The following is a 115016-nucleotide window of genomic DNA, read 5'->3' on the forward strand; positions in this document are numbered from 1 at the left end:
ATCAAACAGAGAACAGATTAAAGGGGTGGTTAAAGTGATACTGTCATGGGAAAAAATGTTTTTTTCAAAATGATTCAGTTAATGGTGCTACTCCAGCAGAATTCTGCACTGAAATCCATTTCTCAAAAGAGCAAACAGATTTTTTTATATTCAATTTTGAAATCTGACATGGGGCTAGACATTTTGTTAATTTCCCAGCTGCCCCATGTCATGTGCCTGCACTTTAGGAGAGAAATGCTTTCTGGCAGGCTGCTGTTTTTCCTTCTCAATGTAACTGAATGTGTCTCAGTGGGACATGGGTTTTTACTATTGAGTGTTGTTCTTAGATCTACCAGGCAGCTGTTATCTTGTGTTAGGTAGCTGCTATCTGGTTACCTTCCCATTGTTATTTTGTTTGGCTGCTGGGGGGAAAAGGGGAGGGGGTGATATCACTCCAACTTGCAGTACAGCAGTAAAGAGTGATTGAAGTTTATCAGAGCACAAGTCACATGACTTGGGACAGCTGGGAAACTGACAATATGTCTAGCCCCATGTCAGATTTCAAAATTGAATATAAAAAAATCTGTTTGAGAAATGGATTTCAGTGCAGAATTCTGCTGGAGCAGCACTATTAACTGATTCATTTTGAGAAAACAGTATCCCTTTAACCTACTAAAAGATAACTTTCCTTTCTAAGCCAATTCTAAGCAACTTTTCAACTGGTCTTCATGATTCACTGATCCCATGCTAAAACAAATGCTCTGTAAGGCTACACATTTATTGTTTTATCACTCATCTTTCTATTCAGGCCCCTTACTATTCATATTCTAGTCAATTATTCAAAAGTAGTGCATGGTTTTCTAAGGTAATTTGAACCCTAGCAACTAAAATCGCAAACTGGAGAGCAGCTGTTTAAAAAAAGCTAAATAACTCAAAAAACACAAATAATTAAAAATGGAAACCAGTTGTACATTGTCTCAGAATATCAGTCTCTACATCATACTAAGGGGCATATTTATTCTGTGGTGTAATAAATGGAGGAATAATTTACCAAACATCGCCATGTAAAAAACGACGTAAAAAAATAATTTTTTACTTCCGCAGGAACTTACTTCCAAAGGTCTTAAGCAATGTAAAATAACAGCGGAAAATCTGGCATGTACACGTGTCGTAAAATTTCACACACCTTGATAAGTTCACCATTTATTTTACATCGTTTTTTTGGTGAATTTCATTTTACACAGCATAAAAAATAGGCTCCTTAAAGTTCATTTACAGACGAACAACCCTTTTAAAGATCAGATATAGGAAAGTGAGCCCAAATAAATTATTTACACAATGTTTACAGATTCTTTTCATGCCATATGTGGCATGAGTAGCACTAACTATGCCACAGATCTGACAAGTTGCCCTGTATAAGAAAATAGGACCATATTACAATCACAAGTGCCCTGTGCATAATGCAATTTCATTATTTGCCCTTTTATGTGGCAAGATAGGCTCATCTTTAAAACTGTATATCCTTAAATCTTTGTTTTGCCTTAACAGAATTGAACAACATCCTATCTTTCATGCAGCTCTTTCAAATGAAAAGCTCCCCTGAGAATTATTTTATTGACATTGAGTATATTTGCATAAAGTAATCTCATTCTGGTTGCATCTTATCCAAAAGGAAGCAAAAACACTTTGACTAATGTGGAAAATTGATTACATATAGGTAAGCCTCCAACTTGCACTGTGCTGTTACTTATATTAACAAAAATGTTAGTTTATTGTTTTACCCTTTTTATGTTGAATGTTGAAAAAGGTTTATAGTACACCTTACTTGTGTCCTTAATGTAAATATACAAACAACCGTCATCATTAAAGATCATATTTATAAAATTGTAATAAAAAAGAAAAATGTTGCACTTTGCAATTTGTCACACTGACTTACATAAATGGACTATGAAAAGTCTAGTGGTGCAAAATAATGGTGTAATTTACAGCATTAAACGGGATGTGCCCTGCCTCAGGTCCCCTCACATACATTTTTTTCTGCTATTACGAGTACCATCCACCCAAGGCTCATCACACATTGCCTGTGGCTATGGCTAGACATCAATTTCTTCAACCATTTCAACTTGCCTCATGGCAGGAGCATCCCTGAAAATACAAAAATTCACTAGTGTCTTATTTACGTTTTCCCGCAGGATCATTCATTTAGGCAATAGCCGACTGGACATTTTATTGCATTGGCTAAATCTTCTCTATGCATGACAACATGGGCTATCCTTTTCTCTGCAATTATAAAATAGTATCTTGTTTTCAATGGTAACTAAGCTGCATACATGTATATTTGTGGAAAAACAATTCCATCAGATTTAGTTAATGTTTCAATTTTTAAGGTATGCTTAATCAAATTACATAAAAAAATTTGTCTGAAAATCCCTAGATTACAAGTATTCTGGATAATAGATCCCATACCCATATAGTGTATATATATATATAAATTGTATATAAATATATAAATTATATGGGTATGGGATCTATTATCCAGAATACTTGTAATCTAGGGAATTTCAGACAAAGTTTTTATGTAATTTGATTAACCACACCTTAAAAATTGAAACATTAACTAAATCTGATGGAATTGTTTATATATATATATATATATATATATATATATATATATATATATATATATATATATATATATATATATATATATATATATATATATATATATACACATAATTAGGAGGTTCATTACTATACATGAGTAGGGGGTGGTGACATCATGTTGATGTAATTGGTGCCAAAAGTTGCACTGGGTATTTAAATGGTTGTTTGTACACTATGAGGCATCTTGATAATGGTCTGAATATGTGACCGAAACGTTGATTTTGCTAAATAAAAAGTATATATATATATTTGCAGAGACAAGTCCGCACTCGCAGGTCTTATGAAGAGGAATCAGATTTTATTATTTTATTTTATTAGTTGTGCCTAATAAAATCTGATTCCTCTTCATAAGACCTGCGAGTGCAGCCTCATCTCTGCAAATTTATTTATCTTTAGCATGGACAGCACCCACGCAACCGTGATCACCATATCGTGAGTGCCGATACCTACCTTCATTATATATATATATATATATATATATATATATATATATATATATATATATATATATATATATATATATATATATATATACAGTATATATATATATATATATATATATATATAGTTATGGTATATGTTGTCCAGTAACCCATTATCCAGAAAGCTCTGAATCATGGAATCTCCCATAGATTCCATTTTATCCAAATAATACAAATTTTAATAAATGATTTCCTTTTTCTATCTAATAATAAAACAGTTGCTTATACTTCATCCAAACTAAGATATAATTAATGCATATGTTAAGCAAAACCAGACTTTTGTGTTTATTTAGGGGCCGATTCACTAAGGGTCGAATATCGAGGGTTAATTAACCCTCGATATTCGACTAGGAATTAAAATCCTTTGACTTCGAATATCAAAGTCGAAGGATTTAGCGTAGATAGTTCGATCGAACGATCGAAAGATAATTCCTTCGATCGAACGATAAAATCCTTCGAATCGAACGATTCGAAGGATTTTAATCCAACGATCGAAAGAATATCCTTCGATCAAAAAAACTTAGGAAACCCTATGGGGACCTTCCCCATAGGCTAACATTGACTTCGGTAGCTTTTAGATGGCGAACTAGGGGGTCGAAGTTTTTTTTAAAGAGACAGTACTTCGACTATCGAATGGTCGAATAGTTGAACGATTTTTACTACGAATCCTTCGATTCGAAGCCGTAGTCGAAGGTCGAAGTAGCCCAAAAAAAACTTCGAAATTCAAAGTTTTTTACCTTCGAATCCTTCACTCGAAGTTAGTGAATCGGCCCCTTAATGTTTACATGACTTTCTAGTAGACTTAAGGTATGAAGATCCCTATTACGGAAGGATTGGTTATCCAGAAAACCCTAGGTTTTGAGCATTCTGTATAACAATATCAGTATATTTTTGAACTATTAAGATCAATCTGTATGGTGCCCTTTAGTAAAAGAAATTATCTGCTAGTACTAATAATTTTGTGGATAGTTATTTAGCAAGTGTCCTACACCCACATTTAAGGAGCCCCATTGTAATTCATTCCAATCTGCAAATGCTTTTAATGATTTAGTAACTAAAGGCAACCCCCAGGCAGTAAAACAGGCACATTTTATAGGAAATCCCACAGGAACATTATATACAGAAGAATGATAAATGAGTTGCTTCAGGTACCTACCATGGCCTCAGATTCTGTATATTTCCTGACTTTGGTTTGCTAAACAGATGCTGTCTATAATCAGTGTGATGGTGACCTGTCACTGAGGGATGATGCCGTCCAAGCAGGAATAATATTGATGGGCTAAGTGAGAATGAAAGGCAGAATAGGAGAAGGAGCGTGCCACGGAGAGGGAGGCAGGCAGTGTCAATGAGGGAGAAGGAGCCCGGTCTCTTTCCCATTGCATTTTCCTAAGGGATTTAAGTCTTATGCTGGTAACCTCACATCCCCCTCCTGCATTCCCTGCACTTCTGATCAGGTGAAATGGGGGTGCCCTGTATTCTGTAAACACACAAGTGCCTTGGGGATTTCTCTGGATGTCATCTAAGGGCAGGAAATATAAGGAGCTGCCCGCTGCAAGGGTCAGTTTCCCGGACAATGGGGAGCGCGGGTGCTGGCTGGCAAGGAATGGAGGGCAATGGGCTCCTCTCTGTCCCAACCCTGGGGAGTGCTGGTCCTGCCTGCAGAAAGCAGCTATTAATGGCCAATGGGTTCTACAGTGACTCTACAGTGACTCTTATCAGACATTAGTATTAGCAGAGCATGAGTTAAGCATCTCTCACAGATGCATTTTTGGTTTGTTCTGCCTGATGGAGTTGGTCTTATGTATAGATGCAGCTCTAAATAACAACACGTTAACCCTCCCATTATCAGACATGAGTTCTTTTTTCCCTTTTTTCAGAGTGATAGCCTGCAAAACTCCGTAAAAATTTTTTTTTTTAAACTTCGTATTTATTAAAGCTTTACAGAAAAAAAGACATATGATAGAATGTATTTCTCACAGTTGATCACATGGACAAGAATAAAGAACATTTAGACATACATTCACATCCTGATTATTTTCGTTTTGTTTTTTTTTAAGCAGTTAAATACCGTATGATCATATTCATATATGATAAGAACTATAGTGTGGGAAGGGGGAGAGAAAACTGGGAGGGGAAGGGGGGAGGGAGTTTGGTGGTTGAAGCGTTATATCCGTCTATGTAGTAAGCCTTCTCGAAATAGCCAAATATTCCCCCCAAACATATTTTAACATATGGAACATTAACTATACAATGGGCTTATGTGTAGGGCATTGTAACAACTCTATTTTCTTTAAGGTTCCCTGGACTTGTGTAATGTAATGTATTTGCTGCAACATATACGTTCAATCAACTTTAAATTTTCTGCCAAAATGCAAATTAGCCTGAGCGAAGACCTCTAACGAAGTTGTGCTAGGCAGAATTGAACGCTAGCACATCTTCGCTTTGATTTGCTCGCATTGCCGAAGTAACACTAGTGAAAATTCGCCAGCGTTCGGCGCCCTGGATGCAACTTGGTTGTCTGAGGGATTTTTCGCCTGGCGATGGCTGCGAAGCTGTCGCTGGCAAATTTTTGCCACTTTAAATTTAGTAAATTTAGTAAATTTACCCCTAAGTTCAATAACTTGGAACACACATATATATATATATATATATATATATATATATATATATATATATATATATATATATATATATATATATATATATATGTGGATTCTGGCAAGTGTAAGCAGTCCCATGTATCACTGCCCTCATCAGCACATGCAAACAGTGAATACAGTGCAAGCTCTGCTGGATCAATACACATCACACTGCTCTTTATTTAATCTCTCTATCTCTGTTAGTCAGTCCCCTGTCACAGTTTGATTTAATTCTCTCTTATCCAGTCGTAGGTCTCCATTGCTTGCTGAGCTTTTTTTCCGGGAGCAGTAGGACAGTTGGTGCTTGAGAACAGGCAGGATTGCACTGTGAATATACATCATGCAAAGAGAAGGAGTGTGCCACGAAGGGGGGAGGAGGGCAGTGTGAATGAGGGGCGGGGGGGGAGAAAAGGAGCTGCTGCCAAGAGTGCTTGGTCTCTTTCCCATAGCATTTACTCTCCAGTTTCACTTCACATCCTCTGTCCCTCTGGTAGCCGTGCAAGTGTGCCCTGTGCAACCATCCTTAGCATACTTCTTCTCCATCAGTTGAGGACCAGGTGAAAAAGGTGCCCTCTCTGCTGTAGCTTCCCAAGTGCCCTGGGGATTTTTTCTGGATGTCATATAAGGGCAGGAAATGCAAGGAGCTGCCTGCAGCGAGGGTCAGCTTCCCAGACATTGGGGAGCGTGGAAGTTGGTTGGCAAGGAATGGGGGGCAATGGGCTCCGCTACCCCAGCCCAGGGGAGTGCTAGTGCTGCCTGCGGAGAGCAGCTCTTTTATGGCTGATGGGTCCCACAGTGACTGTTATCGAATTCACTCCACGTGAGTATACTCTTTATATTACTATGTGTGTGTGGGGGGGTGGAGTTGGTATTAGAATGAGTTCTGTATCTCTCATAGATGCACGTTGGGTTACCCCTGCCTTATAGAGTTTAATGCAAAGAAGCAGCCCTGTATTACAGACGGGAGTCCGCGGAATTAACAGCAAAACAGTGTGGGTTACACGCCACAGCAGAAGTGAGATGCCCATCTGGTTACATTTCTGCTGTGGTCTGAAACACAGTAAAGAATAACACTCCTGCCTGAAATGTGATGCCCCAACTAATAACAAATAGACCCAGTAATATTTAGTTTGCTCATATCATACTAGCCAGTCTGAAACATTATTTATAATAAAAATAGAATACTCTTTCTATCATATTATCTATCTGTCTGTCTGTCTGTATCTATCTATCTAGCCATTTCTCTCGCTATCAGCCCGGCATCTTTCTATTCCCCAGCTTGTTTTGACTTTCAAAGTGCCTTTCTCCCTAGGACTGTCCTTGGCTGCACATTGAAACAGTGAATTCAGTAGTTATTTAATCTCTGGTGCTCTCTTGCTTAGTCTCATGTGACAGTTATTCTTTAATCCTTTATTGTCTAATCACAGCTCCCTATTGCAGGACCCTTTTCCAGTTGGTTATCTTGTTTGTGCAAGACACAGTGTAATTGGTTATTGAGGACACGCAGGGTTACACAGATGAATATACAGCATGCAGATACGATTACATTTAAACCAAAGGCATACTGTATAGTCACCCCCTCAACTATATTTCTGAACAACTGTGTTTAAAGTTCAGCAACAGTGCCCCCTGCAAAATTATCTCTAAGAATTTTTAAATGGTAAATTACTTTATACACTTCTCCCATGATAATCTCAAACATTCCTGATAATATAATTCTAAACTGAATAGATCTCTTGCATTAGCCTATACATACTTGGATAATAACTTATAAGGATGTCATGCATGCGTGTTAACTTTAATAGCTAGAAAACTGTAAACAACTAGACTGTAATTACAAACACCAAAGCATGGATACTGGACAGATTAAATAATGGTGTCCGGGAAATGTATATACAGTACTTTTTCCTGAAAAATTTAGTGTGTCATTATTAGAGTGAAATGGTTTCACACTAACATTACAGGGCTCATTTATAACTGCAGTCAAAGCTGTGGATGTGTAAAAATGGATGTGCACATTGACACCATTCATGAAAGGTACTTGTGTCCAAAGATGCTCCTTGCACTTCCTTATAGTTGTGCTCAGCACTGGTGTGTCCATCATGCCTCCTTTTCTGAATCATGTGCAAGAGCATCTTTTCATACAGGGTAACCTTGCAGCTACCACCACCTTTAAGCTGGCAGTAAATCCAGGGTTCCCTCTGCAGGCTGTGTTAATAGGAGCAGCAGAATTGCAGCCTGTAAATCACACAGAAATGTTATAACACCATAAAATTGCAAAATTGTAGAAATTATAAAGAAAGCAACCCTAACTCGACTGCAATGTCATTGGAATTTTGGATAAAACATTGCATTTGGGTAAAATCTTAGAGCCTGAAATTGCACTTTTCTTGCACATTTTGCACATTGCACTTGCTGCTGTAAATAAACTCTCACATCTTTTGAAAACACTAGTTCCACTTAAAATAATTCAAATGCTGTTTTAGAGGGAAAGTAGCACTGTATTACAGTTGTAGGTGTTTGTAATAAAAACATTACCTGGCCCCACAGCACTATATAGTAATATAGTATAATTTGTGTATTATTCAGGACTCCTATTCAGGTGACTGGCCTGTTTCACTATAGTTATGCACTTGATATATAGACCCGCACTGACCCGACCCGTTGATGACATCACAAAAGGGGTGGGGCCAAAAGGCACGTGTCTACAAAAAAAAGGAAGTCGGAAGCCAGAAGACCGGCAGTGCAAGGTGGCGGGCGGGGAGAGCAACCGGAGGTGCTAGGTAGCTCAAACCCACCTGCGGGTCCTGCGGGTATCAGGCCGGCCCACACATCACTAGTGTACAAGTATAATAGTTACAAACAGATAAATTATAATATGCTACTAATGCAACTTATGCTTTGTAGGAAGTTCTGAAAGAGTTTTTATGTAGCTAATCAACATCCAATTAAAGAGATGCTTTGACACTGAGAATGTTTGCATTGCTTGTTGCTCATAAACACTTTTACATTTAAATGTAGCCTATAGTTAAAAATGTTATGGACCTCTTGAACACTGTTCTCTGCACGGAGAGACAGACTTTTTATTAGGGACTCTGTGCAAAACACAACAACCCCGGAGGCACAAGTGCACTACAATTGGTAAATGAGCACTAAGAGCCATGCTCTTGTGCCCCTTAATGCTCTTGCAATTGCACCCCCTGGGCTTGTAAATGACCCCTGTTCTGTTTATAATGTCAGGTTGTAACACTTTACACTTATGTAGCTATTAGGGATGCACCAAACCCACTATTTTGGCATTAGGCAAAATCAGGATTTTTTCATAAAGAATTGGGCTGAATCCAACCCCTAATTTGCATATTCCGGGTAATTGTGTATTCAGGGTACAGAGGATTACATTTGCCTTGTTTGTGTGACGAAAAGTCACATGATTCTGATTCAGTACGGCAAGTTACTTGGATTTTGCTAAATCCAAATCCTGCTGAAAAAGACAGAAACCTGGCCGAATCCCCAATCAGATACTGGATTCTGTGCATCCCTAGTAGCTATGGTCGGTTGTGAGTACAAATGACCATATTTAATAAAAGGCACAATGTTTGCTCAGATGCAGTAACAACCAATAAGATGTTTGCTTTTAAACAGCTGACCAGTAAATGCTACCTGCTGATTGGCTGCTTTTGGTAATTGGACACGCAACAAACTTTGCACCTTTTATTACATTAACCCTCCATTAGAGCAATGACTGATGTGAGTTATAAAGAAAATATTGTATAACATGTGGTGCTATATAATTACAAGATAATAATAAAATAAGCTGCAGGCAGTTTGCATATTGACTTAGGCTAATGACACATGGGGATTTTGTCTCCCCGGTGATTTATTGTGCTGAAGGAGCAATCTCCTCTCCTCAGTTAGTGGAAGTGTAAATCATAATCACACCTTGTCCTGACTAGTAACAAGCACATTGTGTTCTAAAATGCAGAACTGCGTGTATTCCAGAAATACAGGTACCTGCCTGTCAAGAAGCAGGGGATGGGTGCCATTGCTGCAATTCAATTTCATGGTGAATGGGGGGAGACTTGTAGTATTTTGCCCCCTCTCTTGGAATGACTTCCTTTCGTTTCTATTCTATAGACACTGTCTTCTAAAATTGAAAGTATGATAACATCAGACTGCAAAATAACAAAGTATTGGAAGTCCAGTTTTGGCTCCTACATGCAAAAAATAGTTTTATACCTTATGACAGCTGTACCTTCCTCTCCTACACAGTATGAGCCAGAAAGAAAGCTCAGGCTTGGATGTTGGAGTTAATTAATTCAGCTAGCTAGCTAGGATTGATGGCACATTTCATGACTAAACAATATAATGAAAAAATACAGAAAAGCAAATTAAAATAATCTGCCTTCAGACTAAGGGTTTACACAGTCAAGTTGATAGAACATCTCTTTTGATTGAATTGAATGCATCAATTCACCAATCACCATGCAAATAGTAGACTTAATCACATGGATCTCATGTGTAGACAGTAAATATTAAGGGGAATTAAGATTGACAAGAATAAGTAATGTGTTTGCAATGCTGATAAATGACCTACTAAAAAACTCCAATATCAGCGGTTTCTATTTTTTTCTAATATTCTGAGCATGTATAGTAATGTACCATTAGCTGTATAATGTTCAGGGAGGACAAATCTACAGCATATATTGCCCTATGGTTTAGCGTCAGGGCACACAGGCAGATTCGTCGCTTGCGACAAATCTCCTCTACTTAGGGGTGACTAATCTCCCCAAACTGCCTCCTTTGCCTTCCTGCCTGCTAAAATGCAAATCGCCGGCGGGATGGCGCTATTCGTTTTCCGAAGTCGCCCGAAGTTTCCTCGTGGAAGGCAGGGGAAGGTAGTTCGGGGAGATTATTCGCCCGAAGAAGAGGAGATTTGTCTCCGGGTGACTAATCTCCCTGAATCTGCCTGTGTGCCCTGACCCTTAAAGAAGAAGTAAACCCTTGAAGCAAATATGGGCAGAAATGCCACATTTTATAAACTGAACATATTACACCAGCCTAGAATCTCTATAACAGTAATGATCCAGGCCTTCAATATTGTGCATAGGGGGTAACCATCTTGGATTTTGTTAGGAGTGTCAGTGACATTGCACATGCACAGTGTGTTATGTTGAGAAGATAAGCTTAGGGGTCATCACAAATCATCAAACTGTAGCTTATATTAATTTGCACTGGTTTCTGAGCTGCCATGTAATGAGACTTTGAACTAATTACTAATCAGCCTTGCTAAAGGGATGTAATTGCCTTGGGCTGGTATAGAACCTGAAACTGTAATATGCAGCATTTCTACCCTAATTTTATGTAAAAGTAGACCTGTCACCCAGACACAAAAATCTGTACAATTAAAGTCCTTAAACATGAAATCCAATTTCTATTGGATAGCTGTTGTAAGCTCATTTCAAAATATCAGCTGTCAATCAAATATTGTGTGCCCCTCCTCTATGCCTTAGGCATAGAGGCTGGGGAGACATTTACTTTCACTTTCCATTCGCCACTTCCTAGATGTCACTGCTCTCCACATTCCCCCAGTTCTCTTTACCATTAATTGTGTAGCCAGGGCATGGGGATGGACATCAGGTCCCCCATTCTGGTGCAGAAACAAGATTTTGAGATGATGAAAGGCTTGCCTTAATAACAGTGTACACAAAATGGATCCTGCCTGCTTGTGAATTATGAGTTCCCAGACTGATGGAAACATGATTTAAATAATTTATATAGTGTAATTAAAGTTCATTTTGCTTGAATAATGTGATAAAATAGGATTTCTGAATAATTTTGTTACGGTGACTGGTCCCTTTAAGCTTTAGTTTTCCCTTAAAGAGGTTGTTCACTTTTGAGTTAACTTTTAGTATGATGTAGAGAATGATATTCTGAAACAATTTGCAATTGGCTTTAATTTTTTATTATTTGAGGTTTTTGAATTATTTCTTTATATCAAATGGCAGGGTCGAGGTCGGATTTGGTAACTGTGCCCTAATGCATTCAGGGTCAATGCAAGTATATCTGTAAGGATCTTTTAAATCATGTAAAGAGAACAGGGGGTTATTTCTTAAGCTACAACACCAGTAGATTTCACTTTTGTTGAAATGGAATGAGTTCATTCCAGCGAGAGAACTACAAAAATCAATTTAAACATAGGAAGAATATTGATCTGGAGAGAAATTAAAATGCTTTGAAATTACACAGAATCTCTTTCCCTTTTAAGCGTAATATTGTTATAAGTTTCATCTGTATTCTTTCCATGTTCTGGTTCATTATTCAAAATGGAAAATCTTAAACATTTTTTTTTTTGCCATGATACTAGTGAAAGGGCCGAATCTCGCGAAGGATTCAGGTGTTCGGCCGAATCCAAAATAGTGGGTTCTGCCGAATCCAAAATAGTGGATTCGGTGCATCCCTATTTTTAATACACATGCTCAAGTCAAATTTTCTGTTGCTTCCTAAATGGCATGGGACATGCATTAGTGTGGGAATGGTCTGCATTCAGGCCGACACCTGCCTTTCAGTGCATTGCTGTCCCTGAGGAGCTCAGATTGTGCCTACCTTTGTTACTGCAAATGTTTCTGCTGTTTGAAAATTGTATGGACAACTAAGATTCTCCTTCAGAGGTCACTTTTGGTCAAAAATGTTACATGTGCCATTGGTAGTGGCGTAACTACCTCACAGCACGGGGTGGGAGCATGAGACTGGGGGGCCCTGGATGCCCAAGCCAGACTATCACCCATTGATAAATACTCTTTTATCCCATAAAATCCCATAGAAATTAATGGAGAGTGGCGAAATTTCACTCTAGAGGACTGTGGCGGCCTCTAACTTCTCTAACTTGATAGATGACCCTATGCCAATTGAAAGTTATCATGGTTTGCACTAGGTTTAGACCGATAATCCGACATTTTCAGGGTTTTCTTGTGAAAACCTGAATTGGGTTTTTGCTCAATTTTATCAGTGTTTTTACCAAATCCGATTTATTTGTTATTTTATTAATAAATAAGCTAAAATTAAGGTTGGGCGTTTGGTCGAGCTATTTTTATTTAAATTATGAGATAAGTTCGGATTTTAGTAAATAACTCCTGTAGGGACTGCTTTTAGAGCTATTTGTAAAGGTAATTGTTACTGAAAGCATTGTTTGTCTCTTTCTTTTCAGGTTCTGGGGGCTGTGAAATAACATGCAAAGCATTACATGAAATGTAGCCTTACCTGGAAGAAAGCTGGATTCTGCTATTCAGAACCAGCAGCACAGAAGGAGACAGAAACCTCTCTCAGTTGCAACTAGATTTACAAATAATTTTAAAACCCTGGAAAATGTTACATGTTAAAGGGGTGACTGACCTTTAAGCTAACTTTTAGTGGCACATTTATCAATATTGGAATTTCGAATTGATGAGTGTTTTATAACTCCCATGAATCCGATTTTACTGGAAATTCGAATATTCGATTATTTATTATAGAAATCTAATATCTTAAACTCGAACAAATTTTACAGAGTCAAAAACTTGATTCGAATTTGAATCAAATTTGATCAAATGTAATTTGAGTTGCTGAAAAAAACTCGATTGTCAGGAAGGCTGCAAACATCTCCAAATTGCTCACTGCACCTCTCCTATTGACTTATACAACAAATCGGCAGGTTTTAGGTGGTGAATAGTTACATTTGAATTCTCAAAGGGCCAGAGTATGATAAATCTCAAAAATCTAATTCAAATTTTTTAAAAAAAACTCTAATCGAGTTTGGATAATTCCCTAGACAAATTTGACAGTTTTGACCATAAAAAAAATAGAAAGTTCTAATTAGAATTTTCAATTCAACCCTTAATAAATCTGCCTCTTAGTGTATTATAAGCAACTTTTCAATTGGTTTTCATTATTTAAATTCAATTATTTGCCGTTTTATTCTGACTCTTTCTAGCTTTCAAATGGGGGTCACTGACCCCATCTAAACACAAATGCTCTGTAAGGCTACACATTTATTGTTATTGATACTTTTTATTGCTCATCTTTCAGGTTCTCTCCTATTCATATTCCAGTCTCTTATTTAAATAAGATAATTTAGACCTTAGCAACCAGATTGCTGAAATTGCAAACTGGAGAGCCACTGAATAAAATAATTCAAAAACCACAAATAATCGATAATTAAAATTGCAAATTGTTTCAGAACATCACTTTCTACATCATATGACTTTCTCTTAAAAATTGTGCCTTGAAGATACCCAACAGCTAAGCATTGCAGCATCTACAAACTAACCACTCTGCCCCAATCAAGCCTAATCAGTCCTTCCTGACTCCACACCATATACCCAAAGTGTTTTTATTTTTTGTACAGCTTTTGAATGCTAAATAGCCATAATTACTGTTTTTTATTTTTCTTAAGCATACAACATGCATAATAAAAGCCTCCCTACCTTGATTTTATTGTTGATGGTCACATGCAACTTTGGGTTGGGCCTGGCTGTGGGATCAATAGAATCCTTTCTTCTCTTCTGGGAGAGGTCATAAATATCACCTATCCATGTGATCCCTCGGTAATGGTTGAAGGTCAAGCGATCCCAGCAGGCGTCATGGGTTACAGCCCAGAGAAAATTAATTGGCATGCATCACAGGGAAACCCATTTTATAGTCTACTTTCTTAAAAATATTATAGAAATGTAGCAAAACTTACATACTTGTTTTTGAATTATCTTATCCCTGTACTGTAGACCGTCAGCAGTGGAGCAAGCAGAATACCCATGATGTTTAAGGATAGGGTAATGGAGAGCAACATAAATTGCAACAAAAAAATTTAATTAGTTGAAACAATACATTGGCTAACAACTGATACATGCACACTTGCACAGATATAAAAGAAACAATTTATTATGATATTTATTATGGAAATCACGTGTTAATACAGAAAACCATTTTAAGGCTCTCCTTAATTTTGTAGACTCTACTAGTTTTCCTAAGATGTATTAGTGCTAGTATATAAATATGCAACAGGCACAGAAAAAATCATAGTATTCATGCCTATGAATTTCAGCATGACTGATATCAAAAATGGAATTCTTCTCCAACCTACTGCTTGAGGGAAAGAAATCGAATTTAAAGCATTCCTTCAAAAAAGCCATGACATTTGTATCTCTGCAACCTGCAGGGTTGGCCTCCATTACGATCAATTAAATATGTTTTTATTCTGCATGACAAATTGGATACTGAAGAATGATATTTATAAATAGCAAAGCAAAATAAGGCATGGGTCAGCCAGATTTTACTGGGCTCAAATCTGTCCATTCTAAATCTTCCAATTTGCTAAAAACACCCATCCCTTTTTTGTCATTCTGCTATATTTACAGTTTTACAGGTATAGGATCCAGTAAACTTGTTATGCAGAAAGCTCCAAATTACAGGAAGGCCATCTACAAAAGTAGATGTAATACGCTGTCTGATTGCATTTCTTAGGGGAAATGTCTAATTTAATTTTTGCTACAGGCTGTTTGTGCCTTTTTTATGTATGGAAAGATATTTCCAGGATAAAGTATATTATTAAAGCCGTAAGGGTGGTTACAGGGTGCTACACCAAAAGAAGCTTGGTTTGATGTCCTGCAGAATAACTGCTGGAATATAATGGTACATTGCTCTGAGGGAAAGACAATTTCAATGAAAATTAAACATTTAAGACAAATTCACTACTCATTTTTGGATGTATTTAACAAAATAAGAAAATTAAATAAAAATCAAAGTCAAATTCACAGAGAAACAATCTGAATTATCCAAGTTCACCAGGAGACAGGCACCCTGTCCATTTAATAAATACTAATATTTGTCAGATGAACAGGGAAACCATGTAGGATAAACTCTCCTAATTAGGCAAAGATGGATATCAATAGTGATTTTTTTTAAAATTGCATTGATGGGTTAGTTGGATGAATTCAACTGTTGGAATATCTGGGAAACCTATTCACCCTAAAAGTTAGTAAAATCTAGACCGAACTTTGTTAAATGTTTCCCTTAATCATGTTGGAATTTTGGGTTCTGCAGAACAGGAGCCTATACCCATTTTGCTATTATTAATGTAAGTGAGTATAGAACACGAAGCATTAGGTTTTAGTCACGTTTCAGATTTTTGTGTGAATACAGTTACATGTCACATACTGTCAGGCACCTTAGGTTTGAAATGGGATTTAGCTGCTAGTATCTGGCAGCAAGTTGAGGAATTTTTTAGTGATTTTTCTAATTACCATGTAGGCACCCATAGCTGCACCCCTAAAGTTGTCTCCCAAGGCAGGGGACCCCTCAACTTCTTATTTTGAGCGATTGGATCAGGTTGAGGGGGGGGAGCATTGTTAAGGCAGAGCACACATTATTATCCTCTACACTAGTGGTGCATTAATAGAAAACATTTTGTGCCAATTCTATCGAGGAGCTTGTAGATTCTAAGGGGCCGATTCACTAACTTCGAGTGAAGGATTCGAAGTAAAAAAAACTTAGAATTTCGAAGTGTTTTTTGGGCTACTTCGACCATCGAATGGGCTACTTCGACCTTCGACTACGACTTTGAATCGAACTAAAAATCGTTCGACTATTCGATAGTCGAAGTACTGTCTCTTTAAGAAAAAACTTCGACCCCCTAGTTTGCCATCTAAAACCTACCGAACTCAATGTTAGCCTATGGGGAAGGTCCCCATAGGCTTGCCTAAGTTTTTTTGGTCGAAGGATAATCCTTCGATCGTTGGATTACAATCCTTCGAATCGTTGGATTCGAAGGATTTAATCTTTCGATGGAAGGATTATTCCTTCGATCGAACGATCAAACTATTTGCGCTAAAATCCTTCGACTTCGATATTCAAAGTCGAAGGATTTTAATTCCCAGTCGAATATCGAGGGTTAATTAACCCTCGATATTCGACCCTTGGTGAATCGGCCCCTTAATGTTCTTTTTTGTTATGATTAAATGAATTAGCTCCAGCTTGTGCAATACTTTTTTTTTTTTAGCCCAGTTAACTTTTATTTGTTCCTTGATGGTATATAAATACAAACGGATGCCTTTAACATTAATTTAAAAGATGACCATTGTATTGTTGCCTGGTTGACATACTGTAATATGACCTTAAGAAGTTTAGTTTCTTGTAATGTTCTGCTTTGAAATCAATGTCAACTGAGACATATACCGCTGATGGTTCTCTCCCTAGAGGAAATGTAGAGTCATTTTTAGGGAAATCTCCTCAAGAATGTACTGTCAAATCCCACTGAAAACTCCTTATTAACTTTCTGTCTGTATTTATCAGAAAAAAATGTCAGTCGCAATGAGTGTACTTTTACTTGACATCTTCACAAGCTAGTAGACAGTCAGGCTACAAAATTATTTGTTCATTTGATTTATGTTTTCAAAGTTGATTATGGCTCACGTTTTCTAATAAAATCACATGTTATATACAATGCAACTGAAAGGAGTTCACTGGCATATAGATTGTCCCATTCTTCAGGCAATAGGCATATTTTAGTAACCGTAGTATTTTAATATCTCTACAATCTTGCAAAATACTTATATTTCAACTCCATCATTGATGTACAACTTCTTCAAATGGACATATAAGAAAATGGAGAATTAACAGAGGTTTAGCAAGTAACCTATCCCAGGTGGAAGCGGCCCAGAGGTTTAATGCTCCAAAGTTATATCAGAAAAAATAGCATTATATCAAAATAATTATTTTTGCCTGAAATATGTTCATGAACTGGAAGGAAGTAATGAACTGTATTAGGAATAGCCTCCTTTCATACGGTGCTCTTAAAGCAACTCATAAAAACATATTTGACGATTCAGTTTAATCTCCTCAACAAAACGATTTGAAGTGAAACGTAGATTACCATAAATGTGACTACTGGAGCAGGTTCATTTTTTTACTGAATTCAATCAGCAGGTTGCCTGTTATGTAACATGGTGCTGTGCAATTTGCTGAGTAACCATTTTTCCATTTGACCAATTTGCTTCAGGGCTGCATCCAGTGTAATTAATGTTAATTAGCATATGTTACATTTTTTATGTTACTGTATTATTATTTTTATATTAAGCGCAGCAAACATTTTTTGTAGTACTGGTTAAGAGGCAAAAAAAAGCTAAAATATGAAAGGAGAGTTGTACAAGAGGGGAAGGCTGACACAACAGTCCATAGGTTTGAATATAATCTTACTCCCAGAATGAAAGTTGTGAGGGAGGTTTTTATTACTTTTTGCGATTTTATTTTACTATTTAGGTTTCATTCTTCAATATGAGGTAAGTCCATATCACTGGAGAGATTCATTGAATTCTTTTTATCCACTTCTATAACATAGCCTTCCGCATTTAATCTCTGGACACAGGATAAAAAAGCAAACAAAATAAGATTAGAAAAACAGCAAAATAAATGTACAGTTGGCACTACAGACAGCCTCTTTATACATCTGTACAGATACCGAGCTTCATTTCATGAATGATAGAAAGTCTTTTGTCAATCTCATGGCAGAGTGTGCATCATTCATTTATAAAATTAGAAATTGACATAACATAACATATTTAGATTTAGATGATTTAGTTTGTATTGTATCCATGTAACATTTCCCATGAAAACTTTTGGGGACAAACCTAAAATTGTCAAATATTAGGTATGTACCAGCACAGCTGAACAGTTACCTTGTTTTCATAGCCTATGCTAGTGTTTATACTCACATTCAAAAACAAAAACATTGTGACATCTCCCCAAAAAAGCATATGGTTTCATACTTTTTTCTGTACATATTTGAGCATTTTTGGCTTTATACTTACTGTGATAAAGGGTGCCTTTTATGATTGTAAATACTCCTCATATCTGTACAGCGGGAGGGACATTTGGATAGATAAGTTTACTTTTTTAGTGTGATAAATTGATCTCAACTAGGTTTCTATCCTTCTCAGTGATAAATACAAGTCTTCCACCAAGTTCCACTAAGTGCTCTTATATGAAACTTCAGCCTTCAGCATCTCTTTATTGTGAACCTTTTTATTTCCATGAGTCAGTATAGATGAGTCATCTAAGATGACAAAGATATCCAGTGATGAAAGTAGGCCCCTATCATCATTTTATTATTAACATGTATTTATATAGCGCCAACATATTGCGTAGCACTGTAAAGTAAATGTGATTATACAACTACATCACATGAATTACATATATAGAATATATGGAGTAACAAACATCACAATCAATACAGGTACAAAGAGGTGAGGAAGGCCCTATGCATAGGCATACAGTCTAAAGGGAAGGGAGTAATACACAATAGTTAGTGTTTTTGAATTCCCAATAAAGAGAGGAGGTAATAAGTGACACACACAGTTGAAAAACGAGTTGGGTACCAACTGGTAAGAAGGGCACACATAATATATTTTTAGAATATTTGTTTCATTCTGTATGTTAAAGGCTCGAATTTCGAAGTAAAAAATACTTTGAATTCCAACTTTTTTCATCAAGTTTGGGTATTCTGCGGTCGAAGTAAAATCGTTCGATAAACGATTTTACTTCAACCGCAGAATACCCAAATTTGATGAAAAAAGTTCGAATTCGAAGTAAATTCGAAGTCTTAGTATCCTATTCGATGGTCAAAGTATCCAAAAAATGACTTTGAATTTTGAATTTTTTTATTTAGAAAATTCCCTCGAATTCACTTTGACCCTTGATAAATCTGCCCCAAAGTGTATTCCTCTGTGGAGTATTGTAGTGATTCTTCCACTTCAGTGCCTCATTCACATGTGATAATCACATACCAGGTCAGAGATGATTAATTTCTTGATCCATATCTTGATTTAAACCCAAAATGGAAGTATACAGATATTTCTACCTATATGCTGGCTATGATTGATTTTCTTCTTGAGTTATAAAGGAAGCAATTTAGAAGTTGGCCAAATGAGTCTTAGGTAATTAATTGTCTGATGATGAGATACTTGGTATATTTTGTTTTAAAAGTGGGACTTGCTTGGGTGGTTTGCCACAAGGGGAATCAGCTTGGCTTCTATTCTGGTTCTACACAGGCTACTGGAGCAGGCTACAGAAAGCTAAGGGGCAGATTTATCAAGGGTCGAATTACGAAGTAGAAAAAGCTTCGAAATTCGGCCATCGAATATCGAAGTCGAAGTTTTTTTACATTGAATTTGGCCATTTGCGGTCGAAGTTAAATCGTTCGATCGAACAATGAAATACTTTGAATCAAACGATTCGAAGTGTTTCATCCATCGATCGAACGATTTTTCTTCTACTTCAAAAAACTTGCTCTAGAAGGTCCCCATAGGCTAACATAGCACTTTGGCAGGTTTAATTTGGCAAAGTATTGAAGTCAAAGTTTTTTTAAAGCGACAGCACTTCGATTATCAAATGGTCAAATATTCAAACTATTTTACTTCGAAGTTGTAGTATCCTATTCGATGGTCGAAGTATCCAAAAAATTACTTCAAATTTCGAATTTTTTTACTTCGAAAATTCCCTCGAATTCACTTTGATCCTTGATAAATCTGCCCCCAAGTGTATGCAGCATTGGGATTGTTCTGTTTCCATTATGGGAAAAGAATATTGTGTTGATTTAATCACCAGACGGACTTGATAATGATTTTATTATTGCTGTTTGTATTACATCATCTTTTGTATTATCTTTTGTATTAGAGTAAAGTCCATTAGCTTCTTTAGCAGTATTCTGTTTCATACTAAAGAGATATCCCAGAGATGATATTTGCATAAGAGGCTGTCATCTATTTACTTTCTTGCTTTATTTCCAGTCGTGTTTTCTGTTTTTCATTTGTTGAGGAACATTTCTTCAGCATTCTGAAAACTGAAATCTGCAACCACAAACACATCTGCCTTTGAGGGTTTCATGATTTTCACCCCAATCCATATTACCATATTACCTTCCTATCCTATTACCCATTCAGATTCCAATAGAGATTCCAAAACATGGTGCCTGCACATAATATTTACACTGCATTTGGTTTCAAATAGTTACATGCTTTCCATGTGTGGATACATTGTATGAGCACTGTTTTTTTTGCGGCCACAGGATGTTTGATCAGATTCTGACCAGGTTTGGAAAAAAAAAAATCAGGTTGGGTGTGACCAAGAGTTAGTGGGATGTAGGCTGATGACACTGGGTAAATAGCTATTAGTTATGTGTGGGCCGGCCCGATACCCGCGGGTATGGCGCGCCTTCAACTGCCAGCTTCTGGCTTCATAGGCACGCGCCTGCTCGCCTCGCCAATTTTGTGACGTCATTGGCCGGGCAGCCCGGGTCAATAAAGGGAAGCCGGAAGTCGGACTCAGGTAGTCGCGGGTGGAGGGAGGGCGGATGTGGATCAGGAAAAACCTGACCCGCAAATCACTAATAGCTATCGAAAAGGTGTCTGGGCACGGTAAAGAACAAGCAAAGTAGTAGCAGGAACAATCCTAGCCTATACAGAGAAATGCAAAGCAACTATTATATATAAAAATGTAATTTTTACTATTAACAATTTAGAAAGACCACATTCTCCTTTAGAAAAATAAATATGGTTAAAATAAAAGATTTTGTTATAAAGTCCCTGTCATTTTGTTCATTTTCTATTGATAGAACAACAAACCCTTTCAAGTCTAGCTAACTATGTCATCTTCAGAGTGGATATGATAACATTCATAGCTGTGTATCCAATTTATTTGTGCTGACATTCGCCGAAGGTTTCATTTCACTCGACTGGCGTCTTTTCTCTAGCATCCACAATTTCAGAGCAATTGGAAAAAGCAAGCTAAGCATTTTATACAGTATCTCAACACAACAAACCTTTCTTTCAGTTTCTGTCTCTTTCAAAATAAAAAGAACAACACATTTTAACAGGCCCATCAGTGTGTTGAGAACACTTAGCCCGTTTGCTTTCACTCTAAATATGGAATAGAACCAAACAAATGGTAAAAAGGATTTTAACGTGCAGTTTTTCTCTCCTAATGATCTCTTACACAAAGAACAGGAAAAGTTAAATAAATGTGACACAAATGTGAGAATGGTTAGACAGGTTTCCAAAGATGCAACTTAAAGGGGATCTGTCGCAAAAATTAAAATTTAAAAGCTTCATCTCACTGAAATAAGACACTTTCTAAAAACAACCAATGAAAAAATCTGTTTTGTTTAAGAAATAATCAAGATATTCTTCAGTATCTCACTCTCCACAACCTGTCACTCTAATGCTCTCTTCATGCTGAGATCTGGGTCAGATTTCGATTTACAGGTAGGTCTAATACGTCTTTTAGGGGGCTTCCTTTCTTAGCAGAATAACTTAAATAAACAAAAAAATGGTAGCAAAATAACAGACTAGTAGAGTGCACGTAGAGAAACAGGATTTCCATCAGAGTAATCACCTAGGTTAATGTTGCAACCCCCCAAAGGATGTTCTAGACCTATCTGTCAATCAAAACATAGGAATTTCAATGTTATATTATTTACTCTGATTCTATTACGCAATGATTCCATAACAACATATAAAGAGTATGGGACATTGATTCCAATAGTGGTGCACCAATATGGCCAGTGAGATTAGACTTTTCATCAAACTGCTGACAGCCTGTGTGGACAGATAATCTGAACTGAAAGCCTTGTCATGATATGTCTAGCACACATTACAAATTCTGAAAATGAGAAATGTCACAGGTTTCTCACTTCCATGTGGATCATATTTGTTTGGTATGTTGACTGAGAGAGTGGGTCATTTCTATTATGACATCAATATGGATATCTGTACAGCTGGAGGAAGTTTTGGACAGATAAGTTCACAAGAAACAACGTGTCAGTGTGCTGCGGTCTGTTGGACAATTGGACAGATAAGTTGACTTTTGTAATGTGACTAATTGATCTTAAGGTTTCTACCCTTCCCTGTGATAACTACAAGTCTTGGTCCCAGTAAGTGCTCCTATGTGAAACCTCAGCTTTCAGTATCTCTTTACTATAAACTTTTTTTATTTCCATAGGTCAGTAAAGATGACTAAGATATACAGTGACGGATGTTGGTGCCTATTGGCATAGAAAGTGTTTCTGAATTCCCAATAAAGAGAGGTGGTAATAAGTAACACACACAGTTGAAAAACTAGTTGGGTACCTACTGGCAAGAAGGGCATATAAAAAGGATAACCAAAAGTTATATTCAGGGAAAAAAGAGAATACATTTTAGTTAATAAAATCAAATGGAAAGTAGGAATTTCCATACAGGTATGGGATCTGTTATCCGGAAACCCATTATTCAGAAAGTTCAGAATTAATGGAAATTTGTCTCCCATAGATTCCGTTTTATCCAAATAATGCAAATTTTTAAATATTATTTCCTTTTTCTCTATAATAATAAAACAGTACATTGTACTTGATCCAAACTAAGATATACTTATTCCTTATTGGAAACAAAAACAGTCTACTGGGTTAATTTAATATTTATAGAATTTTCTAGTAGACTTAAGGTATGAAGATCCAAATTACGGAAAGATCCATTATCCAGAAAACCCCAGGTGCGAAGCATTCTGGATAACAGGTCCCATACATGTATATTGATTGAGAACAATCCTTTGTTTATTCTGTCATCTTTTATTATCTTTAGTAATGAGTGGATCAAATGTCAAGAGTATAAGCCTTAGTGCTCACTGTGGGACATGTTAGTAGATAGTTAATAAATGTGTTTTATTACTGTAGATCTTCTCATAGGAATTTTGATTTGCCCATGCAACTGCTACAGTATAAACGAGTATTTGATCTGTTATCTGGAAAGCTGTTATCAAGAAAGCTCTGAATTACCGGGAGGTCATCTCCCACAGTCTTCATTATTAATAAATAATTCAAAAATTATAAACATATTTTGTTTTTTCTGTAATGCTAAAACTTTAGCTTGTACTTGATCCAGACTAAGATATAATTTTATAATATTATAATTATTGGAGGCGAAACAGTCCTATTTGGGTTTAATGAATGTTTAAATAATTTTGTAGCAGAATTCAAATATAGAGATTCAGATTTTGGAAAGAACCTTTATCTGGAAAACCCCAGGTCCTGAGTATTCTGGATAATAGGTCCATACCTGTATAACTAAAAGCTTGAGGTCAAAAATACTGTCCTCAAACACTTTGCATTTGACTCATTAAAAATAAATCCATGATCATTATGTTTAGGCGTGTGGCAAATACTATTTAGCTCAAGGATAGTGGCTGGGATACATTTAGTGAAACTTACTGGATTTTCAGTCTTGAGACTTTATACTCCTATGGTCTGAATGCTAATTTGGTGCTTGTAGACTTTAGACAATATTGGCTATAGATTTAGGAATTTGTGAGAATAAGTTATTTATATACATCTTGTGCAAAAGCATATGTACCAATGTATTTAAATTGACCAGTTTAACAGGAGAGATATGTAATTACATAAAGTAAGGGGTAGATCTATCATATATTAAATTGGATAATCCCGGAGAACTCCAGACTGACACATTTATTAAAAAAGATACATGTCACCTCTCTGAAGAGTTAATCCCAATTTTTTCTGCTCTGGAATGAATTAAAAGTAAATTGTTAAATGTCAAATGCCTGATATTCTTTTACCAAGCGGAAACCATTATTTGCACAGGATAAAAATATCAGAGCATCATGAATCTGTCCTTGTTGGGTTTATAATGTACTTTGTGTTTTAACAAAATGTTCTTAACAAGATTTATATTTCAGCCAGACATTATGATGTATTTGATATGTTAATTTTTGTTTTATTTGAAAAGTGTTGAAAGAAAAGTTTTAAAAATAATGAGGTCCTGCCCTGCAGAAGTCATGAGGTGATAGAGGCTTTATCCAAGCTAAAATATGTTTTTGTTTTACTGTTTAAGTTTCAGATTGTGTACTTTCTATTTTGTACCTGCTTAATTGGAGGAAGAAAATTGCAGCTCTTATAGGTGCAAACTGACTTTAACAATGTAGCTCAGCTCAAGGCAAACAAGCTGGCATTTGGCTGCACTGAGCTGGCATGTGACGGAACACCCACACATCCACATGAAATCAAGAAAAGATGGCAAAAAAAAAATGTTGTGGCTTCTATTAGTGAAAAGTGTATTTGAAGAATTGTGTATTATAACACAAATAACTACCCATTTTTATATAGGAGAAAAGAAAGAAAGTATCCCCGTCTTTTTGATCAGAAAAAACGCACAAGAAAATATATGTTATAACTATATAATTTGATTTCAGTTAAAGGGGACCCGTCACCCAAAAAAATGATTCAAAATCCTATTTTATCACATTAGTCAAGCAAAATGAATTTTAATTACACTATATAAATTATTTGAATCTTGCTTACTTCAGTCTGGGATTTCAAAATTATAGCAAGCAGGCAGGAGCCATTTTGTGGACACTGTTATTAAGACAAGCCTTGTATCATCTCAGAATCTTGTTTGTGCACCAGAACGGGGGACCTGATGTCCATCCCCATGTCCTGGCTACACAATTAAATGGTTAAGATAATTGGGGTAATGTGGGGAGAGCAGTGACATGTAAGAAGTGCTGAATGGAAAGTGAAAGTAATTGTCTGCCCCGCCTCTATGCCACGGGCATAGAGGAGTGGCAGACAATATTTGATTGACAGCTGAGATTTTAAAATGAGTTTACAACAGCTATGAATGCTTTGATAAAAAATAGAAATTGGATTTCATGTTTAATTTGAAAAGGACTTTTATTATACAGATTTTTGTGTCTGGGTGACAGGTCCACTTTAAACCATTTAATCTTGTGATTCTATATATATTGGTTCCCCCCTTGTTTAGTAGTCCCACAAAGTGCTAGTGCTTGACCTTAATTAAATAACATTATTAAATAGAATAAAACTAGGACTCAATTATTTTTTCTTTTAAATATTGTGTATGCTTTGTAATTTCTAACTCATAAACAATTCATTTAACATTAATTGATTGTTAAATTACTAAAAATCAACTAAAACACCAATAAGGGTGATAAAGTGCCAATTGTGATCAATTCACTTGTAAATCAACTAAAGTGCAATTATTAATATCTCTGATTCCAAGAAAAGGTAGGAAAAGGAAATTGGTAGGTGGGTGGAGAAGTCCCGTGTTTTCTAGTTGATTGTTTAACTAACTGTGGGAACTGTGGGACCCCACAAAGAGAGAGAAGTCAGTGCTTCTGGAACTGTGGTCTCAATTCTATTTTAACTAACTGAATGAAGAGCTATCTTTTCTAAAAAAAAAACACACAAATTCCAGAGCACTTATAGTGAAAACAGTTGAACAAGAATAAAGATAAGGAATCTCCTTAATCTGGGCTAAGAGAAGCGCCCAGATCACTATAAAACGTTTTTTTCTTAAGAGAACCCCCAAGGTTTTAAAATGGTATAAACCGTTGAGAAATAGCAAGCCGACGCGCGTTTCGCAAATTGCTTTTTCAAGGCCTTTTTTTATTCTATTTAATGTTATTTAATTAAGGTCAAGCACTAGCACTTTGTGGGACTACTTAACAAGGGGGGAACCAATATATATAGAATCATGGGATTAAATGGTTTAACTGAAATCAAATTATATAGTGATAACATATATTTTCTTGTGTGTTTTTTCTGATCAAAAAGACAGGGATACTTTCTTTTCTCCTACATAAAAATTCAAATACTGACAGAAGTCGGATCCCCTCCTTTTAATCAATTTTATATATCTGAAGATAGATGATTCCTTTTTTATTGACTACCCTAGCATAAAGCATTCTTCTGGGGAAATTGTGTATTTAAAAGCTGCTAAAACTAAAATAGTAGCAAGTCAATATGGAAATGCAATGGTGTATATGTATATATACTGTAGATACTGCTATCTAGGTGCATGGCTTTACACTGATCCATGATGAATCCTAAGTGCAATTTCTCTGCCTACTGCAACGGAATATTTATGTCCTTTGCAAAGTTGATAAAGTGATGGAAAACGGCAAAACTCAACAATGACTGGAAATATCATGACATTTAAAAAAATGAATATCAGAAAAGCACCTTCAGCAATTTACAAGTCTTTTGTATGCTTATGTATATTTCCTTTTTTAACTAGAAACATACATTCTGGGGCCCATTTACTTAGTTCGAGTGAAGGAATAGAGGGAAAATAGTTCGAATTTCGAATGGTCGAATATGGCTACTTCGAGCATCGAATGGGCTACTTCGACCTTCGACTACGACCTTCGACTTCAAATCGAACGTTTCGAACTAAAAATCGTTCGACTATTCGACCATTCGATAGTCGAAGTACTGTCTCTTTATAAAATTCTTCGACCCCCTAGTTCGCCACGTAAAACCTACCGAGGCCAATGTTAGCCTATGGGGAAGGTCCCCATAGGCTTCCTAACAATTTTCTGATCGAAGGAATAATCGTTCGATTCAATCGTTCGATCGTAGGAATAGCGCAAAATACTTCGACTTCGATATTCGAAGTCGAAGGATTTTACTTAGACGGTCGAATATCGAGGGTTAATTAACCCTCGATATTCGACCCTAGGTAAATGTGCCCCTCTATGTTGAAGGCAGACTATTAACTCCCTTGCTGACAATTCTGAATATATGTTTGAAAGAAAAGGGTTAAGGGCTGGCAGATTGTAAATAATGTGATTAGGTAATTATCTTAAATTAAATATAGAAAATGCAAAATGAATCTCAAAGCTACCGTTAAGAGAGAAAATTGCAGTGTACAAGGGAGACATGTTCCCTAGTATGAATATGATCCTACTACTGGAACATTGCATTGTGAAATAAAGCACAGGAAAGCTATTTCGGGTAACTCTAATTTAAGACTTAATCCAATAGTTTTCCTTCAAAAGAACCCACAGGAGGGTTAACCATGTGAAGTTCCAATGCTTTTGAAGGTGCTTTTACGGTAAGGTCACACTGAACGTTTCGGGGAGATTTAATCGCCTGAGTGAAGGTGTTCCGGGAGATTGGTCACAGCAAAAACGAGGCGACTAAATCCCCCTGAAACGATCAGTGTGACCTAATCAGATAGGTTTGTATTTAATAATCCTTCATAAATCTGTGTTGACTCTCTGTAATCAATAGATTATTTATTAAGTAACCCCAAAGGAAATCTATTAGAATGCCTTATAATAATCTCCCCACAACAGATGTTGTAACCATGTCTCCTTTTAAAATATTTGTCACCATCAGTTTATGTGTATAAAAATACATACTAACTTGTATTTTAGAATGAATCCTTCAGAGCTGTTGCTTGGCTGTTATGGGGTCTTGCCTCACTGTCATGGGCACGGAGCTTTCTGGCCTGGAATACCCTGGTACTACTTTGCATATAGCAGTAGTCGTAGTTCTGATATTTATACATTTTGATTGATGTTGACATGTTGCATGGCCAGAAGTTATACTGAAGGGTATTATATTCATCATCAGAGATTCAGTGTCCCTGAGGGTGGAATTATCTCAGACATGTTTGGTGGAAAAGGAGCATTACAGTAGTATAAGCAGTAATAAATACTGAATTATCTCATAGGGCTGTGTTTTTTTTTCATGTGATGGTTTTCCCAAAAGTCACATTGGGTTTCACACGAGATAATACAACAACTAAATAAATCAAATGGGAACTGAGATTGATTTCCCTTCTGGGGAATAGACAATCCCTGGGAATGAACAATTGTAGTGTTTATGATGCTACTCTTTCTGACTGTGTGGCTTCTGCTACTCACAATAACACAGGAGGCTAGAAGTATTTACTCAGTGTAGCATACTCCATGGTGGCTACTGAATCAATGATAGGTGTCCCCTTAATCATTTGAAGATGTTTTTACCCTCCTGAAATGTTCGGAGTTTTGGCAGTTTTTTTTTGTGGTTTTCGAGTGTCAAACTCCAAAAAATGTGGGTTTTGCGTGCGGCAATAAGTCGCAGTTTTTCACTATCCGTTTTTTTTTATTGATAAATAAGGGCAACCCATGCTTCTAGTTTGGTCAGACTTTTTTTAATTGAAAAATCAGAAAAATTCGGATTTTAGTAAATAACCCTCCCCGTGTGCACCACATTATATTACACAATGACTTGTGTTAATTATCTACTCTCTATGTGAAGCACTCACATGTGGCTGTTTGTGTTGATTTTACACACATAAACACAGGGCATGGAACATGTAGTGCTTTAAATTTTTTGTGATATTGTATCGAATAAACGTTTTTTTCAATCCACACTTTACTAAAGGGTTCCAGTTTGTGCCTGCCAGATTTGTTTTGCAGGTAATAAATACTAGCCTTTTGCTTCTTGAGTGTGTTTTAACTATTCCTTTGTTGGAGCTCCTTTATTGTCACTGAACATATCTACAAAAAAGGCTTGATTCATTATGAAATTACATGATTACAAATACTGTATATATCAAAGTAATAAGAACTGGCATGTAGAGGAACTATAATTTTGGGGAAGTATACTAATTTTACAAAAAAGTTGGTAGAGACTGACAAGGTTATGAAAAGGAAATATGATCTATCTAATTGATGGGAATGCAGTTTTGCTGTCTATGAAAGATGAGATTAGTGGGTGAGTAGATTAGTGGATATACGCTATAATATATATGTGCACAAAAAAATGTGTTCTTTCATTTGAAGAACTTGATAATTTCTTTACAAGAGACCACAATTCTCTTTTTACAATGGCAAAGAATCATCGCCAATTTACTCAGGCTGGTAAACTGAATTTCAAATTCGACCCTTGATAAATCTGCCCCTTAGTGTTTTCATGGAACCATCTTCTAAGTCATGCCAATGGCACTTAATATAGATAAAAACATATACTAATATATTGTGTTGTATTCTCACCAAAAAACATTATCAACTGGTCGGACAGCTCATCTAACTATGGAGACACAATGGGGCTCATTTATTAAAGCAGCGCAGCGCATAAGTGGACGCAAAAGGTTGTCTGCGCCATCACAAGCGTGATCGCTAATATATTTGCGTGATATTGCGCATAACACAGAGCTTTTGCGATGGTTTTGTTTATGCGCATTGCGCAAAAGATTGGGCATTTATGTCGCAAACGATGCCGTGGTTGTTAGGGGCGTGGCTGTGGGCGTGGCTACAATGCGCTTGCACTGCGGCCGTCGCAGATTTGCGTCTGTATATGTGCAAAACTGCACCCGGGCAACAGCACCACAATTTTTACGCCTGCCTCTTCGTGGCGTAATAGTAACGCTCTTCAAAATGCGCATTCCTGCCCAGCTGCGCTAGTATATTCAAGATGAACAACCCTTGTAAAGTGCATATTAACCACGCCTTCCACCCAACATGTTTATATTGACCAAGGTTCCTTTAAGGGTATCAGGTAGGCTAAACACCTTTGCAACCAAACAAATATTAGCACAGAAACAAATGCAGATGCGTCTAAGTGAACGCAATATGCGCAATATGTGACGCAACTAATTAAAGCAGCGCATTCATACATGAGCACAACTAATCCTTACCTTTGCGGTATCTTCCTGTGCGCACAATTTATTATAAGCACTGCGACAGCTGATACGCAGTTTCACACGTCGCACCTGTCTTGTGTCTACATTAGCGCACAAATCGCACTGTTAAGGTATCGTGCGCTACATTATTAAATACTCGCATGCGCTGGGCAAATGTCTGGCCACTGCGCTCTTTTTAGCGCTGCGCTGCGTTAATAAATGAGCCCCAATATGAGAACAAATACAAGGCCACCTGTGAAAGGAGATTGTATTGGCTAATATCCATCTTCCCAAATCCTGGAGCATGAGACTGTCCTCTGAATTGCAGAAAATAGACCCACAGACAGAAGCTCAAGATAATCATAACACATACCATGAAACTTCTATGGATATCTAGGCTGAGTTTGGAACAGACCAGGTTCAAGTTTATGTATGCAGGTGAAAGATGTGGTACATGTGCTAGGCACATGAAGATAACAAGCTTTAACAAGGTCCTAAAACAGAGACTAGCTAAGGAAAAGATCAAGGGTATAAACAGGGCAAATGGCATTAAGACAGCATTGACAAGTTAGCATTGTTACAACATGTGATGATGTCCATTCACTATGCGGGGTCACCATAGTATGGGACACATGCCAAACAGGCTTTCTCACAAAAATGTCTGACGTTTCAGTTGTGCTGTGAAAAGGTTAAGTCTGGACACAAATAGTATTGTAAATTCCTATTATATTCTTCTATAAAATCCTCTGTTATTATCAGCACCTAATTCTAAATCTGAAAGGTTCATCCTAACATAGAGTGATTCATAATTTTGGAAGCAGTCCACGTTACTAAAGTCATTCATCAATGTAATATAAGTGAAGACTATCCAAACGTAATGGCCTACTGCCAAGCTGCCTGGTGGAACCTGTCAATATGTCAGGCTGTCTCCTTTGAAGGCAGGCTACTGTATGTATCAGAGCTGCTGCAGGATATTATGGACTATTACTTTAATGAAAAGATTGGTCTTCTAACATAATATCCCGGCCAACAGTGACCTATTAAAAAGTCCTACCATTTAGTTTATATACAGAAGCATCAGAGACAGCAGTCTGACCCTATATGGAAGAGATAGTATATCATGCATACGTTAGCAATCATACCGATGTGTACCGATGAAATTTAAAAAAAAAAACATATGTTTACAGAAAAACAGAAATAGGAAAAACTCTGACAATAGTAAATGGCACATTTATGGACATTCCCGGCAAACAATTGTGACTCGTCGTGGTGACTGTGGTCACTAAGAGTAAGCACTGTATTGCATATATATATATAGTTGATGGTCTTGACCACTGATTGAAAGCCCTCTCCCAACCCATTCTCAACCCAACCCAGCAAGTCACTTGTATTTATAGACCTGAGCCCAACTATCCATCACTTACGAAGGGGATTGGCAGAACAGGTGCTCACCTATAAATACAGGCTCTAGAGGCAGAAGCCGGGCATCGTAAGTGGTGGGTGGAAGGATACGTTTAGCCCGAACTGCCCTCAACCTGCAAAACATGTGTGGATGTCAGCCCGAACCTGCCCAACTCCTGGGTGTCCACTTTTCAGTCTGCACCTTGGGGAAATCAATCCATTCCTTTTTGCAAACATAACTGAGCACAAAGGAGTGCACTTCACTTTGTGTGCAGTGTTGCATGCATTTGGCAACTCTACATACAAGAGAAGGAGGACATGGGCTTTTTTTTGCATAACCTTTACTTGTGCATAATTTGTTAAGGTAGTGCTACAACTACAAACCTCTTTTAAACCTGTGATCAATTTGCTCTGCCCCAGAGGTAGTTTTAAAAGCCCAGGCATCAGAAGTGATAGGCATAATTTCAGCATATTAACTGGCACTGGTAAGGTGGTAAAGCAACTTGTTAAAAAATCATTTTGGCGCCACAGTAATACTGTTATTTGGTGGCTCTGCATTGATTTTAATGGCAATTTGACCCTGCCAAGAGTTTTTTGGTTACATTTCTTGCATCCTTTTTAAAGTTTGCTTATCTAAAATACTTCCCACTCTTTATCATGAAACCACAACCATTGCTATTTTTACTTACTGTAATACTTGGCATACTTCATGCTATTTTCAAGGTAGTGAGTCTGGGCTGATAACATTGCAAGAACTAGACTGTAGCCACGATTTGATAGCATAAATAAATAAATAAATATGCTTTTGAAGTTTCCATTCGTCATGTTCGTCAAAAAGTCTGTCAGTTTTCTATGCATACTTGTAAGTGCTTGGCAATGTGTCTCTTGTGAGGGTGTTAAGAAAGTTGGTGCTATATACTTCTTCACAATAACCATCTATGTTTTTCCATCATCAATTTACCATTATTGCTCTCTTTAGTATAGCAATCAATGTTCTCCTATTTTAACACTATGGGTTAAAATTCCATTTGTCTGGTCTTAAAATAACTTATTGTAAAGAAAAGATATCATTTTGGTCATGTTGCTCATGATCAATGCATATACAACCATGACCTGCTCAAACTAGAGGTAAATCATAGATTAAATCATAAATTACTAGCATTTTTTCTTAATGCAAACATATTAGATATTAAAATTATTATTAGAGATTAAATTAAAGCTCTAAAGAAAAAAAGAAAAATGTTAACTGAATTTAGGACCTTGGAACAAGAAACAAAATAAAAAAAGAATAATAATACAATGGTTAACTTTACCTGTGTCTTTAATAGCATAATATAATTCTATGTTGTAGTATGTTTCAAAAGCCTAATGGACCTTTGCACTTTTTTTGTTTAGGTCAGGTGATAGTAGCCCTTCTATGAGGCGTGTGACCATGATAAGGGAGAAAGGAAGAAGGCAGGCAGTCAGAGGCCCGGCATTTATGTTTAATAACAGAGGTCCAAATCTTACACCAGAAGAGGAACGATTTTTGGATGCTGCAGAATATGGAAACATCCCTGTAGTAAGAAAAATGCTAGAGGAATCAAAGACGTTGAATGTCAATTGTGTTGATTACATGGGTCAAAATGCCCTGCAGCTGGCAGTTGGGAATGAACATTTAGAAGTCACCGAACTGTTACTTAAGAAAGACAACTTGGCACGAATTGGTGATGCTCTAATGCTTGCAATCAGCAAAGGCTATGTGAGGATAGTAGAAGCCATCTTAAACCATCCAGCATTTGCAGCAAGCAAAAGACTTACCCTTAGCCCATGTGAACAGGAATTGCAGGATGATGACTTTTATTCCTACGATGAAGATGGCACACGATTCTCCCCAGACATAACACCCATCATTCTTGCAGCGCATTGCCAAAAATATGAAGTTGTGCACATGCTGTTGGTAAAAGGCGCAAAGATAGAAAGGCCTCACGATTACTTCTGCAAATGCAGTGACTGCACTGAAAAGCAAAAGCATGACTCTTTTAGTCACTCGCGATCAAGGATAAATGCTTACAAAGGATTAGCGAGTCCAGCCTATCTATCACTTTCTAGTGAAGATCCAGTGCATACAGCACTGGAACTCAGCAACGAGCTGGCAAAGTTGGCCAACATTGAGAAAGAGTTCAAGGTAAGTGGTAAAAGCAAAATATATATTTTTAAATGTAAATGTATTTATTTTTTAGGTCAATTTTTTTTTCATAAACCAAGTATGAATCGTGGCATTTACCATCTTCAGCCAGGCCTTGATGGAAGGGGGATTTGCTCCCATCCAGTGGGTGGCTATTGTTTTTTTTGCATAGTATTTAAATAAGTATAGCAATATTAGAAATCCATATTTTAGATCAGTGATTTCCAACCAGTAGCTCACGAGCAACATGTTGCTCACTAATCCCTTGGATGTTGCTCCCAGTGGCCTATGCAGGCCACTAATTCCTGGCTTGGAGGCAAGTTTTGGTTGCATAAAAACCAAGGGGCACCTTTACTAAGGGTCAAATTTCGAAGTGGTAAAACTTCAAAATTCGACCGTCAAATTGTATAAATTCGATAGTCAAAGTTGGGGTTTTTTTTAAATTAAATTTAGCAGTTTTCGATCGAATTCAAATCGTTCGAACAATTTAATCGTTCGATCGGTTTTCAAAAAAAAAATTAGCCAAATACTGGCTATAGGTTCTAGGAGGTCCCCATAGGCTAACATAGCAATTCGGCAGGTTTAAGGTGGCAAAGTGTTGAAGTCGAAGTTTTTTAAAGACACAGTATTTTGATTTTCAAATGGTTGAATATTCGAGGTTTTTTTTCAATTCGAATTGAATTTTGGCCTATTCGTTGGTCGAAATACCCAAAAATTACTTCAAATTCGAAGTTTTTGAATTCGAAAATTCACTTCGAATTCACTTCGACCCTTAGTAAATGGGCCCCCAAGTGTACTGCTAAATAGAACCTCCTGTAGGCTGCCAGTCTCCAAAGGGGCTACCAAATAGCCAATCACAGCCTTTACTTGGAGCCCCAAGACATGGCTTGGAGGCAAGTTTTGGTTGCATAAAAACCAGGTGTAATGCTAAGTAGAACCTCCTGTAGGCTCGCAGTCCATATAGGGGCTACCAAAGGGCCAATCACAGCCCTTACTTGGTACAGTGTACACCAAGACATTTTTGCATGTTGCTCTTCAATTTTTTTTTGCATTTGAATGAGGCTCCCGGGTAAAAAGGTTGGGGTCCCCTGTTTTAAATGAACAGTATTTGTGACTTCTGGAACAACATTATATTTTATATGCTGCATATGTGTTAAAAATCCTGAAGATGTAGGTTTTGTTCTGAGTTACGAAACAATGAGGGTAAGAACCTGTTTACCTTAGAAAAGCAGAAGTGAGAGGCCTCTGTGCTTGTCAGTTAAGTGTAAACCACTGAGGGGAAAAATTTACTAACCTCCGAAAATTCGCCATCGACGGCTTCGCTCACAGCACAACACTTCGTCAGGCGTAGGTTCACCAGGACAACGCTAATTCACTAAAATCTGAAGTTGCATCCAGGGCGCTGAATGCTGGCGAAATTGCACTAGCGTTACTGCGCCAAGCAAAGCAAAGTTGCGCTAGCATTGCCTAATTTGCATACAGCGGGAAGTTAATGTTCAATGGACGTATATGTTGCAGCAAATAAATTACACTACACAAGCCCAGGGAACCTTAATAAAAGAAAATAGAGTTGTTATATTGCCCTACACATATAGTTTATGTTAGGAAATGTAGGGGGGAAGCCAGTTACCCCAAAAAAAATGTACACTCTTTTGCAGCCGATCACCCTGAAAAAAGGAAAAGACGCCAGCGTTTTTTGGAACTTAGAAAATTTTTCAACTAAGGAACTCCTATCTACTCTATTGCACCTCGCCTGGTCTGAGGTGGCGAAGGCAAGTCTGCCGCAAGGGGTAACATTCAGTAAAATCTTAGTGAATTTGCGTAGTTACGTCCATTCGCCAGAGCGCAAATTTGACAGGCATTAGGGAGCAAAGTACAGCTAGAGTCTATCTCCTTCGCTAGCAAAGTTACGCCACCAACCGTTAAATTGGCGAAGTACCGTAATGACGTCATGCTGGTGAATTTTCATCTGCGTTAGTCACTTCGCCTTTTAGTAAATTTGCCCCTGAGAGTGAAAGTAAAACCTTTTGATCTGTCCTTCAGAACGCATGCTTGAAGGGAAAGAAGACACACGGGGCTTATTTATAAACAGTGGGCAAATTTGCCCATGGGCAGTAACCCATAGCAACCAATCAGTGACTGTTTTTTTCAGCCAGCTGCAAGTGGAACAATTAAAGCAAACATTTGATTGATTGCCATGGATCACTGCCCAGGTGCAAATTTGCCCTGTGTTTATAAATGAGCTCCTGTTTTTAGGTCCTTGCTAAACAGTAGCATAATTGCCATAGCAAGGACCTGGAAACTGCAAGTCTTTCTGCAGACCAGACAATTTATAAAGAATCTGTTCTCTAGCTCCCATTGCTGCAGTATTCGAGAAAACAATAGCATGGCATAAACTATATAATATTATACCCCATGTTAATGAATAGCCTAATGATAATAAACCTACTGTGTCAGGACAGTTAGCCTTCATCTACACGGGTCATTGTCTTGTGCCACACTTTTTGATGTAATGTCAGTGGCCGATTTAACAATGAGAGTGGAATAGATAAGGATGCGGCCAAGACAAAGTAAACACATGCATTAAATATAAAAATTATATAAATATATGAAATATCAACCTCTTATGTGACAAATACAGAACACTATTAAAGGACAAGCAACACCATTAAATAAAAAAGCCCTATAAGCACTGGATATAAGGTCTACCATGTATTATACAGTGTTCATTGATTGGGATTAAAGAGTAGTTCATGAATAAGTATGTATTTGGGATTTCAGGGTAGTTCATGAATGAGTATGTATTTTCTAAGGCATGAATGCCAGCCTGCATAATATTAATAACCATGTTCAATACAATCTTATTCTGCCTATCAAAAAGACTGATTTTATAGATGTGATTCAAGTACAGCATTGCAGAGTCTGAAAAGGAGAGAAATAGTTAATAGGGAGATAGAGAGAGTAACGAGATGGAGAAAGTGTGTAATAATAGTATTACATTTCACAAACATGTCTGTTAGTATAGGAAAAGACAATGGTTTAGATCGCCGTCCTCTTCATGATCCAAATCAGATGGTATGCTGGAGTTCTTTCATCCTCTCATCCAAACATGTGCTTTTCTTATCCAATGCCAGGTAAAAGCAGATTCTTTTCAGTCTAATTTGTATGACTCTTTGCTTTAATGTCATTGCAGCATTTTAATATTATGCAGCACACCCCAAATATCTTGACATTAGACATACTGAGAATTTTCTTTGAGCTCTGAAGGCTTGAAAAGTGCTTATTATTTTGGCAAAATAAGTCACTTGCATTTCTCCTGTTTATAATCTCCTGTTGTTCTCTTTGGGAATGGTTTTCTTATTAAAATGACAGAGGCCACAGAACAAATCACACCGATATTGTTTTCTGAAAAGGGATGCTGGTTTCTACATAGATTTCCCCAAGCTATGTGGGATGTTTAGGAAATATGTCTAGTAAATGAATACTTTTATAGTGAGCCAATCACTGGAAAGAAGCTTAACCATGCCGTCTCAGGCTCATGCTGTCTGTCAAAGGATACAAACAACAGGAGTCAAAAGGGCAGAGCAATAAAGAGCATTTGCCATTAAGGAAATATGTTATATAAAATATATTAAAACAAAAATGTATTCAAGACAAATGACATATCATTAATATAAAATGTAAAAAAACATTATTAGTTACCGTGTTCAGCACCAGAAATGAATTATTTTCTGGTTGTTAGTTGAATATGTATTGTGTGTCATTTAGGGATATTGCATTAGTTTACTGTGGTGCTGGGTCGGCAGACTGAGTGTTGGCAGACATGATGCTGGATAGAGATGTCGCGAACTGTTCGCCGGCGAACTTGTTCGCGCGAACATCGGGTGTTCGCGCTCGCCGGAAGTTCGCGAACGTCGCGCGACGTTCGCCATTTTGGGTTCGCCATTGTTGGCGCTTTTTTTTGCCCTCTCACCCCAGACCAGCAGGTACATGGCAGCCAATCAGGAAGCTCTCCCCTGGACCACTCCCCTTCCCTATAAAAACCGAAGCCCTGCAGCGTTTTTTCACTCTGCCTGTGTGTGCTGAAGAGATAGTGTAGGGAGAGAGCTGCTGCCTGTTAGTGATTTCAGGGACAGTTGAAAGTTTGCTGGCTAGTAATCGTTTTGATACTGCTCTGTTATTGGAGGGACAGAAGTCTGCAGGGGTTTGAGGGACATTTAAGCTTAGGTAGCTTTGCTGGCTAGTAATCTACCTTCTACTGCAGTGCTCTGTATGTAGCTGCAGTGGGCAGCTGTCCTGCTTCTGATCTCATCTGCTGACTGCTGCAATAACAGTAGTCCTTGTAAGGACTGCTTTTATTTATTTTTTTGTTGTTTTACTACTACTACTACTACTACTACTATAAGAGCCCAGTGCTATTAGTCTAGCAGTGTTGGGGAGTGGGACTGGTGTGCTAATCTGCTGCTCCTAGTAGTTCAGCAGCACCAACTTTAATTTTTTTTTTTTAATATTCATTTTTTTTTTATTTTACTTTTTTTTATTTTACTACCGCTGTAGTAGTGTATAAGTTGACCTTTTAGGCATTATTTGCCCTGTAGGCATTATTTGCACACTGTTTTCTTCAACCCGCCATCGAGCTGTGTGACCTTGTTCACATTCTGTCTAAATATCCATAATATTACCGTCTCCAGAAAAAACACCGGAGTCACTTTTTTCAAGCAGCCATAATATATTTTACGTAATCCGTATCCACCGCTGTAGTAGTGTATACGTTGGCCTTGTAGGCATTATTTGCACACTGTTTTCTTCAACCCGCCATCGAGCTGTGTGACCTTGTTCCCATTCTGTCTAAATATCCATAATATTACCGTCTCCAGAAAAAACACCGGAGTCACTTTTTTCAAGCAGCATTCATATATTTTACGTAATCCGTATCCACCGCTGTAGTAGTGTATACGTTGGCCTTGTAGGCATTATTTGCACACTGTTTTCTTCAACCCGCCATCGAGCTGTGTGACCTTGTTCCCATTCTGTCTAAATATCCATAATATTACCGTCTCCAGAAAAAACACCGGAGTCACTTTTTTCAAGCAGCATTCATATATTTTACGTAATCCGTATCCACCGCTGTAGTAGTGTATACGTTGGCCTTGTAGGCATTATTTGCACACTGTTTTCTTCAACCCGCCATCGAGCTGTGTGACCTTGTTCCCATTCTGTCTAAATATCCATAATATTACCGTCTCCAGAAAAAACACCGGAGTCACTTTTTTCAAGCAGCATTCATATATTTTACGTAATCCGTATCCACCGCTGTAGTAGTGTATACGTTGGCCTTGTAGGCATTATTTGCACACTGTTTTCTTCAACCCGCCATCGAGCTGTGTGACCTTGTTCCCATTCTGTCTAAATATCCATAATATTACCGTCTCCAGAAAAAACACCGGAGTCACTTTTTTCAAGCAGCATTCATATATTTTACGTAATCCGTATCCACCGCTGTAGTAGTGTATACGTTGGCCTTGTAGGCATTATTTGCACACTGTTTTCTTCAACCCGCCATCGAGCTGTGTGACCTTGTTCCCATTCTGTCTAAATATCCATAATATTACCGTCTCCAGAAAAAACACCGGAGTCACTTTTTTCAAGCAGCATTCATATATTTTACGTAATCCGTATCCACCGCTGTAGTAGTGTATACGTTGACCTTGTAGGCATTATTTGCACACTGTTTTCTTCAACCCGCCATCGAGCTGTGTGACCTTGTTCCATTCTGTCTAAATATCCATAATATTACCGTCTCCAGAAAAAACACCGGAGTCACTTTTTTCAAGCAGCATTCATATATTTTACGTAATCCGTATCCACCGCTGTAGTAGTGTATACGTTGGCCTTGTAGGCATTATTTGCACACTGTTTTCTTCAACCCGCCATCGAGCTGTGTGACCTTGTTCCCATTCTGTCTAAATATCCATAATATTACCGTCTCCAGAAAAAACACCGGAGTCACTTTTTTCAAGCAGCATTCATATATTTTACGTAATCCGTATCCACCGCTGTAGTAGTGTATACGTTGGCCTTGTAGGCATTATTTGCACAGTGTTTTCTTCAACCCGCCATCGAGCTGTGTGAGCTTGTTCACATTTTGTCTAAATATTGATAATATTATCGTCTCTAGAAAAACCACTTGAGTTACTTTTTTTCAAGCAGCATTCATATATTTTACGTAATCCGTATCCACCGCTGTAGTAGTGTATACGTTGACCTTGTAGGCATTATTTGCACACTGTTTTCTTCAACCCGCCATCGAGCTGTGTGAGCTTGTTCACATTTTGTCTAAATATTGATAATATTATCGTCTCTAGAAAAACCACTTGAGTTACTTTTTTTCAAGCAGCATTCATATATTTTACGTAATCCGTATCCACCGCTGTAGTAGTGTATACGTTGACCTTGTAGGCATTATTTGCACACTGTTTTCTTCAACCCGCCATCGAGCTGTGTGACCTTGTTCACATTTTGTCTAAATATTGATAATATTATCGTCTCTAGAAAAACCACTTGAGTTACTTTTTTTCAAGCAGCATTCATATATTTTACGTAATCCGTATCCACCGCTGTAGTAGTGTATACGTTGACTTTGTAGGCATTATTTGCACAGTGTTTTCTTCAACCCGCCATCTAGCTGTGTGTATTATCGTTTCCAGAAAAACCAACTGAGTTTTTGTTGTTGTTGTTGTTTTTTTAAAAATAATGCCAGGCAAAGGCAGGCCGCCACGCAGAGGCCGTGCTAGGGGCCGTGCTGCTATGCAATCCTGTGGCCCTAGCAAATTGCCCAGTTTTAAAAAGCCAATGACCCTGAACTCCCAAAATGCTGAAGAGGTAGTTGACTGGCTTACACAGCACACCCCATCCTCTACCGTTTCTAACTTTACCACAACATCCTCCTCATCCTCCACTGCTATGGCCACCCCACGTAACACTTCCTCCACCACCGGTGCCCCTTCTTCACTGGGGTCAGAGGAGTTATTTTCCAATGAGTTTCTTGAACTGAGTAATGCGCAACCATTATTGCCAGAAGAAGATGAAGGAGATGAGGACCTTACACCAGATTTAATTCTGGCAGAGAACACGATAGAGATGGACATAATGAGTGATGAGGAGGAGGTCCCCGCTGCTGCTTCCTTCTGTGATGTGTCAGAAGAAATTGATGCATCTGAGGAGAATGATGATGAGGAGATTGATGTTTTGTGGGTGCCTAGTAGAAGAGAGCAAGAGGAGGGTAGTTCAGATGGAGAGACGGAGAGTCAGAGAGGCAGTAGGAGAATAAGACTTAGAAGAAGCAGGGAGGACAGCCCGCAGGGATCAGCAGGGCAACAACATGTATCGGCACCTGTGTTCAGCCGGCCAACGCACCCGCCATTGCCGCCAATACCGCCAACTCCGCCAACTTCTACTGTTACCGCCAGATCGCACACTTCCAAAAAGTCAGCAGTGTGGGATTTTTTTAATGTGTGTGCCTCTGACAAAAGCATTGTAATTTGCAATGAGTGCAGTCAGAAACTGAGCCTTGGTAAGCCCAACAGCCACATAGGTACAACTTCTATGCGAAGGCACATGAGCGGCAAGCACAAAGCACTTTGGGAGCAACACCTCAAAGGCAACAGGCAAACTAAAAGCCACACTCCTTCTGGTCCAGCATCTTACTGCTCTACCTCTGCTCTCCTTGACCCGTCTGAACCACCCTCCACTCCGCCTTCCACCTTGACCACCTGTTCCCATTCCCAGTCATCTGCCACCAGCCAAGTTTCTGTGAAGGCCATGTTTGAGCGTAAGAAGCCAATGTCTGACTGTCACCCCCTTGCCCGGCGTCTGACAGCTGGCTTGTCTGCACTCTTAGCCCGCCAGCTTTTACCATACCAGCTGGTGGACTCTGAGGCCTTCCGCAAATTTGTAGCAATTGGGACACCGCAGTGGAAGGTACCCAGCCGCAATTTTTTTTCTAAAAGGGAATACCACACCTGTACCAACATGTGCAGAGCCAAGTTACCGCATCTCTGTCACTTAGTGTTGGGCCAAAGGTCCATATGACTACTGACGCATGGTCCTCCAAGCATGGTCAGGGCAGGTATGTCACCTACACTGCCCACTGGGTGAACTTGGTAATGGCTGGGAAGCAGGGAATGGGTAGCTCAACAACAACAGTGGAGTTGGTGTCACCGCCACGGATTGCACGCGGTTCTGCCACCACCTCTACTCCTCCATCGCTCTCTACCTCGTCTTCTTCTTCTTCTTACTCTGCTGCTGGGTCCTCCTTCTCCTCCTCCACACCTGTGCACCCCCAGCTCCCCCTAGGCTATTCGACGTGCCAGGTACGCCGTTGTCACGCTGTCTTGGGGATGACGTGCCTGGAAAGCAAAAACCATACCGGATCTGTACTCCTGTCATCTCTGCAGTCACAGGCCGATCGGTGGCTGACCCCACACCAACTGCAGATCGGAAAAGTGGTGTGTGACAATGGAAGCAATCTGTTGGCAGCGTTGAGACTAGGCAATTTAACACATGTGCCCTGCATGGCACATGTGTTAAATTTAATAGTCCAACGTTTTGTCTCCAAGTACCCAGGATTCCAGGACGTTCTCACCCAGTCCAGAAAGGTGTCGGCCCATTTCAGACGTTCCTACACAGCCATGGCACGCCTTGCTGACATTCAGCAGCGCTACAACATGCCAGTCAGGCGTTTGATTTCTGACAGCCAGACTCGCTGGAATTCAACGCTCCTTATGTTGGAACGTCTGCTGCAACAACAAAGGGCCGTCAACGAGTACCTTTTTGAACTGGGTGGTAGGACTGGATCTGCACAGCTGGGGATTTTTTTCCCCCGTTACTGGGTGCTTATGCGCGATGCCTGCAGGCTCATGCGACCTTTTGAAGAGGTGACAAATATGGTCAGTCGCACCGAAGGCACCATCAGCGACCTAATACCCTTCGCTTTCTTCCTGGAGCGTGCCGTGCGACGAGTGACAGATGAGGCTGTAGACCAGCGTGACGAGGAGCTGGAAGCGCACGATTTCTGGTCGGAATCACCAGAACGAACCCAGGCACCTGCTGCAACGCAGGGAGAGGTGCCAGAAGTGGAGTCAGAGGAGGAAGGTGGCTTTGTGGAGGAGGAGGAGGAGGACCAACAGGAGCAGGCTTCCCAGGGGGCTAGTGGTGACCTTTTGGGGACCCCTGGTCTTGTACGTGGCTGGGGGGAGGAGACCGTGGATGATGCAGTCCTTGATAATGAGGAAGCGGAGATGGATAGCTCTGCATCCAACCTTGTGAGAATGGGGTCTTTCATGCTGTCATGCCTGTTGAAGGACCCCCGTATCAAGAGGCTTAAGGAGAAGGACCTGTACTGGGTCGCAACGCTACTAGACCCTCGGTACAAGCATAAAGTGTCAGAAATGTTACCAACATACCACAAGTCCGAAAAGATGCGGCATTTACAAACCAGCCTGCAAAACATGTTGTACAATGCTTTTAAGGGTGATGTCACTTCAGGAACTCATCAACATTCCAGGGGCAGAGGTGCCAGTAATCCTGCCACGAGCACACCTGCAAGGACAAAGCCCTTTGGCCAGTCTGTAACGTCAGACATGCAAATGTTTTTCTGTCCAAGGCAGCGCCACAACCCTTCTGGATCCACCCTCAAAGAACGCCTCGACCGGCAGGTAGCGGACTACCTGGCATTAACTGCAGATATCGACACTCTGAGGAGCGATGAACCCCTGGACTACTGGGTGCGCAGGCTTGATCTGTGGCCAGAGCTGTCACAATTTGCCATGAACCTCTTGTCTTGCCCAGCCTCAAGTGTGCTCTCAGAAAGGACCTTCAGTGCAGCAGGAGGGATTGTAACTGAGAAGAGAACTCGCCTAGGTCACAAAAGTGTCGATTACCTGACCTTTATTAAAATGAATGAGGGGTGGATCTCGGAGGGTTACTGCACGCCGGAAGACTTGTTCTGACTTCTATGCAGCTGTCCTTCTCTTCAAGCCTCATGACTCCACACACAGCTGTCCTTTAGCGTCCTCCTCCTCCCTCCGCCACCGTTACAAACTAGGGTGCAAACCCTACTGGTTTAATTTTTTGTGGCCTCTGTGCTTCAGTGGCTGCAACCAAAAAAACTGGGCAAACAATGTCTACAAGGTCAACGTATGGCAAAAAATGACTATTTTCAGCATTTATATGGCATATTTTTTCTGGCAACTGTGCTTCAGTGGCTGCATCCAAAAAAATGCATATTTTCTGCATTTATATGGCATAATTTTTCTGGCCTCTGTGCTTCAGTGGCTGCAACCAAAAAAATGCATATTTTCTGCATTTATATGGCATAATTTTTCTGGCCTCTGTGCTTCAGTGGCTGCAACCAAAAAAATTTATATTTTCAGCATTTATATGGCATAATTTTTCTGGCAACTGTGCTTCAGTGCCTGCGACCAAAAAAATGACTATTTTCAGCATTTATATGGCATATTTTTTCTGGCCTCTGTGCTTCAGTGGCTGCGGCCAAAAAAACTGGGCAAACAATGCCTACAAGGTCAACGACGTTGACCTTGTAGGCATTGTTTGCCCAGTTTTTTTGGCCGCAGCCACTGAAGCACAGAGGCCAGAAAAAATATGCCATATAAATGCTGAAAATAGTCATTTTTTGCCATACGTTGACTCAACGTATATGGCAAAAAATGACTATTTTCAGCATTTATATGGCATATTTTTTCTGGCAACTGTGCTTCAGTGGCTGCGACCAAAAAAATGCATATTTTCTGCATTTATATGGCATAATTTTTCTGGCCTCTGTGCTTCAGTGGCTGCAACCAAAAAAATTTATATTTTCAGCATTTATATGGCATAATTTTTCTGTCAACTGTGCTTCAGTGGCTGCGACCAAAAAAATGCATGTTTTCTGCATTTATATGGCATAATTTTTCTGGCCTCTGTGCTTCAGTGGCTGCAACCAAAAAAGTTTATATTTTCAGCATTTATATGGCATAATTTTTCTGTCAACTGTGCTTCAGTGGCTGCGACCAAAAAAATGCATATTTTCTGCATTTATATGGCATAATTTTTCTGGCCTCTGTGCTTCAGTGGCTGCAACCAAAAAAATTTATATTTTCAGCATTTATATGGCATAATTTTTCTGGCAACTGTGCTTCAGTGGCTGCGTCCAAAAAAACTGGGCAAACAATGTCTACAAGGTCAACGTATGGCGAAAAATGACTATTTTCAGCATTTATATGGCATATTTTTTCTGGCAACTGTGCTTCAGTGGCTGCGTCCAAAAAAACTGGGCAAACAATGCCTACAAGGTCAACGTATGGCAGTTGTTTAAAGAGAACAGTAGATTACTAGCCAGCAAAGCTACCTAAGCTAAAATGTCCCTCAAATCCCTGCAGACTTCTGTCCCTCCAATACAGAGCAGTATCAAGCAGATTACTAGCCAGCAAACTTACTATCATCTGTCCCTGAAATCACTAACAGCTCTCCCCCTACACTATCTCTTCCAAGCACACACAGGCAGATTTTTCAGATACATTTTTGCCCTTGATCCCCCTCTGGCATGCCACTGTCCAGGTCGTTGCACCCTTTAAACAACTTTAAAATCATTTTTCTGGCCAGAAATGTCTTTTCTAGATGTTAAAGTTCGCCTTCCCATTGAAGTCTATGGGGTTCGCGAACCGTTCGCGAACCGCTCGCGTTTTTGCGCAAGTTCGCGAATATGTTCGCGAACTTTTTTTCCGACGTTCGCTACATCCCTAATGCTGGAGTAGGTTTGCCACCTTTCACCAGCTAGCAGGGGGATTGGCGACAAAGGGGGTGGTTTGTGACTTCAAATACACAGGCTCGTGATGAAAATTGACTATTGATGGCCGAATTTATTCGCCAGGCACGAATTTGCAGCGAATTCTCGTTTTTTTGGATGCCGGCGCATTTTCTTTAGTGAATTTGCTCCGGCGTCAAAAAACGAACGCTGGCATAAACAAAAACGGATGCTGGCATCAAAAACAAGATGCTGGCGCGGTTTCGTGAATTTTTTGCCATTTTACGAATTTTGCGGGAAATGTGTGAATTTTTGCGGCGAATCGAAACGCCCCAAATTCGCCCATCACTAGCCAAGACATCAAGAAAACCTCAAGTAGGATCGGGGAAGAGAAAATGAAACAAAAGGGTACATTTCTAGTAGATTCTGGGTGGATTGAGGCAGCCAGGGGCTTAAGTGGAATACAGATTTATCAGCTACTACATTGTCTGTAAATTTGTAATACTGGCACTGGCCTTGGCAGGTACAGGTATGAATGAAGGGTCGGACTGGGCTGGGGCCCTGCTGGGCCAGATTCGCTTCCATCTGCCTGCCCCGACAGAAAGAAGAAGCAGGTACGTGCCGATCAGAATGGGGGGCGATTTGCAGGCATCCCTACAGTTGGCAGGGGGCCCCAAAGCGGGTGCATGCGGGCCCCTAAGGTGGCAGCCCCCCCCCAGTCTGACACTGTATGAATGAGATAGACGCTAGCGTTGCTTCGCACTCTAACGAAAGGCGAATTTTTGCTTGAACAGACGTAACGGACGTAACTTCGCAAATTCACTAAGATGCCGATTTTACTGAACGTTACCTCTTGCGCCAGACTTGCCTTCGCCAGCTCAGACCAGGCGAAGTGCAATGGAGTGGATAGAACTTCCTCAATTTTTTGTTGAAAAATTTTCTAAGTCCCAAAATGCTGGCATCTTTTTCTTTTTTCTGAGAGCTTGCCAAAGACCGTAAATTTTTTTTTGGATAACCAGGTTCTCCCCTACATTTCATAACATATGGCACATAAACTATACACTAGGCTTTATTAAGGTTCCTTGGGCTTGTGTAATGTAATGTATTTGCTGCAACATATACGTTTTGTCCATTCAACTTTCACTTCCCGCCGTATGCAAATTAGCCAACGCTAGAGCAACTTTGCTTTGCTTGCCGAAGTAACGGTAGTGCAACTTTGCCAGCGTTTCGGCGCCCTGGACGCAACGTTGCATTTTAGGGAATTAGCGTTGTCCTGGCAAATTTACATCTGGCAAAGTGTTGCAAAGTGGGCGAATCGGTCGCTAACAAATTTGCGCCGATTAGGGAATTTGCCTCATTGACTTTTGCTATAAGTAATTTTAAGTAAAGTAAAATTTGCACTTCACGCACTCTAATTACATCTTAAAAAATGAGCTCCAAAAGTGGGCAAGCCCTTAAAGGAGAACTAAAGCTTAACTATAGAAGAAGGGTAGAAATGTTGTACATTATAGGGGTTATTTACTAACCTCGGTTGGGCTTTTTGGGGCAAAAACTACAACTTTTAATGGAAAAAAAACTCACATTTTTAGATTTATTATACCCTGATGCTACAAAATGGGCGAATCCAAAAATCCGCCATCTCAAACCTGTCGAGGTCGTGTATAAGTCAATGGCAGATGTCCCTATTCCAATTTGAAGATATTGTAATCTGTTCTGGGTTTAGCCCGATAATCCAAAAAAGTGAGTGATTCGGGAGTCAGTAAAATCGTAGGATTCAAGTTTTCCCTCGATTTTATTGCGTTTTTTAATAAACCCGATTTTTTCTAGTTATTTTATTGATAAATAAGATAAAATCATGGATGGAAGTTTGGTCGAACTTGGTGTAATAAAAATATGAGAAAAATTTGAGTTTTAGTAAATAACCCCCTGTGTTTTAGGATTCGTCTTTGCTGATTCACAGCAAATTCTCCAGGCTGATGTCACTTTAAGGGTTTAAGGGTCACACAAAAGATACTTGAATGAATATATATATAATATAAATCATTTTTATGGATCATTACTGTTTTAGAGATGCTGATCCATTAGGTGATGGTTCAATAAGGTCAATCTATAAAATATGGAATTTCTAGCCACCTTTGTGTTAGGGTTTCACTCTCTTTAAAGGAACAGATCAGGGTGAAAATAAAAACTGGGTAAATAGATAGGCTGTGCAAAATAAATTATGTTTCTAATATAGTTAGTTAGCCAAATATGTAATATATAAAGGCTGGAGTGAACAGATGTCTAATAAAACAGCCAGATTCCAACTTCCTGCTTTTCAGCTCTATAACTCTGAGTTAGTCAGCGACTTGAAGTTGGGCCACATGGGACATTTCTGTTCAGTGAGTTTGTAATTGATCCTCAGCATTCAGCTCAGATTCAAAAGCAACAGATATGACCCATGTGGCCCCCCTTCAAGTCTCTGATTGGTTACTGCCTGGTCACCAGGGTAACCAGTCAAGTGTAAACCAAGACAGCTGAAAAGCAGGAAGTAGTGTTCAGACTGACATGTTATACATCAAATCACTCCAGCCTTTATACATTACATTTTTAGCTAACTAACTATATTAGAAACATATTTTATTTTGCACAGCCTATCTATTTACCCAGTTTTTATTTTTACACTGAACAATTCCTTGAAAACAAGTACTTTTGCTGGTAGATCTTTTTATTTTTCCCTTTCAATATGCCTCAGGCATTCTCACATCAGCGGAGAACACTGCATGTTGGAAAGAGGAAAGCTCCACCCAAATGTTGTATACTGCCTCAATAACCAATGCAGTGAGTTAAATAACTCTGCATACTCAGATATGGAACTACGTAAAGGGTGTCATGAGCCTATTTCTATTAAGCTTTTGTATGACAAGTAGAACTAAGGGCCCAATATAAACAGTTGAAATTAAAATAATTTTTTTTTGTTTCATGCCAACGGTTTTGCATATTTGGGCATATTTGATAAAAGTTATCCATTCTAAATAAGTTGCAAACATGAAATGTCTGTTACCTTCTGTGTATTCTTATTAAATTTGGTTTTCATTTAGAGACCTTAAGGAAGTTATAATGACTTGTAGTTGATTTGGGATACTTTGAATCCTGCTACTTGGAATTATTTACAGTATGTATTGATTTTTATTAAAGGAAATTGCCCCCCCCCCCGGAACAATGTAGGTCTCTATAAAATATATTGCATAAAACAGCTCATATGTAAATAAACAATTTTCATAACAATGTACTTTTTTAGTAGTATGTGCCATTGGGTAATCCTACATAGAAAATTGCCATTTTAAAAAATAAGGGGCCCCCTTGGATCATAGGATTCACAGTGCACACAAACAAACCAAGCAAACCATACATGTTAGGTCCCACAAACCATACAGAGTTCTATCTTTTGCTTCCACACTTCTGGTTTCATTTAAGCAGTTAAGTATATGACAGCAACTCAGCATGCCACATATTAAACAGCTTTCTTGTAGACAAAACAGACACTTTCTGCCCTCACACCATCCATTGACTATTTGCTTTGGGTGCTATAAGCCTCCACTGTATAACAAACCAAATGGTTTCACAACAACCGAAGTAAGTACTTTGACTTTTGAGGGTATCTCCTATTAAAATATAAATTGGTTACATACTACACAATGTGTATGCTGTGGTAGTAATTAATGCTTGTACTGTATGAATAAGGATGGAAAAGTACCAGCAGAAAGTAAAAAATTAAATAGGTGAGTGCAGTGTATTGGAAAGTAGCTGAAATAAGTTTAGGAGAGACAAGGACGTTGGGCTTACAGCAGAACAAATGTTTGTTCTGTTGTTGCATGGGGCAAGACTGTAAGCTAGATGTAACTGTGCTACTAGCTGAATTGAAATGAAATGCTAACTTAAATACTGTCTATTTTGTTTCTAAATAAATGAGCTAGGTCTTGAGTAATGGGTGGTTGCACAATACAGAGCTAAATGTGGTAAACAAGAACTGGGGTTTATGGGATAGATAGGAGATTGAAGAGAAGTACAGTTGTGTAGCCACTGAGAGAGCTTGGGCATTGCAGGAAAGCATGAATGTGAATTATAGGAAGGTATAACCTGTTTGTGACTTTCTTCACTGCTAGTGTGTCATGGCTGGGATTTAACAGTAGAAGTGTGTAGGCTGGTGGGAGGACAGGGAGTTTAAAGAGCTGATGAAATAGAAGACGCCAAATTGGGATGGGAGAGGTAGCTAACATAGTTACAGAGTTAAGTCTTTGAAAGTTGTGGACAAAGAGGCTCAACAACTGCAGATGCTGCACTGCAAGGTTTATTTAACACAACATGTTTCGAGCTAAGTGGCTCTTTTTCAAGTGTTAACACTTGAAAATTAACACTTGAAAAAGAGCCACTAAGCTCAAAACATGTTGTTTTAAATAAACCTTGCAGCACAGCATCTGCGGTTGTTGAGCCTGTTTGTCCACAACTTTCAAAAACTTTGAATTTGCACTTGCCTCTAGTTGGGTCAGAGGCCGTGGCACAGGCGATATATTATGATATTGGTACAAACTACCTCTTTTCTAGTTACATAGTTAAATCAGGTTGAAAAAAGACCATCAAGTTGAAACCCAGCATCCATACACACCCCTCCCTACCCTCACATACAGTAAATAATGTATACCCATATCTATAGTAATATCCATATCTATATTTGTGATCCCTTTCAGTTTCCTCACTATGGCCATTCAGGTTATTTAAGGGATCCTGTCATCGGAAAATATGTTTTTTTCAAAACGCATCAGTTAATAGAGAAATGCTTTCTGGCAGGCTGCTGTTTTTCCTTCTCAATGTAACTGAATGTGTCTCATTTGGACATGGGTTTTTACTATTGAGTGTTGTTCTTAGATCTACCAGGCAGCTGTTATCTTGTGTTAGGGAGCTGTTATCTGGTTACCTTCCCATTGTTCTTTTGTTTGGCTGCTGGGGGGGAAAAGGGAGGGGGGGTGATATCACTCCAACTTGCAGTACAGCAGTAAAGAGTGATTGAAGTTTATCAGAGCACAAGTCACATGACTTGGGGCAGCTGGGAAATTGACAATATGTCTAGCCCCATGTCAGATTTCAAAATTGAATATAAAAAAATCTGTTTGCTATTTTGAGAAATGGATTTCAGTGCAAAATTCTGCTGGAGCAGCGCTATCAACCGATTTATTTTGAAAAAAATGTTTTTTCCTATGACAGTATCCCTTTAAAGGTTTTGTTCACTTTTGTGTTTACTTTTAGTATAATGTAAAGAGAGACATTCTGAAACAATTTGCTATTGGTTTTAATTTTTTTATTATTTGTGTTTTTTGAGTTATTTAGCTTTATATTGAGTAGCTCTCTCTCCAGTTTGCAATTTCAGCATTCTGGTTGTTAGGGCCCAAATACATTTGGGCTTTAGATGGGTCAGTTACTATCATTTGAAAACTGGAAAGAGTCAGAAGAAGGTGGTAAATAATTCAAAAACTATAAAAATGAAGTCCATTTGAAAAGTTGCTTAGAATTAGCCATTCTACAGTATAACATAATAAATGGTAACGTAAACATGAACAACCCCTTTAATGCTTATTTTAAACAACATGAATCTAGGGATTAGTAGTATGAACAAAATATTAAGGACTGCGCCTTTCATAAGATTTTATATGTAGTTCGCCACTTAAAATGATCTCTTGAGATTTTACTTATTTATTTTATAACAATCCAAAGAGATGCCAGATATGTTCAGATGTCAAAAGTGTTTAGACATGATGACACTCTGGAGAATTTAGAGCAATGTACTAAACTAAACACTCCTGTGAAACAACGACTGTTATTTGTCCCACACAACCTACAAATCTCAAGGCTGCCATTTTGTTTGCTGTTTTAAATTACTTATTATGAGGCATGTTGTATGTAGCTGGATTCATTTATTTGAATTCACTGATTGGTAGTTACATAAACTTCTGTGTGTTTCTGCATATTTATTTGCCTATTAAATAGTCCCAAAATGATGTTAGAAAAATAATGTCTGCATGAAGCTATATGTAAGTATAATACCACCTGTGTCTGTCCCCCACTTCACTTAAAGGAGAGCTAAAGGTTAACTAAAGCAGTGGGCTAGAAATGTCGTATGTTTTGGGTTTCTGTGCCAGCCCAAGGCAACCACAGTCCTTTAGCAGTAAAGATCTCTGTCTCCAAAGATGCCCCAGTAGCTCCCCATCTTCTTTTCTGCCTATTCTCTGCACATGCTCTGTGCTGCTCTCACTTACAGAGCTTAGGGACCCACTCATAATATTCAGTACATATAGAATAGAAATGTCACAATATAAGGCTGATTAGTAATTAATACAGATAATTACTAAATGGCAGCACAGAAACCAGTGCCACAATTTAATAATCAGCCCTGTAGCATCAGCTATTACAGGACAACCTCGTTTTCCACTTAATAATTTGTGATGACCCCTAAGCTTAACTTCTCAACAGCTGTTCAGAGCCCACTGATCATATGAGTGTCACAGACACTTTCAAGGATGGTGACCCCCTGTGACAAATCCTGGATCATTGCTTCTATTGAGAAGCTAAAACTTTAGGCTGATGCAATAAGGTCATTATATAAAATATGTTATTTTTAGCCATATTAATTTTTAGGATTTAGTTCTCCTTTAATATGCATTAAAATGTGATGAAAAGGCATGTTCATTCTGCACTTGAACTGGATGAATTGATCTTTTTAAAATAGTTATCACACTGCAATGTCCGGATCAGAATGAAATGTATTAAGCTGAGATAAAGCTTGTGCTGTAAACAGTTGACAGATTTTTGTGATTATTTCTAATATAATAGTAATCTCACTTTGTGTTGCTTTGTTGTGTAATACTTTAAAAAAAGAGTTGTCCAGAGTTGTATTGATACAGGGTGCATGCACTGGGGAGTTCTCATTATGAAGCCATATTTACCCAACAATACAATTTGCACATATGCTATAAATAAACTCCTTTTATTTTACTGTAATTGTGCTCTAGGGTGTGCTTATGTTTTACTGTGTTTAACATTGTAAAGTGTGTTCGATTTTAAAACAAACAGAACAAATATGGCATAGTGCATCTGCAGAGACTGAGTCTTTTATTAAGTTAGCACAATAAAATAACTCAATAAGGGCAAATACAAGCGGAGCATTTCATCTCTAATGGATATTTTTCTGACTTGTGGAAGAAGCACAGCTATTAATTTGATGGGAAGAAGGGACACCAGACTCACAGTCTGTTTTTTTTTCATAAATATAATTTTTTGCAGAAAAACATCTACATGACTTAAACTATGAAAAATCAATATTAGATGGTGTTACCAGCATAGATGTCTAAAGCTTGCTTACGGCGCTGAGAAACTGAGGTGCAGTAAGATGAAAACATTTTAATATGCTTCTAAAGGATACATGTTTATCTGGACTGATAGCTTACAAAATAAGTAAACTGGTTGTACAATCTTGGATATTATTATTGTTTAACAAAGTAGCTTTTCTGATGAAAAAAACATCTGATCCTTGTAGTTTTATTAAGATGACATATTTAATTCTTCATCTCACCTAGCCTTAGGTTTGTCTTTATAGGGGACACATTTGGGGATTTCAGTGCATCCCTTACTTTCCAGACATTACCCATCAACAGTGAGTGTCTCAACAATAGCAGACATATTGCTACTTTACAGTTTTAAATAAGACGTAATCTGTCGTCACTAAGTTGTCAAGCAAACATATTGCATTATTATTCATACTTCTGCCATATTTTTATTCTTTTATCCAGAATGACTATCGTAAGCTGTCTATGCAATGCAAGGATTTTGTGGTTGGTGTTCTTGATCTGTGTCGAGATTCTGAAGAAGTGGAGGCCATCTTGAATGGTGATGTGGATGCTGAACCGACAGAATCTCAGAGACACCGGCCCTCTTTAAGCAGAGTTAAACTAGCAATCAAGTATGAAGTGAAAAAGGTAAGTAATATTTCGGTCTTTTACTTTACAAGCTCTACAAACACAGGAAACTATAGGCATTTTGTTAAAATAGAAGGAAGAAAAGAGGGAGCAAAATACAGGTAAAATACTGCAAAAGAACCTAATTCAGCCTGCTAAAAAGCTGAAACTTTGGAGAAAGTGTATCATCCCAAGACCAAATAACACTAGGGTGATAAGAACAAAAACAGTCAAGTATCTAATCACAACCAAGATGAGAATCTATGGCACTATTGAAAAGTAAGTCGTACAATTATTATCCAAATATTAGTAATATATTATTGCAAGGTTCAGAGCCCTGGACCAGGTGTAAATTTTAGGTCTTATGTGTGAAGCTTTTTATGGGACTTGTGTGCCACACATGTGGTGCACGCACAGACACTGCTCTTCACACCCCAGCACTGCATTTACATGGCTACCAGGTTTACATTAGGCAGAATGCAGAAAAAAACAGTGAATAGTGCCAAAATTGCAGAAATTTGAACACATTTTATACTGGGCATTAATAAATACTTTGTACTGTCATAATAAAACAACTCTGCATTTTAGTCATTGTTCCATCACTCAAGATTTCTCAAGCATTTGTGTGTTATAACTATGCTTTTTTTTATTCACCAATTTTACTGGTGTTATGATGTAACCCAATTCAACAATGGATCTAGACCTTGAAGTATAAAAAGGCTGAAGAAGTGTAGATGTGTTTTCTTGGAGTAACAAGAAATTTGAATTTGTTTTGTTTTGCTTTTCAAAATAGCATTCATATGTGATATACATAGCTTTGGTTATAGACTTTACAGTCATTGAGAGGCTGTGGGTACATTTCACAACATCATCCAGTGTGTAATTAACAATTAACGGTAAAGTGGTGTGAGCTTATTACCGCCCATCCTGGAAAATATAACCAAGGGCAATGTAGTACAAGCATGTTACTAACCATTTTTAGGGTTTGGGGGATATGGTTCTAGCCATTGGCCCCAGATTTGTAGGTAAGGCTCCACCTTTTTAGGTAGACTATACTTTCAAGATTGCAAGTTTCAGTCATACAATTTACCCAGGCTTGGACCTGGGGGATCTCTGCTTTTCCAGTTTTTCGTTGCGAGATTATTGCCCAGGAAAAGCACTTCATGGACGAACAACCTGTGGTATTGATTGGTAATGGTGTTACCCAGAACATTGAGTAGACAGACTAAATGGGTTCTTTAGGGGTTGTATTTATAATGTTGTCACGTTTGTCTAGTATTGCTTACCAGTAAGGTTTAATATCATCACACTCCCATAGCATATGTGTGATTGTGCCTTTTTCTACTTTGCACCTGGTACAGGTATTGGGTATGACAGGGTTCATAACATGCAGCCTAGTTGGAGTGAGATGCTCTATGTATCGGATCATTTTTAATCTGAAGAACACTGACACTATTTGGGGGGAATCCATTGCTTCCTGCCACTCTTTGTGGAGTATGATATCTATTGCTGTTTCCCACTTATTATTGGGTGGCAAGTGGGCTTGCTTGCAGTAGTAGAGTGTAGATGCTAGATATTAGGCCTTTATTAGATGACTTGTTGAGAAAAGAAAGCAGCTTGTTTCCATTTCCATTTAAAGCTTCTTTCTAGTGATGTGCAGGCTGACCCGAAACCCGCGGGTTGGCAGGGTCATGGGCGACCTTGCTGTGCTGTTTGTGACCTTACACTGCCGGCTTCCGACAACCGGTTTTATAGGTTGGCGCCTGCCCAACCGCTTTTGTGATGTCATCTGTGGGGCAGGCAAGAGCGGGTAAATAAATGGAAGGCAGAAGTCGGGTATGGGTCGGCGCAGGTTGAACGGGTTCAGGTTCAGGTCGAGTTTTTCTCAACCCGCACATCACTACTTCTTTTCTATAGGTTGACATAAGGACTTTTTTTTTTTTTAATTCAGATAGGGTTTATTGAACAGACTGTGGCAAAATAGCATCCATGTGTGATATACATAGCATTAGTGATAAAAGGGGGGTACATTGTCAGAACTGTATTTTTTAACTACAGTGAAGAAAAAATATAGAACTAGAGGATGCTTTTGCTGGAACAGAATGCCTAATGTTTATTACAACTTTTCAGATCAAGCTTAGAGATCAAAAAGCAATATAAAAAAATACTGGGATATATTTTCTTTATAGTTAACTGAAGCGGACAACACAAAACCACAAAGTATTCTAAATATGCCAGAGATACGTGGGAAATTCAAGAAGAGTTCATTGTTGAACCCTTGCCACTTAATAAGATAATCACATCTGTGGACAATATAAACAGTACTTTATAATATCACAATATTACCACTATAGTAGAAAATATTTTGTAATTTGATGATTTTATTAGATAAGTAGTAGGGATAATATGCCAAAATTTAAGGATCAGTATACACCCTTGTTCAACATTAGTTCAATGAATAGGGCTTGTGCTGAACATACTTTTTGCATATTTTCAATTATAGTTATTTCTAGGGATGTAGCGAACTGTTCTGCTGCAAACTAGTTCGCGCGAACTTCGACCGTTCGCGTCCGCCGAATGTTCGCGAACGTTTGGGAACGTTCGCATTTTGAGTTCGCGTTCGATTCGAATACAAGTCGTTCGACCATTCGACCATTCGAATTCCTTCGACCGCTAAAAATCGAACGATTTCCATTCGTTCGAACGATTGTAAGCATTCGATCGAATGAAAAGCATTCGATCGAATGGCTTCGATCGTTCGATTCGAATGAAAATCCTTCGATCGAATGATTAAAATCCTTCGATCGTTCGAATCGAACGATTTTAGCGGGTGTTCGAAGTTCGCGAACTGTCCGCAAACGTTCGCATTTTTTGCCGGTGTTCGCGAACGGCGTTCGCGAACACCAAATCGGCAGTTTCTACATCCCTAGTTATTTCTTGCACTACATGGGGCAAAATCTGAAATTGAAACTAAAGTGACATTTTACTTCCTGACTCGATCACAAGCAAAACAAATCCTAGTTTACTGAGATAATGAGCTGCAATGGCCATTGCAGGGCTGGCTGCCCCCCCCCACACACAAATGAATTTTCCAGGTCCCCATTAGGTGAAAAGAGAAGTCAGGCACCTGCCCCTAGCAGCGATGGTGATATAATAACATAGAGCAGACCTTGATATGGTCTAGTTACATCACTGATGAGCTTCCCTTTATCTCACAACCTAGCCAGATGCAGCTAAGCGAAATAGAGGGAATTGTAATTTGTTTTGATTGTACCTGTATCATTCAGGAAGCAGCATGCAATGAATTTTAAATTCAGACACTGCTCTTTTAATGCAGGACATTAAAAAAGCATATATATTTCAGCACAAACCCTATTCATGGAACTAATGCTGGAAAAGCAACTGCTATCTTAAGCTGAATCTTATATTATCTGGAAATCTTGTAAGATTATCATCTTCAGTTTTTAAACTGTATTAAAGGGGCTTCACTTGTTTTATAACTTGCCACTAGGTCCAAACCACTAGTAGCTTCATATCTACAGCTATTATTAAGCCTTTAACATCATACAAAATATTGTCAATCAATTTAGGAACCTGGCAGCCCCTTGGAATGTGATTGGTTATGTTTTCTTATTTACTATTTGATCTGCACCATTTTTTACAAGTGGAATCCATTTTGAGACAGCATCCTGTTTGTTTGCAATATACTGTATGTGAGTAAAGCAGTAGAGTTGTCAATTTACATTACAAATTACACATGATATACAATTTATGTTTTTTAAGATAATACTAATGTGTTTCAATTTTTCAAATAAATTCAAGGAATGCATGAACCTCTGCTGTAATGTATATTCTATATTCATAGAAGAAAGCCACTGACGCAGCCCCTCTGAAAATGTGTATATTTGCATAACATTTTTCTCACCACATTTTCCCTTCCAATCCCAACATAAGGTATTCCTCCTCATTTTAAGCAACACAGACACAAGTATAGTCATGCATTAGCCTAATATCTGGTATAAATCCTAGGCTGAAGCTGGGATGCTTTAATAAACTAGCAAAAGGAGCATTTTCCCCACCAGGAAAGGGGGTTCCATCAATAATAGAAATAAGAAATAAAGAAAATGAATGAATAAATGAATGGGGTAGAAAGTTGAAGGGTGTTTTATCTTATATCACAATTAAATTGTTCATCACTGAGTTCTATACATCTGCCAAAGTCAGCCTCTCTATGTCTATCCATAATTATTGGGCCATATTCAAATTTACCAGCTTGACCATGTCTTCTTGATAGGTGCTTTAGGATAATACATTTTGTGTAATATAGAATAGATGTATTTAAATGTATCAGGAATTAACACATAACGATGGCAAGAAAACAACATTTCAAGGATAGCAAGAGCAGATGGGCCAAGTGATTGGACAGGTACGCTTGAGCATGGATTTGAGGCCAAGAAAGCCCCTAATTCTATCAAGTTTTTTACTTCACACTTTCTATTGAACTGCATCTAAAACCTCTCTAAATATGGAAGCAAACTTGGTCCAAGTGCTCTTCTGAGTACTTTTTGAAATTTAAATAGTTTTAAGCTGTTAAAGCTTAAAGATAATGTATATGTAGCTATTGCCTCAGAACCCCAGTCTGATCTGCTGTGTTGGTGACTGCAAGGTTAATTTAATATGTCGGTAATGTCTCAGTGAGGTGCCAGTCTGCATATTTTTCTCTTTTTTCCATTTGATAAGACATTCTGCAATAGCTTCAAGCTACATATTTTTACATGTACAGGATAGAAATAATACATTTTATGAGAGGCAAGACATCGTAGATATCAGTGTTACTGTCCATCTTTTTATATATTTACTCCATTATGGCTCTACATGGTGCTGTAGGAAGATTAATTCAGGCACCAGTTACTCACTTGTGGAATTTACAATTTGAGTTTGGTACCCAAGGTTCAATACCAAAAGGAATGACCATTTACTTTGCAGCTATAATCTATGACATACTGGACATTTTTTTTTCTTTTACAGTTTGTGGCTCATCCCAATTGCCAGCAGCAGTTGCTAACCATCTGGTATGAAAATCTCTCTGGATTACGAGAACAAGTCATTGCCATCAAGTGTCTGGTTGTACTGGTCGTTGCACTAGGGCTTCCTTTTCTTGCTGTTGGTTACTGGATCGCACCATGTAGCCGGGTATTGAATTCCACATGTTATAATATCTTTTAAGACCTCCACTGACAGGTGCAGGTAACTGTATCACTGAACAGGATAATATATATATAATGATTTTTTTCTGATAGAATACATACAGGGGTATCCAGCCTTCCCACCCAATTCATTTTAACAGTAAAAGAGAATTAAAGCCCTATACTGTTGATTTAAAGCCTTATACTGTGCTGGTCTTAAAGGCAGACATTCCATGTGGAAGGACTGTGAGCACCTGCTCCTTTATATCTGTGCCATAAACTGGCTCTGGGAGTTTTGCAGATAAATAACATAACTTTTGATTACAGTTTTGATCAAAGCTTTTGGCATATTCAATAAAGTATTTAATTAAACTATGCTTCCTGAAATAAACATGTCCAAGAAATTTTCAACATGGAGTCTATGTCAAAATGACAACAAAATGACAACAAAATAGCCTTCTAGTATTTATGGAAAAATAATCTATGAAAAAGAATGCAAAATAAAATAATACATATAGATTTGTCAGCTGTTACAATATTTAAATTGGCAAGAATATTTGTAAATGCTAACATCATTCCTATTTCCACCTTTAATTTAATTGGAACCAGTTCTCTCAGGTAGGAAAAAAGCCAAACCAAATCATTAATACCAATTTGCACCTTCTATTGGGGATCAAGAAATGTTGTAAGAGATGAGCACTGCTGTGGGAGATCTAACACCCCATAGAGTGGTGCTCCAATGTGTCACACACATCCTGCCAAATTGACACTTTGATAAAAAAAAATGAACTTCTTGTTAATCCTACAGGATTCCCCAGTTTCAGTTATTTTAGATCTGCCCTCAATACTGTATTTAACAGAAATAGTAGAAAAGATCCTGGCACTGGAAGAAGAGAAAGAAAGTGGATCTGTTTCCATCTGTGTTTGCACTACGTTTGCACTAGATTCTTTGGTGCCGATTTACCAACATTCAAATTTGAGGTTTTTTTTGGGAAAACTGAGAATTCAAAATCAAGTTTCCAGAAAGTTGAACGTTTTAAGTGCAAAAAATTCAAAATATCGAATTAAGAGAAACAGCATATAAAAGCTGGCGAGTCAATGAGAGCAGTATTATCAAATTCCAAAATATTTTTCTAGACTTGTTTCACTGCGTTTCAGTTGTTTTTCTGTGTTTTAAAGTCAACCAGTTATTACATTTTTTTCATAAATAGAATCACATTTTAGATTTTCACGCTATCAAATTTTTTACATTTTGAAAAAAAATGTGAATTTTGATAAATCTGCCTTTATATGCAAGAAAATATCCTGCCATAGACAATACTGGGAAATGTCTCTGCTGAAACACTCAAAGCGCGCAATCGCTCAAATATGCATCAGTCTTGAGGGATTATGCAATTTAATTGTCTTAATAGAGGCAATTCCAAGTATTGTCTATGGCATTTTGTAGTTGCGACAAAACCCAGGCTACAAATATGTGTTATTGCCCTAATGCTCTGTGCTCCAGAAAGGGCAAAGGGCCACTATGGTCAGGGAAAAGTTCCAATACCAGGGCAGGCCAGTTGGACACTAATCCTTTCATGTCTTGTAGTACTTCATATAGAAAGGGCCATTTTATAGAATCAAGGGTCATAAAGTGCACCACCAGCCTGCCAAAAACAAAAACATTTGTATAATTGTGAGTGTTATATGGCACTTTTAATTGCACATGGCTTTGTGTATATCAGCCTGGACCCTGAATGCTCTTTTTCTTTTTCTAGCTTGGCAAATTTCTTCGCAGTCCCTTCATGAAGTTTGTAGCTCATGCTGCATCGTTTATTATTTTCCTGTGCCTGTTAGTGTTCAATGCATCAGACAGGTTTGAAGGCATTAAGACTCTTCCCAACATCACGGTCATCGAATACCCAAAACAAATTTTTAGAGTCAAAACGACAAGATTTACATGGACGGAGATGCTTATTATGATATGGGTTGTAGGTATGTCTTTTAACATTGTTCTTCCTTTACATGTATACAGTAATTTATTACTTGCCTATTTTGTACATGTTAATTACCCAACAGTGCCTAATGAAGCATTTGCATTCATTAACAGCTCATTATTGTAATTATTATTGTAATTAAATCAGGAAAGGCATTACAGGCATGGGATCCATTATCCAGAAAAAGGGAGGACAATCTCCCCTAGACTCAGTTTTAATCAAATAATTACATTTCTCTGTAATTATAAAACAGTACCTTGTATTTGATCCTAACTAAAATATAATTAATCCTTATTGGAGGCAAAACAATCCTGTTGGGTTTATTTAATGCTTAAATTATTTTTTAAGATATGGAGATCCAAATTAAGGAAAGATCCTTTATCCAAAAAACCCCAGGTCCCGAGCATACTGCATAACAGGTCCCATTCCTGTAGTATACAAAAAACATAAAGGGTCTTTTAGAATGCAAATTTTATGGGCAAGGTACATTGGTTATCAATTTTTTGTATGTGACCTGTAGGTCTAATGTGTACACCCATTTATTGTACAGCAATGTGAAATATGTTGGCTCTTTAGAAATGCATGTTATTATTATTATTAATAATAATATTAATAATAATAAGGGGTCATTTGGAAATCTACCACTAGGTGCAGAGTGCTATGTACGCAGGTGCAAGGCAGTCCTGTTCTTACCTCATGCTATAGGGCAGGTGGTAAATGTCCTGTGCCCACCAGTGCTCCCCAACTTGCTTGATGCACAAGTTAGGGAACGGGTATAGTGCAAGAGCAATGGGGCCTACACGCCTCCACCCTTACACACTTTTCATGAAAATAGAGCTGTCATCCATAGGCACTGCTGGTGTCATAGGGAAATGCAGGTATGTGAGCATCATTTTGGAGCACAAAGACCTGCAGAAATTCTGAGAAGTGCAAAGCAGAATGTGAAGTGTTTGCATCCTGCCCTTTTCTTACTAAATGACCTTATAGTGTTTCAGCTATAGTCATGACAATTTAAATCTGATTTATACAGTAAAATATAAAACTGACAATGGATATATTGCATTTGATAGGCATGATGTGGTCAGAGTGCAAAGAGCTGTGGTTGGAAGGACCCAGGGAATACATTCTACAACTATGGAACGTGCTGGACTTTGGGATGCTTTCCATCTTTATTGCAGCGTTTACAGCCAGACTTCTAGCCTTCATGCAAGCCACAAAAGCACAACAATATGTTGACAAGTATATCCAAGAAAGTGATCTTTCCTTGGTCACGCTGCCACCTGAAATAGAGTACTTTACATACGGTAAGATCAGCATGAAAAACTCAAGATCCCAATATATTTAGTATTCAGAATATTCTGAATCTGGTTGAATCTATTCAGTATTTCAAGATCAATTCACATAATAAAGTATTATAGTTATGTGAAAATAGTATAGTGGTAAAGTTTATCTTTTGTATTTATTTTATAAAATAATAAAGTCTTAAGGGCTCACTTAGGAACATATATACTAAATAGCGCAAATTAAAATGCCAGTAGCAACCATTCAGCAATTGTTTTGTTCAGTGTACTACCAGTTAGCAAATAAAAGCAAAATCTAATTGGTTGCTATGGCCAATTGCATTGGTGCGAACACCTATCTTAGTAGATAAGCTGATTCACTAAGCTTTTGCATACTTTTAATTAGATATCAATTGGGGCTGTCATATTTCTTGATTCGGCCAAGAGATATAATTGCAAGAAGGATTATTTTTCATTCATTTTGTTTTCAGGGTTTACATTTCCTTTAAATTTAAAAATACATCACTTGTATATTATATATTTTTGTAGTACAGTATTATAAACATGTTTCTTGTGAATGAAGTGTATTTATTTGTTACATCCGACGTTTTGGTCCCTCCTGGGACCGAAACGTCGGATGTAATGTTGTGTTACAAATAAATACACTTCATTCACAAGAAACAAAGAGTGTGCTGGTCCTTCATCATTTTGTATATATATATATATATATATATATATATATATTTGAGGTATATTTAAGGTTTGTCCTTGAGAAAGGTTCCTGTGAGGAACGAAACGTCGGATTTAATAAACCTTTTTTCATTTATTTCAACATATCGAACATTTGAGTTGTTTATGCAAACCCTGGGAGTGCCGGTACTTCGTGCTTTCTTTATTTATTCTCTAACCAGAGCACCCAGGTATATTTTTTGTGCACTTTAAGGTGTGCAGCTTGCACCCACCTTTCCCTATATATATATATATATATATATATATATATATATATATATATATATATATATATATATATATATATATAAAAATGAAATTCTGAGCTATGAAGCTGTCTGTTTTTTTTGTTTTTGTTTTTTTTTGTTATTTTTATTTCTTTTTTATTCTTTGGTGTGAAACATTTTGACTATTTTTATTATTGTAGGGGGGGGGGATTATAGAGAAGATGGCTCGACCTACAGAGCCGAAACGTTGATAAATAAACTTTGATTTTTTGACACAGTAACAAAGACCTGTTTGGTGCGGTTTTTATTGGAGCTATTATATTATTTTGTACGAACCAGCACACAGGCACTGGACTCTTACTTGCCGTGTGCACCAGCTCCAGTTTTATATATATATATATATATATATATATATATATATATATATATATATATATATATATATATATATATATATATATATATATATATATATATATATAAACTACAAAAACGGATCAGTGTTTTATTTTATCACCTTTACTACCTACCACTGTTATTAAAAGAGTTTGTTTAAATAGAAATAGTAAACAAGCATCCCACATGCAGTCTGTGTCTTAGATTAAATTATAAACTGCTGTAACTTCCTCCCCCAGTTGTACTGAAAAAACAGAAAGCTGAAAAATGAAAATACTTTCAAAACTGTCAAAACAAAAACATAGATATGTCTTAATTACATTATATACCAACAGGAAAACATTTGTGCAGATAAAACATATTCACTGAACTCATGCCTTTGCTCTTTGGCTATCACCTACAAATAAATGTATTCAGATATGAGCGTACTGCGGGAAGCTGCTGAATAGTATAAACAAAATACGCTGAAAATAATCAGTATTCCTTATATATTTTTTTTTTTCTTCGAAATAATTATTTCGGTCTTGACGTGAAGCATGCTGAGCAGCGTACAATGTGCAGAATATTTAATGTTTTCTGATGATGACTCTTTAATGGATAATTATTAGGCATCTTTGAAGATCATACCCCTGGTTATACAGAACATTACCCATAAAACTGAAGTCATATTTAGCAAATTATTATGTAATTAACATTGAATGAATATAGGACGTCATAGTCCCTGCTCAATTTCCTGCATTAGGTTCTATTATGGTTTATGTAATTAGATAACATGATGCAATGTACATGACAGTGACAGAGGCCATTTATCCTGTCTGAATACTATGCATTGCTTTTTTTGCAGATTAGGTTTCTTATGGATCACTGCACATGGCAGGTCATTGTAGTAATTCTCTGTAATAAGACAGTACCTAGTACTGGATGATTATTAAGCTAGTGTAAATTCATGTTATGAAAAACAATCCTATTTTGTGTGTTTATTCTTAACATTTACATTTGTTTTCTAAGTAGTTATAAAAGGATGTGGGGGGTCACCTTAAAATCAATTTTTATTATGAAGTAAACAATTATATTCTAAGACAATGTGTAATTGGACTTCCGTTTTTATTATTTGTGATTTTTGCATAATGAAACATTTTTGTTTAACTTCTCTCCAGTATGGCATTTCAGCACTTATCTGTTTGCTAGGATCACATTTACTCTAGCAACCAGTGGCCTGAATGATAGGACTGAATGATGAAAAAAGTGCATCAAAATAGAAAGATGGGCAATAGAATATGTTGCCATTTTATAAATACATGTTAATTATAATAATACAGGTATGGTATCTATTATCCATAAATCTCCAGGAAAGACATCTCCCATAAACTCTATTTTAATCAAATAGTTTTTTTTTTTTTAATGGTTTCCTTTTCATCTGTAATAATAGAACATTATGCTATGCTAACTAAAATATAATTAATCATTATGGAGGGGCAAACAATCTTATTGGGTTTATCAAATGTTTAAATAATTTTTTTAACAGGCTTAGAGCAAGAAGATCCAAATTATGTGAAGACCCGTCATCCAAAAAAATCACATGTCCCATACCTGTATGAGAAAGTAACAATAACTATATAACTATAGCCTCGCAGATAAATAGTGTTAGTGTTTGATGCTGGAGTCAGTGACCTTGAAAACCAGGTAGCATTTTAAAGTTATGTCTTTAAGACTGCGCTCCACATTATGGAAATACTCTTCCTTTCCTTTTTTCAGGTCCCAAACTTTTCAGATATTTTCCATATAGTATTTTCTTAGCTGTCTGGAATTAAAAATGAGGCGTAGACATCACGGGGGTTATTTATCAAAGTCTGAATTGATCTCAATATTTTCTGCTACAAACTCCAATCAACTCAGAATTGGAGTACTCTACCTTCTCCGTTTCGCGTTGGATTCCAGGTGCTGTTGCAGTATATCGACCAAGCCTGCTTAGGTCACAAATTCAATCCAAGTATCATATTCACTGCAGTACACTGGGAGTTGAGTATTTGTGCAACAAAGTGTTATATTAGCTCATAGTAGACATACAAAGCAGACAATGTTTCGGACCCCACTGGGTCCTTTATCAAGCCATAGTGTAACACCCGCCGCTGGTTTTGAGCGCCGGCGCATAAGCGCAGGCACGCGTCAACTTGGGCGCCGGCATCGAGGCGCCCACGCACGTCAAATCGGACGCCTGCGCAGGAATGGACGCTCACATACTTAGGAGCAATGACCTCTAATTCAGGCGCCTGGCTTCCTATTGGTCCCTGATGTGTCTGTCTTCCTCAGCCTGCTCCTGATTGGTTCCTGTTCCCTTAAATACCTATTGGTCCCTGATGTGTCTGTCTTCCTCAGCCTGCTCCTGATTGGTTCCTGTTCCCTTAAATACCTTCCTCTTCCTCCTCACATTGCCCAAGCTGGCTTCAGTTCCTACTGTTCCTGCTAAAGCCCTGGTTGTTCGAGTTTCCTGGTTTTGACCCTCTGCCTGTTTTCCTGACCTCCGAACCTTCGCTGCCTGAATTCGACCTCTGCCTGCATTTAACTACGCCTTAGCCTGACCCCTTGGTACTTCGCTTCTTTGAAACCCGTCTTCTGGAAACGACCTTTGCCTGCACTTGACTACGCCTTGCCTGATCCCTTGTTACTTCGCTCCTGGTAACTCGCCTGGTTTCTCTACCACCTCTGCAGCAGAAAGCCCGGGGCCCCAAAAGGGCGTCGGTGAATACCGGAGCCGTAGAGAGGTTCCTGTTACCATCAGTTCTCCTGGATCAGCTACCTTCCTCCGGGATCCGAGGTAAACAGATTGTTATAGTTAGCTTGGGCCAAAAGGATGGATCCCTCCCAAGCCGCTGGTCGTTCTTCCTCGTTGGAGACAGTCTTAGAGGCCCTTATGAAGCGTCTCGAGGACTCCGAGGCTTCTCAGTTGCACCTTGCCCAGAGCTTGCAGCACCTCTCAAATCGCCTTGATGCCTTGCAGGCTTCCCAGACTCCACTGCCTCCTGTCTCTGTTGCACCACAAACCCCAGTTTTGGTTCCGGCTCCATTGTCCAGCGGGGAGAGTTTTTCCTGGAGACCCAAGATCTCAGCTCCTCTTCGCTATTCTGGTGATCCAGAGACCTGTCGGGGTTTTTTGAATCAATGCAAGATTAATTTTGAACTCTCACACTTCCCGAATGAGAAGTCCAAAGTGGCCTACGTCATGACCTTGCTTCATGGGAAAGCCTTGGCCTGGGCTTCTCCTCTTTGGGAACGGGATGATCCGTTGGTTCACAACTCCACGGCATTTCTTTCCACTTTTCGTGAGATTTTTGATGCCCCCGGCAGGAAGGAGGATGCCTCTACCAGCCTCCTGAAAATTTCCCAAGGGGCACTCTCCGCAGCTGAGTACGCCATAGATTTCCGTACCATTGCCGCGGAGGTATCCTGGAACAACGAGGCCCTTGTAGCTCCCTTCTGGAATGGTCTCAATGAGTCCCTTAAAGATGAATTGGCTGCTCGAGATCTTCCTCCGCTATTTGAAGACCTGGTCTCTCTGGTGATCCGCATTGATGTGCGCCTGAAGGAGAGGCTTTCGGCCAAGTCACAAGCCCATAGATTGCTCCTCGACTCCAACATTCCAGCTGCTCCAGCTAATTCTCTTCCTGTGCCGGAGGAACCCATGCAGCTGGGGGCTACCAGACTTACGCCTGAGGAAAGGTCTCGTCGCCGTACAGCAGGTCTGTGTCTTTATTGTGGCCTGAAGGGTCACTTTGTTAAGACCTGTCCTAATAAGCCTCAAACTCGGCCGCAGGGAAACTCCAAAGCCTAGGTCGGCGGGTGGAGACCGTCCTGGGCACTGCCACTTCTTCTCCATCAAGAAATTTCTCTCATCTGTTGGTTCCCTGCTGTATTAAACGTCTCTCCAGGACCATCCCTTGTCAAGCCTTTATTGACTCAGGTGCTGCTGGGAACTTCATTGATCTCTCTTTTGTCCGAGCTTCTTCCCTGCCTCTTGTCCCTCTTCAAGTGCCTCTGGCGGCTCATGCGATTGATGGACATCCCGTCTCTCCTGGTCTTATCACCCACTCCACTTCTCCTCTGTATTTGCAAGTCGGTGACCTCCATAAAGAAGAGATATCGTTTCTGGCCATCTCCTGTCCTTCGACCCCTATCATTTTAGGGTTACCCTGGCTCCAGTTACATAACCCTATGAGTGATTGGTCTTCTGGAAAGCTGTCCTCCTGGAGTTCCTCTAATTGCTTATCCTCCTCATCCTCTTCTCCAGTCTCCATTTGCTCCGTCTCCACGCTTGAGTCTCTTCCTTCCTGTTATAGAGACTTTTCTGACGTCTTCGAGAAGAAGAGTGCCGAGGTTCTTCCCCCCCACCGGCCCTATGACTGTCCTATTGACCTGATCCCTGGAACTGTCCCTCCTAGGGGAAGAACCTACCCTCTGTCTGTGCCTGAAACCCAAGCCATGAAGGAGTACATCCAGGAAAATTTGGCCAGGGGGTTTATTCGGAAGTCCAACTCGCCTGCTGGTGCTGGATTTTTCTTCATCCAGAAGAAGGATGGGGGTCTTCGGCCGTGCATCGATTACCGGGGTCTAAACAAGATTACCGTTAAGAACAGGTATCCTCTTCCCCTTATCCCTGAGCTGTTCGATAAACTCAAGGACGCCAACATTTTTTCGAAGCTGGACCTGAGGGGAGCCTATAATCTGATTCGGGTTCGTCAAGGGGACGAATGGAAGACAGCGTTTAACACACGTGATGGCCATTATGAATATCTAGTTATGCCATTTGGCCTCTGCAACGCGCCCGCTGTCTTCCAGGACTTTATGAAGGATATTTTTCGAGATCTCCTCTATTCTTCTGTTGTTGTCTATCTGGGTGACATTTTGATTTTTTCTTCTTGTGAGTCTCTCCATGCTTCTCATGTGAGGCAAGTCCTTCAACGTCTCAGAGAGAATCATTTGTTCGCCAAGATCGACAAGTGCGAGTTCCATCAGTCGAAAATTTCTTTCCTTGGTTATGTCATTTCTCCCTCCGGCTTTGAAATGGATCCGGTCAAGGTTTCGGCAGTCCTGAATTGGGTTCCTCCCTCTAATATGAAAGCAGTCCAACGCTTCTTGGGGTTCGCCAATTTTTACAGGAAATTCATCAAGAATTTTTCCGGCATTGTCCTCCCCCTTACTGCTCTTACCCGGAAGGGAACACGATTTATCTGGTCTCCTATGGCTCAGAGAGCATTCGACGATCTGAAGCAAGCTTTTTGTTCTGCTCCCGTCTTAGTTCATCCAGATGTCTCTCGACCTTTTGTTTTGGAGGTGGATGCTTCAGAGTCCGGTGTTGGAGCCATTCTCTCTCAGCGGCCTGATTTCCAGGGTCCCCTACACCCTTGTTCCTTCTTTTCCCGGAAATTTTCTTCTGCCGAGAGGCATTACGACGTTGGCAACAGGGAACTTTTGGCGGTTAAGCTGGATCTGGAGGAATGGCGTCATCTTTTGGAAGGTTCGGTTGAACCCATTACCATTCTTACGGACCATAAGAACCTGGAATACATCTCTGCCGCCAAGAGACTGAATCCTCGTCAAGCACGTTGGGCCCTCTTCTTTTCCAGGTTTAACTTCATTATCTCCTATCGTCCTGGTTCAAAGAACTCCAAGGCTGATGCTTTGTCCAGATCATTTTCTACTGATGAAGTTTTGGTTCTTCCTCCCATTCCCATTATCCCTCCTGAATGCATCGTTGCTCCTGTATCCGTTATTCCTCCTGAGTGTCCTCCTGGGAAAACCTTTGTGCCTGCTTCCTCTGTTCCTCAAGTCCTGGGCTGGGCTCATTCTTCAAAGTTGGCAGGGCATCCTGGTGTCGGTAAGACCTTTGACCTGGTGTCCAGATATTTTTGGTGGCCCTCCTTGAAACAAGATGTCTCTTTGTTTGTATCTTCCTGTGTTATCTGTGCCCAACAGAAGATTCCAAGATCTCTTCCTTGTGGCCTTCTTCAACCTCTACCTACTCCCTCCCGACCCTGGGTTGACATTGCTATGGACTTTGTGGTGGACCTACCCAAGTCTTCGGGGATGACTAGCATTTGGGTTGTCGTGGATAGGTTCTCGAAGATGGCACATTTTGTCCCCCTTGAAGAAGTTGCCTACCGCCTCCACTCTTGCTCAACTTTTTGTCAAGGAGATCTTTCGTCTGCATGGCATTCCTTCCTCCATTGTCTCTGATCGTGGTGTTCAATTTGTTTCAAAATTCTGGAGGGCTTTTTGTAAACTTTTGGACATTCACTTGAACTTTTCCACGGCTTACCATCCTCAGAGTAATGGCCAGACTGAGAGGACGAATCAGTCTTTGGAGCAGTTTCTCCGATGTTTCATCTCGCAAAATCAGGACAATTGGTCGGATCTACTTCCTTGGGCTGAGTTTGCACATAATAACCTTAAGCATTGCTCCTTAAACTGCTCTCCCTTTTTCTGTGTCTATGGTCTCTCTCCTTCAGCTCTTCCTCCAACTGCTGTCAAGGTGGATGTTCCTGCGGCTGACTCCCTGTTTCGGGACTTTCAGAAGATCTGGACAGATGCTCGTTCCGCCCTTACTAAGGCTTCTTCACGCCAGAAGGTGGCTGCCGATAAGCATCGTCGCCCTGCTCCCAGGTTCAAGGTAGGGGACTCTGTCTGGCTCTCTTCCAGAAATATCAAGATCAGGCAGTCCTGTCCTAAGCTGGGTCCCCGCTTCCTCGGTCCTTTCAAGGTTAAGGAAATCATTAACCCAGTGTCAGTGAGGTTGGACCTTCCTCCCAGCATGAACATTTCAAGCTCGTTCCATGTTTCTTTGCTCAAGCCTTTCATCCAGAATGCATTTTCTTCTATGGAAGCACCTCCTCCTCCTGTTCTCTTGAATGGTCATCAAGAATTTGAGGTGCAAGACATCATCGATTCCCGTAAGTCTAGAAGGGGTGTCCAGTACCTGGTCCACTGGAGAGGCTTTGGTCCTGAGGAGAGATCTTGGGTGAATGCTGCTGATACACATGCCCCCCGATTATTGAGGTCCTTCCGCAGGAAGTTTCCCGACAAACCCTGGGAGCCCCCGGAGGGGTCTCCTGAAAGGGGGGGTACTGTAACACCCGCCGCTGGTTTTGAGCGCCGGTGCATAAGCGCAGGCACGCGTCAACTTGGGCGCCGGCATCGAGGCGCCCGCGCACGTCAAATCGGACGCCTGCGCAGGAATGGACGCTCACATACTTAGGAGCAATGACCTCTAATTCAGGCGCCTGGCTTCCTATTGGTCCCTGATGTGTCTGTCTTCCTCAGCCTGCTCCTGATTGGTTCCTGTTCCCTTAAATACCTATTGGTCCCTGATGTGTCTGTCTTCCTCAGCCTGCTCCTGATTGGTTCCTGTTCCCTTAAATACCTTCCTCTTCCTCCTCACATTGCCCAAGCTGGCTTCAGTTCCTACTGTTCCTGCTAAAGCCCTGGTTGTTCGAGTTTCCTGGTTTTGACCCTCTGCCTGTTTTCCTGACCTCCGAACCTTCGCTGCCTGAATTCGACCTCTGCCTGCATTTAACTACGCCTTAGCCTGACCCCTTGGTACTTCGCTTCTTTGAAACCCGTCTTCTGGAAACGACCTTTGCCTGCACTTGACTACGCCTTGCCTGATCCCTTGTTACTTCGCTCCTGGTAACTCGCCTGGCTTCTCTACCACCTCCGCAGCAGAAAGCCTGGGGCCCCAAAAGGGCGTCGGTGAATACCGGAGCTGTAGAGAGGTTCCTGTTACCATCAGTTCTCCTGGATCAGCTACCTTCCTCCGGGATCCGAGGTAAACAGATTGTTATACATAGGCTTGATAAAGGACCCAGTGGGGTCTGAAACGTTGCCTGCTTTGTTATTCTACTATGAAAATATCTGAAAATACTCCCAGTGTGCTACAGTGAATATGATACAAACTCCAATCAAATCCGCTCAGGTTTTTTACGCTTATTTATTACTACATTTTCCTGAAAATTTGCTTTGCTGGAAAAAATATGTTTTTTACAGGCTTTTTTGGATTTTTCATTGGATTTTTATGATTTTTGGATTTTTCACCCGAAAACTCAGATTTCTTATGCTTTTGCCCGAAAACCCTGAAAACTTTGGATTATTGCAAGAAACCCAGCGCACATCAAAAAATCATTGGCACTTCTCCCATTGACTTATATACCGGATTTTCAGATTCTGACTTTTCCATCCTCGGGGTTTAATGAATTCCGAAAAATGTGTGATTTTTTGGATTTTTGGCATTCAGAGTTTAGTATATAACCCCCCACATGTTCATCCAATTTCACACTACACAATATATATGATTGTGACTATCTTTCTGGTTGGCATGTTGAAACTTCTTCCTACATTGTCTATTGAATAATAACTATGATTCTGAAGGAATGGGGCGACCTTTAATTCTTAAAATGGCAATTTTCTATTTACAATTTCCCAATGGCACATACTACTAAAAAAGTATACTATTATGAAAGTGTTTTATTTACATGAAACAGGGTGTTACATGTGAGCTGTTGTAGAAACATACATTGTTTGGGGTGTAGTTTCCCTTTAAGAAAGGCAATGGTTTATTCCACAGGAAAGAAATCCTTTTCTATCATTGCTAAAAGTCTTCTATAGGAAATCAACTTTACAGACCTTAGTTGATATTGAATCCCAAGGGTCAAAAAAAAGATAAATATTGATTTTTAGCGACATATAATTGATCATCAGCTAGTTAAATCTATTCTAGGCAAGTATGATACAACCAGCTAGCCAACATGACTTAACTGTGTGAGATACAATGGAACTATTATTAAGTTGGAGTATATTTTTTAACGTCCGAATCTGGTCATATATTGGTTCTTTGGGGAACTGGTAGATCATTATTCAATTAGTCTGGCAGGAAAATAGGCCAAAAAAACCCTGATCCAATTCATTCATGTGGCATTTCATTTACCTTTTCGTTCTATAATGAGAAACTATGAGAAAATAACACTTTCATATTTGAAGCATGTAAATGAAAATATTTTACAGAAAACAACAGATATTCCTTTTATAGCAAACATGAACTCTGTAACACACCTATAAAAGTTACAGGCCTTGATTTCTGCAGTGTAAAACCTGAAGAAGTCAATAAAATTGGCTCTGCAGATGGGCACATGCTGTGCTAGAAAAGTGGATAAAAGCCTTTACATCCCAGTCTGCTTCCATAGAAGGATGAAATATTACTGGAGCAGTCCAACATAGAATAATTTCCTGTGGGAAATGTACCAGGGGTGAACATAAATATGGAACAGAAGCTGGGAGAAATGAAATCCATTCTACTTGACTTCATCATTTCTCCCATAAGATTGCCCTTATAAAGATTTTTGTTCACAATTACTCTGTGGGGTGTTCTTTTTCTGCTTAAGCAATCGATGTCTAGAATGCTCATGTTAACTGTTCCTCTCTGTTAAAGTATCCTACATAATTACCCGCCATAGGCAATGACAGAAGCAATAATGTTTGGGTGCTTGCATTTTATAATGTACGATTAAGCCCACAGAATTAGCTGCTTTGATGGGAGAAATCCCATCGGTGCTAATTCATCTGCAACTGTAGATAACAGCTATAAATGTCTGTAAAAAAAAAAAAGAACACTAAATTAGAATGTTATACTTGTATACAGACTAATGTCTTTTTACTTAAGCACATGTGCAGCCTGCAGTAAATGACATATGTTCTCTATACACACAGCTACTATCTTTTCAACAGGAAAAATGTTAACCTGTATATGAAAGTATTTACAGTTAATAATAAATGAAAATTGCCTTTTGAACCCATTCCATATGTATGGCCCAGTTGGAGGGGTCATATTAGTAAGGTGAAGGTAGCATCTTTATCCAAATGTTTTGTTCTAAACTAATGCTGTGTCTGAATATATTGATGTGATGCTACAGCTGCAGCTACAGCAAATGGACATTTGAACTCACACTACCCTGCATAAGCTACCAGTGATTTTATCCCAGACAGTTAATTGGGCAGGGTGTAGGATAGCATAGTTGGCACATTAGCTGCCTATATTAAGCAGCATGCATTCATAAAGGGTGGATTAGGGGTGCTCATTCCTCATCCCGGACAGGCAAGTACAAGGTGCAACAGGGCGTGACAATGCTTTTTACCTTTTGACAAATTTTCAATCAATCACAAGGTAAGAATACAACAATGTATTGTATAAGTGCTGTGTAAATGACAAAAAGATTTTAGTGCTCTTGCATTTGCATCTGGGTCTGTAGTAAATGACCCATCAAGTCACTTGAGCTATGAAGATTTTACAAAATGTTCAGAAATGTACCAGGTTGTGCATTATCTGGTTCCCATATGAAACTAATTAATGTTAAGCTTAAATTCAGTTGAAGCAATGCCACTGTGCATAATCTTTTTTTTTTCTGTGACCTTTAATTAATTGCTTAGGTAGAGTTGTAGCTGTCAACATTGCTCACTAATCATTTTACCCTAAACTGATTCTTTACAGAATTTGAGATGATAATTTACCTTGTTTTAAATACACAGAGACTCGTTTTTTTTACCACCACTAATTGTAGTGGTGATGAAAATAAAGCTGACCTGGCTATGGGAATCACTCTAGGTACCCTACATCTGGGATTTTTGTCCGGAAACTCATGGTTCACAGGATTTTTTGGCAATTATTGCCCATATATGGTGATCATGCTAATGAATGCAACTGAAAGGAGGTAATGGGCAAGTGCTATAGCCCCATGGTATTACATGACAATGCAAATGTTTTTGATGCCCTGTATATCATATATGCATTGTGCTCACACACAGATAAAATGTTGTTAACTCATTTAGTTCTTTTGTCAAAGGGGTAACTTCCAGAGGCGTTCAATTGAAAGCACAGGAGAATAACAATAATAAATATCAATAGTGTTCTATGGAACATGACAAAGAATTGTCAGATATACGCACATCAGTGATTTTTATATATTTTATATTGCTGGGTCAATCCTGACAGCTAAATCAACTCTGCCAGTTATGGGCTTACCAAATTTCCACTTTTGGCTTTCAGAGTGACACTCTTTTGACCAGGGGAGTAACTTTGTATCACAAGTCACAGCTTATATTGTTTTCTACAAGTTTTCTTCAGTACCCATACAAAATCAAGAGCCTGGAAACAAGTCTGAGGCATCAGGTCGGGGTGAGGGAGCACAGCATATATCTCTGGATTCAGAGAGGGTTCCAAACAGTTAATGAAGGTACAGAAAAATGACTAATGTGGAGCAGTTAAACTAAACTGATGAAAGCAGAGACAACGCAATCATTAGGACTTGGCTCAATAAATGCTCTATCCACAGTTGACTGAAGGTGTTTGAGCTTCCTTTGTGGTCAGTAATTCATATTTTGGAGGACTTGGAATAGGATGATTTTGATCCAGGGGACAGTGTTTGATATATAGAAGTTGTATTGATACAATGAGATGTGGGTGTGGAGTGAACTAATTGGTCCATATGGCCAATTTCTTATAACCTTATATGACCTCAAAATTAATGTAAAAGTATAGGTGGAGGCTAGAGCATATCGCCGTATAAAAATATAATTACCTATATTTCCTGTTTGTCATCTCTGATGAAGGCTTGATTTAGGGAAGGCAAATTCTTGGATGTCAAAATCAGATGTTTTTTTTCTGGGTTACTTTTCTATATACTAATTTATTTAGGTGATGTAGGATGGCAAATGGATATAGATAGAAAACAAGGCATCAGGCAACAAAACAGAATATAACTACAAGTCAACTCCTTTAATGGACTTTGTTTACAATAAACAAGACATGTGCTAAACCACTAATGATATGAATACATTAATGCATTGAATACATCCCAGTAATTGTCAACTGTTAAAGGACAGTAGCAAAAAAGGGAACGTGGTGCTCACCACTAAATTTTAAAACACTAGGTGGGGGTGCAAAGGATAGTCTGGACAGTTTATCTAATATAGATCTGTATGTTTTGTAGTTTATAGCCGCATTATGCTGTAGTTTTCCTTCTTAGTGTTCCTGTTTGATCTAGAGGGGTGCATCTTATTATAATTAAACATTTTAATTGGATTCTCTGATTAGTTAATTTTTTGAGATATATGATAACTCCTAATTTTAGATCAACAATGATTCTTAAATTGATTTCTGAAGCGCTTAGTGTTCTAATGTGTGGCTAATTTAACAAGTTCCACTTAAATGCATACTTGTTTACTTTTCAAAAGCATGCAATCTTATAAAAGATTTTCAGTATATCGCATTTTTTTAAATTATTATTATTTCCCTGCTTCCAGAGATTTAAAAATGTTCACAAACAAAAAATAAACTGAAAAGATTCCTGTCATCAGAAAACATGTTTTTTTTCAAAACGCATGAGTTAATAGTGCTACTTTAGCAGACTTCTGCACTGAAATCCATTTCTCAAAAGAGCAAACTGATTTTTTTATATTCAATTTTGAAATCTGACATGTGGCTAGACATTTTGTCAATTTCCCAGCTGCCCCTGGTCATGTGACTTGTGCCTGCACTTTAGGAGAGAAATGCTTTCTGGCAGGCTGCTGTTTTTCCTTCTCAATGTAACTGAATGTGTCTCAGTGGGACATGGGTTTTTACTATTGAGTGTTGTTCTTAGATCTACCAGGCAGTTGTTATCTTGTGTTAGGGAGCTGCTATCTGGTTACCTTCCCATTGTTCTTTTGTTTGGCTGCTGGGGGGGAAAGGTAGGGGGTGATATCACTCCAACTTGCAGTACAGCAGTAAAGAGTGATTGAAGTTTATCAGAGCACAGGTCACGTGACTTGGGGCAGCTGGGAAATTGACAATATGTCTAGCCCCATGTCAGATTTCGAAATTGAATATAAAAAAATAGGTTTGCTCTTTTGAGAAATGGATTTCAGTGCAGAATTCTGCTGGAGCAGTGCCTGCACCTCTGCATTTTTTCCTATTTAGTCAATGTACTCCCACACTTCAAAAAAATATACAGGTAGCTTAACTGGCTTCTAATGAAACAGACTCTACGGGGGTTATCAACATTAGTATCTATATTTTTTTGCAATTCATATTTTTTCTAGCTAAAAATCATGAAAAAAGAATACCTTTTCAATGTTTATTGAGTATAATAACAGAAAAAAACTCTAAATTAAAAAGAAGGATCTTATAGCTTGAAAAGTCGTGTAGAAGTCAGTGGGAGATGTTCTGAGATTGTTGGAGATTTTCAATGTTTTTAGAGCTTGTAGACCCATTATAAATGAAGAGTAAAATATGAATTTGAGGTAGTCAAGTTTTTTTCATTGTTTTATTCAGGGCTGTGGAGTCGATACATAAATCCTTCAACTCCAACTCTGACTCTTCCTTGTATGGTACCTCCAACTCTATTTTTAAAGGAACAGTAGCACCAAAAACTGAAAGTGTATCAAAGTAATTCAAATATAATGTACTGTTGCTCTGCACTGGTAAAATTAGATTGCTGCTGCTGTTTAGCCATGGTGGCACAGGTTACATACAGGCCCGGACTGGCATCTGTGAGTTCTGGCAAATACCAGAGCGGCTGCTGCAAGGTGCCATAGAAAGTGACTATTAAGTGGGCTGGTGGGGGCTGTTTGGGCCTCTATGTACAAGCAATACCAGGGCCTATTTTGAATCCCAGTCCAGTCCTGGTTACATAGCACATAACAAATAAGCCCTGTCCAATACAATGGTGTTTTATCTGTCATTTGTTATCAATACCAGGGCCTATTTTGAATCCCAGTCCAGTCCTGGTTACATAGCACATAACAAATAAGCCCTGTCCAATACAATGGTGTTTTATCTGTCATTTGTTATGTAAGCTCGGCAAACACTACATAAAACAAAAATAATTGGAAAACCTAAAACAACATATGGCACATAGCTGTAGAATAGCTGTTAAATACAATCCAAAATGAATGAAAGTATTTATTATTATTATAAATTTGCTACTGCCATATCCTCCTTCATAGAAGCTGTTAAATCTGATTTGATTATTTTCAGTGCTTGTATTAAAAGTTACTAGAAGTAATTTTTGGTGACTCCAAGTCCAGATACCAAAAATTGCTTGGGTTTTTTGTATTCAGATTTTTTAATAAATAACAATTAAAATAAACAATTCGATTTTATTTGAAGTAGAAAAAAAAAAAAAAATTTCAGTAAAGCAAATTTTGATCAATAGGCCTCTAATGTTTCTGTGTTTTAGATATCTTACATTCTAAGGGGCAGATTTACTAAAGAGCGAAGACAATTTACTAAAAGGCGAGTAGCACACTTCATTAGCAAAAAACCTCAGCTATGGAGAAGTTACACACTGTTCAACCAGGTGAATTTTCGCTCAGACAAACGATCGTTAATCTGCTAATTTATCAAAGTCTATTTTGCCAGGTTCTGCCTGGCAAATTAATAAAATGAGGCTACAGCCGCAACGTTATTATGTCAGTGACATCATATCCTGTACTCCAAAAAAGTCATAAAAAAGGCAAATGTTTTTCATATTTAAAGTGGGATTATGTTTACAAGTTGTAAAAGTATTTATACTTTTACGCAATTGAAGCTCATTCCACATTTGTTTTAGGGTGGGCTCATGGCCTTGGATAATAGAGGCTCTCTATTGTATTTATATTGCTTCCATTTTTAACAAGTGGCCCCTTCCAGCAATTTCACCAACATCACTAATAAATTACCCACTGAATTTAAATCGAGGTAAGTTTAAATATGTTAAGTAATATTAAAACAGGCGAAAGTTTTGCTCACTACTTATTTTTAAAACAATTAAGCGGGGGTGCAATGAGGCTGTGACCACAAAATTCATACTGAGGAATACAAGAGTCCTCTGCACTCAACCCACTGAGACATTTTGTGCCTTGTGCTACTAAAAAATGCCTTACCCTTTAAACAAAACAGGGATTGTTTGTCCATATATTGGTGGCCAGCTCCATGTTGTAGCTCCCACCTTCCAGCTATAGTCAGATGATGCCAGTGGTGGCCAATAAGAGGGCAACCATGTTTGGGAGTTTTAACCTTGAAACAGCAAGAAAGTTGCAGGTAAAACTTAATCCCTGTGTAAAATGTATAAAGTAGTAGACTTCTTAATGAATCAGCTAAAATTTGAGTGACTGGCCATCAAGGCTGTATTTAGGTCTGATGCTGCCCTAGGCACCGGACCTAAACACGTCCCCTATGCAGTGCGCGTGATCTCAGCGCATAGTGCACGTGACGTCACACACACGGACGTCGCAGAAGTGACGCCTTGCGACGTATGTGTGTGATGTCCGCCCCTACCCCTCACCCCCCCAGCTCTTTCACCGGCTTTCCTATGGAAATCTGTGGAAGAGGCTGGGTGATTTTTTTTTTTCAAAAATACATTTATAGGCACCAGAGGGCAGCTCCCCAAAACCTGCCGCCCTAGGCACAGGCTCTTGGGTGCCTTAATATAAATACGCCCCTGCTGGCCATACTGGGGATGACTTTGATGTATTTGGCCATCTTAAATATATTGCAATATATGGACAAACAATCCCTGTTTTGTTTAAAGGGTAAGGCATTTTTTGGTGGCAAAAAGGGGCAGATTTATCAAGGGTCAAATTGAAAATTCTAATTTTCGAGTTTTTTATGGTCAAATTCGACTAGGGAGTTATTCAAATTTGATTCAAGTTTTTAAAAAAACTTGATTTTTCGAGATTTATCAAACACTGGCCTTTTAAGAACTCAAATTAGACTATTTGCCACCTAAAACCTGCCGAATTTCTGTTTAAGTCAATGGGAGACACCCAGGGATCAATTTGGAGTTGTTTTGAGCCTTCCTAACATTCAAGTTTTTTTCATAGAAAACATTTACAATTTGCACGTACAGTAAGTAAATGTGCCCCTTAGTCCCAGTTCGATCCAGACTGATGTGAATGATAGCCGATTTGTGTAACAAGCCTCATTTTTGTCATTGCTGTATGGAGAGATATTTTGGAATACTTCATTAATTTTGTATATATTCTGGTAAATACTATTGTATGGGTTTTAAAGGAATGCAAATATTAATTTTTTTTTAAAAAAAAGTTTTCCGTTTTAGTTTTAAGTAGAAGCCTTTAAAACTAAACCCTTATGTATGTATGTTCCTGCCTTTTGATTCTCTGTATCTGTCACTGTCATTTCATATAATACATTCATTGCTGTGCCATAATTATTGAATCAATACAGATTTTTCACATTTTATAGACATTATTCTTATAATGTATGTATATTCTCAAAGTTCTTTTAAAATGTGGATGACTATAAAAAAAAAAGATATCTATCCAGCAGGCTTAAATGAAATCCCATCATGAAATTATTTTGGGTTTCTTTTGAATGTATACAAGTACCATTTCTTTCAGATGTAGAAAACTTAAATAGACATGATTACATGTCAATGACAGGTCTTCACTTGTAGGAATAACCTTTGGCCTCTTCACTGTATAAATGATTATGTGTCAAGCAATGAAATGAAGACATGAGATGAAAATGCTTATTAAGAAGATAACATAACATATAATGAGTCAGTGGGTGTAGGAGTTAGAGGAGATTTTTGGAGGTTTAAATATAAAACAGATTGAGAAGATTAAGATAAAATGTGTACTGGCTGAGGAAAAACAGTAGTTGTAATACATCATTCAATTATTTTATTATAGTTTAAAAAATAAAGTGTAAGGGGCAGATTTATCAAGGGTCGAATTGAAAATTCGTATTAGAATTTTTGAATTTATTTTTTGGTCAAAACTCTCAAATTCGACTTTAAGAACTCGAATTCGACTATTCGCCACCTAAAACCTGCAGAATTGCTGTTTAAGTCTGTGAGAGAGGTCCAGGGATTAATTTGGAGTTGTTTGTAGCCTTCCTGACATTCAAGTTATTTTTGGAGAAAAAACTCGAATTGAGGTTTTTAAATTCGAGTTTTTGGGTTAATTCAATTAATCTGAGTTTTAAAAATTAGGTTTTATTAATAAATTTCGATTGGTCTAATTTATGGAAATTTAGGGGTGTTTTTAAAAATTCACATGGATTCGAAATTTGACCTTTGATAAATGTGCCTCCCTATATTTACAGAAAATTATAAACAGCAATTTCCAAACAGATTTTTCCCTATAAATTCTCATAATTTTTTTTAATTTTTATTAGCTATTTCTATTCCTTTCACAACAGTAATGATTCCTGAGGAAGTTGCCGAACAACCCTCAACTTTCTTTGGATTTGTGTATTTGAAGGTGGAAGAGAACCTTATTTGTTGCCGGACTGGGAAGAACACTTTATTTGGGACTCAACTTTTGACTTTTTAGTAATGATTACTGAACGTGTCCACCTATAGAACATACTGGATTTTTACTAGACAATATTAAATTCATATATAATACACATGTGCCATGAATATCCTGTAGATTATATTTTTAGAAATGGTGTTTAGTGATATCATCAATTATTATCGGTGCATGAGTCATTGAAATTTGTGTATTATTAAACTTGTGTATTATTGTGAAAATGCACCCCCTGTTGTAAAATATAAGAATTTAAGAAGTCACCTTGGAGTTTTATAACTTGTTTAAAAGCACTTGGCCTTTGGTCTTGTTATTTTATATGGTCATTAAACGCCTTGTTGAGCTATACTTGGGCTGGCATTAATGATAAATAAAATTTATTTTTATATGATTTATGTTCTTTTTAAATCTTAACATTTTAAATCTTTAAAGGACAAGGAAAGTTAAACTGAAGAAGTAAGCTAGAAATGTTGTACATTATGTTTTAGGCTTCTGTACCAGCCCAAGGCAACCACAGTCCTTTAGCATGGAAGATCTGTGTCTCCAAAGATACCCCAGTAGCTCCCCATCTTCTTTTCTGCTGATTCACTGCACATGCTCTGTGCTGCTGTCACTTACTGAGCTTAGGGACCCACTCAAAATATACAGTTCACATAAAATAGAAATGTCACAACATAAGGCTGATTAGTAATTAATGTGGACAATTACTTCATGGCAGCACAGAAACCAGTGCAATTAGCATCAGAATTTAATAATCAGCCCTGTAGCATCCACTTATATTACAGACAAACCTCATTTTCTGCACGATAATTTGTGACAACCCCTAAGCTTAGCTTCTCAATAGCTGCTCAGAGCCCACTGAGCATGTGAGTGTCGCAGACACTTTCCAAGATGGTGACCCCCTGTGACAAGTTTGAAGTCCTGGATCATTGCTGCTATTGAGAAGCTGAAACTTTAGGCTGGTGCAATAAGTTCAGTATATAAAACATGCCATTTTTAGTCCTATTCATTTTCAGGGTTTCCTTCTCCTTTAAAAACAAGACTTCCCATGTTTTCCAAAGATGGGTTACCAGAAAGAGCCTTCGGTACTTGTGGTACTTGTACTTTATAATATAAATTAAATTAAGTTAAATGAAAATTGAATTTTTTTAACTTTACTTTACCTTGGGGCAGATTTATCAAGGGTCGAAGTGAATTTGAGGGAATTTTCGAAGTAAAAAATGTGAAATTCAAAGTAATTTTTTGGACACTTCAACCATCGAATAGGATACTACGACTTTGAATTTACTTCGACTTCGATTCCAATAAAAATCGTTTGACTATTCGACCATTCGATATTCGAAGTACTGTCTCTTTAAAAAGAAACTTCTACTTCAATACTTCACCAACTTAAACCTGCCAAAGTGCTATGTTAGCCTATGGGACCTGCCAGAGCATATTTCTAAGTTTTTGGGTTTCGAAGGAAAATCATTTGAATCGTACGATTCGAAGTACGATCGGAGTATGATTGTACGATCGTAATACGATCATGCGATGAATAAAATCCTCCGACTTCGAATTCGAATGTCGGAGGATTCTATTCGATGGTCGAATTTCGAAAGTATTTTCCACTTCGAAATTCAACCCTTGATAAATCTGCCCCCTAGTGTACCAGGTAATACAACGTACAACTAGGATGAAAACTGTATTATATACAGTTTTTATATTTATAAAAGATTTATGTAGCTTTAGCAAGCATGATTTTGTACTAAAAAAATGCGAGCTATAATAAAATTTGAACTATTATAACCAGGATATAATTTACTTGGGAGGTATAATAACCCTGGAAGATATATAGTTAATAATGTACTCCCTGTTGTAAAATATAGGAATCATTTAAGTCACCATGACTTAAAAACACAAGGCTGAAGAGTTTTTGAAAATTGTTGACACTGCATACTAATAAAGCAATAAAAGGCCATATGATAACCGTTTAATATGTATCTATGATGATATATATGATATACTGTATATATTCATTACACCTGAAAATATTAGTATTTTTTCCCATGTTCAGTGTGGGTTTCATTTCAGCATAACACTCGTATGAATGAATCTATTTTGAGTAAGTTTTAATCAAATGGATTTTTTTTATATTTTTATTATGCATCAATGTATGTATGTATGTAAAAAGCATGTGAATAGATACTTACTATGCATTTGGTTTCTTTCAGCTAGAGATAAATGGCTTCCGTCTGATCCACAGATCATATCAGAAGGTCTTTATGCCATAGCAGTTGTTCTTAGCTTCTCACGCATTGCCTATATATTGCCAGCGAATGAGAGCTTTGGACCATTGCAAATATCACTTGGAAGAACTGTTAAAGACATTTTCAAATTCATGGTTCTATTTATTATGGTGTTCCTTGCTTTCATGATTGGGATGTTTATCCTATATTCTTATTATCTGGGTGCTAAAGTGAATTCTGCATTTACAACGTAAGTATTATGCATTTTGATAACTGCTAACATTACTTTATTTTACTGTATTTCTTCCTTATATTAGAAAATGACATAATTTGTGGGGTTGATATAAACTGTGATTTCCAAGATCAAGCATTGCCAGAATCTCCTTCTGTTCAAATTGAAGCCATTTCCAGTTTTGATTGGATTCTGCTATGTCGAATCCTGAAATAGGGATATATAAGAAATGATCACAGTTTTCATGGGAGTAAAGATGTGTCTGGCACATGGAAGCTATTTCTTCTCTAATGATGCATTTACATGATATAAAACAAGAATTTGCACTTTAATATTTTTTTTTTTAAAAGCTGCCTTTGTCTGAATTATACACATAGGTAAAAATAGATGATCTAGAGGTTCTGCTCCTTGTCACTTCAAAGAGAAGCACCAGGCAGGCCATCTTATGGAGGTGGGGGTCATGAAAATCCGTTTATTTGCCAGTTGTTTGGCATGGTAGGGAGCCAAAATGTAAATTGAGTCCTTAGTTGTGAAGCAGTTCTGTGAAGCCCAATGCCCATGTGTAACCCAACTAGTTAATATTTACTAGTATCCAAATGAACAGAGGTAGATTATGCAGATGTTCTAAAGAGGGGCAGTAAATTTGGGTAGTGAGTATGAAACTGAAGCATAATTCTAGCACTACAAGGATGAAGGAAATGAAAACATTCTCCAAAATATTATCAAAGTTTAAAGCATGTTCATAACTTTAGTCTAGCAATATCAGGGCTGGATTCTTAAAGCAACACTTCTTGATAAAAACTCTCAGGGACAGCAGTCCACTTAATGCAAGATCATCTTCCAGTGAGATTACTGCCTACTTTATGTACATCAGATTCTTTGTTTTCTGTTCATGTGGTTGCTAATCACTCAGTAACAACAATGAGGGTAATATGGCATTGGTAGGCTTGTTTCTAACTGGACATTCCTTTCACATCTGCCATTATGGTTGAGGTTTAACATTGGAGAGTAGAGGAATGCAATGGCATGCAACTTTTAGTTTTTAAAGCCATTAGTTAATACAAAATGGTTGCATGATGAATAGTTTTGGATTTGTTTCACTCTTTGCAAGAGTGGATGACCTAACTTGAGGTCCAGGTAGGGTAAGGATTAGGTGAATGCCAATTTCACTGCAAACTTCTAAAATAAAGGTCTAATTTATACCTTAACAATATCAATATTATATATGGATTCCCATACTACCTTACAATATGCATGTATCTCTTTTTAAAGGTTCAGAATGATTTTGCTAATTGATCTTTATGCTGCAGCTCAATATAAAAAAGGTAGAAAAAAGAAAACATAGTCCAATATCATTGTCTTGGGACTGCAGGCAAAGGATCCTCATAATTATGAACAATGAGGAATTCGGGCAATTTATTTTTCTCATATAGTAGAGTTATATTATCCCCCCTGGCATATATGGTTAATATGAAAGTAAATATTGGTGGGGGTGAGCCGTGGTAGAAAATGCATGGAACAAAGAAGATGTAGACTGGGAATGAAGGCATTAATAACCATCTAAAACCTGTCAAGGTCATGTAGAAGTCAATGGCAGAGGTCCCTTGAACCATTTGAAGATGTTAAAGGAGTTGATCACCTTTTAAGGAGAAACAAACCCTTAATAAAAAAAACCCTACACTACATAGACCCCCCTCCCTCCTCCCCCCCCCCCCCGGAGAAGCAGCTAGGCTGGGAGGGAGTGGGGTCTACGTAGGGTGGGGGGGGTAGGCTTGGAATTTAAAGGGGTTGTTTCTTTTTTTAGTGAACTGTTAGTATGCTGTACAGAGGGATATTCAGAGACAGATTGCAATTAGTTTTCATTTTTTATTATTTGTGTTTTTTGAGTTATTTAGCTTTTTATTCAAAATCTCTCCAGTTTGCAATTTCAGCAGTCTGGTTGCTAGGGTCCAAATATCCCTGGCAACCTTACATTGATTTGAATAAGAGACTGAAATATGAATAGGAGAGACCTGAATAGAAGAAGGAGCAATACAAAGTAGCAATAACAATACATTTGTAGGCTTACAGAGAAAGAAGGCAAATAATTCAAAAACAAATAAAATAACAATTAAAATAAATAATGAAGACCAATTGAAAGTTGCTTATAATTGGCCATTCTATAACATACTAAAAGTTAACTTAAATGTGAACCACCCCTTCAATAGCCTTCATGATGTTCGAGTTTTTTTGGAAGGTTTCTCCTGAAAACACAAGAAATTCGAGGCTGTTTTCCCCCGAAAACTTGATTAACTCGAATATTCTGGTTTCGCAACTCAAACTCACTGAATCCATTCGAGTTGTGAGTTCATTTGAGTTCATTCGAGGTATAAAAAAAACTCTAAAATTCGACCTTTGATAAGTAACCCCCTAAATATGTACAATATATAAGAATTTTATATACACAACTTGGTGCCTAATTTTCTAATTGTAATATTATTGTGCTTTACAGAGATTATTCCACATTCACGCACATTGTGGTCAACAATTAACCTGTCAGTAGTTGATTTTATTTTCTGTCACTGATCTAATGATTATTACATATTGGTCTGCTAATTGAGGCAAGAAAGGCTCCAGCATATCATTTCATATGTACCCAACAAATGTTAAGGGAAACTGTAAATGATGTAATACTGTAATTTGCCCTTTAAAGAAATACTTGTCAAAAGCTTCTGTCATCAGCAATATCTAAATAATTACTGTATCAGTTTATTTATATATATATATATATATATATATATATATATATATATATATATATATATATATATATATATATATATATTCATGTTTAATAGAGCAGAATTATACTGTAAATTAGTATTCATATAAATAACTAGAGATTGCCTTTTTTTCATTTAATAAATAAAACACATACAGATGAAATGCATTATTTCCCTTACTTTATTTCCCAAGTAAAATCAATGTATAAAACATCACAAAGGAGCTCATAATTACAGTGCATATTAAAGTAATACAAGTTTAATAGCTTAAGATCTTTTGTATGAAATAAGATGAACAAAGACCTTGGCCCACATAAAAATAAACCCTAGTGTATGTAGGGAGGTGGGCACAGTATTATAAGAAAACCTATTTTTAATATTTGATGACCTACTTTTTTGTTTTAGAATGACATGATTGGCAGAATACAGATGTCCTACAAATACTTATGAGTGATTTTATCCAGGGAGTTACAGAAACCCTGAAATTGATAATTAAATTGGGGCAGTTCCTTAATACAGTGGACAAGAACAGTATAAGATTTTTATTTATTTTTTACAAAATGTGGCTTTTAATTAGAGCTAAAATCATATAATGATATCCATTACACTATAGCTATGAAAAAGGCTAACTCCAGTGTAGTTACTGATTCTCAGCCTATGTTCATCTACAGGCAGAGAATCAGCCCCATGTGGCATTAGACCAGCTTGAGGGTGGGGTCATTTTTTAGTAATATATTTTATTACATTGCTGATATATATGCTCAAAGATATATTAACCATGTAGAAGAAAAAATGTTCACATTGACCATATTTTTCCCTTAAGGCTGCATAAAGGAAAATGTCTACAGGACATTTTCTGTATGTTATCTGCACATTTACAGAACACATGCAGCCTTTGTGAACTGCACAATTGCACAATGAGAATAATACGTTCTGCTAGAGGTTGCCAACATCTATCACTTTGATTAGAGATTTGTGTAATCTTTTGCATTGACAGAAAGCTCCAGCTACAGATCGCATGAACCTCAGGACATGCAATTGCTTAAACCCATTACTTGGTGCCATCCAAGTAATTTTGAAATTATTATTGCCTTACAGGGGTATTTTCACAAAGCCTTTTATAACGACAACTTCACAACAATGTTGAAAAAAATATATATTTCCTCTTTGTTTACATGCAATATTACTTCTTTTTCATCATGTAATTTAATTGTTCATTTTGTCTTCATCTGCATTGCTCCATGACTGTGTGCTCTTTTCTGTTCTTAGAGTTGAAGAAAGTTTTAAAACCCTCTTCTGGTCCATATTTGGTCTGTCTGAAGTAACATCTGTTGTACTGAAATATGATCACAAATTCATTGAGAACATTGGCTATGTGCTTTATGGAATCTACAATGTAACAATGGTGGTGGTTCTTCTAAACATGTTAATCGCCATGATTAACAGCTCATATCAAGAAATAGAGGTAATAAAACCCTTTTATCTATATATTTATACCTTGATGTAAGCAATTTGGCCTGCTTGCAATGGCTTTCCATGATGTTGCATATTCATTTTTGTGAAGAATCTATCTGTTACCCTCATGCTCTAGTGCTAGGTTACAGTAAAATTAATTATAATAATATAATGATCATACAAAGCAATTTATAGAACACTTGGGCAGGCTGTTGCCATAAATGTTACATGCAGGCCTAGATCCACCCTGCAGGCGCTGATGGCCCAACCTTATAGTACTGTGGCGTCCCTCTGTATAGGCTGCAAGCATATTTAGGGCACAGTCATCTGGATATAGGCAGATATCAGGCTATATCCCGCAAATAATATTACAAGATGCCCCTAAACTAAGCCATGTTCTAAGTTCATTGTTTCCTGCTATTATTTTTCACAAACGGCTAATTAAAAGCAGGAAGGAGATAACCAGGAACAAAAATAACAAATAGCCCAGACAAGGTATAATATGTAGGCAGAATAAACATCTTTATCTACGTAAGTATATCACAATTCACCAATGACTTCAAATATTTTGACAGAGCACCTGTCAAAAGTCCATAGTTCATAGTGGAAGCGTATTAGTATCACTAAATCCCATTTTGGAGAAAGTGTTACCTTCATTGACGATTGCGCCATAACAATGTTTGTTGTTTAACCATTGCCATTTTGCTTCTCTTACTATTCCAATGCATCTTCAACTGCAAATCAGTGTTCTTCCTGCCTTGAACTTACACATTATAAAAAGCATCCATGCATAGCATTCCTCTTTATTCTGATATTGCTTAGTATACATAAAGTGCAAGCTCAGATCTGTGGGAAGACCAACAAGGCCTGGGTTTAGGGGAGGCTGACTGACTGCAATTTGTTTTAACAGCTATTTTATACTTTGAAGCTTTTATTCCAGGAGGGTAAGAAGAGTGTTTTGGGGAGTGAATCTATAATTTTCTAATTAAGCTAAATTCCAACATATTTGGCTGAATGCCAAATGAATCCAAACCCTAAAGGTGGCCATACACTAAAATACACTTATTTGGGGAGGTTGCCAAACAAGCAGATCTTTACCCCGATATGCCCACCAAAATGTGGCCAACAGATCGGTTTACAATAATGAGAATACCAGCTGACGAGACGAGGACAGTCAACTGTCCGATGCAGTCCTCGAATAGGTGGGAAAATCAAACCTGCCCAATCAGAATCTCCCCAATTTTTGGCCAGATATCGGTCTGGGAGTCCCATCAGAAGCCCCATCCACTGGCAGATGAACTGCTGAATCAGTCTAAAGGACTCGAATTGGCAGCTTAAATCTGCCCGTGTATGGTCACCTTAACTCACATATGCAGAATGTTTGTAAACATGAATTTGTTAGTATTAGTTGTCCAAAGCTCAGGGTCAGACTGGGCCAGCAGGACACTGAGAAAACCCCATGGTCCCATCAACCCAGACCCGCTCCTTGTCAGAAACTCTTGGCGCTCCCCCTGAACGCTCTCGAAGGAAGGATAGGAAGGAAGTAAAAGGTACACGGGGGCGGGAGGTTTGTGATGGCAGGTATATGGCGCTCACGACTGGTACAGAGCCCCTGAGGGGGGTGTGGGGCTCCTGAGGTGGCTGCCCTGGTGGGCCCTGGACACCCCCAGTCTGACCCTGCCAAAGCTTTAAATTCTCATTATAATAACGGGCAGATTTATATAAATTCAAGATCATGTTTTTCCCGTAATTCTAATTTTTTGTTTTTCAAACTTAAAATGTCGTGATTTATCAAATCTTATGGGATTTTTAGAAGCATATTTATGAAATGGTGAATGCGAACTGTCACCTATTAATGAATACACTTCTAAAATAGAAATTGGGTAAATTATTCTGTGGTGAGCTCTAATGTCACACTTTGATAAATCTGCCCCTAGATCTCTCCCCGATATGCCCACACTTAGGCGGGCGATATCATGCTAATGCAGCCAATATGGGCGGTTGGATCGCGGGACCACATCAACAAACAGATGCGGTCGCATTCCGACGGTATTTTTAACCTTGCCCGATCGACATCTGGCCGACTTTTGGCCAGATATCGTTCGGGGAAGCCCGTCGGAGGGCCACACACAGGTCCAATAAGCTTACAAACATCACTAGTATTTGTTTCAGAATATGTACTCATAATCACATTTTACATACACAGTTACACAAAACTTTTTAGGGAGAACAATAAATCAGAATATACAGCATAAATAATGGCTGAAAATAATTTGACCCATGACACACTAGCAGCTAAATGACAGCACTGTGATGAATTGTGGCATTGAATGAAACGAAAACAATCATGCAATAATGCTCAAAAGATTATGGGTTTTGGTCTGTGGATTATGGATTTTGCTGTATGCCTTTTTCCTTATTAATATTTTTTATTTACCAAGTTAACTCTTTCTACCTTGCTTGACTGAAAATGCAAGTGGAGGTCACATGAATAACATCACTGATTGCTTGCCAGAGATCTGCTTTAAACTGGAAAAGATTGATTGCCATTGGGAAGATTTATATGCCTTGTTTCAACCCCTAGACCATGCTTACGAGACAAACAGCTTTTACTTTCCAATCAAAGCTGTTCCACTGAGAGGCAATCTTCATACATACGTAACATTGCAAATTGGGACTTTTTATCTTGCTGTCACTTCATAAGAATTTACAAGTGCTAAAAATGAATTATCCCAGCTTTCCCAGTGACATTACAGATTATGAGTTTAATACAAGTGAAAAGAATCTGATTGATAGACGTAAAAGGAATATAGTTCGATAAATGTCTATTAACGTGACCTGTGTCTGACAATGCAGACAATAGTTTCCACAGTAGGGGAACTATAACCATGTAAAAGGATAGGCAAAACTTATGTACCTGATGAATAAAATGTACAGGTATCGCACCTATTATCCAGAATGCTCAGGACTTGCGGTTTTCTGTAATTTGGAACTTCATACTTTAAGGGGCAGATTTATCAAGAGTCAAATTTCGAATTGCATTACTTCGATATTCAAAGACGAAGTTTTTTTTAATCGAATTTGGCCATATTCGGTCAAAGTAAAATCTTCAATTATATGATGAAACCCTTGGAATCGTACGATTTAATCGATCAATCGAATGATTTTACTTCGACTTCTAAAAACTTAACCAAATGTTGGCTAACATAGCAATTTGGCAGGTTTAAGGTGGCGAAGAGACAGTAACTCTTTTAAAGAGACAGTATTTTGATTTTCGAAGTTGAACTTTCTTTACTTCGAATCGAAGTCGAATTTCGGCCTATTCGTTGATCGTAGTACCGAAAAATTAGTTTGAAATTTAAAGTTTTTAAATTCGAAAATTCCCTTCGACCCTTAGTTAATGTGCCCCTAAGTTTGCTACATTAAATAAACCCATTAGGATTGTTTTCCCACCAATAAGGATTAATTATATCTAAGATGGGATCAATTACACGGTACAGTTTAATAACAATTACAATTGTTTAATAACAATTTTACATTTTTACAATTCTACAACCATTGTTTAATAACAATTACAGAGAAAAAATAAAATAGGTTTTTAAAATTTTGAGTTATTTAATTATAACGGATAATGAGAGACAGACAACATTCCTTTCGGATAATGAGAGACAGACAACATTCCTTTAATTCTGAGCTTTCTGGATAATGTGTTTCTGTATTAAGGATCCTATACCTGTACTGTAACTGCCCACAGGCATGGCAGACCAAAGAAGATATTATTTTTATCATCATGTGAAATAATAACCTTTATTTGACAAAAGAGACTTTGCAGTTGTGACTGCAGGACACAGTAGATATTTTGTTTAAGATGACTGTACATTGGAAGATTTGTGTGTATAAATATGCCCATAGACAAGCATGATACATTCCTGACATCTAGGGGCAAGCATAGAAATTACTTAATACCAGACATAAGACCTTGAGGATCACTAACATTTTTGTGTCAGTGCAATTTAAATTTCATGAGTTCAATGTGATTTTCTTAACCTACAGTTCATCATATTGTTTGGGTGACTTACTATGTTCTGCTTTTCTAAAATGAAATTTATACCAGCAAACTCAGGATTTTCCCCCTATTTATAATAAATGGTCAACGGTCAATAGGCGACAAATTTTTTGACATGCAAGTTTTTTCTCAGTCTAAATGCATTAAAGTCAATTGGGCTTTTTTTGTGTGGCAACCTTTTTGCCTGGGCACAATAAATTTTTTAGGTTCATTTTTGCCCCAGTTTTGCTTAAAAAAAATTGATGGTGAAATGCTGAATTTCACTACAAATCCATGCCTGGTGAAAAAATTTGCTCATCACTACAGGTGACTAAACCTGTAATAAATGTTGTGCTTTTTTATTACTTAACCTAATTTAATTTAAAGTCTGCTGCCTTCTTCTGTCTTTCTTTCTTTTTTACCCAATTTCATTTCTATTATGTTAAATTTCTATTCTGGTACATAGCATTTGACCAGAGGTCAAAATATCAGTGGTATTACTTGGTTCAATTATATTTTCTGTAGAAAACCATAAGTGGTGACCCTGGGTTGGATCCCTGGTGTTCAGTTACAGAGTGCAAATGTAAATAAGATTTTTGGTGTATTATATGTTTTTTTTTTAATAAAAGGAAACTGTGAACCTTATTTTCTAAAGAATTCATCTGCATGCTGAGTTTCTTGGAACAAACTAGAATATGCATGCTATTCAGCACTTTAGGGAACCAGTTGGAAAGCTTTTGTGTTCTTGCATGCAACTCATCGGAATCTTCTGCAGATCGTTATCATGAATGCCAAGACTGCGGGGCAGGAATACCTTATAATCTAAACAATTTAGCATGGACAAACTATAACTTGTACTAAAATAGAAGGACATTTAAAAATTGTGGTGGTGGTGGGTCTATTGTTCCACATGGTCAAGTTAATATAATATAACATAACTATTTTTAATTCTTGTACAAGTATCTAAATTCTAATCTTTTATTTATGTCTTATAAAAGCTTAATGCATATTGATTAGCAAGACCAGTAGAACAAAATATTACAGTGCAGCAGACCTCTATGCTAGGCTAGACATCTTACAAAAATATCTATATTCTCCATGACACAAGTTGTATACCATTTTAATGTATACTTCTAATTTGCTATCCTGCTCTAAATCAAGTGCATTTCCACGAACAACTCTGAAATTGTCAGTTTTTATTTGTCACCTTTTGAGTCTTGCCTCTTGCGCTCTTTGTATTTTTTAAATAGTACAAAATGAAAGCAGACACTACAGAAGCTTTGATAAATTTCTCTTATAACAAGGTGGCTGCAATGACTACAAACAATTACAAAATGTATGTGCGTACAAGCTTGCCTTATGTAGACTGTCAGTTTAATTCTTAAAGGAACAGTTCAGTGTAAAAATATAACCGGGTAAATAGATAGGCTGTGCAAAATAAAAAATGTTTCTAATATAGTTAGCCAGAAATGTATTGTATAAAGGCTGCAGTGACTTGATGTCTTATATAGTAGCCAGAGCACTATTTCCTGCTTTTCAGCTCTCTAACTCTGAGTTAGTCAGTGACTTGAAGGGGGCCACATGGATCCTTAGCATGCAGATCAGATTCATAAGCAAACAGTTTTGGCCCATGTGCCCCCCCAAGTCCCTGATTGGTTACTGCATGGTAACCAATCAGAGGAAACCAAGAGAGATGCAAAGCAGGAAGTAGCATTCTGTTATGTTATACATCTGTAATGTACTCGTCAAACTGGCAGCGGGTACACTCCGATGCACAAGTGAAACCCCTATGGATTCTGGTGTTCACCGACGCCCTTTTGGGGCCCCGGGCTTTCTGCTGCGGAACCAACCAGTAATTGGTGCGTATAGGTAGTAACAAGTCCGTAATGAGGTACCGGCAAGGATTAGGTAAAAAAGTAGTCACAAACAGGCAAAAGGGTCAAGGCAGGCGGCAGGAATCAAAGTAAAAAAACAGGCAGGAGTCAAAAAACTGAATTTTCCAATAGAATATAACGCTTCAGCAGGGTCTGTAAACAGAAGCCAGCTTGGGCACTGTCAAAATGGAAAATTGGCTTTTTAAAGGGGATTTGGAGCCAAAAATTCAAACCCCGCCCCGAAGGATGACGTCATGACGCTTGGCGTCAAAACGCTCATCGTCAATGCCAGTGAATCGACGCTGGCGTCACTCCGATGAGTGTGACATCAGCAGCAGGCGCGCCCATGCACCATTAGCCAGGAAGAGACGTGCCGGGAGGCAAGAACACCAGAGTATCTCCCGGTTCGTTTCAGAACATCCAGTTCCTCCAGCCTTTCTAACTTACATTTTTGGCTAACTAACTGTATTAGAAACATTTTTTATTTTGCACAGCCTTTTTATTTTTTTACTGAACAATTCCTTTAAAAATGTCAATAATCTGTGTGTTGCACTCATATGAAAGTGATAATTGTATTTTCTTTGTGCCCAGGATGACAGTGATGTAGAATGGAAATTTGCCCGCTCCAAGCTATGGTTATCTTATTTTGATGATGGGAAAACACTGCCTCCACCTTACAGCATTGTGCCCAGTCCCAAATCCTTTGTATATTTTATCCTAAAAATCTTTAACTTTTTGAAGTGCAGAAGAAGGCGGCTGCAGAAAGATACTGAAATAGGAATGGGAGACTCCAAGTCTAGGGTAAGTCAAGAGCCGCTTCCACTTTAATTTAATGAACCAGCACAGTAGGCCAAATACCAAGGCTTTATGCTTTCTAACCAGTGATCCAGCTGAAAGCAGTTCCCATGTGCAGCCATATCATCATTATAACAGCTATGTCTACATATATAATGTAAGGATAGATCATAGGAAATGTCTATAAAAAAAGCTATAAAAGAAATTTGTTATGATAAACTAGAAAACTATGGATGTACTACTTTTAAATTCTGTGCCTCAGACCAGATTGTGATTTTAAATCCAGGCACAGGATTTTATTTGCCTGTGAGAAGTGACTGGGCTCATGCAACTCTAGTGAAGAGTCTTCAAAGACTCCTGTATTATTCATATTTTAAAAAATAAGGTAGGAGATTTCTTAAATAGAATACATCACACTCTGAAATTAAAGGAAAAATGAGAATATTTTTCAAAGGATAGCATTTAATCTCCTTTATTTTTCTATAAAATATTGACAATGTTTATTCTACATGGATAGTCGTTATTAGTATTCATAATTACCAATCAGGCAGTGCAGTACAAAATCGGGAACTAGGGGCATAGTCAGGACACAGGCTAGGGTCAAACCAAACAGAATTGCAGTACAAAGTCAGGATCTGAGAGAATGGTCAGGAACAGGCAAAGGTTGGTACAGAAATCGAACCAGCAGTTGTCAGGGACAGGTAGGGGTCAAAGCACAGAAATCAGACTTGAATTACACCCAGGAACTATCTGGAAATAGACCTAAGTTGGGCAATGAGTAATTGGCCTTGGCCCCATTAAATACACAATTACCCATTTATCATGGATGAAGAGAATTAACAGGAACAAATGTAAATACATCCTGAGCATTTTGGGTTGGGAAAGCAGTTCCACCTGCACTTCTGCACAGTTCCCACTGAAGTCAGTGGGAGGTAGTTGTGAGGGTTCATTTTTATTAGCAACATCTAATCCACATCTAACATTAGTGTTAAGTCCGCCAGAGCATGGTCAACTTCAGAGTTCAATGACTGCATTTTCCTTTGCTTCCAAATTTCTCTTTGGTGACCAGGGCTGGTTACATGCATAATACAATATTAAGTAAACCATTGATATTGCACTGGTCTGCACAAAAAAGGGCTAAACTGGGTAGTATAGATCAGTAACAAGACTGTGCAACTCAAACAAGAAGACAAACAGGACTGGCAGGAGAATAAAATCCATTGGAACTGGGCATGTAAAGGACAGCTTTGGAAAAGTGTTAGGGAAGCAACCTTTATGAATGGGCAGCATAAGACTGACCCAGATATTGTTTGTTTAAAAGGGCTTCATTATAGATAATGGTTTCCAAGGCAGTGTTAAACGAAATCACACCACAGCCTTTGTACATGATACTGGCAAGCAAAACCCCATAATCCATGTGTTCATAATAAAAACTTTGCCACTTTCTCAGTTGTGTAGGTTAGGGATGTTAAGTGTAATTCAAAGCCAAATAATTACTTGTAGCAGTGTATGTGGTTATCCTTAGCATACCTCCCAACTGTTCCGCTTTTGACAGCTCAACCCGCTTTTGGCACAGAGCCCAGAACAGCCACCAGGTGCACTAAAAAACTTTTGTAACAATTTGTAACAAGTAATTGTAACAATTAAGATAAACATGTCTCTTTGGAGAACTTAGACTCACAGCTTAAAGGGCGATTCACCTTCATTAGTAATTCTTTTTGTCCCTCTTTCTATTGGGAGGTATAGAGTTTGCGAATGTTTTCGTCCAGAATAGCAGGTAAAATGTTGGCAATAATGGTAAATGCTCACATATGCAAAACAAGCAGTATTTTTGCTAATGTTTGTGCTTAACGATATGCAGCTTTATTTTCAGGAGAAGGTACAAAAGTATTGTGTGATTTTAATTAAACATATGCTTGATTCACAGTTAAATCTCTTCTCCCAGTCTACTACAAGGGTTTTTGAGTCCCGCAGTTTTAACAGTATAATAAATCAGCCAACACGCTATCAGGTGAGCAGAAAAATGTGTACTATAAATAAAATATTAATTGATGCAAAACTTGTGCATGACATTAGTTCCATAAACACTTGCAATACTGTGCTATCCGTAGCTTTCTGGATAGCAGGTTTCCAGTTAACGGGTCTCATAACTATACTTTGTGCAAATTAACCCGGGAACAAAATACTAATTTTTTTAACCATGTCTTTAAGCCAACAAATAACTGGAAAAAAGAATTTACAGTTTTAGTAAAAGTCAGAGGCTTTTAATTATTGCACTTATCTGGAGTCACTTCCAGTTTTGTGCTTTTTATGGCCCCCTGTGCCTCATGCACTCCAGACCCAAGATGACAATTGTATGAAAAGAGAGACGAAGACTGCAAAGAATGCCTTTATATTGGGGTGTTGACATGACATAATTCATTGATTTAGAAGACGGGGAATATTTTGAGGGAGGCTGAGGTCCGGCACGTTGCTTCTCATTTAAACAATGTATCTAAAGGGCATTTCTATATAGTATTTCTCACTGATCTCTGATGTTTTTAGCACATCAAATAAATATTTACCTGCCACCCTTTTCCAGGTAAACTCTATTGTGTACAGGGTATACATTTTTCTTGGATAAGTTCATTGCTGTCTAGCCACTTATGATCTCTCGAAATGAAAGCACCCCACTTGTAGAACTCTCTTTATTTCTGCCCCTGGGCTTCCCTTAGACCAGTAATCCCCCACCAGTGGCTTGCGAGTAAAATTTTGCTCACCAAGCCCTTTGATATTGCTCCCAGGCCTCAAAGCAGGTTCTCATTTTTGGATTTCTAACTTGCAAATTTTGAAGGCATAAAGACCATGTGTACAGTTCCCTCTTTAGTTTGTTAGTCCACATAGGGGCTGCCAAATCACCAATTACAGCCCTAATTGGGCACCCCTAGGAACTTTTTTCATTCTTGCGTTGCTAACCAATTTTTTTCTGTTTTAAATGTGGCTAACAGATAGACTAATTCACTAAAGTACTAACCACCAGGGCCGGATATGAGTAGGCTGCACCCTGTGGCCGCAAGGTTACTTCCGCCCCCGGGTCCTAGCGCCGCTGCGGCGCTCTAAGGAACAGAAGCATTAGGGAGCTCCACGTCCCCAGTGCGCCTAAGGATGCGGCTGGGCGCATGCCGCCCCTAAGATTTCCCCACCCTAGGCCCAGGCCTATGTGGCCTCGCCACAAATCCGGGCCTGCTAACCACTCATTCAACCATCAATTCGGTGAAGGATCCTGAAAATAATAACTATAACTGCGCATACTTTTGGGATAGGAGGAAGAAGCCTCTTTTAAAGGGGAATCTACACCACCAAATACTTACCCTTTTTTCCTTTTTCAGCACAAGGGTGTTACAAGAATAACCAGAAATACTACACCATATTTTGTTTTTGCTTTCTCAGTCTGCTTTAGGCGCTGTTCCACAAGAAAATATTGATATTATATATTTTTTAGTAGCAATATTTTTTTCTTCTTTCTACCAACCATTTGGTATTAGATAAGTGGGTCCTCCTCCTACTCAATTGCTTATACCACCTCAAATCCCTATAAATATCTGCAAATCACTACACTGAACCACAACAAATTCTCTAATTGAATTAAAATTCTAAAGTCATGTTCAAAGATGCCCAACTTAAACTACAAACTTCATTTTCACAATGTTTTGCATTCCCTCCTGACCTGTCCACTATGAAACAAAAGCTTTATCCTACCTGTTCAATTTATTACCAAAATATCAAATATTTACATAACCTTTTATGGCATCTCACTGTTGCTAAATTTATGCAAGAACAAAAAAAATATTATCTCCTATTTATAAAACACAATGAGCCTAAAACCACTTACTATTGTCTCATTTATAAATCCAGCTAAATACTAGTACCAATGCTCAGGAGCAGCAGGGTCAGTGCAAGGCTTTTTGGCACTTTGCAAACCCTTAAGAGTAAGATTGCATATTGGGTAATGTGGGGAATGAAGAATTTTGAGGAAATATTTCTTTTAGGAGCAATACTGGATTTCCTTCCCAGAATTCCTTCCTCTTGCTTTGCATAAGAATGAATGAGGAGAGAGTCCCCTTAAAGAGATACTGACACCAGAAATTAAACTCTTTTTTTACATCTATCATAATATTGCCATTAAAAGCTACTTATAAGGAGGGCGGGGCCGCATGTAGAGCAGGAAAGACGTGCTGCACGGAGCTCCGTACCGGACCCCACTGTCAGCCCATTAAAAGTGCATCCTGAGGGCTGGGTAACATACCTGCAACCTCCCCTGCTGCTCCGCTGTCTACCCCACACCGATCGGTACAGTTGGAATGGGCAGAAACCGCAATCACACGCAAAAAACGAGGCGCGCACAGGCTGAGGCAAAAATCCAAGATGGCGACCGCAGGCGCTCTGTAGACGCCGCACAGCAGCAGCAGCAAGGTGAGCAGCGCACTCGTGCCATAGGCGCTCAGGCTGCGCATAAATTGGAGCGCTTTGTCCGTGAGCCTGGTGATAGGGGCAGCAGGGCCACTGTTAATCCCCCTGTCCTGGAGGTGGCTGACGCAGTCATGCAGGAACCCCATGTTTCACTGGAGTTGGGGGAGGGGGCGAACACGCAGCAGGCCGACTTGCTAGGGCCTGGAGACATAGCACACAGCTCTGCCTCTACCCTGCTGGAGAGTAACACCCTGGCTGAGATAGTGTCCCTGCTACACAGCAACCATGCCACCACTATTGGCAAAATGGATGAACTCCGCTCTGACTTTACTATACTTCGGCATGACATACAGAACATTAGAGAGCGCACCCAAGAGGTCGAGAGACGTGTGGGTGAACTTGAGGATACAGTTAACCCTCTCCAGGAACGGATACAGTCCATGGAATCAAGGCTGGCCACTACGGAGGCAAAAGCAGATGACCTTGAAAACAGACTGAGACGCAATAATATTCGGCTGCTCGGTCTGCCTGAGAGAGCTGAGGGGGGTCGTCCTGAGGTCTTTCTAGAACAGTGGCTCCAGAGAACCTTCCCCTCGATCTCTTCACCTACATTTGTGATTGAACGCGCCCATAGGGTGCCTGGCAGACCTCCTCCACCGGGAGCCCCGACAAGAACCATGATTGCACGGCTCCTCAACTACAGGGACAGAGACAAAATACTACAAGAAGCACGGACCAAAGGGGACATCATGTACGAAAACTCCAGAATATCTGTCTACCCAGACTACTCAATTGAGATCCGTAAACAACGCATGAAGTTTGCAGAAGTTAAGAAAAGGCTGATACAACTACAGATGCCGTATGCCATGCTTTACCCGGCTAAATTGCGGGTGGTTGCTAATGGCCAAACCCACTTCTTTACAACGGCCAGGGAAGTGGACGCATGGCTGGATAATAGACCTGCGAGATCTCCAGGCAGATAAGTATGGGACTAATCCCAGCACAGCTATATTTTATGGTGACGTACTTGCATATTTCTGCCTTAGGATGCACACATATATATCCTGTGAGGGGGCTGGCACGGGGCCCACCATTCATAACTGACACTGGCGAGCATATCTTTACCTTTTGAGACTCTGGTCTTGTTACTTTTACTGATTCGAACAGTTCTTGGGAGTCAGATCCGCTACAGGTTGGGGTTGGTGGTGGATAGGGTGGGGGTAGGGGAAGTTACACAATGCTTTACTGCTCTGGTTTACACTGCACCACGTGAAATTTTATTTGCTGTCTGGGCTACCAGTTCTGGTGCCACTATTGAATACATTATGGTCTTGGTGGTTGGACGGGTATTGGGAAGTTATACTGCAGTTTATGTGCTATCTGATTGTAATGTGTAGCATTAAATTGCTGTCTTGGAATGTTAGGGGAATGGGTGACCCAATCAAAAGGGGTCTGGTGTACAAATTCCTGAGAAAGCAGAACCCACAAATTATACTGCTTCAGGAAACTCACTTAGATGGGGGCAAGCTCATGACACTTAAAAAGCCATGGATAGCGGCGGCATACCATGCACCTTACTCCAGCTACTCTAAAGGGGTGTCCATCCTCATAGCGAAAACGTGTCAGTACACCCTGCACACTGTGATATCTGACCCTGGGGGGAGGTTTCTGATACTACACCTCTCTATTATGGGCAGGCAGTGGACGATTGCCAATGTATACGTCCCGCCTCCATTTTCAGACTCCATACTATATACAATAATGAGCAAAATCTCTACACTGCCTATGGCGCCCCTACTACTTATGGGTGATTTTAATAATGTGCTCAACAAGGCCCTGGACAGATTGCCAATTCCAACTAGATCTGACTCAGCATTATTGAAGTGGGTGGATACGTTTCATTTAACCGACCTGTGGAGGGTCCGCAATGAAGGGGTTAAACAGTTTACTTGCTTTAGCTCTGCCCATGGTACCCTCTCTTGCATAGACCTAGCATTGGGGTCACCGGAAATTGCACGGGCAGCTACAGGAATTAAAATTCTAACCAGGGGGATTTCAGATCACTCTCCCCTTAGCCTTACTATTCAAGTCAGTCCTGAACCCCAAGACAATACATGGCGCCTGAGTCAACACTGGATAAATCATCCAGATCTTTTATCGCCCATAGCCTCCTCAATTACTGAATTCTTAGCAATAAATGCAGGAACAGCTACTAACTACATTGTCTGGGATGCTCTCAAGGCGTATATCAGGGGGGAGTACTCTATGCTAATACGACAGGCTAAGAACCAAGCCGTGATATATATGGAGGGGAAACAAAAGGAAGTGGAGTCCACGGAAGCTCATTATATAGCCAACCCCAATCCGGCCACCATGGCTGCCTGGCAAAATGCACAAGTAGCTCTCCTTCTAGCCCAAACGGAGGCAGTTAAGAAAAGTATTATCTACCAAAAAACAAATGTCCTTGAGTCGGGAGATAAATGTGGTAAGCTACTGGCTTACCTTAGTAGGGACCCTGCCCAGCAAACAGCGATACCTCTAATAGAACAGAGACCAGGGCTCCCTACCACTGACCCCAGGGAAATAAATGACACATTCAAGGAATATTATACAAACCTTTATAGCTCCAAACTAGAATTTAACTACGAGGATATACTGGGGTACCTGGGCAAGATAGATATGTCAACACTAGATATACAAAGTCGGCTGTTCCTGGACTCACCCATATCTGCCCAAGAAATTGCAGAAGCTATTAATTCCTTTCCGAGAGGGAAAACGCCTGGTGTAGACGGTCTCCCTATGGAATGGTATAAAACTTTTCAAAAAGAGTTGACCCCCAGTCTGTTACAACTATTTAATGACGTCAGAGAGGGCACCCCCCTGCCAGACTCGATGAACAAAGCCCTAATTATAGTCCTCCCTAAGCCAAATAAAGATCCTAAACAATGCGCCTCCTATAGACCGATTTCTTTGATGAACTGCGATGCCAAAATACTAGCAAAAGTTCTTGCCAGACGACTCAATACGGTTATTATGCAACTCATTGATATAGACCAGTCAGGATTTATTCCCGCAAGGACCACTGACATAAATATTAGGAGGCTATACACAAATCTCTCAGTGACCCATGACAACTCCACCACTAGAGTCGTTGCTGCCCTAGATAACGAGAAGGCATTTGACTCAGTAGAGTGGTCCTATCTTTGGGCGGTGATGAAATGTATGGGTTTTCCTGCCGGGTTCCTGAAATGGGTACAAATGCTGTACACGGCTCCTGAGGCCACTATCCGCACGAATCACAACTCCTCCTGCCCATTCCGACTACACAGGGGAACAAGGCAGGGGTGCCCGCTGTCTCCCTTGCTCTTTGCAGTGGCCATGGAACCTTTAGCTTACATGATAAGACAATCACCCAGAATAGCTGGCCTCAAATTGGGTGGGGTCACTGAAAAGATATCCCTGTTTGCAGACGACACGCTCCTGTATCTAGCTAATGCAGAAAGCGACCTGGGGGCGGCACTTGATATCATTAATGTGCACACTACCTACTCTGGTCTAAAGGTAAACTGGGGCAAATCTGCATTATTCCCAATAGACCCCCTGCCAACCCCCCCGCCTGTACTACCTCATGGCTTGAACTGGACAGACCGCTTCAAATACCTGGGCATTACCATCCATTTGGACCCGAGTAAATTTGTGGAGCTAAATTTATTGCCCCTCGTTCAGGGGTTGGATCAAAAAATCAAAGCATGGACACGCTTGCCACTCTCCCTGATTGGGCGCATAAATTTGTTCAAGATGGTCATGCTGCCCAAGTTTACATATGTCTTTAGACAATCTCCAGTGAGGATCCCAAACAGTTTTTTTACAACTCTTAGGAGTTCCATTACACAATTGTATTGGCACCCGTCTACGCCAAAAATTGCCATGGTCAAACTTCAGCTCCCAACACAGGCGGGGGACTGGCAGCTCCGAACCTTTTTCTATACTACCTGGCTGCAAGGCTGGTCATAGCAAAGTGGTGGATGACCCCATCTCTAGACAATCCTGCTACTCGCCTAGAGGCCCAGGCTGTTGGGTCATACGAGGAACTTAAAAATCTCCTTTATAGAGGATGCCAATATACAGCGAAAGCGACGCCACCTATGAGAGAAATAGTATGGGCTTGGAATACAGCTCATGGTCTCCTTCCAAAACCGGTAGATTACTGCTCGAAACTCACACCCATATGGGGCAATCCTAAATTACCGCACATGCAAACCATTCCAGACCCCCAAGCTTGGGCCTCCTGTGGCATCAAGTACATGGGAGATATTATGGTTGAGGGTAAACTGATGGATTTTGCAGAGCTTAAAGCTAAATATGACCTGCCCAATAAAATGTTTTTCCGATTCCTTCAGCTTAGGCATGCCACGCAATCACAATTTAGGGGGATGCGGGTAACAACTGAGCCCACTCAATTAGAAGCAAGAGCCCTTACTAATACACACGTGAAAAGTTTGTCTGGTTTTTATGCCACTCTAATAACGGCAGGGAAATCCCCATTGGGCAAGTTGCTGGGGAAATGGCATAATGATATTCCTGAATTGGACACTGAGACATGGAAGGAGATTCTGGATTCCATCTTTGACCATTTAGTAGCGTCCAGAGATAAAATGGTACAATATAAATTCTTACACAGAGCATATCTTACTCCAAATATATTAGCTAAAATGTCACCATCCCAGGTTGATGAATGTCCCCGTTGCCACCTATCCCCGGCAGACTTTATTCACATGGTGTGGTCCTGTACTAAGATACAGAGGTTTTGGAGAGATGTAGCTCAGTATATCTCCGACATGATGGATATTCCTCTTGTAGTAGAGCCTCTTGGGATGTTACTGAACCACGTATCTGACTTAGCCCCAACAATGGCTGAGAAAGCATTGATCTCCATAATGTTCGCTTATGCCCGCAAATCTATTACCTTAAAATGGAAAGCTGACTTAGCCCCAACTATTCGGTTCTGGGAATCCCTGATCATCTCTGCAGTACCGTTATACAAACTTCTTTATACTAGAAGGGGCTGCCCAGCGAAATTTACAAAAATTTGGTCCCCATGGATGGACATTCATGAGACTCCTGCTTGAGGGCCTAAACACCCACCCTAGCATTCCCCAATAGTGTTAATTAGGTGGTACACCTGTTTCTCTTGGAACCTTAGGCACTATAGGTAGATCTTGACAAGCACATAACGCAGTAAAGCACGAGTTGAGTTAGGTTGTTCTGGTAGTTTTATTGGTACAGAGATACGACACCATACATTGGTTTATTGAAGGTATAACCGCGGAATACAATAAAATCATTAATAAAACACAAATGAGAAAATGATCTTAAGTCAATGTATACTGTAATGGTCTCAAATGCTTGTTGATTGTACTCCTGTGAACCTGCTTATTGACCGTGTTTCTGTACTTTATTTCAATAAAGCTTTGTTAAAAAAAAAAAAGCTACTTATAACTTAGACATAAAGTATTTGCACAATGTTTTACATTATGCCCCATGTTCCTGTATGAGGGGGGCTGCCATATTTGTGCAGCAGGAGTCCGTTAGCATTGGAAACTGTAACTGGCAGTCTGGTTGGCAAAACAGTCAGGTTTAGAAACATCAACTAACAATTACTTAGATCACCATACCTCTCAGGAAAAAATGATCAACATGACCTATAAGTAACTTGTAATGTACATTCATATTTTAAAAAGTAGTTTTTTAGTATCAGTATCACTTAAACCAAAACTATTTTTTTGAGGATACGCTTTTAAATCTTGTGAAAAATCATTTTTATCAGAGATGCATGTATCATTAGGAAGGAACATTACATTTTTGTTTGAACAGTTTTTATTGCGCAGTTAACACAGAACAACACAGGATTTCCTCAACTATGAATAACAGAATTTTTTTGTCCAAGCTATATTTCAGCTGCAAAATTATAAACAGGTGAAATAGGCAGACAGAGTCACAAGAGTGCAATGAAAATGTTGAAAGTGGCTTTTTCTTAACACTTTGTTACTTTATCCAACAGCAAATAATGAAAAGACTTATAAAGAGATATGTCTTGAGAGCACAAATGGACAGAGAAAATGATGAAGTAAATGAAGGTAAGAATGACTATGATAACTTAAAGGAGAATTTAACCTAGCTTCCCCCCAATCCCGCATAGTTTATTACCCCTGAAAGTGTCTCGAATACATTGCTCACGTATCGGTGCAGAGTAAGCGCAGAGGAGCTCATGGACACCATCTTCGATCTTCATCTGTAAGGGATTGGTGCATGTGCAGTTGGAGTAGTCTTCCATTTTGTAGCAACTGCACATGCGCCAAAAATGTAGTGAATTTCCGAAGGGAAGAAGAGGACCTGAAGAAGACTGAAGATCCGGAAGGTGGCGCCCATAAGCTCCGCTGCACTTACTCTGCACCTATACATGAGTATGTTTGAATGTATTTTGGATACTTTCAGGGGTAATGAACTATGCGAGGGGTAGCAGGGAGGAGGACTATCTAGGGTAGTAGGCAGGGTTTTTCTTATTGGGGGGGTTTTAGTTTTCCTTTAAAAACTTCGGGCGACTATAGAAAACGCATCGCCGCGTGTGCATTAGCGCAGGTGACTTTTCATTGTAGCCTATGGGAAAAACGCTGAGGCAGTTCGAGGATCTCCTCGTGTGAACTAACCCTAACAGCACAATGCCTATTACGAACCATCCACCTATCTTACGATCTATATCAACATATGTGTGTGTGTGTCGTGTTTATGTGTCTATGAATAAAACCTCGTCTATTCAATATAATATTACTACTGTAGATAAGTATGTTCAGCATTTCCTTAAAAAATATTAATGGCTTACTTTTTCAGCTTAAAGGAGATTTTTATTTCAAAGCACTGAAATTATTGGAAAATACATTTTTATGACCCTTGTTCTTTTTATTACATACCATAATGAAAACATTATTTTCGTTCTAAATAGATATAATGCTGATCAAGTATGTGAATAAATAATTACCCCCTCCCCACCCAGTGGCATGTCTTTGCTAATTGAAGGCAAAAACTTTCAGTAAGGTTAGCATGCAATTTAACCAGTACAATAAGAGGTGAAAATGTGCAAGAAAAAATTTGCTTTTACAGACATTTGTGAAATGTATTAACTTTATTAACCAGTGCAGAATGTATCAAATCACATGGAATCTAAAGAGCTTCATCTAACTAACTCCATTCATTGTTGTCAAAACATGTTCCTTTTCTGCTTGCAGTGTTTAGGGAACATTAACATTGGGTTGTCACTCTTACTGGCTTCATTTCCAGGCAAATAGGGCTAGCAAGAAAGAACAGCCCTGACTCATGCCCCCTTGCCAAGGCTATTGGGGTTAGTCATAGAGTTACTGACCATCAATGTAGCTAAGTATTGAAATGTGTGGCCAGTAGCTGAATTCTTCTACCGAGTAAAAAAAGTTGATGAAATTTTGTCACGGCTGTTCCCAAGACAATCAACACTGAAATATTTGTTAAATTGTCTCCAAATAAAATCTGCTAAAGACATGCAAACACATTGCAAGCTTTCCAGCTTGGCATATCTATGTTTTGATGATACAGTTTCAAAAATAATGTAATTACCACAGACATGGCTAAAAGTGTGAAATTTGGTTGCTATATCTTGTCATAAAAATGACTCTTCAAGGGTTAATTTTACTATTTAAATGGACATCACTTTGCACTAAAATGTGTACAGAATTGAGCCATTACAATTAGTGAGGCTGTTACAACTTGTACTGTGAATGAGGTTCAATGTAAGGGCAGGTCTCCCATTGTACAATACACCTAAATGTGTATTTCATTATGGGTAGAAAATATTGTGGATTGTACAAACTTTATTTGGGTTAGTAAATGAGGTTGTTGGTCTCAATGAATGTGCAATTTAGTGAATTACAGAAAGACTGTGTACATGAGTGGGGCTAATTTATCTGGTTTAAATGGCTCTATCACACAACTGTAATTTTTCCCATATTGCTCACTCTGATACCCTTGATTATTAGCAGGCCCAGACTGGCCATCTATGAATCCGGACAATTGCCCGTTAAAAACAGTGTATAAAAACTGTCGATTGCGTCAAAATTATTTTGACAGCCATTGACTTCAATTCAAATTCATTGCCGGTTCACAAATTTTGCAGTAAATTTTTTGGCAAAATGAAACGCCACAGATTCACCCATCACTAATTAAAAATAGTTGTTTGACAATAATGTTTGCTCTAAATATGGTGAATAAATATGTCATTATTTTGCAGTCCCTACTAAGGGGATGATTTCTTTTTTAACTAAGGGGATCACAAAAATAAGATTAAAATGTTTATCACAAAAGAGCTTGCTTTTTTCTGCAATGTCAATTGTGTTTTTTTCTACAAAAAAACCCCAAAATCTGGTGAGCATTTTTTGAAAAAAAAGTGATGGACAAAAAAAAAGATTAAAGAAAAAAAGTGAGATAATGAGTAAGTTATAAAACCTCGTTCATGTTTTTTTTACTTTGTTTTACCCCATCCCCATAGGAGTATAGTATTTTCCTAGGAAAAACATCAACAGGGCAGTATGACTGATAAGGTTCCCCCGCTTCAGATCAGAATAGTTTATATACTATTGTTTCCTGAAACATTTCTCGGCATTCTAGTAACTCTTTTGTCTTTAATCCAGGTGAATTGAAGGAGATAAAGCAAGATATTTCCAGCCTTCGCTATGAGCTCTTAGAAGACAAATCGCAAGCAACGGAAGAGCTGTCCTCTTTGATTCTCAAACTAAGTGAAAAGCTAAACCTGGGAATGCGGAGATGTGAGTGAATGATGGAGAAAGCTACTTGGAAAAACAGCACAAACAGCGGCAATAATCTCTTAAGTAAAAGGCATCCTATACTTGAAAAAAGTGTAGTAAAATTAGCACACAAAACCTTGTCTTTTAAAATTGCCATTTTACAAATCTAACCTCTTTGTGATATTACTTTCATAAAGCATCATTTTGTTGTCATTTTTATTTTCTGTCAATGGACATGATTATAATGTAGATACACGGTGTGTATATTTGAATATTTTTTGCACTGTTAGACAACATGGGAAATATAATTGTGCCCAGAGTACGACTGTTTTGATTCCATTACTGTTAAAGCTATGTTTACAAAATTATCTTTCATATTGGCCAAATTAGCAGTTATGATATATTAATGTCTGACATTCAATAATATATTCAGCAGTCAAATATTTTGTCCAAGAAGAAAACCTGGGCTTTTGAAATTTTTGATCTTATGGAATGGTTTCTTAACAAGCAGCCATAACACCAAATTTTCTGTGTGCAATGTTTCTTTCATTCTTCACACTGTTTCCAAAAAGTGAGGCGTTACATCGCCTTACCTGTTTCTCTGGGAGCTCATTTGGTGAACCAGTCATTTTAGAATACTGAAGGTATGAGCAATTCCAACATACACACGTAGGGGAGATGTACAATTAATGCTTAAGGCAGTGACCAACCAACCCTGTGAGCGAGACAGAGCTTTACTCTTGTGCAAAATGTTCTGCTGTAAATCTATATAATTTCCAGGGTGGATTTTTCCACAATAGAGTTACATTGCACAAGGTCAGAAGATGACAGGCTTGATTGTGGATGATTTAGGAATAAAACAGCACTAGAAAAATGAAACCATTACATTAAAACATTATTACTATCATACGGTGTTATTTCTTTCTCTGCTGTCCATCCATAATAATCTGCAAAGGCCCCATATTCATAGCATAACCGTTATCTTAATATGCCATTAATGGGAATAAATAATTAGCTTTTGTTGTAATTGTTACATATCAATTTAATCTTCCAGTAACTTCAAAGCAAGGGCATAATGTGGAACCTACAAAATAATGAATTATGCAGTGGTACATTGTTGAAGTAGCAGAACAGGCTACCTATTCATTAATAAAAACCTTCTAAAGCTGGAATTAAAAAAGCTTACTAGCCTAATGACATAATAAGGCAGTGAGGTAACCAAATCTGACCCTGGGAGATGATTCACATGGATGATAGGAACACATAAGAATTGCACTCTTTGAACTATAACAAGTTCAGAGGTGAACTGCAATATTGTAAAAGCTATGGAAGACTAAATGCCAGCATATATGCGCATTAAAGAAACCATCATCGTTATAACAGTTGTTAATATTAGGAAAACATTTTCATGAATGGTAATTATTTAATGGAGCATGTTGTAAAATAATATTTGATAAAGGACCTTTGGATATTATAATTTTAGTAATAACTTTATATTTAATAATTTATCACAAACAATATACAGAGTTAGCTGTAAATGACAAGATGCAAATATAATGTACAGCAAAAGAGCTATAACTACCAGCAACCCAATAATCGTCAAGCGCTGTGGTTGGGATGATGAGAGTTGTAGTTCAGCTGCAGCTGGAAAGCCACTTTGAGAAGCATTGCTGCACAGTACAATAGTGGCTAATGGAAGGTGGTGTTAATTATAAAGGTGACTAGAGGTTTGGTTTAGTATTTTTAGCTATTAAACAGAACAGTATAATCTGATCACAATACCCCATTAAGTCACAGAGGGGCAGCATTTGGGTTTTATGTATATAATTGTATTCTCCTTAGTAATGTACAGTTAAATATGGCAATAAAAATGATTGAGTACTAAAATTAAAGTGCTTTGTTCATTTATGTATTACTCCTGGCATTCCTGGCAAGTGAAAAGGGTCATATTATCCTACAGAAAAATGTAGGAATTAAATGAGTATTTAACATTTCAGTGTAAACTTGTTGGCCATAGGCTAATAGCACATGACATATACTGGCTACTACTGAGATCAGAACTGCTCACTGTTTTTTATCAGTGATCAATCTTTCACCATTACATTTTACTCATCTGACACATTTCACATGACAGGCAGATGGTGTCTGCTGAGAACAATGTCAAAATGCCCTGTATTCCACATCCCTCAATCCCATTAGAAAGCCCTAATAGTCAAGAGAAAATAAAAATCTGTATTTTAATACTGGATTCTAGAGTGACTTGAGAAAGGGGCATGCACCCACCAAACATTGTGCAGTGTGGGCACTGTGTTATGGCATTAAATATTACACTGTGTTGGCATTCTAGGGTTCATTTATGTTTCTGAGTACAAGACCACTATTTTGAAGGGGTGGTTCAACTTTAAAGGGATCCTGTCATCGGAAAACATGTTTTTTTCAAAACTCATCAGTTAATAGTGCTACTCCAGCAGAATTTTGCACTGAAATCCATTTCTCAAAAAAGCAAACAGATTTTTTTTTTTTTCAATTTTGAAATCTGACACGGGGTTAGACATTTTGTCAATTTCCCAGCTGCCCCTGGTCATGTGACTTGTCCCTGCACTTTAGGAGAGAAATGCTTTCTGGCAGGCTGCTGTTTTTCCTTCTCAATGTAATTGAATGTGTCTCAGAGGGACATGGGTTTTTACTATTGAGTGTTGTTCTTAGATATACCAGGCAGCTGTTATCTTGTGTTAGGGAGATGTTATCTGGTTACCTTCCCATTGTTCTTTTGTTTGGCTGCTGGGGGGGAAAAGGGAGGGTGTGATATCATTCCAACTTGCAGTACAGCAGTACAGCAGCAGTGCTTGAAGTTTATCAGAGCACAAGTCACATGACTTGGGGCAGCTGGGAAATTGACAATATCTCTAGCCCCATGTCAGATTTCAAAATTGAATATAAAAAAATCTGTTTGCTCTTTTGAGAAATGGATTTCAGTGTAGAATTCTTCTGGATCAGCACTATTAACTGATTCATTTTGAAAAAAAATTACTATGCTATAGATTGGCTAATTCTAAGCAACGTTTCAATTAATCTTCATTATTTATTTTTTTATAGTTTTTGAATTATTTTCCAGTAAAAAAAAAGAGCCGATACCTGTTGATGCAGCAAACGGGGTGATCCCAACTTTATTCCACGGTGCTGAATACACTTAACACAAGATCAAACATGTGGGACCACATGGCACATCACTGAGGAAGGGCCATGTGGTCCCGAAACGTTTGATCATGTGTGAAGTGTCTCCAGCACCATGGAATAAAGTTGGGATCACCCCGTTTGCTGCATCAACAGGTATTGGCTCTCTTTTTTACTGGATACACATTTAGGGGTCCATTCTTGAAACCTCGATTTGTTTCTGGTCAAGTTTTTTAGGGTGAAAACTCAAACTGTGGAAAAATAAAAATTCAAATTTTTTAATATAACCCATGGTTTCTGGGGTAATTTGAGTCCAAGCAACCAGATTGTTGAAACTGCAAACTGGAGAGCTGCTGAATAAAAACTCAAAAACCACAAAAAAATGAAAACCAATTGCAAATTGACTCAGGATATCACTCTTTACTCTCATACTAAAAGTTAATTTAAAGGTGAACAACACCTTTACGTGCTCATCCAGAGAAAACTTCTGCCCAAGGACTGGCTGTGCTCTACACCTTGAACCAGATATTGAATCCAGATACAGAGCTCAGCATCTGTAGGTGCAGGCAACCCCTGTTCTTACTGCATCTGCCACCACTCCCTAACTTAAGCATAATTTAAACGCACAAGTTTAGGGATGAGGGCAGGAGGGTGGGTGCCTAGGTGCCTGCGCTCCTTAATACAGCAGTGGTAAAAGGAGGCAGCACTGAATTCACGGGACTGGTCTTAAAGGCTTAGCCATGGGGGTTTCACCTGTAGAACATTTACCCATATAGGGAAGCACAGCCTTCATTAGCAAAACTGTAATAACTGAAAAAAAACACAGAAATATGTTCAAACTTTCATAACCTGACAAATTTTGTAAAATGAACATGGTAATTAGGGGGTGGGGCCACAAAAATGGGCATGGTCAAAAAAAATTCACCAAATTTTTTGTCCCTCTTTTTATTTCCAAAATGTTGGGAGGTATGCATCAGCCTCTGTGACACTTGCAAAGGATCTCCTCAGGATTTCAGGAAGCCTTCTCCTACACCAGCATTTTAAGCATCAGTGTGGATTAGGGTTGCCACTTGTCCGGTTTTAACCAGAACAGCCTGGTATTGAAGGGCTGCCTGGGTCAGAACTTCCTGCCTGGTTTTCCAAATAAGGAAAACCGGGCAGGATTCCCCATTACTAACACAGCGATCAGCCAATAGCAGAGTTATAGTCCTGCCCCTCAATGTCATGGTCCAATGAGTGAGCTGCCATATTTGTGCAGCAGTAGTCTGTTAGCATTAGAAACTAACAGAATGAGAAGGGACAGTCAGGTTGGCAAAACAGTCAGGTTTAGAAACATGAAGTAACAAATACTTACAAAAGCAGACCTATTGTTAGCAGAGGTGGTCTTTCTGATGATCACACTCAGCACAGCAACTTGTGAGAAGCTTTACTTGTGAGTCACTCAGGAATAACTCAGAGAGAGAGTGGAAAACCAAGAATAATAAAAAGTGGTGGAAGGAAGGGGGAACAGAAACAACAGAGGACAGTAATACAACAACATCTATCATAGCAAACATCCATTAGCAATATTCACAGCGCCATCTTGTGACCGCTTAGTGCAGAACACAAAGTTTAAGCATGAATGCTGTTGCAAATATTCCAACACTGATTAACGAAAACTGGTCAACATGACCCATAGGTAATTTACATATGGGTTTATAAGGGTTACATATGTTTGATTGTTCTTTATGTGTTCTGACAGGGTATGATCAACTGGAACAAAATGTTTCAGTAAACATCCTCTCACCCACCAAAATGGCAACAGGTAATTTTGGTTTAAAAAGACAAGGGGACCCTACATACAATAGCCCTGCAAATCTCAGACCCCATCTCATTATGCTGTATTTGGATGTTGTCAATTCATAGGTTATGATCTAATTCAACACAACATGCCCCTAAGAGTTTTCAAGTGTTGAGTTTCAATATGCGGTTTACCCTAAAATCACCTGCCCATATGACCAATCAGATTGCACTATACCTAAGGATTTTCAAAGGTGCAAGTGTAGAGACTTGAAGACTAGCATGACTGAACATCAGGGCAGTTTTAATGAATGAGCAAAAGGAGGATTTACCCTGGGCCCACCAGAACTGGGGCGGGGGGCAATATCATTCAGACCTTTGATATAACATTTGACTGCAGTATCCCCCAGAAATTACAAATCCCTTATTTTAATCATCTGGAAGGGCTCAACATAATCATTACTTATCCTTTAACTACTTTTTAAAATAACATGTTCCTAAGGGCAGACCTCATGTTTCTTTAACCTGATATATACAGGTATGGAACTTGTTATCCAGAATGCTCAGGACCTGAGGTTTTCCAGATAATGGATCTTTCCGTAATTTGGATCTTCGTGCCTTAAGTCTACTAGAAAATCATGTAAACATTAAATAAACCCAATAGGCTGGTTCAGCTTCCAATAAAAAAACATTTGGAAAGATTAATAGCTTCAGGCTGGTCGATCTTGCTACCGAGAAGCAGGATTGGAACATTGGCTACAGTTTTGTCTGCCATCAATGCCTAAATTGTAAGCATTCCAAAGCAGTGGTCAGCAAAGAACCTACAACCAATCCCTTTTTTGCCGGTAACAATTTTAGACAAATTAACACAATCCTTCAAGAAAAACAGTTTGAACTGTATTCATTTTGTCAGTGTATTTTAATGGGTCAGCTTGTCAGTTCCTTTACGGAATGCGTGTTGGATACATAGTGCCGCCTCCCAGCAGAAGTAGTGGAGAATAAAACAATGAAGGGAATCAGTAGTACATGGGATACAAAAGGGGATTTAAAAGGTTTAAAACATGGAGCTCCATGGTGCGATATCCATATATCCAATCATTACTATTTTGTGGTTGCCACAGCAAGTGGTACCCCACCTAACCAAATAACAGCTTAAATGCTGAACTCGAAAACTGAAGTTACTAACAGCAGCAAATATGCAGTCCCAGATTTGAGGCGTAGGGCGGAAAATTAGGGAGTGGCATGCCGCCCGGCCGCTTGCTGAGGAGCACTAGTGCTCCGGTGTGCGCTCGAAGGGGGTGCGGGCGGAGGGCGCTAGGACCTCTCGGTCAGGCCGGGGGCGGACGATGGGACCGCGTGGCCTGCAGAAGTGAAACAAACACTTCTCCCCTACTATATCGCTAGCCCACAGCTACAGTCCCTTCTCAGAGACTTTTACCCCACTGCTACTATAGGCACCCTTTCTCCCTACTGTACCTGCTATCCCACAGCCCCTACACAGAGATTATTATCCCACTGTTACTATCGGCGCCATCTCTTTACAGTGTACATAGAATATAAATGTCAAAGTATAAAGCTGATTAGTAATTAATACAGATAATTACTACATGACAGCACAGAAACAGTGCAACTAGCATCAGAATTTAATAATTAGCCTTATATTACAGGCCAACCTCATTTTCTGCTTGATAATTAGCGACGACTCCCAAGTTTAGCTTCTCAACAGCTAATCAGAGCCCACTGAGCATGTGAGTGTCACAGACACTTTCCAAGATGGTGACCCCATGTGACAAGTTTGAAGTCCTGGATCATTGCTGCTATTGACAAGCTGAAACTTTAGGCTGGTGCAATAAGTTCAGTATATAAAATATGGTATTTTTAACCATATTCATTTTTAGGGTTCAGTTCTCCTTTAACAAGTGAAGTGGTGGTAGTATTCACGTGAAAAGGGTTTAACGGGAAAAAAACAGCTTATTTAGCAATAAAATTTTTGGCTTTGATGCTGCCGTCATTCACAATGTGGGCAGTTGTCATTGTCAGATCTTCCTGTATTACAAGCATCTATGAATATTGTGGCATTTCCCAATCTCAAAGGAAGACCTGACAAATACAACTGCCCACATCATGAATGAAAGCAAAAAATTATATGGCTAAATAAGACGTTTTTCCCCCATTAAACCCCTTTCATGTGAATACTACCACCACTTCACTAGTTAAAGGAGAACTGAACCCCTAAAAATGAATATGGTTAAAAATACCATATTTTAGACTTAAGTTGGCCATGCAATGTCGGACTGGGCCGGGGAAAACCTGACTTAATGGGCCCCGCTGAACTCGCTAACGCTCTCCCCTAATTACAGCTGCAATGTCAAAAAGCAGGGAGGGCCCTTGAAGTTGCAGTCCTGCTAGGCCCCAGACACCCCAGTCTGACCGTGCTCTCATATACAGGGCATGTTCAGGCTGATCAATGTGAGCAGTGACAGACATGTGTTGCTGGTCAGTCCTTACTGAGCAGGGTTTGGATAAAGCTGGCCAAAGACTCAAAGATTTGATCGTACGAAGCTTCGATTCATACCATTTTCGGGCCGTGTGGAGAGTCCAGACATTTTGTGTGCCATGGCAATCAGTCGTTCAGAAGATTGGACAGGTTAGACAATTTCTG

The 115016-nt window shown here is 38.6% G+C and overlaps 1 protein-coding gene across 1 annotated transcript; it reads left to right on the forward strand.

The window, feature by feature from the left end:
- The first annotated feature begins 6141 nt into the window (after positions 1–6141).
- Positions 6142–109288, forward strand: LOC108719617 (short transient receptor potential channel 3). The gene is made up of 12 exons (XM_041589971.1): positions 6142–6584; positions 33046–33817; positions 53441–53626; positions 58634–58798; positions 60549–60765; positions 61838–62071; positions 82947–83211; positions 87225–87420; positions 93921–94130; positions 96052–96135; positions 104635–104710; positions 107288–109288. Exons 1-12 carry the CDS (start codon positions 6379–6381, stop codon positions 107428–107430), a joined length of 2754 nt encoding a protein of 917 aa, XP_041445905.1. The 5' UTR covers positions 6142–6378; the 3' UTR covers positions 107431–109288.
- Positions 109289–115016: the final 5728 nt, after the last annotated feature.

The sequence above is a fragment of the Xenopus laevis genome, chromosome 1L (genome assembly GCF_017654675.1).
Source record: "Xenopus laevis strain J_2021 chromosome 1L, Xenopus_laevis_v10.1, whole genome shotgun sequence".
Classification (NCBI taxonomy): domain Eukaryota; kingdom Metazoa; phylum Chordata; class Amphibia; order Anura; family Pipidae; genus Xenopus; species Xenopus laevis.

What these genes read in the sequence shown, in the direction of transcription:
- LOC108719617 (XM_041589971.1), top strand. Translation starts at nt 6,379, where the DNA reads ATGTCATATAAGGGCAGGAAATGCAAGGAGCTGCCTGCAGCGAGGGTC. An exon ending in GCTCATATCAAGAAATAGAG is followed by an intron (nt 87,421 to 93,920) that starts GTAATAAAACCC and finishes CTTTGTGCCCAG; the next exon opens with GATGACAGTGATGTAGAATG. An exon ending in TGGGAGACTCCAAGTCTAGG is followed by an intron (nt 94,131 to 96,051) that starts GTAAGTCAAGAG and finishes CTTGATTCACAG; the next exon opens with TTAAATCTCTTCTCCCAGTC.